Raw genomic sequence first — 114,974 nt, forward strand, 5'->3', positions numbered from 1 at the left:
ATCTTCCTTGCATGTAATGACTCAGTAACAGAACTTCATTGTAAATGCTTCTTTTCTCCGACATTCACTTGTATAACACCTCTCCATTGCTTGTACTGCCTAAAGGCCAAATATCCAAGCCCCTGTGCACATTGTGTTTATAAATAACTTAAACAGTGTGCTTAATATAACTTCCATGTTCCATGTGAAATGTGTTTTAATTTGGAAGAAGACAAGAGGCCCAGAGGGCCTGTATCACTCACCTGGATCTTTATGACCAACATTATTATATCTGTGCATATGTTCCATGTTTAACACATTTGACCCCTGTGACCTTGATTATGGGTCAAGGTCATTTTTTTTACTTTCTTTGACTTCATAAAAGGAACATACTGGCCAAATATAATGATTCTAAGCTTTTCTATATTTCCAAAGAAATTTTTTAAACGTTTTAACACGTTTGACTCCTGTGACCTTGAAGATTGGTCAAGGTTATTTCTTTTTGCAAATTTTGTTGGGCTTCATCAAAGGAACCTTCCAGCCAAATATGATCACTCTGCGCCTTTCGGTATTTCAGAAGAAGTTGTTTAAATGAAAAGTTGACGGATGCCAGACGGAAGGACTTTGGGCCAGTTGAGCTAAAATCAGAATTTTACTATGGAAAAATAATGCAAATTTCAGCAATATTACTAGGCATATAGGAGGAAATGATTCAATAGACTCCATATCATAAAGATAGATCAGTGAAGTGAGAATCATTTTTACAGGTTTTAATGAAGGTAAAGATGCAATTGTAGGGGTGAATGTATTAATACAGTACAGAGTAAGTAATTTGTTACCATGACAGTGTCGTTCTGCTCACATATAGATATTTTGTCTCTACGTGATGATATATTTACCAAAATTGTAAATGATTATACATGTTTATATTTGAGGCTCAGCCACATTTCTCTGTTCTCCCGAGTTTTTAGACAGGTGTTCAGAAATAAATTCCTCCTCTGAAGATGTAGGTTTCGGTTGAAAATAATGACATTTCAGCATTTTTTTAGCATTTTTCGAATTGATTTACCATGGTTTGTTATGTAGTGTATGAACATATATATATATATATATATATATATATATATATGTTTCAGGGTGTGTTTATCATAACCAGTCTGCAATACCTATATATCTCAAACATGTCCCATAATTTCTGGAAAGTTTTTCCTGCTACAACAGTGTAAGAATTGGAGGTGATGTGACAATGAATGTTAATGTAGGTCACGTGACATTGGAGGTTAATGAAGGTCGTGTGACAATAGATATCATGTATGAATAGAGATCATGTGACAATGCAGGTAAATAAAGGTCATGTAACAATGCAGGTTTTCTGACAATGGAGGTAGTGTTATAGTGTAGGTTATGTGACAATGGTGGTCAATGATGGTGATGAAACAATGCAGGTTATGTGACATTGGAGGTTTTGTGACAAAGGTAGTTATGTGAGAATGAAGGTAATGTGACAATAGTGGTGATGTGACAATGGAGGTTATGTGACAATGGTGGTGATGAGACCATGGAGGTCATGTGACAAAGGTAGTTATGTGAGAATGAAGGTTATGTGACAATGGTGGTGATGTGACAATGGAGGTTATTTAACAATGGTGGTGATGTGACAATGGAGGTTATGCGACAATGAAGGTTATGTAACAATGGTGGTTATGTGACAGAAGAGGTTATGTCACAATGAAGGTAATATGGCAATGAAGGTTGTATGACAATGGTGGTGATGTGACAATGGAGGTTATGTAACAATGGTGTTGATGAGACAATGGTGTTGATGAGACAATAGTGTTGATGAGACAATGGTGGTTAGGTGACAATGGAGGTTATGTAACAATAGTGATGATGTGACAATGGTGATGATGAGACAATAGTGATGATGAGACAATAGTGATGATGAGACAATGAAGTTTTATGTGACAATGAATGTTATGTGACCATGGTGGTTAGGTGACAATGGAGGTCAATGGTGGTGATGAGACAATGGATGTTATGTGACAATGAGGTTTATTTGACAATGAAGGTAATGTGACGATGGAGGTTATGTGACAATTAAAGTTAAGGGTGTTGCGACAATGAAATTCAGGCCAATGCAAATCACCAAAACAGTAGTGAAATATTGCTCCTCAACTAATAACAAACAAGATTAAAGATTCATTGGTTTTATTCATGACTCAGTAAAATAATGCGGTGAACAAGAGAGTTCTTCAGTACATATAACATCCTGGCAATTACACAGTTTTATTTTCTTGCTACAGCCCTGTGTGTGATAATAATCTGGCATTCTTATCAATCAGACTTTGAGAATAGTTCTCTTCTGATTTTAAACAGACTGCAAAGTTCAAAAGTAACTTGTCTTTGAAGTAAATTTTGTATGTAATTTTGAACAAATACTTCACAAATGAAAATATCAAAATTTTAAAGTGTTGATACTTTTCAATAATAATGAATCCATGCTTCATTCAATCCATGTATACATCATATAAAAATGAAATCTGTTATCACATATTTGCTTTAAAAGTATACTATTATCACATATGCCAGTAAACATGTGTTTCCTCCATGGTAAACTATCATTGATTTACACTTCAACTTGCACACTGAAGTTATCACCTTATAAATACAGGGATCTGATATTAATGTAAGAAAGGCCGACCCACACATACTTAACAATTAAATAGTCCTATTTCAGACTATCTTGTTTATACTGTATTATACAAAAGAATCTTTAAAGTGCTAATTAAACATTATCACTCAATGTTTAATACAATCATTTGAATTTTAAATACAATTTCTTTTTAGTTTCTAATATAAAGAAACAATTTCTTTTGAAATTAAAACTTGTTGAAATGTACAGTTTGAATATATTTAAAAATCAATATCATGATTGGATTTTGACCGGTAAACTAGGTAAAACAACATGCTGAAGAGCATTGAAAATGCTCTTAGCATAAAAATGAAGATGTTTCTCATGCTACATCAAATCTATAAGAAAGGCTTCTTCATAAACTTCTAAAAATTTAGAAAAGCTTGAATTACAATGTGTTTCCTGAAGACTGAATTGGATCAGGGGTTTTTGAGAAGAAGTTTACGAACGCATGATGCACGACCCACGACGCACAACGCATGACACACGACGTCAGATGAAAGGTATTAGAATAGGTCACCATGAGACTTTGTCTCAGGTGACCCAATAACCTTGTGATATTTAACACAGGATACAAATGAGCCTGGTTAGCAGCACCGTTTATAGAAATAGTCTACCAAACCCAGAAAAAAACCCAAAGTGTTCCTTCTGCTGGTACAAGATATGCTAGTCATTGGTTGAATGAGCATTCTGCAACAAGAAAGGGAAGGAAAGTGATGTTTAATGTCTGATCAACACATTAAGGTCATTTACAGACAGTACCAGTTGTATAATGGTGGATGAAACTTTAGTAAACCACAAGTGTCAATGGTGACAACACTCTGTGATGATCTGTAAATAAAACTCATGTGTTTCATGACCTCGCACTTTGGTAATTTTGGTTGATGTAACATGTCGTGCTTCCAGAAAAATAAAAATTAACGATTTAAACCAAGGATACCAGTACACCAGTATGGGACGTCAGTACCAAGTTTTTTATGAGTACCTGTCCATCACATGTTTGTGACTGAAACAAATCGTCTAGAACTGTTATTTGCAACCACATACAGGATGATTTTAAGATTGAATTAAAAATAACATTCTCGTGAATTTGATTAATCATACCCTTTAATAGGAATCACAATAACTTTTCTGATTGCTTCGGAAGAATGGCTTCATGTAACTTACATGAAATAATATGGGATTATAAAAATTTTGTCAGCATGCATGGGCCTTCGCTAATATTTAACAGTACAGACACAGAAGGTGATATTGTTAAGTACACAGTACATAACGTCAGGCACTATATCTGTGCGGAGACAATCTTTGAAGGCTCCTAAGGCCAAAAGAGTTTGATAATTGCTGTTTTACCTTTTTGAAACACGTCGATTGAAAAAGAGCATTATCTGTGTATAATTCATTTGCAAACTTATATTAAATGTTTCACTGATGATCTTGATATATTGCCTTCCGTTGTCTCTTATATCAGTGAACTTTAGTCAACATAAGAGTAACCATATCCATGAACCATGAACCCTTCTATGAAGTTTGAAGTTGATCTGTTGAAAACTAATCAAGATATCAAGCAGACACTGTTTTGATGATTGAAAAAAGGGCCATAACTCTTCTTATAGTCGGAAAAATTTGGTCATCGAATGTGTCTAAGTGATCATGGTTATGAACCTTCCTATCAAGTTTGAAAATGATCTTTTGAAAACAAACTGAGAAATTGAACAGACACTGTTTTGGTAATTGAAAAGGGGGCCACAACTCAATGAATTACAGTTCAAAAATTACAAGTGATCAAAATTGTGCAAGCTATCATGGTAATGAAACCTTTCTTTGAAGTTTGAGGTTGATCCTTTGAAGACCACTTGCAATATTGAGCAAACACTCTGTAATTAAATAAAGGGCCATATCTCAGTACATTTTGGTCCAAAAATTGTGGTCATTGAACTAGGCGAGCAATCACGGTAATGAACCATTCCAGAAAGTTTGAAGTTGATCTGTTGATAACTATTTGTGATAAGGGGCCATAAATATGTGGAATATGCTTAAAAATTATGGTGATCAAAATTTTCAGAGCTGTCACAGTAATGAACCTCCCTATGAAGTTTGAAGCTGATCTGTTGAGAACTTCTCAAGTTATCGAGCTGACACCATATGTGTCCGCCCACCCACTAACATAATAACATAATAAGACCCGCCTTCATCAGGCATATAAAAGGCAAAAAACTATCATAAGCAATTTTGAAATGTGTTGGAAATTCAAACTTATCCTTTCAAAATTATCATGATTTTCAATGTTACATATATCTCCAAAAAATTATATAAAATGTGTAAATGGTAAAAATGATTGCATATTCAAAATCAAAACTCATTTTATTGAGATTTTTGTGATGATGAATAGTATATGCTTATAATTTTAACAATACTTATATATACAATATAACAGCATGATTTATTTAAGATAATACATGAGACATCTATAAAGCAGCATCGTTTCACACTCTCCTGTAACCAACCACTGTAATACCTTGATATACAATGATATATCAGAGTTTTTCAGTCCTCATCATCCTTTGCCTTTGGTTTCTTTGGAGATTTGTTCTGAATTTTGTTCCAAGTCTCTGCTGTCCTTGTATCTGCCTTTGTGATGGAGCTGAAGTCAAGTTTCAGAAGATTTGGAAACATTGACACCACATACTGTTTGTAGTTCTGAAAGAAAAAAAAAGTTCATATACAATTATACCCCATGAATTCACCTCAAATTGATTAATCTTGAAGGTTGTATTCTGTTTGGTTGGTTGACAGATTTTCGTCTCCGTGACTCGTCTCACCGATGTGTTGTTGTATGTATCTACATTATCATTTATGGTGGTATGTTTAATTACTTTGGTTTTAAGTTAAATTTGGCGAGTGTAGGGTAGTGATCTGATCCTCATGTGCCATTGCTAGTAGTCCATGTGTTAAGTGTGGTAGCTCTTTACAATGATGCTAATGTGAGATCTAGATGTGATGTTTTTCCAGTTATCATATCAACCTTTGTTGCCAATTCAGGGTTGTTAAGAATAATGGTGTTATTATCAGATATCCAATATTCTATAAGATCTCTTTTGTTTTATTGTTACCCTATAAGGTGCTTGATGGATTTAACACCCAAGATATTATGGAATTATGATATTTACTGTTTTCTCTGCAGCATCAGTCAGCTGTTATGAACATGAGAACCCAATTAACAATGAACAGTTTTGATTGTCCCACTAAGCTTTTGATGTTTGATCATTAATAAAGCCTTACCTTTTCCTTCTCAACTGGGTTTCCATGCAAAGTTAACCTTCTAAGATTTTTCAGTCTCTGCAGTTTTTCTATCTCCTTTAAATCTTTTATTTGGTTGCCATGAAGGTAAAGGATCTGCAAATTTTCTAAGTCTAGCAGCACCTAAAAAGATTTATAAGTACATGTCATGATGAAATATATAGTCAGCAACCATAGACAGGTCAGGCAATACATCAAAAGGAGGCTCAATCATGACTAAACTGCCTTCACTGATTCCTTTTATAAAGGAATGGACTTATTTGTGATCAAGCAAATGGTTCAGCTGATACAGCAGTCCTATCACCAAAATAACCAGCAAACTGTACATAATGCTCTGTGATAAATATGAAACTTGTCTAATGTTCAGAGTGACCTTTGACCTTTTACTTTCACAGATGACTACCAAAAGCTAGGAGACATAGATATTGATGCTATGGTGTTGTTGGGAACTAAAACTGTTCATGAGATTTCTTAATAGTAGACAAACTTATTATTTCAAAAGTAGTGGAGTGTGACCTTTGACCTTTTAACCTTGACCGATGACCACCAAAATCTTATTAGGTATAGAAGTTGATATTACATCAATATGGTGTGAATATGAACAGATTATTGCTTGGTTTCTGAGTAACAGTTTAGATATATCTCCTTGTCTTCTGCCTTTGCCTATGTGAATCACCTATGAGATCTGAACCAAAATTCTATATCCGAGGGTTACTTGAATATCTAGCAAACAATTGTAGTTCTAAAAATATTGCACAATTTCAATGTGAAATACATGGAAATTTTTCCATAATAATTTTAATATTGAGCAGTAAGCAATGAGTGGTAACTACCATTTTAATAATCTGGTAAATCTCAGCCAGGATACAGAACAGGAAGCCTTTCACATAGGGGGAGTAAAGGAAGCAGGTAAGAATTCTTATTTCCTGCAGGGTAGTCCTCTTTGAGGGGGGGGGGGGGGGGGGGGGGGGGGAGAGGGTGGCGGCATATACAAGGTATGTATTGATAGAAACATTATTCAAATTATGATTTGTTTTTTAACAATGTTTGTCCACAACATGATAATGAACAGAAGTTAGTGTTGTGTTGTTTACACCAAGTGAAGAAGTGGGGGGTGGGGGGGGGGGGGGGGGGGGGCATCGTGAGCATTTCTCAGAGGGTTATAATTGATTTTAGTTAATCAACATTTTGCTCCATCTGTCTCATGGTTTGCTGCACCAGCATTCAAGCTATTAGGACACCTCTAGTTTTGTAAGTATATTTGAGATGTTCTTCCTCTTTATTATGTCATACCTTAGTGGAAACCAGTACCTACAGTGTGAGAAATTAGTGACCTCCCTGGGATCAGCTGGTTAGATAATGTGAGAAAAATATTTCCATCCTGAAGTACTCACAGGATCAATGATGGTGAGTTCATTAAAAGACAGGTCAAGCCATTGTACTTTGAGGGGTTCAACATTGTGAGCAAACAGGGTCTCCTTGAGTCCTGAAATATCTGTCAAATTGTTGTTGTTAAAGCGCACAGATTTAGTCGGAGATTTCTTATTCTCCTTTTCAGGAAATTTTGACTTCCTTGGTGTTGCCCTTGGTTCCTCTTCTTTTGCTTCTGTGAAAAATAAACAGAAATTTATTAACTTAGATCACAGTCATCATAATTTTGAGCAAAAACTATACAGAACAAGAATCTGCACATAAAAATGAACTAAAAGTAAAAATGACCTAATTGTGAACACAGAATTGACTAGACTTCCTCACTAATAGCTTCAAGCTGTGTGGATTGTCTGGTTTCTGTTTTTCATTTGATGCCATATTAAGAATTTTCAAACTTTGGAATTTGGCTAATTCACTTAATCAGCTATCAATAGTTTGTCACATCATGCATTAATATGTCAGTGAGACAGTAGGAGGTGCCTGTGAATTACTTTGAATCATTTTTAGGGGTAGGGATATTGATGACTTTGAGTAAGATCACCTTCTTGATTATAAGTTTTCTATTTCACTTCATTTTTGTAGATACTTTCAATAAAATCACATGTTGTTTGTTGATTTGATTTGTCTTGTCTTTAGAAATTTTGTCAAATTAGTGGTGATAAAGTATAGATGGCAAGGCTTATAATTCGTCACAGAATTCTTGTTTCAAAGAAACTTGAAATTTTCAACAAGGAAAGCATTGCAGAATTTAGATTTTAGGAAAATGTTTTGGTTCAGAGTTCTAATAGATGAATAGTGCATACCTATCAACATATAAAGCAACCTTTCCTGGGGAAGTGTCTACAGATCCTGAAATTAGGTTTAGAACATTATCAGCTTTTTTCAACATTACCTTAGCTGTTAACAATACTAAGAGAAGTACCTTTTGCAGACAGAGAAAAATGAAGTACAAACCTTCTACATGGCCATATCTGCAGAAAGAAAAGTTAATACTTTTAGACATCTCATTCATGTTATCTACAGCAGAAGAGGTATTGTTCTTTCTCTTGGTGATGGCACCAGAGCCTTGAAATGGAACAATGCTGCAAAACAAAAAAAGCACAAAAACTTAGATTTCATACACAAGGATAACACAGAACCATAGGTTTGTGTGGCATTCCTTGTTGAAAATCTGAAAAAAATATTAATAAAAGAGAATTTGGAAGGATTTGAAGTATTATTAACAGCACCAAAATGACTCAAATATTGATCACCATGTATCAGTCTGTTTTAAATGTGATTTGAAACTGCAAGTCTCAAGTGATAATTGCAAAAGAGATCTGATATGCTTTCAACAGTGACATATAAGATTCTACGTTAATTGTAAAATGAATATATCAACTCATTTTTTCTGACAAATAGTTTCTAGCACATTTGCACAATTGGCTGGCAATCTCATGAAAGTAAAGTAACTTTTCAGTAGGTTTAAAACAACAATCTTGCAGGATTTTGTAATGGCAGCCATAATCAAAATGTGTTTGAAACTTGGGTTGTAGGAAAAAATATAGCCAATGACTGCCAATGGCTTTGACATATTTATGTAAGTTACGAGAAATGTTTTTACCTTTTCATGGATATATTGTTCATAGACATAGCACCTTTGTAAATCATTTAAAACACCCAAGTGCCCAGCCATGCACAGGTCACTACCAGGTAAATTTAGGATTTTTTTTCACACAGGGAGGATTTCTAACTATTTACTACAAAGGATAAAAATAAATTTGCAGAGTTATTGTTCCATTGTTTGGGGTAACAATGCCAAAAAGAATATTGTAAAACTAGGTGTCTGCAGAAGAGAGTAGCAAGAATAATTCTAAACTGTGATTTCTCTACACCTTCATGTGATATGTTAAAGCACCTCAATTGGTTGCCTTTTTGTTAATGAATTTTATAAGCTTATTAGCTTTGCTATAACAGTAAAAACATGGAATAATCCTACAGAAGACATTGTATCTGCTCCAAATGCAAATACTTTTAAAAACAAACTGGATAAGTTTTGGAAAAATCAAGATATTGTATATAAATAAAGAGCTACTGTAAACTAACCGGAAAATGAACTTTAACCACATTAATATAATTTTTGAGTCTGGTGAAGAGGAACACGGTGTGTTCCTGTACCGGAAACACTACTATACTATACAATCAAGCTGTTTCAGTGTACAAGGTGCTTAATAATTTAGCTCCACGAAGTTTGGATTGTTTTTCTTATTTGTCTGGTGTTCAAAGTAGATCTACAATATCTTCGTTCTTACATGTTTTTAACTTGCCATCTCGCAAAACAAACATTTTTAGAAAGTCGTACATTGATCTTACATTGAACCTTTTACCCAACGATGCGAGAAATTCTAATTCTCTTTAAGCTTTTAAGAAATCTGGAAAGACATGTTATGTGGAATGATATCTCCTTATCCCTGTTGCTGTATTTTACTTTCCTGTGAAATGTTTTCGTAATTTAAATTGTAAATATTGTATATCATCTTCTTGGTCATATGTAAGACGAGCATATTGCTCATAATGTTATCAAGAATAAATAAAGTCAAATTATTATTATAGTTTTTCGGCATTGTATTACCTTAATCCCGACATGTTTTCGTCAACGGTTGTTCTTATCACCAATATGTCGATGGATCTCTAAACCAAAGATGCAGGATGTATGTATATCTACATATTTGATTGTGAATATTCCTTTAACAGATGTCGTAGTTCAACAATACGGACATTACGCCATCATGGTTTTTCGTTGCTATGTGTTATTCGATCGCTAATATCAGAAACCGGTGCTGGTGGCGACCTATTCCGGATCAATGTTTTTAGGCGATTTTGTTATGACATTAGATTTGAATGATTTTTTATTAGTCTTGCGTATGGTATTTTGTCCTTAAAATGAAAAAAAGTATGTTAGGTTGTTATCTTTTTAAAGAATTTGTTTATTTGTATTAAAGCCTCTCTATTTATGAATATCCGGATATTGACAACAGCATACGAATTATTAGTTTGTATATCTATGCAACCAATCAAAAGCCCTTTTACAAACATACGCGCTGTGTTCCGAATATTCGAACTCCGAACGTAAATCAATGAAAGTTGCAGGCAAATAGATTGACCATGCGGACAAAACAAATACAGAAGGGGACAGTAATGAAATCTCCCTTAGGAAAAAGCATAAGGAAATTTGTATTTGTTTCATTTGTCTCTTCAATTGGATTGGCAGCGATACTATTCGGGTAAATGCAGCACTTGTTGACTCTGAGAGACTTCAAGCTGTCAGCTAATTTTGACGCATTTTGTACTTTTAACTCGTTGTTATCTGGTTGCGCAGTATAAAAAAGAATGCCAAACTTAAGTGGTACATTACATTGTGTCAATACTTATTTAAAATAATTTGGAAAGTATTCAAAGTGAATCGCTCTGCGTCCGTGGTCCGTCCGTCTGTAAACAATGTTTTGTCATCGCTATTTCTTGAGAAGTACTGGATGGACCTTACGAAAATTGCCTTTAAAGGTTACCCTTGGTCCCTAGTTGTGCCAGTTTAATTTTGGGTCTGATCAGAAAAGCAAAATGGCCGACAGACCACCATCTTGGATTTTGCCTTTGAAAGTTTATCTTTATTTCTTGAGAAGTGATTGATGGATCTTTTTAAAATGTTATTTGTGGGTTCCCCTTGGTCCCTTCTTGTGTCAGTCTGATTTTGGGACTGCTCAGAAAAACAAAATGGTAGACAGACGGATATCTTAAATTTTAACTTTTAAAGATTATTATCACTATTTTTGCAAATGTCTTATCATTAAGAGCAAAAACAGGGAAGAGAAAAGAAGGGAAAAGATTCAACTTTCAAAGAGCATATAAAGATCAAATAATGGTGGCACCAAGATCCTTCTGGGATCTCTTGTTTTTTGTTTCGTTGCAAGGTCTACGCAAATACACTAGAATATACTCAAATATACAATGTATATACATACTTAAATAGACCTAAATCTACTCAAATTTCCTCCTTTTGTGCATAATGCAGTCATTATGTTTAAATGTAATGAACATTCATGTTGTCATTAGATAAAATGTGATTGGTGGAAATTACTGGATTTATTTTCTATTTCTATTTAATTTCTTGTACAGTTCTGACCTAGCTGTTAAGTGTTTGGGACAGAAGAAGAAAACATGATTGATTGTTTCCACGTTATTACAGAACTCACAATTTTGTGATTTGTGTTTCAACATAGTATATATAATATTTTTAAATCTTAAATTTGTTTTACCTTATCTTGATATCTTGATCTTGTGATAATTTTATCTTCTGATTTACTGTGGCTGTTTAATTTTGTCTTTTTAAAAGGTTTTTCTATTATTTGTCTCAAGTTGTTTGAATTACTCTGATCTCTCCAAATTCTATCCAATATTTAGATCATCTGACCTGAAGGGTCAAGATAACCAATAGCCATCGTGTTTCGTTTGTCTTTACAACCCTACTCTTCTTTTATACCAGGACGGATTTCTACCAAATCTGATTTTCTGCATCATTGGGTGAGAGTAATCATTTCTTAAATTCAGATTTTTGATTCTGGGTTAAGGGAGGGGGCCCAAAAGGGGAAGATGCTGAAACTAGATTAAAAAACCCTACCCCTCTTTTATGCCTGGGTGGATTTTAACAAGCTGTGGTCTGATTCATCATTTAGGGTAGGCAGTTATTTCTTAAATTCAGAAGTTTGATTCAACCCTTAGGGACTAAAGGACAGGGGCTCAAAAGGGAAAATAAGACAATATTTTGCTTAATAACACTACTGCTTTTTAATAGTTGAAGCAATACAAGCAGACTTCGAGATTTGAGAATCATTTCTGATCTTCAGAAAGTTGATTGGACCTGTAGGGAATTGGGGGCAGAAGTTAGACAAGATTGTGCTTGAAAATGCTTCCTTTGTTAATGCTTGAGTGGATTTCAACCAAATTTAGACAAAAACATCACTGAAGGTAGGGAATCATTTCTTAAATACAGAAAGTTGATTTTACCCCTAGTGAATAGGAATGACCTTGATCTGTTTGAAAGGTCACAGGGATCAAATGTGTTAAAATCTTTAAATGACTTCTTCTCAATAACCATAAGGCCAAGGACGATAATATTAGGCCTTTAGTATGCTAGGATAAAGGGCTACCAAGTTTGTTAATATAAGGATCTTGATATTGGGCGTGTGGCTTGCTTTTCCAACAAGCAATAGTTTTGGGGTAATGACAATTATGTAGTGCATGTATATAAAGAATATGATTTCTAGTTTGTAGAAAATGTCTTGATGAACAAACAGTGTCTTCTATGTAAGCTGTAGAGTAATTGAACAATTATTTAAGGCCTATTTTGCCTCAATGTCATTTATGTTATGATTCAGTGTTTTCTTCATTAGTTTGTCAGCTCTTTTGTTGCCAGGAATATCACCAGGGGATGGAATATATACAGTGGAACTTCTCCAAAGTGACCCTGCATGGGACATGAATATTTGGCGGGTTAAGGGAGGGTTTGGTTTGTAGAAGTGAAGCAAGTTAACCAATCCATACTCTAATATAATTGAACAGATTCCATTCTGTACATTACATAAACCATTCAGCATTTATACTGCACACGTCCAACTGAATACAGAGAAATAAGTTTAATACAGTAAAGATATTAGAAAAAGTGAAAATGTGAAAAAGCAGTAATACTTGTATTCTATATGTGGCTTTAGTCTAAAAGGATTCTGCGCATTGCCTGGTGATCTCGGAAGTAATTTACCGTTATGTAGTTATGGCCTGACTTAGCGGTGGTCAAATGGTCAGCTTGTCTGCAAGTGTTACCAACCAATATATTTGATGAATGTATGTTTTGTTGATCAGTATAAAATCTTTAACTTCTACAACAACACTCATTTGACATTTCCATTCTCTATTTTTCAAAAATAACATTATTTAATTATTCACAATTTAGATGCGAATCTGTAACTATCTAACTCTGCATCAACACTCATTGTCACTTTATCTGTAGCGGTTTCTGAATTCAGTGAAATGATATGGTTTCATTTTGTCATTGGACATACATTATGTTTATTATAATCCTTTTGATCAGGAAAGGTATTGTATACAAAGCCTAACCATGGCAAAGCTTACAACTGTCACCTCAGGTGTAGTAACAGTACGCTTATCAGAACTTGATTTGGTTTTGATAAGGATTGGTTTGTGGGAGTTGTTTTGTACTAGTTCTACTGTGATACCCAGTTCATCTTATAGTTGTAGAGAACATAGAATCAAATTTAGAATGACTTGAGCTATTTCTGGTGTCTATAAATTGTAGTGCCAAAAGACTGTCTGAGAAGATGACTGTCCTGTTTGGTTTGGATTGATCTATCAATCTTAACGCTAAACCTGTAGCTGTGAGTTTACTGTAATAAACTGAACTGAACTGAAACATTTTGTTTGATATGTTTATGTTGTTGTTAGAGGCACAAACTCCTAGACCTACACTATTTGTTCATGGAATTTCAGAACCATCAATGTAGTATCTAATATAAACATTGTGATTTATCTTCTATGGTTGCTATGGATGTAATTTTGGTTTCTGTTGGGTTTAAGTTTTTGTCGGATGATGTATGAATTTTTTAATTAATTTCGGGTTTACTGGGAATCCAAGGCATTAAGGGCAGGGTTTTGAAACTTTTTTTCCAAATTTAGTCTGAAGCGTTCTTTGAAGAAGGATAATCAACTTCATACAGATGGTGGGTCTCTGCCCGCTGGGGCGGAAGGGGCCAACTAGAGTAAATAGAGCAAATTCTTTAAAATCCTACTCCTTCTGCAGAACTGATTGGGTATTGTCCAAATTTGGCCTGAGGCATTTTTAGGTCATCTGACCCGAAGGGTCCGATGACCTATAGTCATCATGCTTCGTCCGTCGTCGTCCGCCGTGCGCCGTCCGTAAACTTTTCATTCAAACGACTTCTTCTCAATAATTGGAAGGCCCAGGCAACTAATATTTGGCCTGTAGCTTGCTTTGATGAAGCCCTACCAAGTTTGTTATAAAGAATGACCTTGACCTTCATTCAAGGTCACAGGGGTCAAATGTCTTAAAATCTTCAAACGACTTCTTCTCAATAACTGGAGGGCCCAGGCAACTAATATTTAGCCTGTAGCTTGCTTTGATGAAACCCTACCAAGTTTGTTCAAATGAATGACCTTGACCTTCATTCAAGGTCACAGGGGTCAAATGTCTTTAAATCTTCAAAGGACTTCTTCTCAGTAATCAAAAGGCCCAGGCAACTAAAATAAGGCCTGTAGCATGCTGGGATGAAGGACTACCAAGTTTGTTCAAATGAATGACCTTGACCCACTTTAAAGGTCACAGGGGTCAAATATGTTAAAATCTTCAAACAACTTCTTCTCAATAACCAAAAGGCTCAGATTGCTGATATTGTGCCTGTGGCATGCTGGGATGAAGGGCTATCAAGTTTGTTTAAATGAATGACCTTGAACAACTTTCAAGGTCACAGGGGTCAAATATGTCAAAATCTTTAAATAACTTCTTCTCAAATACTAGAAGGCCTAGGGGGCTAATACTTGGCCCATAGCATGCTGGCATGGAGCCCTACAAAGTTTGTTCAAATGAATGACCTTGGCCCACTTTCAAGGTCACAGGGGTCAAATATGTTAAAATATACAAAGGACATCATCTCAATAAGCAAAAGTCTATGAGTGCCGATATTGGGTCTGTAGCATGCTGGGAGGAAAGGCTACCAAGTTTATTTAAATGAATGACCTTGAACAACTTTCAAGGTCGCAGGGGTCAAATATGTCAAAATCTTTAAATAACTTCTTCTCAAATACTAGAAGGCCTAGGGGGCTAATACTTGGCCCATAGCATGCTGGCATGGAGCCCTACAAAGTTTGTTCAAATGAATGACCTTGGCCCACTTTCAAGGTCACAGGGGTCAAATATGTTAAAATATACAAAGGACTTCATCTCAATAAGCAAAAGTCTATGAGTGCCGATATTGGGTCTGTAGCATGCTGGGAGGAAAGGCTACCAAGTTTATTCAAATGAATGACCTCAACCCACTTTCAAGGTCACAGGGGTCAAATATGTTAAAATATACAAACGACTTCTTCTCAACAAGCAAAAGTCCATGAGTGCTGATATTGGGCCTGTAAGATGCTTGGAGGAGAGGCTACCAAGTTTGTTCAAATGAATGACCTCAACCCACTTTCTAGGTTTGGCTTGCTTTTTGTCAGATGACCGTTAAGGCCCATGGGCCTCTTGTTTGTGTGAAGGGGTATTAATTTTTGATAAACGGTGGGTCTCTGCCCCCTTGGGCAAGAGTGGTAGGGCCAAGAAAGGGGAATAGAGAAAATTCTTTAAAATCATGTGTTGTCAGAATGATTGGATTTTTGCCCCAAATTGGTCGGAGCACTCGGATGAAGAGAAATGAATTATGTATAAAAAATGGGTCTCTGCCCCCAAGGGCAAGGATGGCAGGGCCAAGGAGGGGAAATAGAGGAAATTCTAAAAATTCTTACTTCTCCAGTTGGAATGATTTGGTCTGAAATATGAATGGTTTTGCTTACCTGGGGACAGAAGGTTGGGGTCTCATAGGAAAATAGATATGTTGTGTGATTAGATATTAAGAATTCCTTTAATGAGGCAAGTCCAAGAAGGAATTTCTTGTCTCTGTCTAGGTCTCTGTACAGGGTAGCACTAATTAATCATTCAGATATAAATGATTTTCTTGCTGGATTCAGTGCCTTGTAGGCTCAGTCAGCTGAACTAGTCCTATAATGGAGATATTGCATCCTCCAAACCTTGCATTGCATAAAAGAGCTCAAATATTGCAGTCGTATTTTGTACAGGGTGTTTTAGAACAGATAAAGACAATTTTTATTTTCTGTGGTCAAAAGTGGCAAAAGTAAATAACATTGAGAACTACTTCACAGGTTTCCATATTAATTAATAATATGCCTTGATTTTTTACAGCTCCTTTGGTACTTACTTTGAGAGTCGTAAAGTAAGAAGAGAAGAAGAAACTCTTGCGGAAAAGTTTGCTTCCAGTCAGGCTGCTGGCAGATGGGAACATTTAAAGTATGGAGTTAAAAAATACAAGGAGGAAGAACAATAAGGATTATTCTGTGTGACTGATGAGCTGTGAGAACTTTCTTGGACTGATGTTGTACAGATAATGCTATCAGTTATAAACATGTGAGGACTAATTAGCAATTCAGAAGTATGACAATATAGCAAATTATGTGAGAGATAATGAACAACCTCAGAAGTGTGACAATATAACAAGTACTGTAGGTACTGTGAACTGGTATTTATTTCTGTGCTAACTTTATTGACGTGGCTGTGAAACAAAAATACCTTAGTGATAATGTAATGGAAAAATTGCATGCTTGTTTTGTAAAGATATTTTTTGTTTGGAAGTAAACTGTTTGTTGACTTTTTAAAAGCTATCTATCATTTATAATAATAGCCAAAGGCCTGCGCAGTTATGTAGGGGTGTGCATTTCATGAAAAGTTGATCAACAATTTTACTTCATAACAATAATTCAACATTATGTCCAAAGAGGTGAGAAAGAAATCTAACTCAAAGCTTGCTCTTAAAAAGAAGGGAAGGGGAAATTGTGAAGATGCCAAGACAGTGTTAATACAAAATGTAGATCTGAATGAAACATGTGAGTTTCAGCAACTGAGGCCTAGAAATGCCACTGCTGTATTTCCTCTTCCAAGTTCTAGTATTGAAAAGATGACACATCAGCAGGACACTGAGGAATGCCAAGGACGGAAAAGACATAGAAAAGTAAATGATCTGCTCAATTCTGCAAGCAATGTCCTTTCAAAAGAAAAGATTGATGATGAAGAAGAAGAAAAGGTGGATGTAGATGATCTTGATAAGAGTGAAGGTAACAAACTTGAGGACACCGGAGAAGAACTAAGTAAAGCTGACAGAGGTAGATGTCTTGCCTGTGGCTTGTTCTTTCCACAAACAGATTTGAAGACTCACATACAGAAATGCCTTCAGTCCAAGTTTAAGAGATCCTCCAAGACAGGTTAGTCACCCAGTCAGTGACAGGTCAGTTACCCATTCACTGACAGATCAATTACTCAGTGACAAGTCAATCACTCAGTCACTGACAAGTTAGTTGCCCAGACAGTAACATGTCAATCTCCAAATCAAGACAGGTCAATCACTCAGTCTGTGACAGGTTAGTTGCTCAGACAGTGACATGTCAATTACCCATTCATTGATAAGTCAGTCACTCAGTAATTGACAGGTTAGTCACCCAATCAGTGACAGGTCAATCATTCAGTCAGTGATGGGTAAGTTACCTAGTTGGTGACAGGTTAGTCATCCAGTCAGTGACAGGTCAGTGACCCAATCAGTGACAGGTCAGTCATTTATCAGTGACAGGTCAATCACTCAGTCAGTTACAGGTAAGTCACCTAGTTGGTGACAGGCTAGTCATCCAGTCAGTGACAGGTAAATTACTCTGTCAGTTACAGGTGAGATGCCCAATCAGTGATAGGTAAGTCATCCAGTTAGTGTCAGGTTAGTGTTAGGTTAGTGACCTGGTCAGCTACAAGTGACTAACTAGGTGATTACTAGATATATAAGTATACTCATCTTGGCAGACATTGTAAACATATAATTGATATTGTACCAGTTGATTACTAGATATGAAGTCTGTTGGGACAGTATATGTGCCTGTGTCTATTTAGCTCTTTTATGAGCCAAATAGCTTACAATATGTATGACCTTATACTCATATAGTTGTAGTATACAACATGTCTTTTGAGGGAATTTTATGAAGTTTGGATAGAATTTTGTCTTATTGAGTGAATTGATCCCTTCAATATTTCAGAAATACAGAAGGAAAGAAATGATGAACTATTACAGGAAGGAAATACTGAAGAGAGCTACTTATGTCAGTTCTGTAGGAGGGATTTAACTCGTCTCAACTCGAAACTCAAAACGCAGCACCTTAACAGGTGTATGGATCAGGTATACAGAATCATCACTGTTCAACCATTTAATGTTCATACCGTTTAACTATCTCAGAATGTACAGTATTGTCCTACCATTTCAAATTCTCAGGGAGGAAAAGTTAGGTTAAGTGCATAGTGCTGTCATTTAACTCTTGAGTTGCTATCCATGTAAAATTAAGTTTTGCAGGTGAACTGCTATTCCCTCCATGCTGGAACTCCTGTCTGGCGCAAGTTATTATGTAAAAATGGACACAGCTGGCAACAAAACCATTGCATTATTAACAAGTTCATAATCTGATCTTGGAACACATAGTAAATGAAAATTCACTCAAAGTCGTTCATACAAGATTTGGTTGATGTTGTGAGAATGCATTGTTTTCCCCGAAAGGGTGGTATTTTTAGATAAAAAAAATGTTTTCAAAAGCGGAGTGTATTACGTCACATATCCGAGATTTCCATGCAGTAAATGGCAGGCATGTACATCAATTTGTTGACGCAAATTTACACATGTTAATACGGTATGTTGATCTTCTTGATGCGATTTGCGATCATAGTTAGGAATCATAAAAGTCTATTGGTTAAAGATTTATTGACCAGCGTAAGATAGCTTCTGAATCACATATAATAACAAATTTGATAACGCATTGGAAAATTAACTGTAGGAGAGGTGTGACGTCAGCGAAACGGCGTTGTCAGCTGATCAAGTTCTGTACTGTCTGACTGGAATTTTGTGTTGTTGAATAAAATTTATCACATTTTAATATTATGAAATGTATGAAACTCTGAGATTTAAGACTTTTGTCATATTTTCTCATGAAATATTATTGTGACATTGCATATATCATGGGTATGCTGCAATTATATCGGTTCAGTGTCAGAATTCGTTTGTCATATCAAATATAAACAACATGGCAGATAGTCAGAATTTGTCAGACGACTTTTTCAATGTTTTACCGGAATTTCAGGATGTATTTGAAGAAATTTTTAAGGACAATGACAGTGGTAAGTTTGAGGGATATGATCTTAATGAAATTGACGAGAATGACTAGCTGTACAATGCTTTCGCTGAAGAATATTGGAGGCAGGGTATAAAGACACTGTCTACTTTCACTTTCATGTCTCGAGCAGAAGTCAATTTAAAAGATATAAATAACCCTATGACTAACCTGGATTATTTCAAAGAGTTTTTCTCAGAAGCCATAACTTCAACAATTTTTGAAGAAACAAACTGCTATGTAGAAGACTTTTTGGACAATCACAGAAATCACCCTGCTCATTCATTTTTGAAAAAATGGTGTCCAGTCATGAACAACATGAAAGCATTTCATGCAGTGGCTCTTGCCATTGGGTTAGTGACACAGGCCAACATCTAAGATTGCTAGTCAACAGGTCCTGTAGTAAGTACTCCTTTTTACGCAAGTGATGTCCAGGGATTAAACTTTGAATATAATGAGCTTTATGAATCTCTCTGACAACAACAGTAGAGACAGGATAACTATTCATCTCACCAGGAACTTGAACGTCCCTATCGTGACATCATAAACAACTTAGAGAGAGTTTATATACCACACCAGTAGTTGGTAGTCGATGAGGGCATGATACCATGGTATACAGTCCAGATAAACCAACAAAATACAGAATCAGAGTATTTCTGTGGTGTGACTCAACAAATGGTTACTGCTCGAGGCTAGCACTAATTATTGGAAGAGAGAATGCATTCTCAGGAGTGGAAAAGTTGGACCATATAGCACAGTCCTATCTTTAATTAGCATTCTCAGATTGGAAAAGTTGGACCATATAGCACAGTCTAACCATTTGAGAAGTATTTCAGTACAGTTTATTTCCTCAAGTCTAAATAAAAAAATCACTGTTAGTGGTGCTTCAGAACAGGACAGATCAAGTCTCCTTCGGTCAGGATTCATGTAATGCTACAATACAGACCATCAGACTGTTAAACAGTGCTACAATATACACCACCTCCTTGAGTCCCACTCTGGAGATTCAGAATTTTAATAGTGCTGCAATATACACTATCTCCTTGGGTCTCACTCTGGAAATCAGACTGTTTAATAGTGCTGCAATATACACTATCTCCTTGAGTCTCACTCTGGAGATCAGACCTGTAAGTAGTACCTTATTACACCATCTCCATGGGTCTCACTCTGGAGATCAGACTGTTTAATAGTGCTGCAATATACACTATCTCCATGGGTCTCACTCTGGAGATTCAGAATGTTTGTTAGTACTACACTTCACACCATCTCCATGGGTCTCACTCTGAAGATTCAGGCTGTTTGTTAGTGCTACAGTTCATACCATCTCCATGGGTCTCACTCTGGAGATTCAGACTGTTTAGTAGTGCTACAGTTCACACCATCTCCATTGGTCTCACTCTGGAGATTCAGACTGTTTAATAGTGCTACAGTTCACACCATCTCCATGGGTCTCACTCTGGAGATTCAGACTGTTTAGTAGTGCTGCAATATACACTATCTCCATGGGTCTCACTCTGGAGATTCATACTGTTTAGTAGTGCTACAGTTTACACCGTCTCCATGGGTCTCACTCTGGAGATTCAGACTGTTTGTTAGTACTACAGTTCATACCATCTCCATGGGTCTCACTCTGGAGATTCAGACTGTTTAGTAGTGCTACACTTCACACCATCTCCATGGGTCTCACTCTGGAGATTCAGACTGTTTAGTAGTGCTACAGTTCACACCATTTCCTCAAGTCGTACTCTTGAGATTCAGTTTGTTTTGTAGTGCTATCTCCTTGAGTCTCACTCATTCAGTCTTTAGGTGTCCATCCTTCTGTCCGATTTCAAAATTAGGTCTCCATCCTTCTGTCCGATGTCAACATTAGGTGTCAATTCTTCTGTCCGATGTCAACATTAGGTGTCCATTCCTCAGTCTGATGTCAACATTAGGTGTCCATTGCTCCGTCTGATGTCAACATTAGCTGTCCATCCTTCTGTCCAATGTCAACATTAGGTGTCCATTGCTCAGTCTGATGTCAACATTAGATGTCCATTCCTCAGTCTGATGTCAACATTAAGTGTCCATTCCTCAGTCTGATGTCAACATTAGGTGTCCATTCCTCAGTCTGATGTCAACATTATGTGTCCATTCCTCAGTCTGATGTCAACATTAGGTGTCCATCCTTCTGTCCGATGTCAACATTATGTGTCCATTCCTCAGTCCGATGTCAACATTAGGTGTCCATTCCTCAGTCCGATGTCAACATTATGTGTCCATTCCTCAGTCTGATGTCAACATTAGGTGTCCATTCCTCAGTCTGATGTCAACATTAGGTGTCCATTCCTCAGTCTGATGTCCACATTATGTGTCCATTCCTCAGTCTGATGTCCACATTAGGTGTCCATTCCTCAGTCTGATGTCAACATTAGGTGTCCATTCCTCAGTCTGATGTCAACATTAGGTGTCCATCCTTCTGTCCGATGTCAACATTATGTGTCCATTCCTCAGTCTGATGTCCACATTAGGTGTCCATTCCTCAGTCTGATGTCAACATTAGGTGTCCATTCCTCAGTCTGATGTCAACATTAGGTGTCCATTCTTCTCAGTCCGATGTCAACATTATGTGTCCATTCCTCAGTCTGATGTCCACATTAGGTGTCCATTCCTCAGTCTGATGTCAACATTAGGTGTCCATTCCTCAGTCTGATGTCAACATTAGGTGTCCATTCCTCAGTCTGATGTCAACATTAGGTGTCCATTCCTCAGTCTGATGTCAACATTAGGTGTCCATTCCTCAGTCCGATGTCAACATTAGGTGTCCATCCTTCTGTCCGATGTCAACATTATGTGTCCATTCCTCAGTCTGATGTCAACATTAGGTGTCCATTCCTCAGTCTGATGTCAACATTAGGTGTCCATCCTTCTGTCCGATGTCAACATTATGTGTCCATTCCTCAGTCTGATGTCAACATTATGTGTCCATTCCTCAGTCTGATGTCAACATTAGGTGTCCATTCCTCAGTCTGATGTCAACATTAGGTGTCCATTCCTCAGTCTGATGTCAACATTAGGTGTCCATTCCTCAGTCTGATGTCAACATTAGGTGTCCATTCCTCAGTCTGATGTCAACATTAGGTGTCCATTACTCAGTCTGATGTCAACATTATGTGTCCATTACTCAGTCTGATGTCAACATTAGGTGTCCATTCCTAGGTGTCCATTGTCCATTCCTCAGTCTGATGTCAACATTAGGTGTCCATTCCTCAGTCTGATGTCAACATTAGGTGTCCATTCCTCAGTCTGATGTCAACATTAGGTGTCCATCCTTCTGTCCGATGTCAACATTATGTGTCCATTCCTCAGTCTGATGTCAACATTATGTGTGTCTGATGTCAACATTATGTGTCATTCCTCAGTCTGATGTCAACATTAAGGTGTCCATTCCTTAGTCTGATGTCAACATAGGTGTCCATTCCTCAGTCTGATGTCAACATTAGTGTCCATTCCTAAGTCTGATGTCAACATTAGGTTCCATTGCTCAGTCTGATGTCCACATTATGTGTCCATTCCTCAGTCTGATGTCAACATTAGGTGTCCATTCCTCAGTCTGATGTCAACATTAGGTGTCCATTCCTTCTTGTCAACATTAGGTGTCCAATGATGTCAACATTAGGTGTCCATCCTTCTGTCCGATGTCAACATTATGTGTCCATTCCTTCTTTCACATTAATGTTAACATTAGTGTCCATTCCTCTGACATCAACAGTAGGTGTCCACTCTTCTGTCAGATGTCAAAATTAGGTGTCCATCCTTCTTTCCAATGTTAACATTAGGTGTCCATCATTCTGTTAGTTGTCAACATTACTTGTCTATCCTTCTGTCCTAAGTTAACACTGGGCTTCACCTTTGTTTTTGCTACAGCTCATACAGCACTCATACAAAATGACCTACTTTCCATAGTTTTGTTTGTATCTTGATCTGAGAATTGTATGTATAATATACAGACTGTATAGGGATTCCATTCCTAATGTTACAAGACTCTGTCAATGTTATTTGTCATTTTCACAGGAGGAGAAAAAGAAAAAAGAAGAGGAGAAAGAATTAAGCTTGGAGAGAGAAATGAAATCTGTTCTTTCTTGTCCATTGTGTGGGAAACCTTCCAAAACAGAAAAGGTTATATCAACAATATCTTTATTTTTCACTTGATATTAGTTCCCTATAAATAGAGAGTCACTGGAATAAAACAGAAATTTTAACTAAAAGATTTATTTTAACTTGCAAGCTTTCTTTTCTGCTTATACTCATTCTCACATGTGTTGTCTCCCAGTTACACTCATGTTTTCTCTCTCCTATTTAAACTCACAGTCACATGCATCAACCCACATTTATGCTCAAAATCACATACTTCCACCACTATTTACACTCAAAAACACATTCTTCCACCCCCATTTACACTCAAAATCACATACTTTCACCCTCAATTACGCTCTCAATCACATACTTCCACCCCCCTTTACAATCAAAATCACATACTTCCACCCCTATTTACACTCAAAAACACATTCTTCAACCCCCATTTACACACAAAATCACATACTTCCATTTACACTAAAAATCACATACTTCACCCCCATTTACACTCAAAATCACATAATTCCACCCCCATTTACACTCAAAATCACATACTTCCACCCCCATTTACACTCAAAAACACATTCTTCCACCCCCATTTACACTCAAAATCACATAATTCCACCCCAATTTACACTCAAAATCACATACTTTCACCCTCAATTACGCTCTCAATCACATACTTCCACCCCCCTTTACAATCAAAATCACATACTTCCACCCCTATTTACACTCAAAAACACATTCTTCAACCCCCATTTACACACAAAATCACATACTTCCACCCCGCTTTACGCTAAAAGTCACATACTTCACCCCCATTTACACTCAAAATCACATAATTCCACCCCCATTTACGCTCAAAATCACATACTTCCACCCCCATTTACACTCAAAAACACATACTTCCACCCCCATTTACACTCAAAATCACATACTTTCACCCTCAATTCCACCCCCATTTCTCTCAATCACATACTTCCATCCCCATTTACACTCAAAATCACATACTTCCACCCATTTACACTCAAAAACACATTCTTCAACCCCCATTTACACACAAAATCACATACTTCCACCCCGCTTTACGCTAAAAGTCACATACTTCCACCCCCATTTACACTCAAAATCACATATTTCCACCCCCATTTACGCTCTAAATCACATACTTCCACTCTCATTTACACTCAAAATCACATTCTTCACCCCTCTTTACACTCAAAATCACATTCTTCCACCCCCATTTACACTCAAAATCACATACTTCCACCCCCCTCAATTACGCTCAAAATCACATACTAAAAATCACATACCCACCCCCATTTACACTCAAAATCACATACTTCCACCCCCATTTACACTCAAAAACACATACTTCCACCCCCATTTACACTAAAAATCACATACCTCACCCCCATTTACACTCAAAATCACATACTTCCACCCCCATTTACACTCAAAATCACATACTTCCACCCCCATTTACACTAAAAAACACATACTTCCACCCCAATTTACTCTCAAAATCACATACTTCCACCCCCCTTTACGCTAAAAGTCACATACTTCCACCCCATTTACACTCAAAATCACATACTTCCACCCCCATTTACACTCAAAATCACATACTTCCACCCCCATTTACACTCAAAATCACATACTTCCACCCCCATTTACACTCAAAATCACATACTTCCACCCCCATTTACACTCAAAAACACATTCTTCAACCCCCATTTAGACTCAAAATTACACACTTCATCCCCATTTACACTCAACATCACATACTTCCACCCCCATTTACACTCAAAATCACATAATTCCACCCCCATTTACACTCAAAATCACATACTTCCACCCCCATTTACACTCAAAATCACATACTTCCACCCCCATTTACACTCAAAATCACATACTTCCACCCCCATTTACACTCAAAATCACATACTTCCACCCCCATTTACACTCAAAATCACATACTTCACCCCCAGTTACGCTCAAAATCACATACTTCCACTCCCATTTACACTCAAAATCACATACTTCCACCCCTTTTTACACTCAAAATCACATACTTCCACCCCCAGTTACGATCAAAATCACATGCTTTCTGTCCCATTTACTCTCACCCCACATTCTTTCTTTTCCATTTACACATACTCTCATGCTTTCTGTCCCAGTTATACTTGCTGTCACATGCTTTCCTATTTACACTCATTCTCATATGCTTTCTGGCTCATTTACATTCACAATCAAATGTTGTCTCTACCATTTACACCCACAGTCACATACATGTGTCCTGTTTTTAATTTCAGGCAAGAAAGGTTCACCTCAAAAAGTGTGCATCTGCTAATGGAATTGCAACTAACCAAATTCTCAAGCTTGTGAAGGACCAGGAGCAGGAACACAAATTGAAGCTGGCAGCAGGAATTATTCCTAAAGGGTAGACAAAATGAATATTATTTTTAGCTCACCTGGCCAGACAGATTCTAGTGAGAATGGTGCAGGCCCCTTGGACCTCTTGTTAATTAATATTAATTGTTATTACTCAATTTCAAAGACTTTCAAACACTTGCACCACTGCATTCATTATGTTCCAAATGTCAGAGTTACATATAAGAAGAAACAATTAAAGCATGCCTAAAAAGATTACAACCAAATTTCATCAGTAGCATTCTTGGAAAAGAGAATGGAAGGACAAGACTCATGTCTACCCTCAGGTTTGTGGGGCCATATTCAGAAAATTCCTTAATCTTGTTTGGATGAAGGAATCCTAACCCGATTTTCCCTTAAAACATGTATAATGTATGCTTGGGTGAAAGGAGATTCAATTTTGTATATGGATCAAGGGGACTCTGTATTGTGACCTGTTATAAGTATGTTTCCAATATATTTCTTTTTGTTTGTACTTCAGAGAGGTCAAGAATTTAAGTAGAATGAGCACAGCCAACACAAAGAGTAAAAAAGTCAAGGAACCAAAAAAGTAAGTTATAAAAAAGGGGTGTGGTTTGTTAGGGTTCCAAAAAAACAATTGAAAGGAGCAATGCTAAGGGCTTCAACTTTTGGTAGTTTTATCACCCTTGGATGTTAACTTTATAAGGGTTTATACATATGGGACTAAAAACTTTTTGAAGACTTGTTTTAGGGAAGAAACATTTTAAAGGTTTATTGTATTATTTAAAAGCTTTAAATTTTTTAAAGTTTATCATGCTGGAGAGAGGTTATTATCATGAGAATAGCTTTTCTTCTGGATTGTGTATCATTTGAAAGATTAAACACTCCAAAGGTTTATTATCTTGGAAGGAAGTTTAAGGTAGACATAGTTTGCTGTGATGTCTAGTGTTAGGTAGCCACAGTTGACTATGATGTCTAGTGTTAGGTAGCCACAGTTGACTGTGATGCCTGAAATATTTCAGACCACTCTTAGCAGAAGAATATAAAGCATCTTAGCCTGACATAAAATTACTTATTTCAGTCAGTTTGATGAAGACACACAGCTGGCCTTGGCAATTTCATCCTCTCTTGATGTCAGTGAGAATGAAACTGATTTGATTGCTCAGACACTTAGTGCTGAGAGTGCAGTAGCCTGGAACATGCAGACTAGTGTTAGTGGAATGAAAAGAAAAAAGTGCAGAAAGAGGTAGGATTTCTCATGGCTTAAATATCACAAGGGCATCATGTCTGTGTGGTTTATTTATCTTATAGTTAACATTATGATAACCAACACCACACTTACACACAGAAAACATGTATATCTACCAGTTATCTGTCACATCTGACTACACTACAGTCACACACAGAAAACATGTATATCTACCAATTATCTGTCACATCTGACTACACTACAGTCACACACAGAAAACATCTATCTCTACCAATTATCTGTCACATGTGACTACACTACAGTCACATACAGAAAACATGTATATCTACCAATTATCTGTCACATGTGACTACACTACAGTCACATACAGAAAATATGTATATCTACCAATTATCTGTCACATGTGACTACACTACAGTCACACACAGAAAACGTGTATATCTACCAATTATCAGTTATATCTGACTACACTACAGTTACACACAGAAAACACGTATATCTACCTATTATCTGTCACATCTGACTACACTACAGTCACACACAGAAAACATGTATATCTACCAATTATCTGTCACATCTGACAACACTACAGTCACACACAGAAAACACGTATATCTACCAATTATCTGTCACATCTGACAACACTACAGTCACACACAGAAAACACGTATATCTACCTATTATCTGTCACATCTGAATACACTACAGTCACACACAGAAAACATGTATATCTACCAATTATCTGTCACATCTGACTACACTACAGTCACACACAGAAAACATGTATATCTACCAAGTATCTGTCACATCTGAATACACTACAGTCACACACAGAAAACATCTATCTCTACCAGTTATCTGTCACATCTGACAACACTACAGTCACACAGAAAACATGTATATCTACCAAGTATCTGTCACATCTGAATACACTACAGTCACACACAGAAAACATGTATATCTACCAAGTATCTGTCACATCTGAATACACTACAGTCACACACAGAAAACATCTATCTCTACCAATTATCTGTCACATCTGACAACACTACAGTCACACACAGAAAACATCTATCTCTACCAGTTATCTGTCACATCTGACAACACTACAGTCACACACAGAAAACATGTATATCTACCAGTTATCTGTCACATCTGACTACACTACAGTCACACACAGAAAACATGTATATCTACCAGTTATCTGTCACATCTGACAACACTACAGTCACACACAGAAAACATGTATATCTACCAGTTATCTGTCACATCTGACAACACTACAGTCACACACAGAAAACATGTATATCTACCTATTATCTGTCACATCTGACTACACTTCAGTCACACACAGAAAACATGTATATCTACCTATTATCTGTCACATCTGACAACACTACAGTCACACACAGAAAACATGTATATCTACCTATTATCTGTCACATCTGACAACACTACAGTCACACACAGAAAACATGTAAATCTACCAATAATAGTCTAAGTTGTCATATGTAACCTTTGTAGGGATGCAATAAATAAGGTCACATATGACAGGTGGTTTCTTATCACAGATTCTGTGAAAAACAAAAAAAAACATATCCAACTAATTACAACAATGACTTCCCCTACACTCACACGTTCTACTTCAGCTTTAATCTGTATGTTGCCAGGGTGGTGATAGCCGAGTGGTTGATGTCCCTGAAAATTGTTACCACAAGCCCTCCACCTCTAGGTCATGAGTTTGAGACCTATGTGGGGCAGTTGCCAAGTACTAGCAGCAGGTCTGTGGTTTTTTGCTTAGAACTCTATCTTTCAGCCACTAACCAAACCTGGTACATCCTTAAATTGCCCTGGCTGTTAATAGGATGTAAAATAACAATAAACCAAACCATGTATGTTGTTATTGTAGGGAGTCAGAAGGATTACCATTGGTCCTGGCTTTGTCAGCAGATGAGAAACAGAGACGATGTGAACTAAAAGTCAGCAGTTTGTTGGTTTCTGAGGTAAATGATATTAAAAAAGGTTTTCATGATCTTATATGACCTTTGCTGTTGTTTTACCCCATCATTAGTAGATACTTTCATCATACGACCTTAGCTGTTGTTTGACCCCATCATTAGTAGATACTGTCATCATACGACCTTAGCTGTTGTTTGACCCCATCATTAAGTAGTCACTGTCTTATATGACCTTAGCTGTTGTTTGGCCCCATCATTAAGTAGTCACTGTCTCATATGACCTTAGCTGTTGTTTGACCCCACCATTAGTAGACACTGTCTCATATGACCTTAGCTGTTGTTTGACCCCACCATCAGTAGACACTGTCATCATATGACCTTAGTTGTTTTGATTATGTTAATCATGGCAACAAAAAAGCAAATCTTGCTTTTTGAATGTAGCTGATGACTATATCTCAAATTTTTCTTCAATCAGACAAACTGTACTAATGAGGAGGAAGAAGATGATCTCAAATATATGCCATCCATGATTGACAGTGAACTACAAAACTTACAGGTGAGTTGTCCCTTTGTACACTACCAGTGAATGGTCACTCTGATCATTACAAGTATGTTGAACATCATATATGAGTTGTCACACTGAACACTACAGGTGAGTTGTCATGCTGAACACTACAAGTGAGTTGTTACACTGAACACTACAGGTGAGTTGTCACACTGAACACTACAGGTGAGTTGTCACACTGAACACTACATGTGAGTTGTCACACTGAACACTACATGCGAGTTGTCACACTGAACACTACAGGTGAGTTGTCACACTGAACACTACAGGTGAGTTGTCACACTGAACACTACAGGTGAGTTGTCACACTGAACACTACAGGTGAGTTGTCACACTGAACACTACAGGTGAGTTGTCACACTGAACACTACAGGTGAGTTGTTACACTGAACACTACAGGTGAGTTGTCCCTTTGGACACTACCAGTGAATGGTCACTCTGATCATTACAAGTGTGTTGAACATCATATATGAGTTGTCACACTGAACACTACAGGTGAGTTGTCACGCTGAACACTACAGAAGAGTTGTCACACTGAACACTACAGGTGAGTTGTCACACTGAACACTACAGGTGAGTTGTCACACTGAACACTACAGGTGAGTTGTCACTCTGAACACTACAAGCTAGTCTTTATATATCTGTGTTGACTTGTTTCGGGAGACCAGTCTGTATACATATGAGGTGACTTGTTTCAGGATACCCCTCGCCTATGGACCAGTCTTTATAGATCTTTGTTGACTTGTTTCAGGTTACCCCATATCTTTGGAATTGCTCATGTCTTGGAAACAGAAATTCAAAGAGAGTAGATGATTTCTATGTACCTAGCCTGATGCCTCCTATAAAAATGTCTAAAGCAGTTGTGGGAACAAAGATCAGGAATATGTCTGAAATTCCAGGACGGAGGAAATCAGAGTTGCCAAGCAACCAAGATAAGCTGGTTCATAATAAGGAAATGGTGTGTATGGTTAGCATGGGGCCAGATAGAGATTTACAAGGGATCTCTTGAGGCTCCTTCATGGTTGTCTCAGAGATCTACTGAGGATCCACCATGGTTGTCTCAGAGATCTACTGAGGATCCTTCATGGTTGTCTCAGAGATCTACTGAGGCTCCTTCATGGATGTCTCAGAGATCTACTGAGGCTCCTTCATGGTTGTCTCAGAGATCTACTGAGGCTCCTTCATGGTTGTCTCAGAGATCTACTGAGGATCCTTCATGGTTGTCTCAGAGATCTACTGAGGATCCTTCATGGTTGTCTCAGATAGAGTTCTACTGAGGATCCACCATGGTTGTCTCAGAGATCTACTGAGGATCCACCATGGTTGTCTCAGAGATCTACTGAGGATTCACCATGGTTGTCTCAGATAGAGTTCTACTGAGGCTCCTTCATGGTTGTCTCAGAGATCTACTGAGGATCCACCATGGTTGTCTCAGAGATCTACTGAGGAGACACCATGGTTGTCTCAGAGTTCTACTGAGGATCCACCATGGTTGTCTCAGAGATCTACTGAGGCTCCTACATGGTTGTCTCAGAGATCTACTGAGGAGACACCATGGTTGTCTCAGAGTTCTACTGAGGATCCACCATGGTTGTCTCAGAGATCTACTGAGGCTCCTTCATGGTTGTCTCAGATAGAGTTCTACTGAGGCTCCTTCATGGTTGTCTCAGAGATCTACTGAGGATCCACCATGGTTGTCTCAGAGATCTACTGAGGATCCACCATGGTTGTCTCAGAGATCTACTGAGGATCCTTCATGGTTGTCTCAGAGATCTACTGAGGATCCTTCATGGTTGTCTAAGAGATATACTGAGTATCCTGAGGATCCACCATGGTTGTCTCAGAGATCTACTGAGGATCCACCATGGTTGTCTCAGATAGAGTTCTACTGAGGATCCTTCATGGTTGTCTCAGAGATCTACTGAGGATCCACCATGGTTGTCTCAGAGATCTACTGAGGCTCCTTCATGGTTGTCTCAGAGATCTACTGAGGATCCACCATGGTTGTCTCAGAGATCTACTGAGGATCCACCATGGTTGTCTCAGAGATCTACTGAGGATCCACCATGGTTGTCTCAGAGATCTACTGAGGATCCACCATGGTTGTCTCTGAGATCTACTGAGGATCCACCATGGTTGTCTCAGAGTTCTACTGAGGATCCATCATGGTTGTCTCAGAGTTCTACTGAGGCTCCTTCATGGTTGTCTCAGAGATCTACTGAGGATCCATCATGGTTGTCTCAGAGTTCTACTGAGGATTCACCATGGTTGTCTCAGATAGAGTTCTTCTGAGGATCCACCATGGTTGTCTCAGAGATCTACTGAGGATCCACCATGGTTGTCTCAGAGATATACTGAGAATCCATCATGGTTGTCTCAGAGTTCTACTGAGGCTCCTTCATGGTTGTCTCAGATAGAGATCTACTGAGGCTCCTTCATGGTTGTCTCAGATAGAGTTCTACTGAGGCTCCTTCATGATTGTCTCGGATAGAGATCTTCTGGATATCTACAATGATATGCCCAGGGCTTGCACTGTCAGTTTCCATCAGCGCCAATTGCGAAGCTGAAAACTCTTTTAGTTTAAAAATTGCATTGGGAGAAAGTATGAAATTGCCAAAATATAGTGATATTTCAATGTCCCAGTGACTAAAATCGCCAGTCATGAGCATGTCAAGACCTACCCACCCAGACACCTTGGCACTGACTTTATTATGTATGCAAAGGGGTGTAATGATCTCACAATCCGCCTTAACCTCAGGCATGAGGCTTATGTCACACATAAGAAGGGCTACAGGTGGATGGCGGTGCCTAGGTGGTTGTCTGTCTGTACCCTCAGGTGATCACTGTACTCACTCACAGTTAATTATCATTATCCTTGGATTATTATTAGGACCATCACTTCAAAAACAAACACTGATTATAGCTGTCATCAATTTCTTGCATGAAGGTGATCTTTGGTTTATGAAAAAGCATAGGCAGTTGCTGACCGCTTATGTTAAAGAGGAAATACACATAATAAAAAAACCCAGAAATCAGTATGAAAAATCCTAATTTTTAGCAGAGATCATAAAGAATGTTTAAAAAATCAACCAGCAATTGTGTCCTGTGAAAAGGTAACCAGTTTTCTGAAAATTCAGATTTTGGCTAATCAAAATTTAGAGTCAGAGCTAGCCCTGTACAGTGTCTCATCTAGAGATCTCTTGAGATTCCACCATGATTTGTCTCACCTAGTTATCTTCTGAAAATCCACATGTCGATCTCAGAAAGAGATCTTATGAGGATCCACACAAATATATGTATCGGGAATCTTCCAGAGATGGACCATGATGCGCTCAGACAGAGGTTTACAGAGGATTCAAGAAGATGTCAGATTTTGCCTTTGTATAATCTTTGTGATATTGTTTGGACAGAATGATGGTGCTTTTGAGAAGGAAGACTTGATGGCAACTACTCAGACAGCTGTAGTGTTAGCTGAACTGGCAGCCAGTGGGGAAGTGAGGGATGAAGTGTTAGACACTACTGTCCACTGCAGTGGCTTTTGTCCAGAGAGAACTATTGAGATTAAGGTTAGTTTTATCATTACATATGAAGTTGTCAGTGTTTATAGGGAAATGTACAGAAAAATTAGTTACATGGATATGATGTGATGTTAGATAGTCATTGTCTGTGTTTATAGGGAAATGTACAGAAAAATTAGTTACATGGATATGATGTGATGTTAGATAGTAATTGTCTGTGTTTATCAGGAAAGGTACTGAAAACTATAGTTACATGGATGATATGATGATAATCAGTATTTGTCGATGTTCATTAGGAAAAGAACAGAAAATTACTGGTATGTTTATGATAAAACAGAAATTGCTTTGACATGTTTAACGCTAGAGTACTACCCAAAGTGAGGCAGCGAGAGGTCTGCAGACCACTATGTCAGGCTTGGTGAATAACCCAACAGGAAGTGATGTTACCATTATTGTGATGAACCAGGAGGAAATATGTGCCCATAGTGTGATTTTATCCTGCAGATGTCCTACTCTTCTTCAGGTGAGGTCAAGCTTCTGAAACTGCAATTTCCACAGCTTTGTCTTGGATTTTAAGGGAAGGATGATGACAAAGTTTTGATATTTTTGCCATTTTGGATTGGTGGTTGTGGTTTACATGAAGAAAATATGTTTTAAACTCTTGTAATTCCTGTTAGTTCAATGTATTGTATACATTTATAACTCATATAAGGTAATTATGTCCCTGCCATTGTTATGGTAATTTATTATTAATGTTTGTAAGTTCTGTTATGGTAATTTATTATTAATGTTTGTAAGTTCTGTTATGGTAATTTATTATTAATGTTTGTAAGTTCTGTTATGGTAATTTATTATTAATGTTTGTAAGTTCTGTTGTGGTAATTTATCATAAACATTTGTAATTCCTGTTATGGGAATTTATTATTAACATTTGTGACTACTTTGTTTGTTAACTGAGATGGTTCTCAGGGCCCTTGACACTGATATTTTGTCTAAAGAGTAGAGCTGCACTGTTTGTTCCAAGAATTACTTTGACCCATTCTCAAGGCCACAAGTTTTTAAACAACCTTTTTGACAATAACAAAGAGGCCCATACTCATGGTAATGGTAAATAAAACACTAGGATGAATGACTACCTAGTTTGTTCAAATGAATGACCTTGACTCACTTTTAAGAATTTCAAATTTCTTTTTTTAATATCCAAGATGTCCTGGATCAACGTATTGCTTTTGAAGATGATTTTCTATCTAAGACTTAAAGAACCATCAAAGAAGTCTGTAAACTGTGATTCAGGCCCATGTGGCCTATTGTTTTTATATCTTGATTTTTAAAAAAATGAATAATTGTGAGAAAAAAAAAAAAGAAAAAAAACACAAAAATAAAATTTGAACCGAATACTGTCACTTGTTTCGGTAGTAACAGTAAAAGACTCATTTTCAGATGAAAAATGAGTGCCAGATAAGACTGGTGGATGAGTCTGCAGAGGTGGTGTTAGTGGTACTGCAGTTTGTGTATGCTGGCCTTGTCTCACTGTGTCACAGTAACACTCAACAAGTCTTTTCTCTGTCAAAAAGGTAAGTTGTAATCATAAAGCAACAACACATAATGGCAGTAAAACTCCTACAAAGAGCTCATTAAAGACCAGATATCATTTCTATAGCTATCATATTTTGTCTGTAGTCTACCGTGCGTAAACTTTCGAGTCAAATGACTTCTTCTCAATTACCAAAATGCGCAGGATGGTGATATTGGGCCTGTAGCATGATGGGTAGAAGAGCTACCAAATTTGTTAATATGAAATACCTTGACCTTCTTCGCATCTTGAATGGATCAGATATTCTTATATCTTGAAACAACTTCTCAATAACCAAAAGGCCCAGGGTGCTGAAATTGGGTCTGTGGCATACTGGGATGAAAGGTTATTAATAGTATTCTTGTGATTGACCTTTTCTCTAATTTAAGGTCACAGGGGTCAAATGTGTTAAAATCTTCAAACAACTTCTTCTCAATACCAAAAAGGTCCAGGCTGTTGATATTGGTTCTTTAATATAAGTGGATAAAAGGCTGCTGATTTGTTCAATTATTTATTATATCTCTTGGGTGAAGTGAGATGAGATCTTAAAATTTCTTTGTGGACAAGCAATAGGTTTGAAGTAATGGCATTTGTATAGTAGCATATACTTTGCAGGGTCTGTTTGTCTGTCCAAGGCTCTTCCTGGTAGTATATTTAGGGCCCTGAATGAAAGTCTGTCTGTCAGCACTTTTGTTTCCCAGCAATAAGTTGAGCGTTCTTGGGTTAATCATTCTCCAACTTCAAATAGTGCTTCCTTATTGAGAGTTCTTGCATGGGACTACTTTTCAGCTTCAAAGGTGAAAGATCAAGGTCACTGATACTCTGAATAGAAAAATCAGTTTCCCTACAATAACTCAAGGTTGCTTTGGCCAATCAAACTCATACTTCATACAATGCTTCCTTACTAAAAGTGCTTGCTGGGGGTATTGCTTTTTATATCCCAAGTTATAAGGTCAAAGGTCACTGTTGTTATAAATCAGATTGTTGATTGTATTTTTAGCCCACCATCTAATAGATGGTGGGTTATTCAAATCACCCTGCATCCGTGGTCCGTCGTCTGTCCGTCCGTCATCCATCGGTCCAGGCATCCGTCCGTCCGTAAACAATTCTTGTTACTACTATTTCTGGAAAAGTACTGGATGGATCTTTCTCAAATTTCATATGCAGGTTCTCCTTGGTCCCTAGTTGTGCATTGTACCTTTTTTGAACTGATTCGCATTCAAGATGGCCGACAGGTGGCCATCTTGGATTTTGGAAGTAAAAGTTTGTTACCGCTATTTCTGGAAAAGTACTGGATGGATCTTTCTCAAATTTCATATGCAGTTTCCCCTTGGTCCCTAGTTGTGCATTGTACCTTTTTTGGACTGATTCGAATTCAAGATGGCAGACAGGTGGCCATCTTGGATTTTGAATGTAAAAGTTTGTTACTGCTAATTCTTGGAAAGTACTGGATGGATCTTTCTCAAATTTCATATGCAGGTCCCCTTTGGTTCCAAGTTGTGCATTATACCTTTTTGGACTGATCCGAAATCAAGATGGCTGCCTGTCAGCCATCTTGGATTTTGAGAGTAAAATCTTGTTACTGCTATATCTGAGGAAGTACTGGATGGATCCTTCTGATATTTCATAGATATTGGTTTCCCTTGGTCCCTAGTTGTGCATTGTACCTTTTTTGGACTGATTTGAAATCAAGGTGGCCCACAGGCAGCCATCTTGGATGTCGACAGTAATACAGCACAAGCATATTGTCCATTATCCACCTGTAACTGACTGCTGTCTAATAATACTTTGGGATCTTTTTCAAATGATATTTGCTAATAGGTGCTTAATAAAAATATCTTGTGCCATCATTGAGTATATTCAATGAAGACCAGTTCATGAACATTTGCAACACCTGTAACAAACAAAAAAAATAAACAAATCTTCAAGAACTGAAAACAGATCCTCAAATGGTGGGCGCCAAGATCCCTCTGGGATCTCTTGTTATTATGTTGTTGTTGTATTTTTTGTAATAGTCTTGATTTTTGTGGCAGACTATACTTAAGGTCTTGCCAGTATCTGTTAGTCAGGTGTGTGTGTCTAAGGATGGGTGGTGATGGTGGGAGGGGGAGTTCTAGCCAAGCCACAGGGCCCTTGCTGACCTGTCAGTGTTTTATCCCTGTCTATATCTGTAATCATTGGTGAGGAATTGTATGAACTTTTCACATGATTCTTGTTTTTTTCACTTTCCCTTCAGACTAAACCTCACTGAGCTGGCAGCGATCTGTGAGGAATATTTACCACAGATTCCTACTGTATCAGACACAGCAGCTAGTAACCAGGACAGCCAGGGTGACCTTGATATGATTAATAACTGCCAATCAAATGTGGACAAAATTTTAAAGGATATTTGGGGAGATTCCTTTGATGATGATGATGATGATGATGATGATGATGATGATGATGATGATGATGATGATGATGATGATGATGATGATGATGATGACGCTGATGATGATGGTGATGAAAAAATTGGTGATGAAGTATTACTGGTGACAAGTTCTTCTGTACTTCATGATATAAAGCCACATTCAAATAAAACAGTAGAATCTATATCAGATGTAAAAATATCTGAACAAATTCAGTCCAGTAAGACACAAAGTCCTCTTATAAATGAGTTTGAAGACAAGGGAGATAATTTAGATAAGGAAGACGACACAATGCAGCAGGAAATCAACAGCTTTTTCGAGGATAAAAGTTTTGACATGACCGGTGATGTGCAAAATAAAGAGAGTGAAGAATATGGAACTGGAACTCCCAAGAATAGAAGTCTTATCTTTGAGGACAATGATGTGGAAATATTTAGTGCTAGTGATAGCTCTTCAAATAATAGTTTCGGGGACCATCAAGCTCCATCCCCAGATGAACTTTATATCTCGGGGAGGACAGGGAAAGATGACAATTGTATCCAACAAACCGAAGAAACAATACAAGAAGGAAAGACAGATGAGGCAGCTATCATCATCTGCAGTGATGAAAGTGACTATGAAAGTCTTATAGTTGAATCTGATGGAAAAGGTGAAAGTAAACAGTTCTCACCGCAGTTAGTGCAGAGTAACTCTAGGCTTCATTCTTTGAGTAAAACAAAAAATGACATGTATGTGTTTGACGATATGGATATTTCACAGAAGGAAAAATTGATGAAGTTTAAATCTTCTCCATCAAAATCATTTCAGCTACCTGAAGACAGTTCTCCTGGCAGATTCAGTCCAGATTCGGTTGAGGAAGAAACAGCAGGATGTAGATATTTATCCTTGTCCTCCTCCCCATCTAGGAAACGAAAGAGATCCACAGATCATAAAGTCAAATCACCAGTGGCTGTGTTTGTACCTTCAGAAACAAGGAAACTGTCCAATATGTCCTCTCCTAACACTTCTGGACTAGATTTGTTTGGGAGCCCATCACCTTTTACCAAGCAAAAAAGACCAGATTCTGCCCAAAAGGCAGAAGTTGATGGATACTATATAGAAGACATGATGACTTTTTCCAAGATTCCAAAATCTCGCCTTCACTCCACAAATTCAGTTTCTTCCAGAAAGTCTGTGTTGAATGAGGTAGAAATCAATTCACCAACGTTTTCTCTCACAAAGAAGTACAGCCCAAGGAAACTGTGTGAACAACTACCGGACGGGCCCTGTAAGTCGTCAATGGACACAAACATATTAAAAAAGGACAAAATATCCGGTAGTCAAGTGAACAACATTCTGCCCAGTGACTGTGACGTTGAATGTACTGGAGATAATTTTCAGGAAATGTCACAGGGCTCGCCCATATTCATAGCAAAGGCAAAAAGGAAATGGAAGTTTACAAAAACAAATAATCCCAGTACACAACCTTTGACCTGTTCCAATGAGCGGGATATGGAGATTGAGATGTCACCTGTCAAAACTGAAAATAACCCAGCAATACCAAACACTGACCATGGTAAATTATGTTATGAGGTTCATATGACCTCTCACCTTACTGTAAAGTCATTGAGATACTGCCACTCTTTGGTAACAGTAAATTTGTTGACATACTGCCACTCTGTGGTGACTCTGGTGTTCCTGAGATACTGTCACTCTCTGGTGACAGTAAATTTGTTGACATACTGCCACTCTAAGTAACAGTTAAGTTATCGACATACTGCCACTCTGTGGTGACTGTGGAGTCTCTGAGATACTGTCACTCTCTGATGACTGTAGAGTCCCTGAGATACTGTCACTCTCTGGTGACAGTAAATTTGTTGACATACTGCCACTCTAAGTAACAGTTAAGTTATCGACATACTGCCACTCTGTGGTGACTGTGGAGTCCCTGAGATACTGTCACTCTCTGGTGACTGTATAGTCCCTGAGATACTGTCACTCTCTGGTGACTGTAGAGTCCCTGAGATGCTGTCACTCTCTGGTGACTGTAGAGTCCCTGAGATGCTGTCACTCTCTGGTGACTGTAGAGTCCCTGAGATGCTGTCACTCTGTGGTGACTGTAGAGTCCCTGAGATACTGTCACTCTCTGGTGACTGTGGAGTCCCTGAGATACTGTCACTCTCTGGTGACTGTGGAGTCCCTGAGATACTGTCACTCTCTGGTAACTGTAGAGTCCCTGAGATACTGTCACTCTCTGGTGACTGTAGAGTCCCTGAGATACTGTCACTCTCTGGTAATTATAAAGTCATTGATATATTGCCACTCTCCGGTGATGGTGAAGTCATTTAGATGCTGCCACTTTGGTGTCTGAAGTTATTGAGATACACTCTGAACTGAGGGTGAAGTCACTGAGATACTGACATTCAGTTGATAGTGAAGTCGTGGAGAGACCACCACTGTCTTGTAACTGTGATGTCATAGAGAGACCACCACTGTCTTGTAACTGATGTCATAGAGAGACCACCACTGTCTTGTAACTGTGATGTCATAGAGAGACCACCACAATCTTGTAACTGTGATGTCATAAAGAGACCACTACTGTCTTGTAACTGTGATGTCATAGAGAGACCAGCACTGTCTTGTATCTGTGATGTCATAGAGAGACCAGCACTGTCTTGTAACTGTGATGTCATAGAAAGACCACCACTGTCTTGTAACTGTGATTTCATAGAGAGACCACCACTGTCAGCTGATAGTGAAATCATTGAAGAAGTACTTTTTGATTTTTCAGTTTTATTGATGCTTGTTTTTCAGATATGTCAATCCCTCAGGATGTTTGGGATGACTTTGATGACAGTGGAGCTGGGTTTAGGGGTGTGTGCGACATCTCCCCTGTGACACCAAAGGGACACCACTCTGATAAAGGTCAAGGCGACACTAAGGTAGATTTATAGTTCTAATCTCCAATATGTCATCAACATAATGCTTCCACAAACTGTACTTGCTTTCTACAGGGGTTGTTGTGGCTATAATCTCTCTCTGCAAGTGCTTCATGAATTAGTCAACCACAAACACTGACGCTTGGCTGCCCGTGACTGTTCCAAACTGTTGCTGATATCTCAAAAGGCAAAGTATATTGTTGTAAGCACAAATAATTCTAGTAAATCCATGATGTCTTGGAAAGGGAGATTGAGGTTCTTTTGCCATGACTGGTCTTGCTCTAGGTGGCTCCAAATGGTAACAAGTGCTTTATCAGTAGGTGTGTTGGTGAAAAGAAACACTTCAGTGTATGAAATGAATTTCTGATCATGTTGGATGAGTACTGCAGACATATTTTCATTTGTGTTTTTAGCCCGTCCATTTGTAAATAATTTTTGATGTCTTTATTTCTTGTGTAGTACTGGATGGCTCTTTCTCAAATATCATATGTAAGTTCCCCTTGGTCCCTTGTGCCCATTTGTTTTTGGGACTGGTCAGAAAAACAAAATGGCGAACAGACTTCCATCTTGAATTTTGACTTTTTATCTCTATTTCTTGAAAAGTACTGGATGGATCTGTCTCAAATTTCAAAATGGCAGTCAGACGGCCATCTTGGTTTTCACCAAGTTAAGATTATTATGACTATTTTTTGAGAAGCACTGGATGGATCTCTTTCATACATCATATGTAGGTTCCCATTGGTCCCTTGTTGTGCCCATTTTGTTTTTTGGACTAATCAGAAAAACACAATGGTGACAGACCTCCATCTTGAATTTCGATTGAAAGTTTATGGGTATTGCTTTAGAACTACCGCAATAATCTCTCTGAATATCTTATGTTGATTTCCCTTTGGTTCCTGGTTAGCCATTTGATTTTGGGACTGATCAGAAAAAAATGGCTTCCAGGAGGCTTTCATGGAGAAGAGAAAAAAGGGAAAAAATCCAACTTATAAAGAGCAAATGAAGATCAAACAATGGTGGTCACCAAGATTCCTCTTGGAAATCTTGTTGACCTGATGTTCTGATATTCCCACCAGGGGTCGTAGAATGTCTGCTATTGGCCTGGAAACATTGTAACAAATGGAACTGGTATAATCTGCTATAGGCCATAATGGATTCCCTTCTTTATGGATCTTGGGTGTGCAGTACGTTCTAGGTGTGTTCCCTGTAGTGGGATACAAGAGTCTATATCTCTGTAGTGGGATACAGGGTGTAGTACATTCTAGGTGTGTTCTCTGTAGTGGGATACAAGTGTCTATATCTCTGTAGTGGGATACAAGTGTCTATATCTCTGTAGTGGGATACAAGTGTGTATATCTCTGTAGTGGGACACAAGTGTCTATATCTCTGTAGTGGGACACAAGTGTCTATATATCTGTAGTGGGATACAAGTGTCTATATCTCTGTAGTGGGACACAAGTGTCTATATCTCTGTAGTGGGACACAAGGGTCTATATTTCTGTAGTGGGATACAAGTGTCTATATCTCTGCAGTGGGATACAAGCGTCTATATCTCTGTAGTGGGACACTAGTGTCTATATCTCTGTAGTGGGACACAAGTGTCTTTATCTCTGTAGTGGGACACAAGTGTCTATATCTCTGTAGTGGGACACAAGGGTCTATATTTCTGTAGTGGGATACAAGTGTCTATATCTCTGTAGTGGGATACAAGTGTCTATATCTCTGTAGTGGGATACAAGTGTCTATATCTCTGTAGTGGGACACAAGTGTCTATATCTCTGTAGTGGGACACAAGTGTCTATATCTCTGTAGTGGGACACAAGTGTCTATATCTCTGTAGTGGGACACAAGTGTCTATATTTCTGTAGTGGGATACAAGTGTCTATATCTCTGTAGTGGGACACAAGTGTCTATATCTCTGTAGTGGGACACAAGTGTCTATATCTCTGTAGTGGGACACAAGGGTCTATATTTCTGTAGTGGGACACAAGGGTCTATATTTCTGTAGTGGGATACAAGTGTCTATATCTCTGTAGTGGGATATATATTGTGATTTGATAATCTTATTTCCTTGCTTTTAGTTTTGATACGATGGCTACCAGTTGGTTGATTCCTTACCATCTTCTACTGGTTGTGTTGTAAGAACTAATATTCTTCTGACATTACCAGCCAAAAGGAAATGTTCCAAAATATCATTGTACATTTTCTAACCGAAATATAATTTCTATCATCATACATTTTGTGGCTAAAATTAAATATTGTAGATTCCTAACCATCAGGTATCTTCATAGATTTTCCAACCAACATTAAGCATCATTGTAGATTTTCTAGCTAAATTAAGCATCACCACATATATTATTTTTTACTGTGTTTTAAGACACTGACTGTGTCCATTTGATAGAAGTCTACTACATCCTGGGTACCACCATCTCCCTTCGCTCCAATACCGCAGTCATTGTAGGGTTGTTACAAAGTGTCTTTGTGTTAATGTGTTTTAAGACACTGTGTCCATTTGACAGAAGTCTACTACATCCTGGGTACCACCATCTCCCTTCGCTCCAATACCACAGTCATTGTAGGGTTGTTACAAAGTGTCTTTGTGTTAATGTGTTTTAAGACACTGTGTCCATTTGACAGAAGTCTACTAAATTCTGGGTACCGCGGTCTCCCTTCACTCCCATACTGCAGTCATTGTAGGGTTGTTACAAAGTGTCTAGTATATGTTACAGCGTTTTAAGACACCGACTGTGTCCAGTCATCAAAAGTCTTCTTCAGCCTGGGTACCACCATCTCCCTTCACTCCGATGCCTCAGTATGATGACATGAACACACCACAACTCAAGGTAAGTTTTCTGTACATCCTTGTGTAATAGATTTTTAGTCATTATTGGTAACTTGCTGAATACAAAAATATGTTTTAAGCAGATTTGAACTTTAATAAGTGTCATTAAAAGCTTACTCCAGTATAAATGATTGGATTTTGCCCAAATTTAGTCTGAAGCATTGTTGGGTGAAGAAGAATCAATTTTGAATAAACAGTGGTTTTGGCCCCCTAGGGCTGGAGGGACAGAGTCCGATTTTGGAAATAGTGCAAATTCTTTAAAATCCTACTCCTCCGGTAGCAATGATTTTGCCCAAATTTGGTCTGAACCATTGTTGGGTGAAGAGGAGCAATTTTTTATAAATAGTGGTAGGTCTCAGCCCACTTTGGCCTGAGGGGCGGGGCCCAATAGGAGAAATAGAGTAAATTCTTTCAAATCCTACTCCTCTTGGAGTAATGAATGGATATTTCCCAAATTTAGTCTGAAGTATTATTGGGTGAAGCCAAATCAGTTGTGTATAAACAGTGGATTCCGACCCCCTCAGAAAGGAGGGGCAGGGCCCATTTAAAATCCTACATCTCCCTAAAGAATGATTAGATACCACCCAATTTTGGTCAGAAGTATTTGTGAGTGAAGAGGAACAAAGTTTGTGCAAGGATTGGTTCTCAGTTCCCATGAGCCTTAAGGGCGGGCCCAAAAGCGGAAATTTTGCATGTTCTTTAAAATCTTGTCCTACTTTAAGAATAAATGGATATGGTCCAAATTTGGTCAAAATATTCTTTGATTAAAGCAACAGTATAAATGGTGTGTCCCAGCCCCTTAGGACAGGAGAGCGTAAGTTCTTAAATGTCCTTCTTTCGTACAATCATATTGTTTAAGTTGGTCTGAAGCAATTCTTATGAACAGTGAATCTGATCTCTGTTTGACCACAAGGGCAAGACCAAATAGGGAAATCATATCATAAATTGTTTGTCATATTTGATATTATTTATCAAATGACTGAATAGCTAAATTAGCCAGGTGAGCAATGCAGATTCCTTGGGCCTCTTGTTAGGTGCAAGTATGAGGGTTCTACTCTACAATTAAGGCATTGTTTCCAAATATATGTAAAAAAAAATGACAGAATAAGTCAAACAGATATAGATAGATAGGATATGTCAAATAAAGCCAAGGATAGATAGGATATGTCAAATAAAGCCAAGGACAGATAGGATATGTCAAATAAAGCCAAGGACAGATAGGATATGTCAAATAAAGCCAAGGATAGATAGGATATGTCAAATAAAGCCAAGGATAGATAGGATATGTCAAATAAAGCCAAGGATAGATAGGATATGTCAAATAAAGCCAAGGATAGATAGGATGTGTCAAAGACTCTAAGATAGATAGGATATGTCAAATAAAGCCAAGGATAGATAGGATGTGTCAAAGACTCTAAGATAGATAGGATATGTCAAATAAAGCCAAGGATAGATAGGATGTGTCAAAGACTCTAAGATAGATAGGATATGTCAAATAAAGCCAAGGATAGATAGGATGTGTCAAAGACTCTAAGATAGATATGATTTGTCAAACAATTATTATAGCTTTAGGATAGACAGGATATGACAAAAAAGAAATGTAGGATTTTTCAAACAAACCTTAGGTTAGATATAGATATGTAGAACAAAGGATAGATAGAACAAAGGATAGATAAGATATATCAAATAATCTCAAGGATAGAGAGGATATATCAAACAAACTCTCCAATAGATAGGATATGTCAAACAAACTCTCCGTTATATAGGATATGTCAAACTAACTCTCCAATAGATAGGATATATCAAACAAACTCTCCAATAGATAGGAAATGTCAAACTAACTCTCCAATAGATAGGATATGTCAAACTAACTCTCCGTTATATAGGATATGTCAAACTAACTCTCCGTTATATAGGATATGTCAAACAAACTCTCCGTTATATAGGATATGTCAAACTAACTCTCCAATAGATAGGATATGTCAAACAAACTCTCCGTTATATAGGATATGTCAAACAAACTCTCCAATAGATAGGATATGTCAAACTAACTCTCCGTTATATAGGATATGTCAAACTAACTCTCCAATAGATAGGATATATCAAACAAACTCTCCAATAGATAGGATATGTCAAACTAACTCTCCAATAGATAGGATATGTCAAACTAACTCTCCGTTATATAGGATATGTCAAACTAACTCTCCAATAGATAGGATATGTCAAACAAACTCTCCGTTATATAGGATATGTCAAACTAACTCTCCAATAGATAGGATATGTCAAACAAACTCTCCGTTATATAGGATATGTCAAACAAACTCTCCAATAGATAGGATATGTCAAACTAACTCTCCAATAGATAGGATATGTCAAACAAACTCTCCAATAGATAGGATATGTCAAACTAACTCTCCGTTATATAGGATATGTCAAACTAACTCTCCAATAGATAGGATATATCAAACAAACTCTCCAATAGATAGGATATGTCAAACTAACTCTCCAATAGATAGGATATGTCAAACTAACTCTCCGTTATATAGGATATGTCAAACTAACTCTCCAATAGATAGGATATGTCAAATACTCTCCGTTATATAGGATATGTCAAACTAACTCTCCAATAGATAGGATATGTCAAACTAACTCTCCAATAGATAGGATATGTCAAACAAACTCTCCAATAGATAGGATATGTCAAACTAACTCTCCAATAGATAGGATATGTCAAACAAACTCTCCAATAGATAGGATATGTCAAACTAACTCTCCGTTATATAGGATATGTCAAACTAACTCTCCAATAGATAGGATATGTCAAACTAACTCTCCGATAGATAGGATATGTCAAACAAATTATATGATAAGTAGCATATGCCGAAAACATATTGTAGGATAGATAAAATATGTAAAAAAAACACTATGATAGATAAGATTTGGCAAACAAACTCTAGGATTGATAAGATATAATGGTTTTATAAGAATTTAACACAAAACACATTTTCTTTGTAGAGAGAGGTACTGAAGATTGGTGTACGCCCCGTTGGTAAAAAGAGGATGGTAAACCTGTTGAAGGATGTCTACACTAAAACTCACCAATGTTAGTATCTCTTCTGATCAGCCTAACCAGTCAATCACCTACAGGTTATCTCCCTTAGTATCGTGATTAATCAGCCTACCCAGTCAATTACATACAGATTATCTCCCGTAGAGTCTGGACTGATCAGCCTACCCAGTCAATCACCTACAGATTATCTCCCTGAGTGTCAGGACTAATCAGTTTACCCAGTCAATCACCTACAGATTATCTCCTGTAGTGTCTGGACTGATCAGTCTACCCAGTCAATCACCTACAGATTATCTCCTGTAGTGTCTGGACTGATCAGCCTACCCAGTCAATCACCTACAGATTATCTCCTGTAGTGTCTGGACTGATCAGCCTACCCAGTCAATCACCTACAGATTATCTCCTGTAGTGTCTGGACTGATCAGTTTACCCAGTTAATTACCTACAGATTATCTCCCATAGTGTCTTGACTGATCAGTTTACCCAGTCAATCACCTACAGATTATATCCCTTAGTGTCTGTACTGATCAGTTTACCCAGTTAATTACCTACAGATTATCTCCCATAGTGTCTTGACTGATCAGTTTACCCAGTCAATCACCTACAGATTATATCCCTTAGTGTCTGTACAGATCAGTCTACCCTGTCATTATTATATTATGTTTCCTGCAAGTAATATACCTAAAAGTGGATGTGCTTTGTTTGAATTCCATCAGATAATAATGAAATAAAGGATATAAAATTTGATGTCATAATGAACAAACAAGACAATGGAAACAAAAAAGGAAGTTCTTTTCAGATAAAATATTTGAAAAGAATATTACTTAGTTTAAAAGTCTGCATAATCTTATGATTAAATTAACCAGGAGCCAACACCATCTGGAGCACCTAACTAAGAACAGTTAAGTCATGAACCTATTTGTATCTATAGTGTTTACAGAATTTTTAAATCCACCTCTGAATTCTTACTTACCTGAAAAGAACTGTTACGTTTCTGTTTCCATTGTCTTGTTTGTCCATTATGACATCAAATTTTGTAACTGCAAAATTATACTTAAGAGTTTGACCACTTATATGACCGTCCTGATGACGGCTACATAGTGATGGATCTCTAATGAATACCCGGTGGAATACGTCCAGGAACATAATTGCAATATTAGACCTAAAGAGTGTTGGCTCTCTAATATATTGTCTTTCAATTCCATTAGATGAAACAGATAGTAACTACGAGGATGATGAGGAGGAAGAGAACAAAGAGGGATCCTCTTCTAGCAAGGAACAAACCAAGGAATCTGATGAGTTAAACTCCAGTCAGGAATCAATCCAGAGGTACAGAATAATGTTAAACTTCACCATACTGTCATTGCTAAACTTCACTATACTGTCACTGTTTAACATCACTATACTGTCACTGTTAAACTTCACTTTACTGTCACTGTTAAACATCACTATACTGTCACTGTTAGACATCACTATACTGTCACTGTTAAAAATTACTATACTGTCACTGTTAAACTTCACTTTACTGTCACTGTTAAACCTCACATTACTGTCACTGTTAAACATCACTATACTGTCACTGTTAGACATCACTATACTGTCACTGTTAAAAATTACTATACTGTCACTGTTAAACTTCACTATTCTGTCACTGTTAAACATAACTATACTGTCACTTAAACATCCCTTTACTGTCACTGTTAAAAATCACTATACTGTTACTGTTAAACCTCATTATACTGTCTCTGTTAAACTTCACTTTAATGTCACTGTTAAACCTCATTACACTGTCACTGTTAAACCTCACTTTACTGTCACTGTTAAACATAACTATACTGTCACTGTTTAAAAATCACTATACTGTCACTGTTAAAAATCACTTTACTGTCACTTAAACATCACTTTACTGTCACTGTTAAACTTCACTATACTGTCACTGTTAAACATCACTATACTGTCACTGTTTAACATCACTATACTGTCACTATTAAAAATCACTATACTGTTACTGTTAAACCTCATTATACTGTCACTGTTAAACTTAACTTTAATGTCACTGTTAAACCTCATTATACTGTCACTGTTAAACCTCACTATACTGTCACTGTTAAACATAACTATACTTTCACTGTTAAACAGCATTATACTGTCACGATTAAACCTTACTATTCTGTCACTTTTGGAGATCAGGGGCATATGTTTCAATGCTTCTGTCTCTGACTCTGTTGATCCAGCTATTTGTTTATTGTAGGGTTTCCATTGAAAAACAGCTTGAGACTTTTTCATCAGATTAGAACTAAATATTGCTTTATATCAATAAGATCTTGGACGAGTTAGATGTTGGTCAAAATTCATCAACATTTGACAGAGTTTTTGGTTTTTAAAATCCTTTATGTCAATAAGGTACCAGAAAAGCTAAAAATCCACCAATATTTGCTTGAGCTGTTGGACTTCAATAATAAAAATAACAGTAAGAAACAGAGTAATAACAAGAAGATATCATTCTTTATTTGGCAGAATTAGATTTATGTTATAGTTGCATTATGTCCTATAGTCTCCATACCAATTAGCATCTTATACTCTATTAGATAATGCTTTGGTATCTGCCAATATTCTTTTCATATCTGTCACATGCATTCCAAATGACTTTCCAACAAATACCACATTTGTTCACCTGCACCTTTGATGTATTGAATTCATAACTGGCTTCTCTTCAGGGGCATAGTGTTTCTCAATCAAATCTTGTTTTGTTTTTATACAGTGACATGATGGAAGAAAGTTATATGCAAGGAACCACAGAAGACCTTGAGCTGAGTCAGGTACAAGGAATGGGCAATATTGCACAGGTGTCTCAACTAAATCGCACACGGGTTCCTACTAGATCACACACATGTACTTCAACCAAACCACACACAAGTGTTCCTTCTAGATCACACACATGTGCTTCAACTAAACTACTCACATAAATGTTGCTTCTATATCACACATGTGTCCCAACTAAATCACACACAGGTGTTCCTACTATATCACACATAGATGTTACTGCTATATCACACACAGGTGTTCCTACTAAATAATACACACTTTATTACAGACAGGTGTACAAACTAAATCACAAATAGGCTTTCCGACTAAATAATACACATGGGTGTTACTACTACATGTATATCCACACAGGTGTACATAATAAATAACACATAGGTGTTCCTACCAAATGATACACACAGGTCTTGCTACGGTACAGCACACAAGCGTTCCTACTGTATCACACACAGGTGTTCCTACTATATCACACACATGTGCTCCAACTAAACCACACACAGAATTTTCTGACTATGTCACACACAGGTGTACATACTCAATCACATGTAGGTGTTTCCACTAAATATTAATGTGTACTTACTAAATTATTCAAGTGTTCCTGCTCAAGTACACAAAAGTGTATCTACTGAATCACCAAACAGATGTACATACTGAATTACACAGGTATACATGCTAAATCACACACATTTTTCATCTAAATCTCGTCTTTTGTTACAGGTGTCACGAAAAGATGACTCAATGATTTCAGAAAAGTTAGAAAAGTTTGTGAAATCTCGCACTGATATTTATGTGAAAATCCTCATGTATGAGGTAAGTTTTTGATAGATGCACAATATTTTTATGTGTTAATGATATTTTAGATATTTTTTTTGATAAAGTATCTTGATGTATGCAGTATTGTGATGAATATAGTGTGCTGTAGTTTGATGTGTGTATTTTGCAGTATTTTGGTGTGTATCGTGTGCTGCATACTATACACATCAAAATACTGCACATAAGTAGTATCTTTAGGACATCCGACCCAAAGGGTTGAGATGACCTATAGTCATCGGGTTTCGTCCATCGTCTTGCTCCGTGTGTCATGCATCAACTTTTTCTATAAAACACTATCCCTCTTTCATACCTGGAAATATTTCAGCCAAATTTGGTCTGATGCATCATAAGGTAAAGCCTGATTACCAACAGGGAAAATAAGACCATATTTTGCTTCAAAACACTGCTCTTTTTTTAATGCTTTTTTTTTTTTTTTAATTTTGAATAAAATTGACATTTGGACAAAAGCACAAAAAAAATTATGCATTGTATTTGAGCATATTGTTGGTTATTTCCCACTGGAAGAATCATTAATTTAGGATGAAATTTTTGATAATATGCATGTGTTGACACTGCCTTACTATATTCAGTGTCACAATTTCATGACACTTGGTAACTATCCTTTATATTCAACATTGCTTATCTCAGGTGACCATCAAGGCCGCTAGGCCTCTTGTCTCTTTTTAAAGGTCACAGGGGTCAAATGTGTTAAAGTCTTCAAACTACATTTCAATAACAAAAAGATCCAGGCGGTTAATATTGGTTCTTTAACATAAGTGGATGAAGGACTACAAATTTATCCAAATAATTGACCTTCACCTATATTTAAGATCTCTTAGGTCAAATGGGTCTTCAAATTTCTTTTTACGTTTATGTCTTTATATTCAGATGACTGTTAAGACCTGTGGGCCCCTTGTTTATTATGAAAACAATTCCCAAACTATTTTCTTTCAAAGCAAAAGGTCTTGAAAAAAGTAAAATTTTGAACATTGCCAAATATAGGATTTATTAAGTAATTTTACAATATCTTTTTTTGAGGTTGCTATGGAGATTAGCGGCTGTCAAATCAAATTCAAAATTAGCATTTTGCTTATTATCCCTGCATCATTCTATTACAATAACAAGGAAGTCTGGAGGCATGATACCTAACTGGAATGTTTCAAGGATTAAGCCGGACAAAAATCGTGAAAAGAAATGACCTTCAATCATATTCAAGCTCACAGAGGTCAAATTTTTTTAAACTTTGAAATGACTTCTTTTTAACTGAAAGGCTGAAGATGCATGTTATTTGGCTGATAAGTTGCTAAGATGAAACCTGACAAAATTCACGAAAAGAGATGACCTTGACCCATATTCAAATTTGTCATAAACCTTTCATGACCTCTTTTGATTAACCAGACTGCCAAAGAAATAACTTTGAGTCATGTTCAAGCTCACTGGGTCATATTTGTTAAAACCTTTAAACAATTTCTTCTAAATAACGTAGACCTAGAAACATATTTGACTGGTAGGTTAATAGGACAAAGTCCAACAAAGTGTACAAAAGAAACTACATCGGCTAATATTCAAGGTCACATGGGTAACATTTTTTGAAAAACATTCAAATTACTTTTTCAATTTATGATAAATAATGATTTGAATGTTAATGTATTTGTAATGAACACTAGATACTAGGTGAACAAGAGTTTAGAATTCTTAAGTTTATTTTCCTGTTTAGACTTGGTATTTGTTTGTTTATATCTATCCAAAAGTGGCTGATACCTTTCTGAAACATTTGCCACCATAATTTACTGTGCAGGAACATATCAGAATTCCCATCGCAGTGGTCATGATAGAGGGTGGCATTTTTCTGTAAAACCTTTAGGCAGTTCCATTTAGTGCCAAACTAACTGAAAAAATGCTAACCTGTGGCCCATATCATACAGGTGACCAGGTTTAGGTTTTACTATGGCAAGATTCATGCTATTGATTCATCAGAACAAGTGGATTTATTTCATTATTGAAGAGTCTTGCCTTACATTTGTTTGGAATTAGCTCATCATGTTACTCATTTTAAATGCAAGGATCTTAAAAACATAATCTAACTATGTTGTTATGAAAACTTGTGCTGGTTTTTCAGCCATTGGAAGTGGATTGGCTGAAAAAGGAGATCACAGAAGCTGGCATCAAATGCTCCATGCAGAAATTATTGGGTTTTCTTGATGAAAAGGTAGTTATGATTCACAACACTTGACTTTTTAGGTCACATGAGATACAGTCTCAAGGACCTATTGCGATCACCTTTTGTCTGTCATCATGCATTGTTCCTCATAAACAATCTTCAATTTTTTACTTCTTATCAATAACTGGAAGGCCCAAATTTTGATATTGGGACTGTAACATGTTGGGATAAAGGGCTACCAAGTGCATTCAAATGAATGACCTTGACTGACTTTCAAGGTCAACAAGCCAAATATGTTTAAATCTTCAAACAATTTCTCTATAACTGAAAGACTCAGAGGTCTGATAGTTGGTCTGTAACATGGTGGGATGAGGGCCTACTGATAGTTGGTCTGTAACATGGTGGGATGAGGGCCTACTGATAGTTGGTCTGTAACATGGTGGGATGAGGGCCTACTGATAGTTGGTCTGTAACATGGTGGGATGAGGGCCTACCAAATTCATTCAAGTGAATGACTTTGACCCACCTTCAAGGTCTCAGGGGTCAAAGGTTTGAGTATTTGTAGGCATTTTCATCAGAGTTTTTATCCTGTATATAATAGTTTTGATCCAGTGTATAAGCTGTATGGCCCAGTGTATAAGCTGTATGGCCCTGTGTATAAGCTGTATGGCCCAGTGTATAAGGGTTATGGTCCTGTGTATAAGGGTTATGGTCCTGTGTATAAGGGTTATGGTCCTGTGTATAAGGGTTATGATCCTGTGTATAAGCTGTATGGCCCTGTGTATGAGAGTTTTGATCCTGTGTATGAGAGTTTTGATCCTGTGTATAAGAGTTTTGATCCTGTGTATAGGAGTTTTGATCCTGTGTATAAGGGTTATGGTCCTGTGTATAAGGGTTATGATCCTGTGTATTAGCTGTATGGTCCTGTGTATAAGAGTTATGGTCCTGTGTATAAGGGTTATGGTCCTGTGTATAAGGGTTATGGTCCTGTGTATAAGGGTTATGATCCTGTGTATAAGCTGTATGGCCCTGTGTATGAGAGTTTTGATCCTGTGTATAAGAGTTTTGATCCTGTGTATAAGGGTTAGGGTCCTGTGTATAAGGGTTATGGTCCTATGTATAAGGGTTATGATCCTGTGTATAATGGTTATGGTTCTGTGTATAAGGGTTATGGTCCTGTGTATAAGGGTTATGGTCCTATGTATAAGGGTTATGATCCTGTGTATAATGGTTATGGTTCTGTGTATAAGAGTTATGGTCCTGTGTATAAGGGTTATGGTCCTGTGTATAAGGGTTATGGTCCTGTGTATAAGAGTTATGGTCCAGTGGATAAGCTGTTTGGCCCTGTGTATAAACTGTATGGCCCTGTGTATAAGAGTTTTTATCCTGTGTATGAGAGTTTTGAACCTGTGTATAAGGGTTATGATCCTGTGTATAAAAGTTTTGATCCTGTGTATAAGAGTTATAGTTCTGTGTAAAAGAATTTGGATCCTGTGTATAAGGGTTGTGGTCCTGTGTATAAGCTGTATGGCCCTGTGTATATGCTGTATGGTCATCTGTATAAGAGTTTTGATCATGTGTATAAGAGTTTTGATCCTGTGTATAAGCTGTATGGCCCTGTATATGAGAGTTTTGATCCTGTGTATGAGCTGTATGGCCGTGTGTATAAGAGTTTTGATCCTGTGTATAAGCTGTATGGCCCTGTGTATGAGAGTTTTGATCCTGTGTATAAGAGTTTTGATCCTGTGTATAGGAGTTTTGATCCTGTGTATAAGGGTTATGGTCCTGTGTATAAGAGTTATGATCCTGTGTATTAGCTGTATGGCCCTGTGTATAAGAGTTAAAGTCCTGTGTATAAGGGTTATGGTCCTGTGTATAAGGGTTATGGTCCTGTGTATAAGGGTTATGATCCTGTGTATAAGGGTTATGATCCTGTGTATAAGCTGTATGGCCCTGTGTATGAGAGTTTTGATCCTGTGTATAAGAGTTTTGATCCTGTGTATAAGGGTTAGGGTCCTGTGTATAAGGGTTATGGTCCTGTGTATAAGGGTTATGATCCTGTGTATAAGGGTTATGGTTCTGTGTATAAGGGTTATGGCCCTGTGTATATGCTGTATGGTCATGTGTATAAGAGTTTTGATCATGTGTATAAGCTGTATGGCCCTGTGTATGAGAGTTTTGATCCTGTGTATAGGAGTTTTTATCCTGTGTATAAGGGTTATGATCCTGTGTATAAAAGTTTTGATCCTGTGTATAAGAGTTATAGTTCTAAGTAAAAGAATTTGGATCCTGTGTATAAGGGTTGTGGTCCTGTGTATAAACTGTATGGCCCTGTGTATATGCTGTATGGTCATGTGTATAAGGGTTATGGTCCTGTGTATAAGGGTTATGGTCCTGTATATAAGGGTTATGGTCCTGTGTATAAGGGTTATGGTCCTGTGTATAAGGGTTATTGTCCTGTGTATAAGGGTTATGATCCTGTGTATAAGCTGTATGGCCCTGTGTATGAGAGTTTTGATCCTGTGTATAAGAGTTTTGATCCTGTGTATAAGGGTTAGGGTCCTGTGTATAAGGGTTATGGTCCTGTGTATAAGGGTTATGATCCTGTGTATAAGGGTTATGGTTCTGTGTATAAGGGTTATGGCCCTGTGTATATGCTGTATGGTCATGTGTATAAGAGTTTTGATCATGTGTATAAGCTGTATGGCCCTGTGTATGAGAGTTTTGATCCTGTGTATAAGGGTTATGATCCTGTGTATAAAAGTTTTGATCCTGTGTATAAGAGTTATAGTTCTAAGTAAAAGAATTTGGATCCTGTGTATAAGGGTTGTGGTCCTGTGTATAAACTGTATGGCCCTGTGTATATGCTGTATGGTCATGTGTATAAGAGTTTTGATCCTGTGTATAGGAGTGTGTATGTTATGGTCCTGTGTATAAGGGTTATGATCCTGTGTATCAGGGTTATGGTCCTGTGTATAAGAGTTATGGTCCTGTGTGTAAGGGTTATGGTCCTGTGTATAAGGGTTATGGTCCTGTGTATAAGGGTTATGGTCCTGTGTATAAGAGTTTTGACCCTGTGTATAAGCTGTATGGCCCTGTGTATAAGTGTTATGATCCTGTGTATAAGCTGTATGGCCCTGTGTATAAGTGTTATGATCCTGTGTATAAGCTGTATGGCCCTGTGTATAAGAGTTTTGATCCTGTGTATAAGCTGTATGGCCCTGTGTATAAGAGTTTTGATCCTGTGTATAAGCTGTATAGCCCTGTGTATAAGTGTTATGATCCTCTGTATAAGCTGTATGGCCCTGTGTATAAGTGTTATGATCCTGTGTATAAGCTGTATGGCCCTGTTTATAAGAGTTTTGATCCTGTGTATAAGCTGTATGGCCCTGTGTATAAGAGTTTTGATCCTGTGTATAAGCTGTATGGCCCTGTGTATAAGAGTTTTGATCCTGTGTATAAGCTGTATGGCCCTGTGTATTAGCTGTATGGCCCTGTGTATAAGAGTTTTGATCCTGTGTATAAGGGTTGTAGTCCTGTGTATAAGAGTTTTGATCCTGTGTATAAGCTGTATGGCCCTGTGTATAAGAGTTTTGATCCTGTGTATAAGCTGTATGGCCCTGTGTATAAGAGTTTTGATCCTGTGTATAAGCTGTATGGCCCTGTGTATAAGAGTTTTGATCCTGTGTATTAGCTGTATGGCCCTGTGTATAAGAATTTTGATCCTGTGTATAAGCTGTATGGCCCTGTGTATAAGAGTTTTGATCCTGTGTGTAAGCTGTATGGCCCTGTGTATAAGAGTTTTGATCCTGTGTATAAGCTGTATGGCCCTCTGTATAAGAGTTTTGATCCTGTGTGTAAGCTGTATGGCCCTATGTGTAATTAGTAAATCTCATATGGTATTTTGTTCTGATTTCTAGTGTATCACATTCACAATGAAGAAAATACGTCAAGAAAGAAAGGCAAACAGAGGAAAAGGACGAAAATTGAAATCGTCACCACAGAAAGGAACAGATTTGTCACCAGCAAAAAAAAGTCCACAGAGAAAGAAACCAGTTTCATCACAAAAACAAGGGCCACAGCTAAAGTAACCAGCTACAACAAAACAAAGAAAAGGCTCTCCACACAGATGTAACTTGATGTGAGGAATCGGTAATAATTACAATATCTTGTTGATAGGACAACAGAAGAGGATGTATGGAGTTAAGACAGAAGTGTGATAAAGAGATGACTAGAAAAACATTTATTGCACCTCACCAGGTGAACATAGAGTGACGTCAGATTGATACATGCATTTTATTTCACTGCAATGAAAATAACTCTGTTTATTGTCATTTCCTGCCACTGAAATAAACATTTTGAAAAATTCAACCTATGACAGCAGAGAACATATTTCATTTTGTAAAACTGATTGATCAAACCCTTATATAACATTACAAAAAACTAAAATATAATAAACAGAATATCTTCAGTAAAAACAAACATATTTCAGTTAGCTTGTAATTTGGTACCTTTATGAGATATCTTCTGTTTATCTTTATCTTAAAGTAAAATTTTCAATTCTGAAGAAATCCATGATTTTTACAGAAAATTTTACATCAATCTTATCCTGATATGGTGTATAGATTTTTGTAATACAGTTTAATTTCTCAATGCCTTCCCTTGATATAACAGTACCTTTTTGAAAAATGATAGGACATGATTAGTTTAACAAATGTTGCAAAAATCCAATTTTGTGTGACATCAACAACTTGAGATATTGATGTCACTTTCACCAGATTTTATTAGTGTATGGTGTAGTTTAAATATAGTACAGTTTAAGATATATTGAAACTTTGATTCACTTTGCGAAATGAAATGTTTTACATTGATCAATTCACTGTAATTCATCATCAATTTTAGAGATAAAATGTTGGAATTAATTTGTGTATCACTTGTTTTTATAAAATCTGTTTTTACGTCACCTGAGGCAAACAAAGAAAACAGCATTCAAGTCTCATGTTTATTTGTGGAAAGAAAACTTTTCATGTCGTATGGATAGCAACAAATTTATAATTTCTTTGTCATGATTTCGTATATAAGGTTACTACTTGGCCCCATTTTGGCCCTTTTAAATAATACAAGTTCAAAGGATTTGACCTTTCATAGGTCTCTGATAGATACTGAACACATTATTATATTTCAATATGAAAACTCTTCATACTCTAAAAAACGAATGAAATTGAAATATGTGTTTGTTTAAACTTATATATTCCTCATAAGTCTTAGAAATGTTGCTTGGATTTGTCACATGATCAGCCATGTCATCTGTTTAGCTAGTTTTGTGGTAAGTTGAGAATACTGTGGTGTTTAAAACATCGGTCACTGTAAACAATGTTTCAATCTCCAAAATATATAATTAACCAGTCAAGCTGAGGACATATTTCAGGGAATCACTGAAGCATTATGGGGATAATTTGAAGGATGGTTTACTGTACGAGCAGTGATATCACTTGGATGGGTGATCACATAACCATGTTATATCATTTGGTGATACTGAACAAGCCTGTTATCCTGTGGGGTACCTTACTCAGACACCAAGAATTCTAGATTAACTTACTGAATCGAATGCCTTTTCAACAATCAAAAGCATACCTGGAATATAATATTCCTCCATAATGCATAATATCATATACTAATCTTGAGTTTTCCCCTATAAATCTACCAGAAATGAAACCTGACTGATCTGAATTTATTAACTTGTCTAAAACTGATTTTATTCTTTGAGCAATAGAACCAGACAACTGGTAGGTCTCCAATTAAAAAAAAAATTGCCTTGGCTTATCCCCTTTTGGTAAGCATGTAATAATTCTGTGTCTTTGTGTTACTGATAACTTTCTCAGGCTGTATCCATCTGTTTCCAAAAACGTTTTAAAAATTCTACAGTAAATCTGTCTGGTCCGGGGCTTTTATTATTTTTCACATGTTTTAACGTATGTGACACTTGAGCGTATGTAATATTTCCTTCTGAAGATAAGGATCCTGCGTTATCTAATTTTTGGAACATTATAACTGGATAAAATCAGGTTATGGTCTACATTTTCAATATTAAAGTCACTAGAATATAGTCTTTCATTAAATAATTTTATTTCTTTAAGAATGTCTTCTTGTTTTCTTATCACATCCTCATCTTCTTTTATTTCACTGGAATAATTTTTGAGATAAAATTTCTGTTCTCCAGATTTAAAAAATAATTAGTTGGTTTTTCCCCCTCTTCAATCCACTTTGCTTTTGACCTCATAATATAACCTTTAACTTTAGATAGTCCCCTTTTCTCTAACTCTTCTTTTTTCGCTTGTAATTCCATTGTGTTAATATTAACATTATTTTCAAGCTCAGCTATACATGCTATTAAAGTGTTTTCCCATCCAGCACATTGTTTTTAGTTCACTCGGCCCAAATGGCCAAGTGAGCTTATGCCGAGGCACGGCATTTGCCCTCCGTATGTCGTCCAACCAATATTCAAGGTCACAGGGGTCAAATTTGTTTAAACATTTAAATGCCTTCTTCTCATGAACAAAAAGGCCTACAGGCATGAAACTTGGCTGGTATGTTCTTTGATGAAGCTTGATAAAGTTTGCAAAATGAAATGACCTTGATCTATTTTCAAGATCACAATGGTCAAATTGATTCAAACCTCTAAACGACTTCTCATGGATTAAAAGGGGCATGATATTTGGCTGGTATGTTCCCAGGATGAAACCTGACAAAGTTTGTGAAAAGAAATGACCTTGACTAAAATGCAAGGTCACAGGGAACAAATTTTTAAAAACATTTAAACGACTTCTTGTCATGAACTAAAAGGCCTAGAGGCATGTTACTTGGCAGGTATGTACCTTTGATGATGCTTGGCAGTTTGCGAAAAGAAATTACCTTGACCTGTTTTCAAGATCACAATGGTCAAATTTGTTAAAACCTTTACACGACTTCTCATGAACTAAAAGGAAAGGCCTTCAGGAATGCTATTTGACTGGTATGTTCCTATTATGAATATCAATAAAGTTTGTGAAAAGAAATGACCTTGACTAAAATGCAAGGTCACAGGAGGCAAATTAAAACACCTAAACAACATTTTGTCATGAATTAAAAGGCCTAAAGGCATGATATTTGGTTGATTTATATATACCAGGTGAGTGCCTCTTTTTTCTTATGAGCTGAAAATGAAATTGTCTTTCCTCTTATTTTCGATAGCAAGGTCTCTAAAAAAGCTGATCATCAATCTGAAATTGAATTTCTTTATCTGCAATCGTATGAATAGAATGTGGATTGTAAATGAAATGGGCATATTGTTTTTTAATATCTAATATAAGTTTATTTATTGCTTTCAAATTATCTTCATCATGTAAAAGTTAATTATTTATTTTCCAAGGTCCCCCTCCCTCTCTTAAGTTCATTAAACTTTATTGAAATAGTTGGTATGGAGTGATCTGACCTATATCCTGGTGCAATACTTGTGTTATGTATATTTCTCAAAACATTCTCAGACACAAGAAAAAAGGAGTTTGCCTAATAGCATTATTCCTTTTCCATGTATATCATTTACTGTATGGATGTTGTTCTCTATATATCAACTAAATTTAAATCATCTGTTAGTTCTGTGACTTTGTCCCTAGTTTTAGGATTGTTTATATTTGCTGTTCATAATCAAGTTCAGTATCAAGCAATAAATTAAAGTCACCACATTGTATTCATTACCATATTCATAAACAATATCTACTACTTGCTGATAAAAACTTAATTCTAAATTTTGGCCATACAATGTTATTAATGTTACCTTTTTGTCACCTATCAACACGTCTAGCGCAATAAAATAACCCATTTTATCCTTATTTTCCCATATAATCTTATATTCAAAATTATTACTTAATAAAATTGCAACCCTTCTAGAATTTGATATGAAAAACTAAAGTAGCAGCTGTATCCCCATTCTGATATATAATATTTTTCCTTTTAGAAAAGTGTGTGTCTTGTATGCAGCAAATGTTATTTTTCTGATTTCTGTTTATGAGAAAACATCTTTTCACTTACCTTTGTCCTTCAAAGCCTGACTGTATCTAGTAGATGAAAGGAAGTTTACACTGTAACATCTTGAGCATTTAGTATTAGCATTAGCTAAAAGGTGGAAAATCTTACTGAGTCTACACACCAAAAACTAGTGTTTACGCATGGTCATGTTGTGAAGACATTCCTTATTGGAACTTGCTGAAATGTAAGTAGTTTGTTACCATGACAGTGTTGTTGATTTTAGGACAGGTGTTCAGAAGTAAATTTCTTCTTTAAAAAGTTGTAGTGGGAATTAGCAGTATTTTTGCATATTTAGCATTTTTTGAGTTGGTAACCATGGCAATCACATGTCAGAAATCAGAAGAAAATTTTTATTTACACAATTTTCATTTCTCTACTATTAATGTAATTGTTATGTAGTTTATGAATATACATAGATGTAATGATGTATTTTTCATAACCAAACTGCTATACCTGTATATCTCAAACATGACCAATAATTTCAGGGAAGATGCAAAGTAACTGTTTCTTGCTTTCTTATAGCTCATTAAAAAGTAGAATCAATGTAAAATGTGCTTTACTATGCTTTATTAAGTTTAATCCTATTCATAATTACTTTAAATAGATAAAAAAAGCACTGAAACTAATTTCATCTCGGGGTGCATTAAGGGAGGTAATTTGGGTACCTGGTATTCTTGTGGGCGATAATTTCAGCTGTTTTCAAAGGATTGGTATCATTTGGAAAACTGTTCTACAGTAAGCAGCAGGTATGAAATAGGTCAGAACAATCTCAAAATATATTTAGACTGGATTTCAGGGCAATTCTTATAGTTTAATATGTGATACTCATGGTAACTATGAAGGAAAGTGTTAATTTTTTAATTTTGGGTAAATAAATGTGTTGTATTTCTCATAGACTGAGCTTTCAATCATGTCAATATTGTCAATAGATAACATTTCTCTAGTTACAGCTGTAAACAATAGTATTTTCAAACAATATTGGAATCTCATAGAGTTTAATCAAAGTTGAAGGGCAGTAAGCACAGGTGTTAATGTGATGTCATTTACATGACATTCAAGAATATCTAATGTCATATCACTGTTGATTACTTTCAAGATATGTGTCAGATGCTAACCTGAAGTTTTCGTGGGATTTCTAGCCTTCACTGTGACATCACAGTGCATTGGTGATGTCACCATTAGCAATTGATAACGTCATAATATTGGTTACATCAGCAGTTACCATGACGTCATAATATAAGACTATATATATAGGTAGTATCACTCTACTTTTCAGTTATCTAAATTCACAGAAGCACAAACTACTCAATTCATTTTCAATTCCAACTTTATTTAAGAAAACTTATGGCTTATTTGAGATTTTAATTTTTGATATTATCTCCCTCCATTCCTAATTTGCGAGCAGAATTGGTCAAAATACACCATACAGGAAAATATATATTACTAAATAGCTATTGGAGATACACAATACTGATGTATTTTGATTTGTTCATCTTATCATTTTCTAGACACCCAAAGGGACTTCATAGAACTTTTGGTTATTGAGATGTCTTTTAAAGCTTTAAACATAATTTACCCCTGTGACCTTGAAAGCAACTCAAAGTAATTCATATTAACAAACTTGGTAGCCCCTCATCCTATCATGTTACAGGCAAAATATCAGCACCCTGGTCTATTTGATTATCGAGAAATTGTTAAAAATCTTTTAAATGTGTATGCTTTCCCTACACATCACATAGGTAGACACTGTTGTATTCCCATAATTCTTCAGTGAAGAGACAAAAAAATTCAGCATACATTATATGTGTTATGAAGTATGAACAGCTGTATGATGTACTTTATTATTTATTTATTGTTTAGTCATTATTTGACTCTGTATCTAACTCTGAATTCATTTTGAAAGGTGCTATTCACTTGTGTGTCTTTTTACTGTAAAAGTAAGGTGTCAATGAAATCGTGAAATAACAAATCAGTTGTTTATGAGCTGGTCCTTCATATCACTGTCAAGTCTACCCATTAAATATATCATGACACCACAAAGCTTTTGATTACAGTTCTTTCTTTAGCACATCATTATTTCCATGGATAAAACTTTCACTTACTTCACCATACCCAATACCCCATGAATTAACAAAATAGTATCAAATGAAGAACAACAAGGGACACTGAAGTAAAATGTATGACAAAGAATACCAAAGGTTTAAGCATAACACTATTTATCCTGCAACTAGTGCTGTCATTTCTGAATTCACTTAAATATTACATTTAACAATATAATAACTTTTGAAATTAACAGTTTTATATGTTGCAATAAACAAGTTCATAAAATCACTGTTATATCTGAGCAGAGAAATTATTTTGGTGTACATCATCAGGCAAAATTCAGTGTGATGTTAACATCAGGTAAACAAAGGTTGAACAAGGAAATTGTTGAATTTTTGATGGTCTGATTTTCAATCAGTGTTGCAGGATAAATAGAAAACATGGTTAACGTCTAAAAATATAATCTGCATTTTGGCTCGTGACAAAAAGGCTCGCTATTTGTGTCTTTCTTCACCCTCGCCAAAATAAAACTTATATTTATTGACACTGACCATATATTCTCTATATAATGAGTTAACACTCAGTATTCACAAAACTGGGCAGCATAATGAGCCAACATCCTGCTATATCAGTACTAACTAAAAATTGGGCAACATGATGTGGTTAACATCCTGCTATATCAGTACTGACTAAAAATTGGGCAACATAATGTGGTTAACATCCTGCTATATCAGTACTAAAAAAACTAGACAATATAATGTATTAACATCCAGCTATATCAGTATTCACTCAAATCTGGACAATACACTGCTCTATCAGTACTCACAACAACAGGCCCATAAGCCTTAAGGGTCATCGGACTCTAAAGACTTATATATGAAAAAGGCCACATAGGTCTAAAATAAACTGCTCAACTACAATATAGCTTACATAGAGGGCATTGGTTACTTCATAAAGACATTTTCTGCAAACTTGAAATCATATTCTTTATACATGCACTAGACGTATGCCTTTAATCTAAAAATATTGCATGCTAAAACAGCATGTTACAGGCCCAATATCAAGACCCTAGGTCTTTTGGTTATTGAGAAAGAAGTTGCTTATGCATTTCAACACATTTGACCCCTGTGACCTTGACAGTAAGTCATGGTGAATAAACTTGGTAGCCCTTCATCCCAGCACTCTACAGGACCAATATCAGGACCTTTTGAAAATTGAGAAGATGTTAAAAATATTTCAACACATTTTACTCCTGTGACCTTGAAAGTAGGTCCAGGTCATTTATATTAACAGATTTAGTAGCCCTTCATTCCTTTAATGTTACAGGCCCACTATCGGTACACTGAGCCTTCTGGTTATTGAGAATAAGTCATTTGAATGGAAAGTTTACACCCAGACAGCCCACAACAGACAAAACACAAAGGCAACAGGTCATTCTGACCTAAAAATCTGGCAAGTACACCAGAGTTAACACCACTATATCATGCTATATAAAAAATCTAACCATGGGCAATATACTGAATTCATCATCAGTACTCATAAAAATCTGGGCAATGTACTGAATTAAAACCCTGTAATATTAGTACTCAGAAAAATCAGGACAATATACTGAAATAAAACCCTGCTATATACGTGCTCACTAAAATCTGGGCAATATACTGAAATAAAACCCTGCTATATACGTGTTCACTAAAATCTGGGCAATATACTGAACTAAAACCCTGCTATATACGTGTTCACTAAAATCTGGGCAATATACTGAACTAAAACCCTGCTATACACATGCTCACTAAAATCTGGGCAATATAAGGAATTAAAACCCTGCTATATAAGTGCTCACTAAAATCTGGGCAATATAAGGAATTAAAACCCTCCTACATCACACAAAAATTAGGGCACTATACTGAATTAAAAACCCTGCTAATCAACAACATGCTGCAATGTAATTGTTCATGTAGCTACTGCTTCAAGATGATTTTAAATTCAAGAAATTGTTGGCTTCCACAAACAGGAAATATCTGATGTGATAGAAGCAGGGAAATTTCAAATTCTCCAATACATGTTTACAGAAATAATGAACGCTGTTCAAAAACAGGAATGAACATAAGGATGTGATACATATATTTATATAGATATGGCCACTGAAACATATGACATTATAAAATGCTGCAAAGTCATAGCTTGGCAAACCACACGTACAATATGAGATTCTGTCACAGCTACACAGGATAGAACAACATGTGGTTGGTGGTAACAGTAAGTATGACATTTAGTTACACTTCCATACGAGAAGGGGTCGTCTCCTTTTTGACAATGTGGAATCCGCCTTGTTTCTGTGAAATCAGAGCCCATGTCACTCCACATGTTTCCATCACAACACAAACAGGCATCAGTAAAATGGGACAGATACACAGGAAGAGAAACTTTGCCAGTCCAGTCCTGCGATAATTAAAGGATTTTACTGCTCCAAATATAAAAAGGAACATCATAACTCCACCCATAAAGCCACACAGGAAGTTAATGATGTTGGGCATGGGCAGGGGGCACAATGGCACAAGGACAAGGTTTGGCACAGTGACTGGCATCACCAGCCAACTGAGAACCATAACAGAGATACCAAACTTTTTCCTGGTGGGAATCTGACCACTAAGAAGAACCATTATGATGCCTTGTACCCAACGCTTCCGCTGACGAATGAAATCCATGCAAGAAAATGTACTTTTTTCCCACATTTCACCCTCAATGAATCCAAACTTGTATCCCTCTGCCCATGCACTCAATGCAAAGAAACAGTCCTCAGCGATGCTGCCTTCAGATCCAAAATCAAAGGTTATCTTTCTTTCTGCACCAACATTTGCTACCACATAACTTCCTTTCCAGCTAAATAAGGGTTTGTGTAAATATTTAAGAGTATATCGGAGGATTCCATAGTCAACACCAACACGGATTAAATCGGCAATAGTTGTTATCCAACAAACAATCTCTTCATTGGCATAGGTGATAACACCCTGACCAAAACTGTATTGTCCCTCATTTATGAAATTGATAATTCCTATAACACATGCCTCTGTCAGAAGTGTTTCCTCATCTAAATGAATGATCCAGTCATTGTCTGATAAAACATTGACATTGTCCTCAAGGCAATACTGGAGAGCACGGGCTTTGTACAAACATCCTTTCAAGGATTGATACTGCACAGGTACAACTATTTCACGAGTACGAGATGATTTAGCAAGGCTAATCGCAGTGTCAGTCACTACTTCAAAGATGAAGTTGTCAAGGCCAAGCTCTGAACATATGGCTATATTACGGCTCACATTCTTCCTGACAAGTTCAGGAAAAGTGCCACGTGTAACAACTCTAAAGCACAGAAATGGTCCAAAAAGTGTGGATGATTTCACTTTCGGTTTTTCTGGGAATGTGTTGAACATAACTATTCCGAGAAAGTTACATATAGACAGAGGCAGTGGTACTAATGTCAGAACTCTCATGATGTACATTATTATGGTTGGCCATTTTCCATATGATGCATATGGGTCAAAATTCTGCCATATACCTGGTCCAAAAGTTCCAGTCATCACAATGAATATGGCCAGAATTGTGAAGAGGAGGCATAACACAAAAAGATGAAGAAAACTAGAATAATGGATAAACTTCATCCTAATGATTCAATGATAGACTTCTGTGGACACCTTCAATGGAACGCTTCAGCATAACCTACAAAGTAAAGGTATAATGTTAACTACAAAATCTGTTAGTCTGACTGTCTGCAGAGTGACATTTATAAGATATGAGGCAGTTTAATTTGTTAAGCATGAATGCATACATCAATAAAATTTCCAATAATAGGCCTTTTTCATGAGCCCCTTATATAAATGTTATAAATATTCATAGCACATTTAGGTATTCATTTTTTTTCACAATTTAAATCATATCACATATCACTGACATTCATAATAGGTTTAAATCACATCTACTTAAACAAAAGTTGGAGCTAGTATGCTTACACTGACAGGTAAATATTATTTGTCTACAACTCTTAGATCCTTTTGTGGACCACTTATTACAATTGATGATAGATCGTAGATGTAGCCACTGATATGTCTGAATAAGTCACCTAATTAAACACTGCCACACTTAAGTTTGACCTAGGTGGCCTTAAATATGGTTATTTTTTTAAATTAAACACTGCCACACTTAATAATGGTAAAAGGTAATATTTATTTCCAAACTAATCAAACTTCATCATGTTAAATCACCAGCTAAATAAAGTAATTCTACATGTCTTGGAAAATAAAAAAGTTTGAGTAATGTAACAAATTAAACCTCTGTTACCTTAGGGTCAAGGTAATTCTTTTCGCAAACTTTGGCAGGTTTCATCCAAGGAAGCTACTAGTCAAACATCTTAATTCTAATACTTTTCAAAAACAGTTGCAGAAAGCTTGATAATTTTCAAGATGATAATGCCAACTTTTGTAACAAATGACTTTTGTCATTATTTTTTTATACTTGCTAAACAAAATGTATGTTTATGCCTTTAACAAGTGAAATGTCACGCTAGATTCTATACCACTTTCTGCCTGAAATACAGAGAAAATCATTTTTTAAAAACAAAAGTTGATCAACGAGAAGTCATCATTTGTCCTAGTTTCTTATACCTCTACATCACACGTCCCTGAACAGATAGGTATTCTGTAACGAACCCCAGCCTGTGGGCTTACTCTAATACGGTCTTATTTCGGTTTACTGTGGAGTCACGAGTAAGCCAATCGATTTCTTCATCATTATTTGCGTGACCGTTCCGGTTCATGCATGAAATGTTACATTAAATTGCAGGAGAATCGGTTTGTCCGCATGAATAAGCAGGCCTTTGTACGATCTGCTGTTACTATGATTCATCCGCACACACTCGACGGGGAAAACCGGCTGCGTATGTTCAATATTTCTTTATATTACGCTCACACTTCATGTAACAAAGTCCACACACACACATATATATATATAACACATGACGAAATTGAGAACTGGCCTTATACCTTCAAAAAATGATGAAATACACCAAAATCCTTCTCATCTTTCCATCACTCTATCCTTCGTCACCGACACCCGATTCAACGAATAACTTCGGCCGTGGACCTACAATGCGACAAAAACCGTCAGGAGACGATAAGTCAGGTCTTACATTCACAGTCCCGGACAAAAGAAATATCAAGTTACTGAAGTTTATAACCTGATTATGTATATCAAAAGCAATGAAACGTTCAGTGGTTAAATGGACTTAGTTCTTTTATGTGATTGGGTCGAACAGGAAGGTGAATATTCGGCACCATGCCATACGAGCAGCATGATTCATGAAGGGCATATAGTGAACAATGAGACAGAGGAAGGTAGAAATAAGAAAGACGAAAAGATTCCAAGAAGACTATCTCATTAGGACCAACAGACATATTTTAGTCTCTTCAATCACGCGGTAGATTATCGAGACACGAAAGAAAGCCCTGGATCGTCGGCAATTAAATACCATTGACAAAAGTATGATTTGTAACTACCGACGTTCATTTGTTTACATTAAAGCAGTGACGTTTTAACAGAGATGTATAAAACACTTCCATGATTTAAGGAAGATTTAATTATCATTCCATTAGATATTGTCAAAATGAAAGGTACATTAGAACCGAAATTCAATAAATTTCGTTATTTTTATATGTATATTATCATACCAGTTAAACATCAATCACATATTTATGTCTTATAGACATCGCCCATAGCATGCGTCTCCAACTGCGTGGTCAACTGTCGGATATAAAGATAGGCGGAACGAATTAACCAACAAACATACCAAAACACCGAATATTACTCTATGATATACCCAAAGAACACATATAAGACGAAAAACACATATGTAAACGTGTTTATATGGTAAGAAGAATACCCTTGAGAAGGGAGATAAATCCTACAAAATTACATTTATCATTTGATATTGTCTTTAAGATTAATAGAAAAAAATCCTTTTGCACCGCCACTTGGGTTTCCAAGTGTCTGATACGGGTTCATTTAAAGGGGTGGGTATGTTTGGAGAGTGGTATACATTATATTTGAGGTTTGATATTAAGATTTTTGGCTTGGGAGAGCAAAAAAAAAAGTCTCGCCAAAACGACAAACAGATAACACAAATAAAAGTAAGAGTACGGGTTGATACGGGTCAGTGCACACTAACTACAAACTTTCTGCATATTGCTGATATTCCTATATATTTGCTAACCTGGCTTGAGATCACATTCTGTAGAGTGAAAATAAAGTAAGGATATATAAATTCGACAAAAATAAACAACAAAAGTAACTGTTTTTCACATAACAATGATAGTTTTGTGCTTTGTAGGCGGATTTGGTGGAGGTGTTACGATATGACTTTTCATCAAATGTTTTGAGGAAGGTTTGTGGTTTTTTGGTGTTTTGGGTAGCTTTTGCGTGTTTTATGGGATTGATGCACAAACAGTAGATTGGATATTCTCGTTTTGGCCAACCATTCCCTGTCCGTCCTTCTTAGTGGTATAGTTCGGTGTAAACGCAACAAAAATAGTTGTTTTGAAGTACAAGTTGTTTTGATATTACACAAAGTCGTGAAAAAGCGAAGCTTACATTGTTCTATGTAAAGATGTATAGAAGACAAACCTAACATTCCCAATGCTACATCAGACCTAGTACGAAGGCGGAAATTTTGCATTAATTTTGCACATAAATGATGGACTGATTCTAGGCGACGCCAATCAGAGTTAGAGAGTTCCAGAGCTCACAACCAAACATACCTCTAGGGAGTACTACAGACAAATTTAGATGGACTCCAGTCAAGGGATTTATTCTGGGACCACATAGCGGGAAATACTTGTCCTTTGAGATATATACAGAGTTACTGTTCTTGGCGAGTGAACAGTTTCTTGTGCATGAAAGCCCGAGTTTGTTGAGTTTTCCGTCCGTTGTTCGCTATCGATGAAAAATTAACTCTATTACTTTCGGCGAATTATAGTTGAAGTATTCATGAAAATGTACAAATAAATTTCTAATTTAAAAGCAAACGGAATTTCACCGTCAAAAAGGTTATCGTGAAGTCAGGAGTACGCCTTGCAGGGGTTCCCCTGGTTTCGCGTTTATAACTTTTCTTTTTCTCAGCCAATCGCATATTACTTTTAAAATGACGTAGGACGATTATCCATCATCTTATTATACCAACTTATGAAATCGCTTGAATAAGGCAAATGTCGTCATTTCGATCTAATTTAGAGTCGGGAAATTCCAACAAAGGTAATTTCTTACCCCGGTATTTGTCACGACAAATCCAGAGCTTCGCATGTTTTGAATAATTTCTTGATATAAAAACAGTACACTTACTTCACAATGAACGAGAAAGAACTTACGAATAACATGAAACTGTGTCTCCGTCCGGGCGACGATTTCGGCTTGAGCGGGCTCCTATCATGCTTAGCGTTGTAGTCAAGAACGACAACTCAATACCGCTTCAAGTTCGCGGGAGTGTTAATATTTCACGATATGATAAATTACAATTTAGTAGAGCGAAACACTGACCTCGCAGTTTGTGGATAACATCGTCGACATCACGACGACCTGGTTTAAATTTATTCAAATTAATACACACGTGTTCAACAATTGTCATTAACGACACTGTCACCTAGATACCAAGTACAATACGATTGTGAACAAACACTACTACTTTCGTTGAAGACAATAACTACTGAGTTGGAGGCATTATATTTAAATCTCCATTTACAACTATACTTGTAGCAAATATCTATAAGCATATCTAAATTGTGTATGGTAAGTGTTAGAAGACAAATATCATCTGCTTGCGTAGGACACGTGACATTGACATCAGATATGGCTAGCGAGTATACAGAACTACTAAGATCATTCAACAGACCGTTGATATAAACAGAGTAGAGCCAAGGGGAGGTAATACTGCCCTGACGTGTTCCCTGGCTTATCTCGAACACTTTAGACACACAATTTTGATACATAACAACACTATACACATCCTTATGTAATGACATAATCATACTAACAATTTTTCTGTCAAAACCCAAACGCGATAGTTTAAAAAACAGACCGTCGAGTCAGACACAATCTGCCATCTCAGCTGTCTGATATTGTTGACTATTCTAGAATTCGTTTCAGATAACATAATAGACTCTGTTCAGATAAATCCAAACGAGCAAAGACTTCTACAAATTCTTGTTATATCCCTACAGATTCATTCAATGGAACTCTCCACCACAAATTATCATATCATCAGAAACCGTGACTCTTTCAAAACATTTTCAGCACCTTCTTCAACAATAAATATTCCTAAAATCCATGAGCATAGTTGTACTTAAAACTATAGTAAAAAATTATAGGACGTAACTTAACTAAATCACGAAAGTCATTATCCACTAAGAAGAAGAATACGCATGTTTTAGGTTGGTGTCGCATTTTGTAGCATGTTTTGACAGCAAACTCCGGATTTTAGTTATACCCATACTTTGAAACAGGAAGTAGTTAACAACTTGGAACAACATCCTGTATCATAGACGATGTCAGATTTATGCCGATTCAATATCTTAATATCTTTATAGATATACTGACGAAATAATTATCAAAGGTAAGATAAATATCTTTATACACCACACATATAATACAGTAGCCAATTTGATTAAGGAGGCCTATTATAGATCTCTGTTGCATTAAGAATTACACCTGCACACTGTTTGGCTTCTGAAATTTTGACATGTCATCAACCAGGATCTATCAACTACCGGGTCCAGTTTGATTGATCATATATGTACAATGATCCTTAATAGCTGTATAAACTGAATACTTTCGAATAGTAATAAAATAATTTTGATTATTAATTTAGTTCCTTAACTTCATGAAAAATATTACTAGTAAAAATCAAAAGAAAAAAAAAAAAAAGAAAAGAAAACAAATATCAAATTTCCATGTCCTAAATAATCACCTCTGGTTTTATGTCATTTTGTTGTAAGGTTATTGAATCTAAAATATTAAAAAATGTAGATATATTTGATTGGTTGATATATACATATTGCTTGATCGGGAGATTTTACTTGAATCTGAAGAAACGCCAATAACGTTAACACTTTACATGCATTTATTCAGTAATGCTGCACCAAAAGAGCCAGGGGTCCATACTTGGGATCCCCACTAAAGGTGCTCAACACCAGGGCACATTGATATACAGTCATATTCACGCAATATTGTTCAAAAATGGAATTAATATAATATTTACAAATCCTAATTCCAACAACTACTTAACAGCAGTGAAAACAAAAATTGAGAACTGATTAAGAATCACAGAAACATGTGATTGTAGAGCAATTACACATCCATATGTACTTAAAACAAACAGGTGTTAACCTATGTAACCCTGGTAAAATACTAGGTGCACTCAGGGTTTTCCATAAGAGCCGGTCGCCGGCCAATTTGACCGGCTACTTTGATCATTTGGCCGCCTACACCAATCCAGTTCCATAATAATGTTCCGTACACGACTATATGTACACGGCAGGCCAGCCTCCTACTTTCACTACACAGCCTACTACTAACAAAATTATGGAAAACCCTGGCACTATACCACTCGGCTAGAGAGAACAACGTCTCTTTAGCTCGAGTGGTTGAGTGTCAGACTAGTAAGCCAGGGGTCCTGGGTTATATTCCTAGCGGAGGCATTGAAATAAGTAATGATCTCTGTTACATTGAAATTATGACACATGTTACTATCTGGGACAAGACCTTAGAATTAATACAACTCTAAAACAAGAAGGTTACTAGCTATATCTATTATACATACACAATTTTATATCAGCATGGAAAAAAACAATCATAAACAAACACCTGTAACTGTAGCCACTTCTACATGCAGGCCTCTTGCAAAGGGAAAAAAATGTACTTCTTGGGAAATGTATTTTCATTGTCACCATGTCGGTATGACATGACTAGGTATGACTAGTGCCCACAACTGAGCATGTACACAGCCATAGAATACACATCTACAGTAACAATATGTAAAGTCTATTAATAATCAGGACTGAGGAAAAGCACTATCTTAGCTACATCTACAGTGTGATCAAGCAACGCCAGGGGTTAACTTTAGCTTTCTGTACCACTGGGACATGTCATGGCAAAATTGAAGGCACAAGTGAAGTAATTTGATTGATTCCAGGAGAAAAAAAACTGACCAATTACATGCTGATACACTCCTTTTGAAGAATACGAAGGAGCAACACCTATCTTTAAAGCCATTATAATATACTGTTATGTGACCTCGAGATTCGTTTGATGTGCATCAAAGGATCTAACTGGTCTTTTTGTCTTGTCCACAAGGTGTCACACATATGCATAGAACCTTCAATTTTGCAATATGTTCCAGGGGTGCAGAGAGTGAAAGTGATTGTAACCCCTGAAATATCAAGGATACAAATACAGTAACACTTCTTCACCTGAGAAAGGTGATGGTGTAGTCATTGAAATGGTATACATAAATTCTCTTACTGGTTCTGATATAACATAATCTTTTAAAATATTCAATATACATGAAATTGTCAATGACTGATATATTCCCAGGCATGTAACTCAGACCTATACTTTAAGATATACATTATATTGTTTGCACACTACACAGTACGGTCCTGAATTACCATTCTCATGAGATTGATGAAATGAGTCTGAACTTTTTTCATTTCAGAGGTAAAAAAAACCAATTTTTTTATGTTTTCCCACATAACTTATGGTAGATACTTTTTGACCTTAGGGTTTTAAAAAACTGATACAAAATTGTATTATCAATCTAAAAGTCTTTCTTTGGTGATGTCACAATATATATGACACCATGGAGTTATGTGGTCACAATGGAATCAGATAGGAATCTCCAGCCTATCACAGCTCCACTTGTTTATATGTAATAACAAATATTTATGTAACTATCACATTGATAACAGGGTGCATATTTTCTTATATAACATATATGTGATAAAAATATTTACATTGCTCATGCTGTTAAGGTACAATGTATACAGGTAAACAACACTATGAAGATATGTCATATCAAGAGTTTAAATTTGACACTTTGTTATGTACATGTAAGCAGCATTGAAAGAAACAGTATACCAATCATTATTGCTGTTCAGTTCAGTCAGATATAGAGGTAAGTAATTCTTGTTAAAATACGTAAGTATACCTAACAATTTCTTATATGGCTTCCCTAGCAGTTTTAGTACAACCTGATATTGACTTGTGACAATAGGATGCTGACTTATGACAACTGAATATTGACTTGTTACAATAGGATACTGATGTGTGACAACAGGAGAATGACTTGTGACAACATGACGTTAACTATTGACATTTTGATACTGACTTGGATCTGATCTAAACATTTTTCCTGCCCATATGTTTCTTATCAAGAATATCAGTGAGGATTTACAAACAGTAAAAATACTTTATAAATATCATCATACACATGGGTATATCTCTAGAAGTTACAATACTTTGTACTCATTACACCTGTCTCAAGACATCACAGGACACTGTACTCATTACACCTGTCTCAGGACATCACAGGACACTATATTCATTACACCTGTCTCAGGACATCACAGGACACTATACTCATTACACCTGTCTCAGGACATCACAGGGCACTATACTCATTACACCTGTCTCAGGACATCACAGGACATTGTACTGATTACACCTGTCTCGGGACATCACAGGACACAACTCTATACACCTGTCTCAGGACATCACAGGACACTGTACTCATTACACCTGTCTCAGGACATCACAGGACACTATACTCATTACACCTGTCTCAGGACATCACAGGACACTATACTCATTACACCTGTCTCAGGACATCACAGGACACTATACTCATTACACCTGTCTCAGGACATCACAGGACACTGTACTCATTACACCTGTCTCAGGACATCTGTCTCTGGACATCACAGGACACTGTACTCATTATGCCTGTCTCAGGACATCACAGGACACTGTACTCATTACACCTGTCTCAGGACATCACAGGACACTGTACTCATTAAACCTGTCTCAGGACATCACAGGACACTGTACTCATTACACCTGTCTCAGGTTATCACAGGACACTGTACTCATTACACCTGTCTCAGGACATCACAAGACGTTGTACTGATTACACCTGTCTCGTGACATCACAGGACACAACTCTATACACATGTCTCAGGACATCACAGGACACTGTACTCATTACACCTGTCTCAGGACATCACAGGACACTGTACTCATTACACCTGTCTCAGTACATCACAGGACACTGTACTCATTACACCTGTCTCAGTACATCACAGGACACTGTACTCATTACACCTGTCTCAGGACATCACAGGACACTATACTCATTACACCTGTCTCAGGACATCACAGGACATTGTACTGATTACACCTGTCTCGGGACATCACAGGTCACAACTCTATACACATTTCTCAGGACATCACAGGACACTGTACTCATTACACCTGTCTCAGGACATCACAGGACACTGTACTCATTACACCTGTCTCAGGACATCACAGGACACTATACTCATTACACCTGTCTCAGGACATCACAGGACACTATACTCATTACACCTGTCTCAGGACATCACAGGACACTGTACTTATTACACATCTCAGGACATCACAGGACACTGTACTCATTACACCTGTCTCAGTACATCACAGGACACTGTACTCATTACACCTGTCTCAGGACATCACAGGACACTATACTCATTACACCTGTCTCAGGACATCACAGGACACTGTACTCATTACACCTGTCTCAGGACATCACAAGACGTTGTACTGATTACACCTGTCTCGGGACATCACAGGACACAACTCTATACACATGTCTCAGGACATCACAGGACACTGTACTCATTACACCTGTCTCAGGACATCACAGGACACTGTACTCATTACACCTGTCTCAGTACATCACAGGACACTGTACTCATTACACCTGTCTCAGGACATCACAGGACACTGTACTCATTACACCTGTCTCATTACATCACAGGACACTGTACTCATTACACCTGTCTCAGGACATCACAGGACACTATACTCATTACACCTGTCTCAGGACATCACAGGACATTGTACTGATTACACCTGTCTCGGGACATCACAGGTCACAACTCTATACACATTTCTCAGGACATCACAGGACACTGTACTCATTACACCTGTCTCAGGACATCACAGGACACTGTACTCATTACACCTGTCTCAGGACATCACAGGACACTGTACTCATTACACCTGTCTCAGGACATCACAGGACACTGTACTCATTACACCTGTCTCAGGACATCACAGGACACTATACTCATTACACCTGTCTCAGGACATCACAGGACACTATACTCATTACACCTGTCTCAGGACATCACAGGACACTGTACTTATTACACATCTCAGGACATCACAGGACACTGTACTCATTACACCTGTCTCAGGACATCACAGGACACTGTACTCATTACACCTGTCTCAGGACATCACAGGACACTGTACTCATTACACCTGTCTCAGGACATCACAGGACACTATACTCATTACACCTGTCTCAGGACATCACAGGACACTGTACTCATCACACCTGTCTCAGGACATCACAGGACACTGTACTCATTACACCTGTCTCAGGACATCACAGGACACTGTACTCATTACACCTGTCTCAGGACATCACAGGACACTGTACTCATTACACCTGTCTCAGGACATCACAGGACACTGTACTCATTACACCTGTCTCAGGTTATCACAGGACACTGTACTCATTACACCTGTCTCAGGACATCACAAGACGTTGTACTGATTACACCTGTCTCGGGACATCACAGGACACAACTCTATACACATGTCTCAGGACATCACAGTACATTATACTCTATACAGTCAAGCCTTGTTAATCCAGCCAACTTTGTTTTCAACCAAAAGCGGCTGAATTACTAAAGCATACCAAAACAGGATCTGTTTGAGTTTTGTCCCAAGTCAGTAACAAGACTTATACAGTGTTACTATTGATTCTACTATAATACTTGAACATTGCATTTTCGTATATATATTTGTAATGAGACATGTTTGCAATAACCACTAATGATTAATAATTTGTAATATAAATATCCAGACACAACAAGGAAATAAATCCAGTGTTGACGAAAAAGTACTCAAACACAACACATGATAAATATCCATGTATAACTAAGTAATAAAGCAGCACTAAAAACTGGAATCCACATGAGGTTGTAAGATCACTATTGCATAAGCGATTATCAGGGAATGTTGGGAAATATTGCTGATACTGGAACATTATACGGCCACGACCAGGGCCTTCTCATTTAATCAGTTTTAATTTGTAACTATGATTAAAAGTTAAAATTGCTTGTTAAAAATTAAAACAATTCATGACTAGTGAATTGTGACTTAATTTGTTTACAATGGGTCTGTTTATACTTGTCTTCTCCGTAGTATTTTACTGTCACATTTTGACCTGCAGTACTGAAGTAGACAAACCTGACTAGTTAACAGTTAACAATGGGAACAATGTCCAAATACTTGATTTATATTTGGTTCTTTTTCTACAAAGCGACTGATAACTGTGGTATATGGAAACTTTTTCATGTGTCTGATAAGAAAAGCTCTCAAACAAAGCAGTGGTAATCTGAATTCAAGCAGACAAATCCTCCGCCAACCTTTCTGTACATGACAAGTGTCAAAATAAACATTGGTTCCTGAGTAGTTTGCACACTTTAATTTCTAGCCATCAAACTTCTTCTGTTGTTGTGCTACGTGCATTGTCGGTAATTTTCTTTTCTTCAAAACCCTATTCCTCTTTCATACCTGAATGAATTTCAACCGAATTCAGTCAGATGTGCATCATGGGAAAAGGGGAAGCATTACTTAAATTCAGAATTTTGATTCGATACTTAGGGGTCAATGGTCAGTGCCCCAGAGGGGAAGGTGTTGAAATTAGATTTAAAACCCTACTCCTCCTTTTTGCTTAAGTGGATTTCAACAAACTTTGGCCTGATTCATCATCAGTAAGGGTCGGCAAATATTTCTGAAATTCAGAAATTTGATTCTACCCCTAGGAACTGGGGGAGGGGAGCAAAACGGGGAAATTAGTCAATATTTTGCTTTGAAACGCTACTCGTGTCTAATGCTTGAATGGATTTCAACCAAATTTGGTCTGAAACATCATTGATAGTTGGGAATGTCACAAACCACTTAACTCAGTAAACCCATTGCAGGATCATGAACTAAGTACTCCCATCATAGAACGACACAATACATTGAACTCAGTACACCTATCACAGAATGTTACAAAACACTGATCGCAGTACACTTATCACAAGACATTGTAATACATTGCACTCAGTATACCCATCACAAAAATGTCACAAAACACTTAACTCAGTACACCCATCATAGAATGTCAGAAAACACTTAACCCAGTATACCCATCACAGAATGTCACAAAACACTTAACTCAGTATACCCATCATAGAATGTCACAAAACACTTAACTCAGTACACCCAGCATAGAAAGTCACAAAACACTTAACTCAGTACACCTATCATAGAATGTCATAAAACACTTAATTCAGTACACCCATCAAAGAATGTCACAAAACACTTAATTCAGTACACCCATCAAAGAATGTCACAAAACACTTAATTCAGTACACCTATCATAGAAAGTCACAATACATTGAACTCTCTACACCCAGCATAGGATGTCACAAAACACTTAACTCAGTACACCCATCATAGAAAGTCACAAAACACTTAACTCAGTACACCCATCATAAAAAGTCACAATACATTGAACTCTCTACACCCAACACAGGATGTCACAAAACACTTAACTCAGTACACCTATCATAGAAAGTCACAATACATTGAACTCTCTACACCCAGCATAGGATGTCACAAAACACTTAACTCAGTACACCCATCATAGAAAGTCACAAAACACTTAACTCAGTACACCCATAAAAAGTCACATAGAACTCTCTACACCCAACACAGGATGTCACAAAACACTTAACTCAGTACACCTATCATAGAAAGTCACAATACATTGCACTCAGTACACCCATCATAGAATGTCACAAAACACTTGACTCAGTACACCCATCATAGAATGTCACAAAACACTTAACTCAGTACACCCATCATAAAAAGTCACAATACATTGAACTCTCTACACCCAACACAGGATGTCACAAAACACTTAACTCAGTACACCTATCATAGAAAGTCACAATACATTGAACTCTCAGGATGTACACTTAACTCCACCCATCATAAAAAGTCACAATACATTGAACTCTCTCACAAAACACAAAACACTTAACTCAGTACACCCATCATAGAAAGTCACAATACATTGAACTGTCTACACCCAGCATAGGATGTCAAAAAACACTTAACTCAGTACACCTATCATAGAAAGTCACAATACATTGAACTCTCTACACCCAGCATAGGATGTCACAAAACACTTAACTCAGTACACCCATCATAGAAAGTCACAAAACACTTAACTCAGTACACCTATCATAGAAAGTCACAAAACACTTAACTCAGTACACCTATCATAGAAAGTCACAATACATTGAACTCTCTACACCCAGCATAGGATGTCACAAAACACTTAACTCAGTACACCCATCATAGAAAGTCACAAAACACTTAACTCAGTACACCCATCATAAAAAGTCACAATACATTGAACTCTCTACACCCAACACAGGATGTCACAAAACACTTAACTCAGTACACCTATCATAGAAAGTCACAAACATTGAACTCTCTACATTGTCACAAAACACACTCAGTACACCCATCATAGAATGTCACAAAACACTTAAATCAGTACACCCATAAAAAGTCACAATACATTGAACTCTCTACACCCAACACAGGATGTCACAAAACACTTAACTCAGTACACCTATCATAGAAAGTCACAATACATTGAACTCTCTACACCCAACACAGGATGTCACAAAACACTTAACTCAGTACACCCATCATAGAAAGTCACAATACATTGAACTCTCTACACCCAACACAGGATGTCACAAAACACTTAACTCAGTACACCCATCATAGAAAGTCACAATACATTGAACTCTCTACACCCAGCATAGGATGTCACAAAACACTTAACTCAGTACACCCATCATAGAAAGTCACAATACATTGAACTCTCTACACCCAGCATAGGATGTCACAAAACACTTAACTCAGTACACCCATCATAGAAAGTCACAATACATTGAACTCTCTACACCCAGCATAGGATGTCACAAAACACTTAACTCAGTACACCCATCATAGAAAGTCACAATACATTGAACTCTCTACACCCAGCATAGGATGTCACAAAACACTTAACTCAGTACACCCATCATAGAATGTCACAATACATTGAACTGTCTACACCCAGCACAGGATGTTAAATACTCTGAATCCAGAACACAATATGGCAATATCATAATGTACTGAACTCAGTTCATCCATCACGGGACTTTGTTATATACATTATTTAATGGGCAGGTGATTGTAGTTGTAAATCAATCTAAACATCACATGCAAAAGGTTATTATGGTGCATATCTAAATTTTAATTTTGAAAAAGAAAGTGCAAAATTGATATGATTAACAGTGAATCAATGAGTTTAAAGTTTTCAGATTTAGAATTGATGAAAATTTATTTTGATTTTCAGAAGAAGATTTAGCATAAGAAAATGCAGAAAACTACAGTGATAGAAGTGGAGGGAATGACATGTGGGTCATGTGTGAGGAACATTGAGGAGACATTAGGACGAGATATTGGTGTCTACAGTATCCAGGTAAAACTGACTTGCCTGTAGGCATTGTATACTGCAACAAAAAAAGAAATGCACAATTTAATTATGCAATTACTAACCATACAATATTTTTTGGAAATTTGTGCAAAATTTTATATCAATGTGAAGGGACAAGTTTATTCTTTACGATACTGTAGAAGAAAAGTCTGTGTGTGTGATGTCTCTGTCACTGTTGTCATCAGTAGTTACTCAAATGTGTAGGCACCTCTTGCACGAATCTTTGCAGGGTTTCTCCTTTGCATTGAATTCATGAGAACATCAATTTGCCTTAAGGGAATGTTGTTTCATTCTTGTGTTGATGCTGTGATCAACTGGGCGCGGTTAGTTTGGGGGTTTTGACATTTCCTAATATGCCTGTCCAGCTCATCCCAAAGATGATTAATAGGAGACATGTCAGGGCTATGTGGGGGCCATTCCAGAGGCTGAACATTGTTTGCCATGAGAAAATCACAACAGACTCTGGCAACATGCGGTCGAACATGGTCTTGCTGGAAAATCAGGTTATGATGTCTGAGAAGTGGAAGGACATGTGGTTGGAATGGCATTGAGGTTTTGATCCAGGACCACTCCAGGGCATTTAACTCTATGGGATTAGCCTCCCCAAACCATTACTGAAACCCGAATCTGTCACATTCAACTACGCATGCATGATATATATGAGTGATACAGACAGAATCAAGACTCGTCAGTGAACATCACATGTCTCCACTGATGCATCCCAAACCTATTCGGGCCATGTCTGCACATCCAGTCATGACACACTTGCTGCCTCCATGGTGTCAGGTGGGCACACAATGATTCTCTCGGCATGCAAGCAGTCTCCACAGCAGTTTTAAATCTGTTGTGCTAGTGTGACAATCGAATCATCCTGTCTTGTTGTGCAGTTATTACATGCAGACGACTGCTCCTGGGATGATTGAAAACTAATCAAGTAGCATTGAAATGTGTATCAAGACAGTTAATTATACACAGGGCAACGCCAAACTGCCGTGTGACAGTAGATTGTTCATATGGATGACCTAGACTCACTTTCTTGTTCACAAGGGTCAAATTTGTTTAAATAATTTCTCAATAGCTAAAAGGCCCAGGATGCTGATATTAGGTCTGTGGCATGCTTGGAGTTAGGGATACCAAGTTTGTCTCTCTCAATGACCGTGACCCGCTTTCAAAGTCACAGGGTCAAATTTATAAAATGTTTAACAATTCATATCAATAACCAAAAGGTTTAGGGTGCTGATATTAGAACTGTAGCATGCTTCAAATTTGTGCTACCAGATTTGTCGATAAGAATGACCTTGACTTGCTTTTAAGGTCACAGATGTCAAATATGAAAAGAAACTTTAAAAGCCTCCATCTCAATAATCGAAAGGCCCAGGGTGGTGATATTGGGCCTATAGCATGCTAGGATATAGAAATACCAAGTTTTTTTAATACGAATGAACTTGACCAACTTTCAAGATCACAGGGGTCAAATATCTTTCAACAACTTCTTCTGAATAACCAGGTGCTGATATTAGGACTGTAGTATGCTAGGATGAATTGCTAACATGTTTGTGAATATAAATATCTAAACATGCCTTCAAATTCGTAGGTATCAAATGTGTTAAAAATACAAAATGACCTTCTAAATAACTAAAAGACCCAGGGTGCTGATATTACGCCTGTTGCATGCTTGGAGTTTGGCTATTAAATTTGTCAATATGAATGACCTTGACTTGCTTTCCAAGTCACATGGGTCAAATTTGTCAAAATCTTTAAACAACAACTTCTCCATAACCAAAAGATCCATGATACTGATATTGGGACTTTAACATGCTGAGATGAAGGGGTACTAAGTTTGTTAGGTCATCTGACCTGAAGGGTCAAAGATATCAGATATGTTAAAGTCTTTAAACAATTTCTTCTCAATAACCAAAAGACCCAGTTTTGTGATATTTGGCCTTTAGCATGAAACTACCAAGTTTTTTTAATATGAATGACCTTGGCCCACTTTGAAGGTCTTAGGGGTCAAATATGTTTAAATCTTCTTATCAACTACCAAAAGGTCCATGGAACTGATATTGGGCTTGTAGCTTGCTGGGATGAAGGGCTGCCAGGTTTGTTCACCCTGACCTGTCAAGGTTACAAGGGTTAAACGTGATGAAATACACAACTTCTCCATAACCAATTTAACACTATTTGCATCTATACAAATGAATCAGTCATTTCACCCTGCTTCAGAGATTATTTAATTATGTTGAATTTTGTATTAAAATTCTGTCTTGTATTCTGAAACGTTTATGCACTTGTAAATATCTGGTTTTGTGTATGCAAATATCATCATAACATTTCCATATCACATAGGGCCAGTCAAAACAAGTATGTGACGTAGACATTCGTATTGAAAAAGTAAAGGAATCTCAATGCTCTCAAAATCCTTCAAGTCATCTAGTTTATAAGCTTTAACTGCTGAATTGACACTGGGATTTATATATATTAGCCCTCTGCCATCTCTTGTTAAATATATACTGGATATCCGAGTAATTCTCTTGTTTATGTAATGAGAATTGACACACTTACACGTGTAGAACGGAGTACACATGTCAGGTACATACATAAATAACTCTGTCACAAAACAATTTCTTACTTCCAAAACTAATGAGCCGTAATTATAAAATGTCTTTAACACTTGTCTAATCATATTCCATATACCGGTATGTTATACATTAAAATGTTGATTCATAACAGCAACAGCTGTTCTTACCACGATCATGTATTGAGAAATGTACATATAATGCTTAAATGATTATCGCTGACTCCTTTAATGTGGATTTTCTACTAATGTGATTTTATTTGAAAGTTTTGTTTGCTCTTTGTATATTGATATATAAGTTGTAAGTTAAAGTAATTTATCTTTCTATCAAGGGTATCGCACAAAAATAGGATCATATGGAAATGTCTGTTTTCTACACTACTGTTTACATATTAGACAAAGTCAGTCGAGGTAATACTTAAATGTCACATGTAACACATGACAGGTCACCTCATTAAATTTCTCACTCATGCATAACAAGTAATTTTCCCTAAAAACAGGTATCAGGATATATTTGGGCAACATGATCTATGATGTATCAGAATTTAACGAATATCGTGGCCAAAATGCTTAATTGGAATGTTTCCTTGGTCAGAGTATATATACACCCATAAGTGGAGTATTTCCCTTTGGTCAGGTCATACCTTATACCCTTAATTTGAATATTTCCCTGATCAGGTCATAACATACACCTTTACTTGGAATATTTGCCTTATCCGGTCACACTTACACCCTTAATTGGAGTATTTCCTTGGTCAGAGCCTACCAAATTCCTTAAACATGCCTAGAGTATTTAATTTCCTTGGTAAGGTCAACTTTATCAATGTGTACATCCAGCAGAGCCGATGTGACCTGAAATAGTTGTGTTGGTGGGCTGAACTTACAGATGTAACAGAGTCAATATCAAGTCATCACTGATTGTAACATTAGCAAATCTTCCCTTTTCCTTTAATATCTATAGATTACCATTGATAATTCCATTATGGAGTGACTTACCATGATGTTTCATTTCAATTTCCTTTTCAAAAGTTTAAAAGCAGTGTATACTTTGTTGCACTCTTAAAGAAGACTAGATCTCAGTCAACCACTTATAAATATCCTATTTATGCTGTCCAGTACACTTGTGTTTGAAGACAATTTTATTTGCCCATGTCTAGTGTACAGGCCTCCGGGCACAGATGTGACGAGCCTCCAGGATGTAATTACTTGATCTGTCAGCTATTTCATATCCTAGTTAACACTTGTTCAGGATTGTGATGTATAGGTCTACGTCACTACAGCCTTGTTTGTCTGCGTGTCGTTTTCACCGGATCTGTTGATATTACAGGAAAGCTTCTGTGTATTTATAACTTCTGATATTTTCTCTCGTGATCATGGACATTTAAATTCTTTACTTGTAGATACACACGACAGCAGTGCTTTAAGATTATTAAGAGATATTTAATGGTAGCTGAGAGCCAGAGTCTTACCTGGCTGTGGAAGTATTGGCTAGTAGTGATCATTTCTGTATGTGTGTGGATTGGGAGCCCCTAAGGGGCTAGTGATGTACATCATTTCCTTGTGTCTGTTGATTGCAGGGACTCCCTAAGGGGCTGTCTCTCCAGTGTAATATACCTGTACTTTTGGATTTTGATTTGTACATTATATTCAAAAGTGAAAATGTCATTCTTAAACCAGGGAAAGTACACTAAACTTGATGTAAGTATTCTGGTAAGGTACACTACATTTATAATGATTGTTAGTCATTTTTCTCTTACATACATATTAATGGATCATTTTCATGTGTAAGATTTTTTTTTTATCTGAAGACGCTCTTTCCAGTCATTACTTTAGTCACCAGAATGTTTGTGATTTTACTGAAATGGAAGGGTCGACTAGATATATCAATTAACTTTGTTGAATTTCATTGCACTCCACATTCCTAGTGTACTAAAAATGAGATTTTACTCACCTGCTCCCCAGTACTACAACTGTGTTGAAACATGATAGCTATTACTCAATCCCTCCACAGTCCTAGTGTACTGAAATGTGATTGTTCTCACCCCTCCACAGTAATAGTGTACTGAAATGTGATTGTTCTCACCCTCTCTACAGTCCTAGTGTACTGAAATGTGATTGTTCTCACCCTCTCTACAGTCCTAGAGTACTGAAATGTGATTGTTCTCACCCCTCCATTGTCCTAGTGTACTTAAATGTGATTGTTCTCACCCTCTCTACAGTCCTAGAGTACTGAAATGTGATTGTTCTCACCCCTCCATTGTCCTAGTGTACTGAAATGTGATTGTTCTCACCCCTCCATTGTCCTAGAGCACTGAAATGTGATTGTTCTCACCCCTCCATTGTCCTAGTGTACTTAAATGTGATTGTTCTCACCCTCTCTACAGTCCTACTGTACTGAAATGTGATTGTTCTCACCTCTCCATTGTCCTAGTGTACTGAAATGTGATTGTTCTCACCCCCTCCACAGTCCTAGAGTACTGAAATGTGATTGTTCTCACCCCTCCATTGTCCTAGTGTACTGAAATGTGATTGTTCTCACCCCCTCCACAGTCCTAGAGTACTGAAATGTGATTGTTCTCACCCCTCCATTGTCCTAGTGTACTGAAATGTAATTGTTCTCATTGTTCTCCCCTACAGTCCTAGTGTACAGTCCTAGAGTGTACTGAAATGTGATTGTTCTCACCCCTCCATTGTCCTAGTGTACTGAAATGTGATTGTTCTCACCCCCTCCACAGTCCTAGTGTACTGAAATGTGATTGTTCTCACCCCTCCACAGTCCTAGTGTACTGAAATGTGATTGTTCTCACCTCTCCATTGTCCTAGTGTACTGAAATATGATTGTTCTCACCCCCTCCACAGTCCTAGTGTACTGAAATGTGATTGTTCTCACCCCTTCCACAGTCCTAGTGTACTGAAATGTGATTGTTCTCACCCCCTCCACAGTCCTAGTGTACTGAAATGTGATTGTTCTTACCCCTTCCACAGTCCTAGTGTACTGAAATGAGATTGTTCTCACCCTCTCTACAGTTCTGAAGTACTGAAATGTGATTATTCTCACCCCCTCCATGGTCCTGGTGTACTGAAATGTGATTCTCACCCCCTCCACAGTTCTACTGTACTGAAATGTGATTGTTCTCACCCCCTCCATGGTCCTGGTGTACTGAAATGTGATTCTCACCCCCTCCACAGTCCTACTGTACTGAAATGTGATTGTTCCCACCCCCTCCATGGTCCTGGTGTACTGAAATATGATTGTACTTGTCCCTTCAATAGTCCATGTCTACTGAAATGTGATAGTACTCCCCCTTCTCCAAAGTCCTAGTGTACGAAAATGTGAACGGGCTAGTCCTCTCCAAAATCCTAGTAAGATAAATCATTACTGTGGATAGATTTAGTGTCATCACCCTGACATCTTAAAGGATCCCATTTAGATTAATCATTAATGTAGATATATGTAGTGTCACCCCCTACCCTAAAAATATGGTCTGGGTTCAGCTCTAAAGTTGATAGTGAGTGATGATTATTGTCTGATATTTGTGTTGTTACAGGTGATCCTGGAGAACAAAGAGGCTACCATTAAGTACAGCCCAACAGAAACCTCTCCTCCTATCCTTGCTGAAAACATTGAAAATATGGGTTTCCCTTCAAAAGTCAAATCCGTGCATCCAGCCAGCACTGACCAAGCCACCAGGGAAGAAGCACTTATAAGCATCAAAGGAATGACTTGTATGTCCTGTGTTAGGAATATTGAAGGTCGTGTGAAGGATATTGATGGAGTTGAGTCCATATCAGTACTGTTAGACAAGAATCAGGGAAAGGTTTGTTTTGACCCAACGATGATATCTGGGGAGAAGATCGCAGCCATCATAGATGATATGGGGTTTGAGGCATGCTTGGATACTGCTGGCAATTTGGCTGCCAAGATACAAGTGGAGGGAATGACATGCCAGTCGTGTGTGAAGAACATTGAAACCAACCTCTCAAAGCAAGCTGGCATCAAGGAAATCAAAGTCTCGCTGGCTGACAAGGAAGCTTTCATCATTTATGATCCCAAAGTTACCAATCCTCTCACTCTTGCAAGCCACATAGATAATCTGGGGTTTGAGGCATCACTGCCAAGAGGAAAAGAATCATCATTGGAGGCTGAATTTGATAGGCTTGCTAACAGAGGTAGATCTGGGGGACCAAGCAGATGCACTATCTCAATTAAGGGGATGACCTGTAACTCATGTGTAAAAAACATTGAAGGCAACATCTCTGATAAACTGGGCATATTGAAAATAAATGTGGTGTTAGAGAAAGAAATCGGCCTCATAGAATTTGACCCAGGGGTGACCAGTGCTGATAAGATAGCTGACATGATTGATGACATGGGGTTTGAAGCAAAGGTAGTAGATGGGGATGATGGAGGCTCAAGACCAGAGACTGCCTCTACAGTCATCAGCATTCATGGCATGACATGTAACTCGTGCGTAAAGACCATTGAGGATACACTTGGGAAGAATTCTGGTGTTAAGATGATCAGTGTGTCTTTATCTGACCAGACTGGGAAGATAGACTACTACCCAAACAGAATCACTCCACAGATGTTATGTGATGTTATTGAGGACATGGGTTTTGATGCCTTTCTCCCAGGTACGCAAATGTTTTTGTTTTTTTCAACCAAAAAACACTCACTAAGCTTAGTATATTCATTTATATTTAGTACTACACTGTTGACCAATGAAAGGTTTAGTATTATACTGTGTTGACCAATCAAAGGTTTGGTATGATTCTGTGTTGACCAATCAAAGGCTTGGCATTATACTGTGTTGACCAATCAAAGGTTTGGTATGATACTGTGCTGACCAATGAAAGGTTTGGTATTATACTGTGTTGACCAATGAAAGGTTTGGTATCAGACTATGTTGACCAGTGAATGGTTTGGTCAGGTTAACAGCGTAATGCCAAACCCTTCACTGGTCAACACCGTGTAATATAAAAAATTTTCACTAGTCAACAAAATGGTTATGAAAGTTTGAGACACAAAGTATTATACTACATACTTAACAGACTAAGTGTTTATAATAGTATTCGGATTGAGATTTGCTTCAATCACGAACTAGCATTGTCCTGGTTTGTAGAGGATTCTTTGAGGCATAACAAAATAGTGAAAATAAAATCAGACAAATGTCCATTGTGTGGAGTGCACTAGCACTGATGTACATACCGGGTAGTGTACGCGATGATACGGAATCAACCAACGTTTTCGGCTGCACTATTAATGCTTTGTACACTGATGTCGAGAATAGTGTGACGAGATGGTAAACAGATTATAGACCAAAAACATAATCCTAATGGTAATTCTGCCCCGCCCCGCCCCTCCCCTCACCTTTAAACAATTTTTTCTCATGAACGAAAAGGCTGACAGGCATGGGATTTGGCTAGTAGATATATACCAGGTGAGAGTTACAAGTCCATTGTGCGACTTGTATGACTGTATATATAACATCATCATCTCAGGATTAATATTTCTTGTCACACAATGTATGCTCAAACCTGGTAATCATGATATAATTGAATAAACTGTTTTTTCATGTCCTGCTGTCACATTGTGCATGTGCCAGCTGACATTACAATGTGTTGCAAGTGACCGGCATGTGGAGCACAAAATGTAGGCAAATGATATAGTCAAAAGGTAATAGTCTTTCACTACACCTTTTGATAAGATAAATGTACAAAGACTATCATTATTGTGATGAGAAAGGAACTATATAAAAATATGACTTACAGACATGCTTCATAAATACCAATGAGGCCAATTTTATACAACAAATCTGTAGTCAGACTCTGCATACCACTATGTCAAAGCTAACTTCTGCTAATACACAATGTTTCACCCAGGCCACTGCCTTTACCATTTGATAAATTCCCGTCTTGTTACTTACCATAACGTTTTTAAACACTTTGTCCTGATTTGGTACATCAGCTCTGTTTGTTTGCATTAATATCTATAGTAATAATTTCATTTATTTTTGTTGTTCACAAGTAAATGGTTGAATCCTGTGTTAGTTTTGGGTACCAGATTTATATTCCAGACAATCAATAGCCTCACTGAATGTTTGATCTTCCAACAGGGGAAAAATAATGAAAAATCCTATAGCTACCTAATGTGCGTACTTTGGACCTTTTCATTTTTTAAGAAAAAAAAAAATGTGCACTTTATGCTTAGGTTTTTAGGGAAGCAAAACAAAACATATCAAGATCCCTCTGGAATCTCATGTTCTCTTGTAGATGTATTTACTTGAAGATGATGGCTGCATGAAGAGGTTATCCTAAAATCTTCAATGCTATAAATTGGGAAACAGCAAGTTTTCTTTTTAAGACATTGATTGTGTCCATGTTAATTAAGTTGGAATTCAACCAAAATAGTTTGTATGATTTTAGTTTCATTTTAAGAGATTTTCTAAATATTATTAGGAAGTTCCAGGGACCCTAACAAGTTACCCGAGGTAGCGGTGACCAAGTCATCAAGTGCTGTATCTGAAGCGAGTCGCAATGTTTGTGAATCTGTGAAGATTGGCACAAATGCTGTTCATTACAAGCGTGGACAGGAAGATGAGGATGGCGAGTATGAAAAATGTTTTCTACGAGTGACTGGGATGACTTGTGCCTCCTGTGTTAACACTATAGAGAAAAATCTTGGAAAGAAGGAAGGTAAGGATCTAACTTTTAAAAGAAAAAGATTCCAGTCAAAAGTTTTCTTTAAATTACATACAGTGCTGTAATGATATCTGTCTGTCTTGTCTAGGGATCGGTTCCGTATTGGTAGCCCTGATGGCCCAGAAAGCTGAAGTGAAATATGACCCTGCCTACATTCTCCCATCACAAATCGAAAATGCCATTAACAATATGGGCTTCCACGCCACTGTACTGGAGAACGAGACAGCAGGACAGGGTGTCGTGGAATTGCTGGTGAGTGGTGTGTCTCTTTAAGTGTTTTGTCCATGATTCTGGTTTTTGTTCAGTTCCCCTATATCATTATCTAAATGACACTACCATCAAGACTCTGCCGCTCAAATATTTCCAGATTCCTGTTTTAAGGCAGTCGAAAGTACTTCTTACGCATGACTGAAATATTTAATGAGGTAACCAGTCAGGTTGTACATGTGACTTCAAAGTAGTACTTTGACTGTTTGTTATGTAAACAGTAGTGTAGATGGCAGACACTTATCATGTGATCTCATTTTTAGGTCATCTTATCCAAAGGTTCATGATGACCAATAGCCATCAAGCTTTGTTCGTCATTGTGTGGCGTCTTTGTCTGGCAGTTGTAAACTTTTTTCTTTAAAACCCAATTTCTCTTTCATACCTGGATAGATTTCAATCAAATTTGGTCAGATGCATCATTGGGTTAGGGTAATCATTTGTTAAAATCAAAATTTTGATTCGACCCTTAGGGATGGAGGGACGGGACCCCAAAGGGGGAGGTGCTGAAATTAGATTGTAGATTTAAAACCCTATTCTTCCTTTCCGCCTGGGTGGATTTCAACAAACAGTCTATATAGACCAGACCTATCTATATAGATCAGACCTATACCTAGATCACACAGTTTATATAGACAGTCCAATAGTATTGTTTACCTTGTTATGTAATGCTATGATTGATGTTTTTTCTACTGTGGATTAGTTTGCTATATCATGTATAAACATGATAAACATTAGGTTTCAATGTTTCAATAAAGACTGAGTTTTAGGAGGGAGAAATGGTGGTGAAATGGTGATTTGTTTCTCTAGATCAATGGGATGACCTGCTCCTCATGTGTTCACCTTATTGAGTCCTCACTGATGAAGAAGCCAGGAATTCAGGCCGCCTCCGTAGCTCTGGCTACATGTAAAGGACGATTTGAATACGAGCCTGAAGTGACTGGAGCACGACAGATTATTGACATTATTAGGGTAAGTCTGGCATAAAATCATTTTACTAGTCCCAGGCATTTGGTTTAACTGACTGGTTTACAAGTTTAGGCAGTATAAAGAGATTTCAAAAGTACATAAGGTTAACAAAACCTTTTAATGCAAATTTAGAATTAGATACAAGAGGTCTTACTAAGTGTGTTATATGTTTTGGATAGTATAAAGACATGTCACCAAGTTTGTTATATGTTTGGAGAGTATGAAGTCGTAGTGAGAGTGTTGTATGTTTGGAGAGTATATTGAAGTCTTATTGAGTGTGTTATATGTTTAGAGAGTATAAAGACATGTCACCAAGTTTGTTATATGTTTGGAGAGTATATTGAAGTCGTAATGAGTGTGTTATATGTTTGGAGAGTATATTGAAGTCGTAGTGAGTGTGTTATGTGTTTGGATAGTATATTGAAGTCTTAGTGAGTGTGTTATATGTTTTGGATAGTATAAAGACATGTCACCAAGTTTGTTATATGTTTGGAGAGTATATTGAAGTCGTAGTGAGTGTGTTATATGTTTGGAGAGTATATTGAAGTCTTAGTGAGTGTGTTATATGTTTAGAGAGTATAAAGACATGTCACCAAGTTTGTTATATGTTTGGAGAGTATATTGAAGTCTTATTGAGTGTGTTATATGTTTAGAGAGTATATTGAAGTCTTAGTGAGAGTGTTGTATGTTTAGAGAGTATAAAGACATGTCACCAAGTGTGTTATATGTTTGGAGAGTATATTGAAGTCTTAGTGAGAGTGTTGTATGTTTAGAGAGTATAAAGACATGTCACCAAGTGTGTTATATGTTTGGAGAGTATATTGATGTCTTACTGAGTGTGATACATGTTTAGAGAGTATATATTGATGTCTTACTGAGTGTGATACATGTTTAGAGAGTATAAAGATATGTTACTAAGTATGTTATATGTTCGGAGAGTATAAAATATCTTACTAAATGTGATAAGCATGGACAACACAAGGAAAAAGTTTCATACCATGAAATAGAAAATCTTTAATGAATTTTTTTATTCAATTTAAGTTGATGAATCAAGTAGCTCCTTTTGTCAGTGGCCCTAAGTCCATTTGTGGACCAATCATCCGATTCTTGTTTTTTCTTAATCTTCTGGAGATTCATGAAGTAAAAAACATGCTATCTCCAAAATATGTCTTCATCACGAAAGTTATTACTTACTATTGTGTCACTAGGAGCTAGGTTTCTGTTCTGACTTGTACACAGACAGTGATTAAGTTTTGACTTACTACTGTGTCACTAGGAGCTAGGTTTCTGTTCTGACTTGTACACAGACAGTGATTAAGTTATGACTTACTACTGTGTCACTAGGAGCTGGGCTTTGAGGCTGACTTGTACACAGATGATGATAAAAGTGCATCAAGATATGATCACAGAAATGAAATCAAGAGGTAAGTAATAACAGATGTTGTGAGAAGAACTGAAATTTCTTGGTTTAAATCAACTTTATTTATATTTTATTACAATTGCAAAACAAGTTATTTAACTGTAATTATATCAATCGCCCTTGTTGGCACGGGTGGAAGCATATGAGGGGTCTTACTGTGGGAGGAAACCAGAGTATGCTGGGATAATCGACGTGATGAACCAGGTGACCCCATTACATTTCATGTCTGTTTGGGCATATAAGTGATAGGCAAGTGCATAAGCACTGTGCCACCCACCAAGTCAAAAAGTTGCCTCATGCAAATGACTGACATAGTTTCAAGGTTATGATGGTCAAATATATTAAAAACCTTCAATACCTTCAAGGTTAGGTTTTGCTAGCATCTTGCTGTGATTGATTTCTAAGAAGTCTTTTTAAAGAAATAGATATCAAATATTTTAAGAAAATTTTTTTAAATCTGATTATTTATTTTTACAGAAATCCAGTTTTTAAGGTCACAGGGGTCAAATATGTTTAAATCATTTGAATGCCTTCTCATTAATCAAAAGGCCAAGGTTGCTGATATAGGGCCTTTGGCATGATTGAATGAAGGGCTACTGAGTTTGTTAATATAAATGACCATGTCATGCTTTCAAGGTCACAGGTGTCAAATTTGTCAAAACATTTAAACAGCTTCCCCTCATGAACTAAAAGGCCTAGAGGCATGATATTTAGCGGGTATGTTCCTAAGATGAAGCCCAACAAAGTTATCAAATATGTTTAAATCTTGAAAAAGTTTCTTATCAATAACCTAAAGGTCTAGGGTGCTAATATTAGGCCTGTAGCATGCTTGGAACTAGTGTTACCAAGTTTGTTAATAGAAATTACCTTGACCCAATAAGAAGGTCACAGCGGTGTAAAATATGTTGAAATATTTAAATAATGTCTTCTTAATTACCAAAAGGTCGATGGTCCTGATTTTGGCCTTTAAGATCTACCAAGTTTGTTAACCTTGACCTACTTACAAGGTCACAGGGGTCAAATGTATCGAAATGCATGAGCAACTTCTTCTCAAAAACCAAAATGCCAAGGGTCTTGATATTTAGCCTGCAGCATGCTTTTTCAACAAGGAATTTGTCTGGAGTAATGGCATTTATATAGTACATGTATAAAGAATATTATTTCAAGTTTGCAGGAAATGTCTTTATGAACCAACCAATGTCTTCTGTATTGGCTGTAGTGTAGATGAGCAATTTATCTTATATATTTTCATATATATGTCTTTATAGTCAGATGACCCTTCAGGCCCATGGACCTCTTGTTTATATCATGGTTTCAGTATTGATATTTCTTGTTGTATACTGTTATACTGTTGTCCTAAAACTAAGACAGCTGTGTGACCTCATACAGATTCACACACTGGTTTGTAAAGAAATGTCAAACTTTTGTTTGTGATAGATTGCTAACATACCTTTGGAAGGTTTCCAAATTCTTGTTATTCTAGATGGTTGATATGGTTAACTGTAGGAAAATGTCCTTTTTCTTACAGATGGCGGACATCATTTTTCTGGTCCCTGATATTTGGAGTACCGTCTATGGTGATTATGATGTACTTCATGTTTGCCAAGCCAGCCTCTACAGAAGACAATGACATTGTAAACATTACAGACAATATGACAACCACACCCATGCCCCACTCCGCCATGAAAGGTAACCATATCATGCTGACCGCTGGTCTCTCACTGGACAACCTCCTTATGTTTATTTTGGCCACACCGGTTCAGTTTTTTGGAGGCCGGATATTTTACATACAGGCGTTCAAGGCTGTCAAACATCGCGCAGCCAACATGGATGTGTTGGTTGTCCTGGCAACCACTATATCCTATGTGTACTCCATCGCTGTAGTAGTGGCTGCAATGATTTTACAAGAGGAAGTGTCACCTGTGACCTTTTTTGAGACTACTCCGATGTTGATGGTCTTCATCTCTCTAGGAAGATGGTTGGAGCATGTTGCCAAGGTATACAATAGAAAAATCAGCATGTTAATATTTCAGCCCCATACCACACCCCAAACTTCCATTCACACCTTGCCGGGGATCAAATATGGTTTATTCCAGAAGGATTCAACTTGAATAGATTTCTAAAAATCTTCTGAAAAGATCCAGATATTTATAATCCAAAATTGATTTTCAACCTTCTTGATTTTAACACTTTAAGTGCTTTTAGCATCACTGAGATAATCCTAGAGGTAAGTGCTTTTAGCATCACTGAGATAATCCTCGAGGTACAGCTACATGGTGCAGGTTAATTCACTAATTTGGTGTAATATATAGTTTAAATGTTATAAAGTAACATGGATCCTAACATATGGTTAAAGATGAGTAAGAGCTTTGTTTTACTGTGTAGGGTAAAACATCAGAGGCCTTAGCGAAGCTGATGTCCCTTCAGGCAGTGGAGGCATGTCTGGTGGAGACAGACAAAGAAGGAAACATCATCAATGAGAAGACAATTAGTGTGGACCTGGTGCAGAGAGGGGACATCCTAAAGGTAAAATATCTGTGGATCAGAATAGATAGAGAGAGGACATTCTAAAGGTAAAATATCTGTGGATCAGAATAGATAGAGAGGGGACATTCTAAAGGTAAAATATCTGTGGATCAGAATAGATAGAGAGAGGACATTCTAAAGGTAAAATATCTGTGGATCAGAATAGATAGAGAGGGGACATTCTAAAGGTAAAATATATCAGAATAGATAGAGAGGGGACATTCTAAAGGTAAAATATCTGTGGATCAGAGATAGAGAGAGGACATTCTAAAGGTAAAATATCTGTGGATCAGAATAGATAGAGAGGGGACATTCTAAAGGTAAAATATCTGTGGATCAGAATAGATAGAGAGGGGACATTCTAAAGGTAAAATATCTGTGGATCAGAATAGATAGAGAGGGGACATTCTAACGGTAAAATATCTGTGGATCAGAATAGATAGAGAGGGGACATTCTAAAGGTAAAATATCTGTGGATCAGAATAGATAGAGAGAGGACATTCTAAAGGTAAAATATCTGTGGATCAGAATAGATAGAGAGAGGACATTCTAAAAGTAAAATATCTATGTATCAGAGTAAACAGAGGGGATGTCCTTAAAGTAAAATATCTGTGGATCAGAATAAACAGAAAGTTGACATCCTAAAGGTAAAGTACATATGGATCAGAATAGTATAGATGTATTAGATAAAGACGGAAATTACACATGTATTTAGAAAGGGGTCTGAAATGTTCAGATTTTTGTTTGAAGGTTTTGCCTGGAGAGAAAATCCCAGTTGATGGTAAAGTTCTGGAAGGAACTTCAACCTGCGATGAGTCACTAATAACAGGAGAATCAATGCCTGTCATCAAAACAGCAGGTATGGAAATTCATTTACACAAGAAATGCTCAAATCATCTATGTATCAAAGTCTCATGGTGACATATTCTAATACCCTTCTTCCTGCATCATGTGTCTGTAAATAATTTAACTCTTTTGACTTCTCAAAAACCCCTGATCCAATTACAATGAAATTTTACAGAAACCTTCCTTTGTCAGAGATGAACCAAAATTGTGAATTATACAGTCCCCAACCCCCAGGGGCCTGAGGGATGGGCCAAAAGGGGCCAAATTGGCTCATGAATGGCAGTATCTTATGGTGCTTTACCAAAATGTTTGGGGGGTGGGGGTAAATTTTACTATAGTTAATATAGGAAAACTAGATTTTTGAGCAAAATTTTAATTTCCATTGGAAATATTTCAAACTTGGTTAGAGTTATGTGTGAAGGATGACGGCTTGATGGTATGCCCATGCTGACTGACCCCCAGTGGCTGATGGCTGGGACCAAAAGGGGTCAAATTGACTTAAATTTCAAAAATCTTCTTCTCAACACCCAGATATGGTATAATCAAATGCTCTGTATGAATGGAAGCATCTTAAAAATGATTCTCACATTTCTTCCTGGGGAGGAATTTTTTTTTAGACTTAACTGTAATTTTCCTAGAAAAATTGTATTTTTGAGCATAAGGTCTGAGAATTATCAGTATAGGATGACAATTTTGATGGAATGCACATATTGACACTGTCAATATCCAGTGTCACAATTTATTGACACTGTCAATATCCAGTGTCACAATTTATTGACACTGTCAATATCCAGTGTCACAATTTCTGTTTCATGACACTTGATAACTATTCTTTAACTTTATATTCAAGATTGCTTATCTAAGGTGACCATCAAGGCTGCTAGGCCTGTTGTTATTTCGTATGATCTCAAGCCTCATGTGACCTAGAGTTAAAGGTTCATTCCATCACCCATAGTCAATAGTCTTTTTATGGCCAATTTGATGAAATTTTCTGTAAATGATGTATTCAAGGTACTGAAAAATTCATGTGATGTTTCAAAATGAAAATAAAAAATTAAAGATGGCCACTGTTATGATCACCTGAAGAATTTTGAACTAATTACTCATACTATTTAGTTTGGCCTCAGTAGATGTCATAACATCTGTTGCTGTGTTCTGATCAAACGGTAAAAAGTACAGTCAATTACATCACCAGTAAATCAGTGCAGACAATCACATTCACCAGTAAAACAGTAGTCAATCACATTCACCAGTAAAACAGTACAGACAATCACATTCACCAGTAAATCAGTGCGGACAATCACATTCACCAGTAAATCAGTACAGACAATCACATTCACCAGTAAATCAGTGAGGACAATCACATTCACCAGTAAAACAGTACAGACAATCACATTCACCAGTAAATCAGTGCGGGCAATCACATTCACCAGTAAATCAGTGAGGACAATCACATTCACCAGTAAATCAGTGAGGACAATCACATTCACCAGTAAATCAGTACAGACAATCACATTCACCAGTAAATCAGTGCGGACAATCACATTCACCAGTTAAACAGTGCGGACAATCACATTCACTACTAAAACAGTGCGGACAATCACATTCACCAGTAAATCAGTGCGGACAATCACATTCACCACTAAAACAGTTTGACCACCATATCTTATTTGTCAGTAAACCAGTCTGCCTTCATAATCACCAGTAAAACAGTACTGCTACAATATTCACCAGTAATACAGGTCAACCGTCATATTCACTAGTAAAGCATTCAACCATTATATTTACCAGTTAAACAGTATGCCAGTCATATTTGTCAGTAAAGCAGTACTGCCGCCATATTCACCAGTAAAACAGTACAGATGGATTTTAGTACTTCTGGTCAAAGATCAGAAGAGTTATACTGCAGACCCTTTCCACTTTAAAAACAATCATCATAGCTGCCATCTTTAAAATCTTGTTACCAGTACTCCTGAATGGAATTTGTATTGAGATATGTGTTTAATACAGTGTCACTCCATTTATGAACTTTGTATCATTTCAACTTTAGTTCACTTAAATCTGTGAAATATTCCATTTTCTATTGATTTAACTGTAATGTGTATATAATATTGAGATGTTTTATTTACTTGTTAATATGCTTGATAGACACACAAACATGCACAACATATCACAACTATAACTTACAGCATATATAGGGCCTAATTATTGTCTCAGTTACAGAAAATCACACACATATTCCACCTGGTAAGCAATCCTAGAGCAGGAGAGATTATTTCGTGTAAGTGAAGGTTCTGCATTCTATGTTATTTTTATATTTTAAGAAAAGTAGGCCATCTGTGATTGATTTTACCATCTCTGTCTGTTGTAGGGTCTTCTGTGATTGGTGGCGCTATCAATCAAAATGGAATGCTGTTGGTCAATGCAACACATGTTGGCTCTGATACGACACTCTCTCAGATAGTCAGACTTGTGGAGGAAGCACAGACTTCTAAGGTAGCTATTGAGATAAAGACAAGCTAACATAAGATCACTGTTTGAGTGTATTGATAATTTAAGCATCAGGTATGCTTCATACTCTCTTAGATTCATCAACAAAAATGTTTTTTCTGCGAAGGGGGTGTTGCAGTGTATACATTGATGGGGTGTTGCAGTGTATACATTGATGGGGTGTTGCAGTGTATACATTGATGGGGTGTTGCAGTGTATACATTGATGGGGTGTTGCAGTGTATACATTGATGGGGTGTTGCAGTGTATACATTGATGGGGTGTTGCAGTGTATACATTGATGGGGTGTTTCAGTGTATACATTGATGGGGTGTTGCAGTGTATACATTGATGGGGTGTTGCAGTGTATACATTGATGGGGTGTTGCAGTGTATACATTGATGGGGTGTTTCAGTGTATACATTGATGGGGTGTTGCAGTGTATACATTGATCCAGAACCTGTATAATACAGATAATCTTTATGGAAAGTGACACTGTATACATGGATCATCAATATTCTTCAGAACCTGCTACTACAGAAAATGTTTATGAGAAGATACACTGAATACATCGATCATCATTATCCTCCTGAATTTGTATAATATAGATAAACTTTCTACTCTTTTAATGTAATAGTATCATTTTTTATCCTTTATTTTTGACTTGTTTTAGGCGCCAATACAACAGTTGGCAGACACCATCGCTGGTTACTTTGTCCCTGTAGTGTGTTCTCTCTCAACCCTCACCCTCATCAGCTGGATTATCATCGGCTATACCAATATCTATCTGGTGGACCCATACTTTGAGGTGAGTAACCTGACACTCTCATACTTTGAGGTGAGTAACCTGACACTCTCATACTTTGAAACGAGTTACCCTTTTTGTGTGTCATACTTTGAGGGGAGTTACCTTTTTCTGTCATACTCTGGGGTGAGTTACCTGACTGTGTTATACTTTTAGGTGAGTTAGTTTTTTATGTCATACTTTAAGGGGAGTTAGTTTTTTATGTCATACTTTGAGGGGAGTTACCTTTTTGTGTCATACTTTGAGGGGAGTTACCTTTTTGTGTCATACTTTGAGGGGAGTTACCTTTTTGTGTCATACTTTGAGGGGAGTTACCTTCTTTTGTCATACTTTGAGGGGAGTTACCTTTTTGTGTCATTCTTTGAGGGGAATTACCTTTTTGTGTCATACTTTGAGGGGAGTTACCTTCTTTTGTCATACTTAGAGGTGAGTTACCTTTTTGTGTCATACTTTGAGGGTAGTTACCTTCTTTTGTCATACTTTGAGGTGAGTTACCTGATTGTGTTATACATTGAGGTAAGTTACTTTTTTGTGTCATACTTTGAGCTAAGTTACCTAACTGTGTTATACTTTGAAGTGAGTTACGTTCCTATTTCATACTTTGAGGTGTTTACCTGACTATGTTATACTTTGAGGTGTTTACCAGACTATGTTATACTTTGAGGTGTTTACCAGACTATGTTATACTTTGAGTTGTTTACCAGACTATGTTATACTTTGAGGTGTTTACCAGACTATGTTATACTTTGAGGTGTTTACCTGACTATGTTATACTTTGAGGTGTTTACCAGACTATGTTATACTTTGAGGTGTTTACCAGACTATGTTATACTTTGAGGTGTTTACCTGACTATGTTATACTTTGAGGTGTTTACCAGACTATGTTATACTTTGAGGTGTTTACCAGACTATGTTATACTTTGAGGTGTCTACCAGACTATGTTATACTTTGAGGTGTCTACCAGACTATGTTATACTTTGAGGGGAGTTGCATGGCTGATAAGATCTGTACAAGAAAAGTGATTGTAGAGCTAGATAATCATAGATTTTATTTTCATGGGATTGGGGATTAGCTTATAACTCTGTTAGCAGTTTCTGAATGACTGTTTTTCTCTGATTTTGTTTACATAAAAACCATAAACAGCATTATTTAGCACATCTGCTTTCTGATATTCCCACAGGAGAATGGACCAGTATCTATTAAGGAAGTGGTGTTTCAGAAGGCCTTCCAGTATGCCATTACAGTGCTAAGTATAGCATGTCCCTGTGCCCTTGGCCTAGCCACACCCACTGCTGTTATGGTGGGCACAGGAGTCGGAGCAACTAATGGCATCCTGATCAAGGGGGGAGAACCCCTGGAAATGGCTCACAAGGTAAATAATCACGTATTGTGATCTGATTCTATACTGAATCACTAGATTTCTACTGTCTAGTTTTGTATTGGGCCTGTCTCTGGTTCTAGTCAGTTGATAGATTTCTTCTGTAAAAATTTCATGTTGAGACCTTAGATTTTTCTTGTGCAAATTTAAGATTTTGTATGGATGCATATACAAAGGCTAATGATAAAGTCTTTACCCTTTGAGTGTTACTAAGAAATCTCTTGAATGTCCAATCTATGGCTTCCCCTCATTCATCCATGAAACTTACAAGATCATCAACATGTGCATGTGCATTTCTTGGTATTTTAGTAAAGTTGCTTTTTGATTTTAAAATATCCTTTGTCATTATTTACAAACTTCCCTTTGTTGACAGATAAAATGTGTGGTATTTGACAAGACTGGCACAGTTACCCACGGAGTTGCTCGAGTGGCTCGGATTGCTACATTTGTTGAGGAAGAAACCTGTTCTTTCCTGAAACTCCTTGTGGTTATTGGTACAGCAGAAGCAAGTAGTGAACATCCTATTGCCTCTGCCATCGTCAAGTACACAAAAGAGGTAAAAACCCAGTACGCTATGTTCAAACTAAAATCTGTTACAAACATCAGTAAGTTTCCCTCCACTTTAATGACACATTAGCAACAATCTTATCTTCAAATGATAAGAGTTCTAACGAAGGGAAGAAAATAAGGAAGAATTAATAACTGTAAAAATTACCTCCCTTTTTCTGTTATACTGGATTAACACATTAAATAGGTCTGTAAATGAGTATATATAAATGACGGCAGTTTTAAAAAACATAATGTTTTCGTTGCATGATTTACAAAGTGTAGTGTTATTTGATGGTTGGTTTTTACTAAAATCTTTTTAGATATAAGATGTTCATATGTTATGAGTAAATCCTTCTGTCATATCCTAACAACTCCAACTGTAATCTATCTCATAATACTCTCAATAACAGGAAGTCATTGTTAATGTGGACATTTATATAAAGTCTTTGACCAAGTTAGTAACACCACTCAAGTGATTTCATTTATCAAGCGAAATTCATCACACAGATGTCAAAACGTCGCAGTTTATGTTACAAGTTTCCAAAGTCAAAGAAAACAATTTGTTGTAGACCTTGTCTGTGGAGTCCCTTGGTAAGACCATTGACTTCCAGGCAGTCCCTGGTTGTGGTCTGAAGTGTAGTGTTAGCCATGTTGAGGGTCTTCTCACACATGTTGACCTTGTTGCTGTGAACAACAAAAAAAACCAGAGTGGAAGTTTGAGGGTGAAGACTGATAATGTGATGTTCCATGGGGAGGACAATAGCACTATACAGATAGAAGGTAAGCAATGCTCGTTACGACACAATACTAATGATAGCAATATGTGACAAAACACTAATAATGATAGCAATATGTTACTCAACACTGCTAATGATAGCAATATGTTACTCAATGCCACTAATGATAGCAATATGTTACTCAGCACTACTAATGGTAGCAATATGTTACTCAACATTGCTAATGATAGCAATATGTAACTAAACACTACTAATGATAGCAATATGTTACTCAATGCCACTAATGATAGCAATATGTTACTCAGCACTACTAATGGTAGCAATATGTTTCTCAACACTGCTAATGATAGCAATATATAACTCAACACTACTAATGATAGCAATATGGAACTCAATGCCACTAATGATAGCAATATGTAAGTAAATGCAACTAATGATAGCAATATGTAAATCAACACTACTAATGATAGCAATATGTTACTCAACACTACTAATGATAGCAATATGTAACTAAATGCCACTAATAATAGCAATATGTAACACAATGCCACTAATGATAGCAATATGTAACTCAACACTACTAATGATAGCAATATGTAACTCAACACTACTAATGACAGCAGTATGTAACTCAATGCCACTAATGATAGCAATATGTAACTCCACACTACTAATGATAGCAATATGGAACTCAACACTACTAATGATAGCAATATGTAACTCAACACTACTAATGATAGCAATATGGAACTCAATGCCACTAATGATAGCAATATGTAAGTAAATGCAACTAATGATAGCAATATGTAACTCAACACTACTAATGGTAATAATATGTAACTCAACACTACTAATGATAGCAATATGTAACTAAATGCCACTAATGATAGCAATATGTTACTCAATACTGCTAATGATAGCAATATGTTACTCAACACTACTAATGATAGCAATATGTAACACAATGCCACTAATGATAGCAATATGTAACACAATGCCACTAATGATAGCAATATGTAACTCAACACTACTAATGATAGCAATATGTAACTCAACACTACTAATGATAGCAATATGTAACTCAATGCCACTAATGATGGCAATATGTAACTGAACAGACTGATGATAGCAATATCTAGCTGAACAGTACTGATGATGACAATATGTTGCTAAGCTGTTTAAAATCTCTTCAGATGTAGAGTTGGAGTCATTAGGAGCTGTTGCATCCAGACAATACAGTGTGCTTATTGGTAACCGTGAATGGATGCATAGAAACGGCCTTCAGGTAACCCCAGCTATGGACCAGACAATGTCCGAGCATGAAGAGCAAGGTCACACCGCTGTTCTGTGTGCTATAGATGGTAGGTTCCTCAAAACTCTATAAATATTGACCCTTGTTATTATTCTATGCGAAACGTGTTTCCAAGGGATATTAATTTGGGCTCTGTCTGTATGAGCGGCCGTCAGTCCTAGTGCTTTTCCGGGCCATAACTTCAAAGCCGTTCAATTCAACTTCACAAAACTTCCTGTATATATTAAGTTAGTACACTAGTTGTGCCTTTTACTATTTATGATATTTCATTTTACTCTTTCTGTTACCATGGAAACCAAGTAAAAAAACACTAAATTAGTGTTAAGTTCTCGTTCCAGGCTACAACTTTGAAACCATTCTACTCAACTCCACAAAAACTTTCTATGTAAATTAGGTTTGTTCCCTAGTTGTGCCTTTTGCAATTGACGACATTTCATTTTTTATATTCTTTCTGTTACCATGGAAATATATTAAAAAAACACCTAATTAGTGTTAACTTTCCTTTCCGGGCTACAACTTTGAAACTATTCCACCAAACTCCACAAAAACTTTCCGTGTATAATAGGTTTGTGCCTTAATTGTGCCTTTTGCTACTGATGTCCATGGTCTGTCACCCATCCGTCTATCACCTGTCTGTCCGTGGTTCAAACATCTATCCATCCATCTGTCCATAAACAATATTTTGTTATAGCTATTTCTTGAGAGATACTGGATGGATCATTCTCAAATTGCATATGTAGGTTCCCCTTGATCCCTGATTGTGCATATTCGATTTTGGGACTGATCAAATTAACATAATAGTTGACAGGCGGCCATCTCTGATTCTTTCAATGAAGTTTGTTATCGCATTTTATTGAAAATTACATGATGTATCTCTCTTAAATTTCATATGTTGGTTCTTTTTGACCCTAGTTTTCGGTCTGATAAGAACAACAAAACGGCCAACAAATGGCCATCTTGGATTTTGACTTGTTATAGCTGTTGCTTTAGAAGTGCTGAATAGATCTTTCTCAAATTTCATATATAGGTTCCTTTTGGTCCCGAGTTGTGCACCTCTGATTTTGGGACTGATCAGGAAAACAAAAAGGCCGACAGGTGGCCATCTTGGAATTTGACTTTGAAAGTTTGGTATCGCTATTTCTTGAGAAATACTCTATGGTTATCTCTCAAATTTCATTCATATGTTACCTTTGGTCTCTCCTTGTGCCCTTTGAATTTTGGGTCTGATCAGAAGAAACAAAATGGCTTCAGATGGCCATTTTGGATTTGGCAGGTAAAGATTATCATCACAATTTTTGCAAGGGAATATTAAAATGTCTTATCATTAAGAGAAAAGAAGGGAACAGATTCAACTTTCAAAGTGCAAATAAAGATCAAACAATGGTGGCACCAAGATCCCTCTGGGATCTCTTGTTATTTATTCTTGTTTTGGTTCCATTAAACTTTTCAATTCCTTGTGACTTCTTGTATTACTCCATAGCTTACAGAGTGTTGCAAAAATTTGTTCCTGGACAATACCAAACTCTATTTAAATATGAACAGTCAAACACACTGGATCTACATCAAGATATCAGCTCTTACCATAAGGTTGATATATATATATATAGATGTTGAAGTCGAGGAGATGCAAGGAAATTTAATTGATAATTTTCGAGTGCTTTCACTGTATTAGACCTTCAGGTGATAGTAGCAGTACATAATTGAGTGATGTCACAAATTGTTTTACTAGTATGTATTTATCATATTTGGGTTTTACACTACAGCTGGGTGCAGAGGATAATGCCGATCTTTGTTCCAGATTGAATCAAGCATTTTCTTAATTTTGGAGATGAAAGAATTGTTGTCTGAAGTGTACATTAAAGCAACTTTAAAGTGGAAATAAAAGGCAGTTAAAAAGTTGAGAAATCATAATAATATTTAAAATAAAATGTGATGAAGACCATAAATATAATTGAATGATATCATGAAATTCATAGATTCACACACAGTTATGAGGAAAAAAAGTTCTAGTTGAAAAAAGCTTGAAACATAGAGATTTGTGAATTCTATAGACCTCTGACCTTACTTTCAGGGGTCCTCGTTGCTATGGTAGCGGTAGCTGACACAGTAAAATCGGAGGCTCACCTTGCAGTCAACACACTCAAGGAAATGGGACTTCAAGTGTTCTTATTGACTGGTGATAACCAGAAGACAGCAAAAGCCATTGCTAGACAGGTAAAATACCTCAAACTCACACTAACACAGGTAAAAACAGAAATCTACACACACAAATCTCACAAAGTCTTAACATGTAAATAGTTAAAACAGATGCGGGTAACAAGAACAGTATGCCATCCCTAAAACAAAAATCTTTGAAATGTTTATGAATGTGATACAATATTTGTATACTGTGTTTAATTGATGTAAACAGGTGGGTATACAGAAGGTTTTTGCCGAAGTACTGCCATCCCACAAGGTCAAGAAGATCAAACAGCTTCAGACTCAGGGTCTAAAGGTTGCTATGGTTGGAGACGGTGTTAATGACTCACCTGCCCTTGCTCAAGCAGATGTTGGTATTGCCATAGGAACTGGTACTGATGTGGCTGTAGAGGCTGCAGACATTGTTCTTATACAGGTAAATGTTATGCTTGATTGCTTTTTCTTCACATAGTCAACATTAGCCTATAGAAGTGATGCATCAATAGAATGTTTGTGTACATTTATTTTTCTACTTTTACTGTTCAGGATCCAACATTTCCCTCTACAAAAATAAGCCAACATTTCCCTCTACAAAAATAAGCCAACATTTCCCTCTACAAAAATAAGCCAACATTTCCCTCTACCGAATTTATCTGAAGAACACAGTCCAAACTTTCCATCAAAAATGTAACCCAGCTTTTCCCTCTAGATATCAACCCAACCTTTCCCTCTACAGATTTCAGCACAGATTTCCTTCTACAGTATACTGCCCAACCTTACTCTCTAATGGTATACAGCCAAACCTTCCCCTCTACAGCATACAACACAACCTTCTCTACAGTATACAGCACAACCTTCTCTACAGCATACAACACAACCTTCTCTACAGCATACAACACAACCTTCTCTACAGCATACAGCACAACCTTCTCTACAGCATACAGCACAACCTTCTCTACAGCATACAGCACAACCTTCTCTACAGCATACAACACAACCTTCTCTACAGCATACAGCACAACCTTCTCTACAGCATACAGCACAACCTTCTCTACAGCATACAGCACAACCTTCTCTACAGCATACAACACAACCTTCTCTACAGCATACAACACAACCTTCTCTACAGCATACAGCACAACCTTCTCTACAGCATACAGCACAACCTTCTCTACAGTATACAGCACAACCTTCTCTACAGCATACAGCACAACCTTCTCTACAGCATACAGCACAACCTTTCCTCTACAGCATACAGCACAACCTTCTCTACAGCATACAACACAACCTTCTCTACAGCATACAGCACAACCTTCTCTACAGCATACAGCACAACCTTCTCTACAGTATACAGCACAACCGTCTCTACAGTATACAGCTCAACCTTCTCTCTACAGCATACAGCACAACCTTCTCTACAGCATACAGCACAACCTTCTCAACAGTATACAGCACAACCTTCTCTACAGTATACAGCACAACCTTCTCTCTACAGCATACAGCACAACCTTCTCTCTACAGCATACAGCACAACCTTTCCTCTACAGCATACAGCACAACCTTTCCTCTACAGCATACAGCACAACCTTCTCAACAGTATACAGCACAACCTTCTCTACAGTATACAACACAACCTTCTCTCTACAGCATACAGCACAACCTTCTCTCTACAGCATACAGCACAACCTTCTCTCTACAGCATACAGCACAACCTTCTCTACAGCATACAGCACAACCTTCTCTACAGCATACAGCACAACCTTCTCTACAGCATACAACACAACCTTCTCTACAGCATACAGCACAACCTTTCCTCTACAGCATACAGCACAACCTTTCCTCTACAGCATACAGCACAACCTTTCCTCTACAGCATACAGCACAACCTTCTCTACAGCATACAGCACAACCTTCTCTACAGCATACAGCACAACCTTCTCTACAGCATACAACACAACCTTCTCTACAGCATACAGCACAACCTTTCCTCTACAGCATACAGCACAACCTTTCCTCTACAGCATACAGCACAACCTTTCCTCTACAGCATACAGCACAACCTTCTCTACAGCATACAACACAACCTTCTCTACAGCATACAGCACAACCTTTCCTCTACAGCATACAGCACAACCTTCTCTCTACAGCATACAGCACAACCTTCTCTCTACAGCATACAGCACAACCTTCCCCTCTACAGCATACAACACAACCTTCTCTACAGTATACAGCACAACCTTCTCTACAGCATACAGCACAACCTTCTCTACAGCATACAACACAACCTTCTCTACAGCATACAGCACAACCTTCTCTACAGCATACAGCACAACCTTCTCTCTCTACAGCACAACCTTCTCTCTACAGCACAACCTTCTCTCTACAGCATACAGCACAACCTTCTCTACAGCATACAGCACAACCTTCTCTACAGCATACAACACAACCTTCTCTACAGCATACAGCACAACCTTTCCTCTACAGCATACAGCACAACCTTTCCTCTACAGCATACAGCACAACCTTCTCTACAGCATACAGCACAACCTTCTCTACAGCATACAGCACAACCTTCTCTACAGCATACAACACAACCTTCTCTACAGCATACAGCACAACCTTTCCTCTACAGCATACAGCACAACCTTTCCTCTACAGCATACAGCACAACCTTTCCTCTACAGCATACAGCACAACCTTCTCTACAGCATACAGCACAACCTTTCCTCTACAGCATACAGCACAACCTTTCCTCTACAGCATACAGCACAACCTTCTCTCTACAGCATACAGCACAACCTTCTCTCTACAGCATACAGCACAACCTTCCCCTCTACAGCATACAACACAACCTTCTCTACAGTATACAGCACAACCTTCTCTACAGCATACAGCACAACCTTCTCTACAGCATACAGCACAACCTTCTCTACAGCATACAGCACAACCTTCTCTACAGCATACAGCACAACCTTCTCTACAGCATACAGCACAACCTTCTCTACAGCATACAACACAACCTTCTCTACAGCATACAACACAACCTTCTCTACAGCATACAATACAACCTTCTCTACAGCATACAGCACACCTTCCTTCTCTACAGCATACAACACAACCTTCTCTACAGCATACAACACAACCTTCTCTACAGCATACAACACAACCTTCTCTACAGCATACAGCACAACCTTCTCTACAGCATACAGCACAACCTTCTCTACAGCATACAGCACAACCTTCTCTACAGCATACAGCACAACCTTCTCTACAGCATACAACACAACCTTCTCTACAGCATACAACACAACCTTCTCTACAGCATACAGCACAACCTTCTCTACAGCATACAGCACAACCTTCTCTACAGCATACAACACAACCTTCTCTACAGCATACAGCACAACCTTCTCTACAGCATACAGCACAACCTTCTCTACAGCATACAGCACAACCTTCTCTACAGCATACAGCACAACCTTCTCTACAGCATACAACACAACCTTTCCTCTACAGCATACAGCACAACCTTCTCTACAGCATACAACACAACCTTCTCTACAGCATACAGCACAACCTTCTCTACAGCATACAACACAACCTTCTCTACAGCATACAGCACAACCTTCTCCCTACAGCATACAGCACAACCTTTCCTCTACAGCATACAGCACAACCTTTCCTCTACAGATTTCAGCACAACCTTCTCTCTACAGCATACAGCACAACCTTCCCCTCTACAGCATACAACACAACCTTCTCTACAGCATACAGCACAACCTTCTCTACAGCATACAGCACAACCTTCTCTACAGCATACAACACAACCTTCTCTACAGCATACAGCACAACCTTCTCTACAGCATACAGCACAACCTTCTCTACAGCATACAACACAACCTTCTCTACAGCATACAACACAACCTTCTCTACAGCATACAATACAACCTTCTCTACAGCATACAGCACAACCTTCTCTACAGCATACAGCACAACCTTCTCTACAGCATACAACACAACCTTCTCTACAGCATACAACACAACCTTCTCTACAGCATACAACACAACCTTCTCTACAGCATACAGCACAACCTTCTCTACAGCATACAGCACAACCTTCTCTACAGCATACAGCACAACCTTCTCTACAGCATACAGCACAACCTTCTCTACAGCATACAGCACAACCTTCTCTACAGCATACAACACAACCTTCTCTACAGCATACAGCACAACCTTCTCTACAGCATACAGCACAACCTTCTCTACAGCATACAGCACAACCTTCTCTACAGCATACAGCACAACCTTCTCTCTACAGCATACAGCACAACCTTCTCTACAGCATACAGCACAACCTTCTCTACAGCATACAGCACAACCTTCTCTACAGCATACAGCACAACCTTCTCTACAGCATACAGCACAACCTTCTCTACAGCATACAGCACAACCTTCTCTACAGCATACAGCACAACCTTCTCTACAGCATACAACACAACCTTCTCTACATCATACAGCACAACCTTCTCTACAGCATACAACACAACCTTCTCTACAGCATACAGCACAACCTTCTCTACAGCATACAACACAACCTTCTCTACAGCATACAGCACAACCTTCTCCCTACAGCATACAGCACAACCTTTCCTCTACAGCATACAGCACAAACTTTCCTCTACAGATTTCAGCACAACCTTCTCTACAGCATACAGCACAACCTTCTCTACAGCATACAACACAACCTTTCCTCTACAGCATACAGCACAACCTTCTCCCTACAGCATACAGCACAACCTTTCCTCTACAGCATACAGCACAACCTTTCCTCTACAGCATACAGCACAACCTTCTCTACAGCATACAACACAACCTTTCCTCTACAGCATACAGCACAACCTTCTCCCTACAGCATACAGCACAACCTTTCCTCTACAGCATACAGCACAACCTTTCCTCTACAGCATACAGCACAACCTTCTCTACAGATTTCAGCACAACCTTCTCTACAGCATACAGCACAACCTTCTCTACAGCATACAACACAACCTTCTCTACAGCATACAACACAACCTTCTCTACAGCATACAGCACAACCTTCTCTACAGATTTCAGCACAACACTTTCCTCTGCAGCATACAACACAACCTTCTCTACAGATTTCAGCACAACCTTTCCTCTACAGCATACAACACAACCTTCTCTACAGATTTCAGCACAACCTTATCTACAGATTTCAGCACAACCTTTCCTCTACAGTATACAGCACAACCTTCCCTCTACAGTATGCAGCATAACCTTCCCTCTACAGTATGCAGCACAACCTTCCCTCTACAGTATGCAGCACAACCTTATCTACATATTTCAGCACAACCTTCCCCTTAACAGGATTTTGACTTAATTTTCCATCATGTCCATTATGCTATGTTGTCCTGTTGTATATCACACTAGTATGTTTGGAGAAACAGTGCAGTTTTAGGGTATTGTTAATATCTTAACTAATTTTTTTACCTGCAGAATGACCTTATGGATGTGGCAGCTGCCATCAAGTTATCAAAAATGACTGTGCGAAGAATTCGCATCAACTTTGTGGCTGCCTCAGTCTACAATCTAATAGGGATTCCGATTGCTGCAGGTAGGCAGATGTGTATCTCTGTTGTGTCCCTCAAGTCGTGGATGTGTATATGTGTGACTGTAAAATACTGATTTCTGTGTTTACCGGGATCTTTATGGCAGTCATTGTGTCCCACAAGTCATGGATTTGTGACCATAATATAATGATTTATAAGTTTATGGAGATCTTTAGACTGGTCAATGTGTCCCTGAAATCGTGAAAGTGTAAATGTGTGACTGTAATATACTGATTTATGTGTTTACAGGGATCTTTATGCCAGTGGGTGTGTCCCTCAAGCCATGGATGGCATCGGCAGCTATGGCCATGTCCTCCGTATCCGTTGTCATGTCCTCACTCTTCATCAAAACGTAAGTAATTTTTTCTTTACTCATCTTATACCCTTCATAAAGTAAGGAGGGTTGAGGGGAGGGTCTGGAATCATTTTGTGTGTCTGAAGACAAATCATTTCCATATATTCGTGAAATTCATTATTATATTTAACTATAAATCCAAGTCATAAGAGCTGATCAGTATACCTGAATCCCTTAACACTCACCAACATTTCACTCAGCAGATGGAAATTTTGTACATTCTTCGGATTAGAACTGGAGTTCAATGTTACAGTATACCAAACCAGGCTTAACTCACTGAAAGAATGCAGAAGACATGAATACTTAAGTCTTTTTGTTTTGTTTATTGATAGATTTAAGAAAACAAGCAGACAGAAGTATCTGACATCCAACTACCTGAAACAGTTTAAGGAAGACCAGGAGCTAGATAATATCTCCATTCACCGTGGGATTGAAGAGGGGCGCATGAGTCGTGAAGGTAGCAAACAGGGTAGCATTTTGTCTCGACTGAGCGGGAAGAAAAAGCCAGTGACAACAGACCATGTGAGTCTCCTGGACACAGCTGAACAGTCCGACTCGGAAGGGGAAGTAGAATTCATGTAATGAAGACTGTGTGAGGAGTTTTCCATCTTATTTGTATATATACTGATACATGTGTATAATGATGTAATCAAACTCCATTATGACATTGTGTATTACCCAGTTACAACATGATAGTATATCACATATGCAAGAGAAACCTAGACTATTGTTGATATTTTTACGTTGGGTAGTATAGGTCAGGCATTGCTTCATTATATATTCTTGTAGAATAATGTTAAATGGATTGTAGTATGATTTCTTACAATACAAAGTGTGGTGACTTATAGTAAATGGTATGATGTCTTACAATACAAAGTGTGGTGACTTATAGTAAATGGTATGATGTCTTACAATACAAAGTGTGGTGACTTATAGTAAATGGTATGATGTCTTACAATACAAAGTGTGGTGACTTATAGTAAATGGTATGATGTCTTACAATACAAAGTGAGGTGACTTATGGTTAATAGTGTAATGACTTACGGTACATGTTGTAATGACATACTGTACATGGTGTAATGACTTATGGTACATGGTGTAATGACATACTGTACATGGTGTAATGACTTATGGTACATGGTGTAATGACATACTGTACATGGTGTAATGACTTATGGTACATGTTGTAATGACATGCTGTACCAGGTGTAATGACTTACCGTACATGTTGTAATGACATACTGTACCTGGTGTAATGACTTATGGTACATGTTGTAATGACATACTGTACCAGGTGTAATGACTTATGGTACATGTTGTAATGACATGCTGTACCTGGTGTAACAACTTACGGTACATGTTGTAATGACATACTGTACCTGGTGTAACAACTTATGGTACATGTTGTAATGACATACTGTACCTGGTGTAACGACTTATGGTACCTGGTGTAACAACTTATGGTACATGTTGTAATGACATGCTGTACCTGGTGTAACAACTTATGGTACATGTTGTAATGACATACTGTACCTGGTGTTATGACTTATGGTACCTGGTGTAACAACTTATGGTACATGTTGTAATGACATGCTGTACCTGGTGTAACAACTTATGGTACATGTTGTAATGACATGCTGTACCTGGTGTAACAACTTATGGTACATGTTGTAATGACATACTGTACCTGGTGTTATGACTTGTGGTACCTGGTGTAACAACTTACGGTACATGGTAATCAATCACAGAAAATTTAATGGTTTAAATTTATTTTTGTAAAAATTTAGTGGTTGTTGGTTACTTGGCCAACATTAAAGCACAAAACACAATGAATTATTATGGTGCCTCAATTACAATACTATATGTATATCATGTTGTCTTTATAAAGATATGATTTGTAAAATTTAATATGATAATTCCATTTCCTTATGATAGTGATTAGCGACTGACCTTCCTACCATTACAGTAAACATGTTTCACCGGTTGACATGTTTTTTAGGACAGTACTCAGACATTGTTATACTGGAAATTTTTTGTGTGTACTGGTACTGATTACTAAGTACTGTAGGTCAACGTTTTTGATTAATGGAATTTTTCTTGTATGCAGATTTTATTTTCAACATGCTGTACAATAATGTAATGGTTTTTAGTGATATATTTTAACCTTTTAATTTGTAAAAAGTACAGATGATTTGTGAACCCATTGTGTGCTCCTGGATCTTTCTTTGTTTGATAAGTTTTAGGACTAATGATCCAGATTCATGGCTATAATTTAAAGGTCACAGGTATTGACTTTGTGAAAAACTGTAACAAGATTATGCAAAAACAGTTTAGTTTGTGACAGTTTTTTTCACCAAGTGTGTGATTTTACAAGTCATCTTTACTTGATGTAGCATACCAATTTTGTGCTTATTAAAGTCAATTTTAAATGTAAAATCATGTCTTATAAGAAAACCATTTTTTAATACCTGCCGCAGATTAGATGCTTAAGATTAGTAAACCAATCTACTTGTAGTGAAATTGCCTCCTTATTTTTATTCTGGAAACCTCAAATAGACTTTTTGATTTAGAAATATGGAGAAGCATGTCTGACAAACAACTAGAAATCTATTTGTGACGTATGTATTTTTTTTTGTTTAAAAGACCACATTATGTATTTCAAGACAAGGAGACCAACACAATAACCTGTTACTAAAAGAAATGGCTTATTACCGGTTAATAAGCCAAGTACCTACGCAATAACCTCTTACACAAGAAAATAGATGGGCTTATTACAGGACAAGCTGAGGGGGCTAGTAAGACAACCTCTTACTTCAAGTAGGTAGATGGGCTTTTTCCATTGTCCTTGGGCTGAACACAGTAAACCCTCAATCATAGTGGGAAGGTGGGCTTATGACAGAACTAACAGAGGGGGCCAACAAAATAACCTTTCACTCGATCAAGGAGACACATCAAGGGGTTAAGCTTGGGGTTTATCTACACAAACAAAAAGACTCCATGTGACACATCGTAGGGATAAGTTTGGGGTTTATCTACACAAACAAAAAGACTCAATGGGACACATCGTAGGGTTAAGTTTGGGGTTTATCTACACAAACAAAAAGACTCAATGGGACACATCGTAGGGTTAAGTTTGGTTTTCATTTATATGAATAAAAAAGACCTAAGGGGAAGTTTTGGGGGCTAAGTTTGTGGTTTATCTATATTAAAAAAAATACTCAAGGGGACATGTCGAGGGGCTAAGTTTGTGGTTTATCTGCGCCAACTAAAAGACTCAAGGGGACTCATCGAAGGATAAAATTTGGGGCTTATCACTACTTACAGACACAAGGCGATACAATGAGAGGTTAAGTTTGGGGTTTATCTCTACTAGCAAACACAAGGAGACATGTTGAGGTTTTTTTTATATATTTTTGATGGTTGGAGGATAAAGATGACTGATTTGATTTCAGTGAGGGATGAGTTGGGTGGTGTTTTCATCATAATTTATTTTTAAGAAGTTTCTGTTGATCAGATATACAAGAGATATGTACTGTCTCTGAAATGATGTGATATGTATTGATGAACTCCATGGTTATGTTGTCCTGCTGGGAAGCCAGGTGAGGTTAATGATGATCCTCTGTGATGAAATATGTCCGACACAAACTTGTTATTATATTCAGTGATGATGTATTGATCCATGTATAATACAATAAAAACACTCAGAAATGATACAGTGGTATTTGTTATCATAAAATCAGGTCTGTTTGGTCGTCCATACATTTCCCTGTCTGGCATACTTCCTACACATTTTGGTTTGATCAATTTGTAGTTTCCACTACCCCAACATATTGTCACATGTGTCGCCACTGATATCAAGTATTGTATCTCCCCAAAAATTAGTTCCCTGTTGATTCTGGTGAACACATCATCCTTGCAACAATGGTGTCCTCTGTATCAACCATATTGGGCACTCTGAGCATCTCCTACAACGGACAACATCTCCGTTTGCTCAGTGGATCCTCTAAGATGAATGATGCTGCAACACTTGTCTTTGATCCCCTATGTATCAGGTGATGATATACAGCCCATTAGCAAACAACCACACAAGCAGTCTGCATGACAACCCTTGAAGTGGCCACCTCCTTCGGGGCATCTCACACTTTGTTAAGATTTATGAAACAGTGCTACGTAAATTACATCAACAAGGTAGTAACTTAATAGATAAAAATTACTATGGAGAATTCAATCATTGAAAGACAGTCATTTTGATAATGGGTTTGTAGAAGCTAACTCACTGTCATCATCTGTTTAGGAGTTATCTAAACACAAGGATCATTCTGCAATGAGGAAAAGAAGACAAAAGATCTAAAATATAAG

At 37.2% G+C, this 114,974-nt stretch overlaps 4 protein-coding genes across 4 annotated transcripts; 2 read left to right on the forward strand and 2 right to left on the reverse strand.

The window, feature by feature from the left end:
- Positions 1-5,052: 5,052 nt before the first annotated feature.
- LOC132545172 (leucine-rich repeat-containing protein 51-like) lies at positions 5,053-10,114 on the reverse strand. Its single transcript, XM_060208848.1, has 5 exons — positions 10,011-10,114; positions 8,354-8,481; positions 7,363-7,574; positions 5,951-6,091; positions 5,053-5,368 (listed from the first exon to the last, which is right to left on the reverse strand). Exons 1-5 carry the CDS (start codon positions 10,022-10,024, stop codon positions 5,216-5,218), a joined length of 648 nt encoding a protein of 215 aa, XP_060064831.1. The 5' UTR covers positions 10,025-10,114; the 3' UTR covers positions 5,053-5,215.
- Positions 10,115-16,992: 6,878 nt separating this feature from the next.
- Positions 16,993-56,298, forward strand: LOC132545148 (structure-specific endonuclease subunit SLX4-like). Its single transcript, XM_060208824.1, has 21 exons — positions 16,993-17,485; positions 18,299-18,438; positions 23,471-23,575; positions 25,849-25,976; positions 26,448-26,516; positions 27,009-27,173; positions 29,047-29,140; positions 29,571-29,651; positions 30,412-30,618; positions 33,071-33,226; positions 33,543-33,701; positions 34,619-34,752; positions 36,988-38,714; positions 39,953-40,080; positions 42,807-42,920; positions 45,935-46,022; positions 47,198-47,318; positions 48,751-48,808; positions 49,530-49,622; positions 51,745-51,834; positions 55,707-56,298. The coding sequence occupies exons 1-21, from the start codon at positions 16,993-16,995 to the stop codon at positions 55,875-55,877; spliced, it is 4,521 nt and encodes a 1,506-aa protein (XP_060064807.1). The 3' UTR covers positions 55,878-56,298.
- A 4,861-nt stretch (positions 56,299-61,159) lies between these two features.
- LOC132545149 (beta-1,4-mannosyltransferase egh-like) lies at positions 61,160-67,004 on the reverse strand. The gene is made up of 2 exons (XM_060208825.1): positions 66,930-67,004; positions 61,160-65,610 (listed from the first exon to the last, which is right to left on the reverse strand). The coding sequence occupies exon 2, from the start codon at positions 65,550-65,552 to the stop codon at positions 64,167-64,169; it is 1,386 nt and encodes a 461-aa protein (XP_060064808.1). The 5' UTR covers positions 65,553-65,610; positions 66,930-67,004; the 3' UTR covers positions 61,160-64,166.
- A 3,495-nt stretch (positions 67,005-70,499) lies between these two features.
- LOC132545135 (copper-transporting ATPase 1-like) lies at positions 70,500-111,553 on the forward strand. The gene is made up of 21 exons (XM_060208808.1): positions 70,500-70,546; positions 79,736-79,861; positions 86,000-87,086; positions 88,911-89,147; positions 89,242-89,405; positions 90,228-90,389; positions 91,731-91,810; positions 93,335-93,803; positions 94,192-94,332; positions 95,083-95,191; positions 97,550-97,674; positions 98,341-98,475; positions 99,654-99,845; positions 100,225-100,407; positions 100,970-101,180; positions 102,331-102,498; positions 104,521-104,663; positions 104,860-105,063; positions 110,148-110,265; positions 110,510-110,612; positions 110,948-111,553. The coding sequence occupies exons 2-21, from the start codon at positions 79,757-79,759 to the stop codon at positions 111,195-111,197; spliced, it is 4,386 nt and encodes a 1,461-aa protein (XP_060064791.1). The 5' UTR covers positions 70,500-70,546; positions 79,736-79,756; the 3' UTR covers positions 111,198-111,553.
- The last annotated feature ends 3,421 nt before the right edge of the window (positions 111,554-114,974 follow it).

Source organism: Ylistrum balloti, unplaced genomic scaffold (genome assembly GCF_031769215.1).
Source record: "Ylistrum balloti isolate Yb309-2 unplaced genomic scaffold, AGI_CSIRO_Ybal_v1 Utg369830, whole genome shotgun sequence".
NCBI classification, from domain to species: Eukaryota; Metazoa; Mollusca; class Bivalvia; order Pectinida; family Pectinidae; genus Ylistrum; species Ylistrum balloti.

Bases quoted from the DNA above. Each gene is read 5' to 3' on its own strand.
- LOC132545149 (XM_060208825.1), bottom strand. From the start codon at position 65,552: ATGAAGTTTATCCATTATTCTAGTTTTCTTCATCTTTTTGTGTTATGC.
- LOC132545172 (XM_060208848.1), bottom strand. The intron at 7,575-8,353 runs GTTTGTACTTCA...TATTTTTCACAG, and splicing joins CAGATATGGCCATGTAGAAG to AAGCAAAAGAAGAGGAACCA. The intron at 6,092-7,362 runs GTGAGTACTTCA...AAATCTTTTTAG, and splicing joins AACTCACCATCATTGATCCT to GTGCTGCTAGACTTAGAAAA.
- LOC132545135 (XM_060208808.1), top strand. From the start codon at position 79,757: ATGCAGAAAACTACAGTGATAGAAGTGGAGGGAATGACATGTGGGTCA. The intron at 89,148-89,241 runs GTAAGGATCTAA...TGTCTTGTCTAG, and splicing joins AAATCTTGGAAAGAAGGAAG to GGATCGGTTCCGTATTGGTA. The intron at 99,846-100,224 runs GTAAATAATCAC...CTTTGTTGACAG, and splicing joins CCCTGGAAATGGCTCACAAG to ATAAAATGTGTGGTATTTGA.
- LOC132545148 (XM_060208824.1), top strand. From the start codon at position 16,993: ATGTCCAAAGAGGTGAGAAAGAAATCTAACTCAAAGCTTGCTCTTAAA. The intron at 25,977-26,447 runs GTAGACAAAATG...TTTGTACTTCAG, and splicing joins GCAGGAATTATTCCTAAAGG to AGAGGTCAAGAATTTAAGTA. The intron at 33,702-34,618 runs GTGAGGTCAAGC...ACTCATTTTCAG, and splicing joins GATGTCCTACTCTTCTTCAG to ATGAAAAATGAGTGCCAGAT.